Source organism: Triticum aestivum, chromosome 2D (assembly GCF_018294505.1).
Source record: "Triticum aestivum cultivar Chinese Spring chromosome 2D, IWGSC CS RefSeq v2.1, whole genome shotgun sequence".
In the NCBI taxonomy this organism is placed as follows: domain Eukaryota; kingdom Viridiplantae; phylum Streptophyta; class Magnoliopsida; order Poales; family Poaceae; genus Triticum; species Triticum aestivum.
In genome coordinates, this window is record NC_057799.1 from 400,550,573 (window position 1) to 400,694,751 (window position 144,179).

The 144,179-nt window shown below is 46.2% G+C and overlaps 3 protein-coding genes and 1 pseudogene across 4 annotated transcripts; 1 reads left to right on the forward strand and 3 right to left on the reverse strand.

Annotated features, from left to right (window-relative positions):
* Nucleotides 1-15,482: 15,482 nt before the first annotated feature.
* LOC123053403 (uncharacterized) lies at nt 15,483-18,229 on the reverse strand. 2 transcript variants are annotated; one of them, XM_044476879.1, is made up of 3 exons: nt 17,704-18,229; nt 17,564-17,620; nt 15,483-16,065 (listed from the first exon to the last, which is right to left on the reverse strand). In XM_044476879.1, exons 1-3 carry the CDS (start codon nt 17,858-17,860, stop codon nt 15,914-15,916), a joined length of 366 nt encoding a protein of 121 aa, XP_044332814.1. In that variant the 5' UTR covers nt 17,861-18,229; the 3' UTR covers nt 15,483-15,913. The 2 variants fall into 2 exon arrangements, with proteins under 2 accessions (XP_044332814.1, XP_044332813.1); XM_044476878.1 differs by lacking the exon at nt 15,483-16,065 and adding an exon at nt 16,334-16,953.
* Nucleotides 18,230-19,392: 1,163 nt separating this feature from the next.
* On the forward strand, nt 19,393-21,097 carry LOC123053404 (cytochrome P450 89A2-like; annotated as a pseudogene).
* Nucleotides 21,098-21,277: 180 nt separating this feature from the next.
* On the reverse strand, nt 21,278-121,344 carry LOC123055807 (chaperonin 60 subunit beta 4, chloroplastic). Its single transcript, XM_044479656.1, has 16 exons — nt 120,682-121,344; nt 109,321-109,816; nt 25,346-25,815; nt 25,135-25,260; nt 24,861-24,998; nt 24,628-24,723; nt 24,295-24,537; nt 23,956-24,190; nt 23,720-23,889; nt 23,487-23,564; nt 23,316-23,387; nt 23,124-23,228; nt 22,201-22,293; nt 21,988-22,080; nt 21,715-21,865; nt 21,278-21,618 (listed from the first exon to the last, which is right to left on the reverse strand). The coding sequence occupies exons 1-16, from the start codon at nt 121,342-121,344 to the stop codon at nt 21,599-21,601; spliced, it is 3,249 nt and encodes a 1,082-aa protein (XP_044335591.1). The 3' UTR covers nt 21,278-21,598.
* Nucleotides 121,345-124,119: 2,775 nt separating this feature from the next.
* LOC123049421 (E3 ubiquitin-protein ligase EL5-like) lies at nt 124,120-125,121 on the reverse strand. The gene has a single exon (XM_044472341.1). It carries the CDS (start codon nt 125,081-125,083, stop codon nt 124,253-124,255), a length of 831 nt encoding a protein of 276 aa, XP_044328276.1. The 5' UTR covers nt 125,084-125,121; the 3' UTR covers nt 124,120-124,252.
* Nucleotides 125,122-144,179: the final 19,058 nt, after the last annotated feature.

The following is a 144,179-nucleotide window of genomic DNA, read 5'->3' on the forward strand; positions in this document are numbered from 1 at the left end:
ATGAGTTAGTCAAGGGGTACAATAGTGATCCGGGAATGGATCACATGACAGCGGTCGAACTTATCCTTAGTATCTAGTGGACTAAGGAATTTTCTCGATTATGGAGGTGGAAAAGGAGTTCGTCGTAAAGGGTTACGTCGATGCAAACTTTGACACTAATCCGGATGACTCTGAGTAGTAAACCGGATTCGTATAGTAGAGCAGTTATTTGGAATAGCTCCAAGTAGCGCGTGGTAGCTGCATCTACAAGATGACATAGATATTCGTAAAGCACACACGGATCTGAAAGGTTCAGACCCGTTGACTAATAACCTCTCTCACAAGCGAGATATGAACAAACCCCATGGGTGTTGGATTCATTACAATCACATGGTGATGTGAACTAGATTATTGACTCTGGTAAACTCTTGGGTATTAATCACATGGCGATGTGAACTAGATTATTGACTCTAGTGCAAGTGGGAGACTGTTAGAAATATGCCCTAGAGGCAATAATAAATTGGTTATTATTATATTTCCTTGTTCATGATAATCGTTTATTATCCATGCTAAAATTGTATTGATAGGAAACTCAGATACATGTGTGGATACATAGACAACACCATGTCCCTAGTAAGCCTCTAGTTGACTAGCTCGTTGATCAATAGATGGTTACGGTTTCCTGACCATGGACATTGGATGTCGTTGATAACGGGATCACATCATTAGGAGAATGATGTGATGGACAAGACCCAATCCTAAGCCTAGCACAAGATCGTGTAGTTCGTTTGCTAAGAGCTTTTCTAATGTCAAGTATCATTTCCTTAGACCATGAGATTGTGCAACTCCCGGATACCGTAGGAATGCTTTGGGTGTACCAAACGTCACAACGTAACTGGGTGGCTATAAAGGTGCACTACAGGTATCTCCGAAAGTGTCTGTTGGGTTGGCACGAATCGAGACTGGGATTTGTCACTCCGTGTAAACGGAGAGGTATCTCTGGGCCCACTCGGTAGGACATCATCATAATGTGCACAATGTGACCAAGGAGTTGATCACGGGATGATGTGTTACGGAACGAGTAAAGAGACTTGCCGGTAATGAGATTGAACAAGGTATCGGGATACCGACGATCGAATCTCGGGCAAGTACTATACCGGTAGACAAAGGGAATTGTATACGGGATTGATTGAATCCCTGACATCGTGGTTCATCCGATGAGATCATCGTGGAACATGTGGGAGCCAACATGGGTATCCAGATCCCGCTGTTGGTTATTGGCCGGAGAACGTCTCGGTCATGTCTGCATGGTTCCCGAACCCGTAGGGTCTACACACTTAAGGTTCGATGACGCTAGGGTTATAGGGAATAGATATACGTGGTTACCGAATGTTGTTCGGAGTCCCGGATGAGATCCCGGACGTCACGAGGAGTTCCGGAATGGTCCGGAGGTAAAGATTTATATATGGGAAGTCCCGTTTTGGCCACCGGAAGAGTTTCGGGCGTCACCGGTAATGTACCGGGACCACCGGAGGGTTCCGGGGGTCCACCGGGAGGGGCCACCAACCCCGGAGGCTTGCGTGGGCCAAGTGTGGGAAGGGACCAGCCCCTAGGTGGGCTGGTGCGCCTCCCACAAGAGGCCCAAGGCGCAGGGAAGGGGGAAGGGGGAAACCCTAGGCTCAGATGGGCCTAAGGCCCACCTAGGGTGCGCCCCCCCTCTCTCCCCCTCTGGCCGCCCCCCTAGATGCATCTAGGGCTGGCCGCACCCCTTGGGGGGGAACCCTAGATGGGGGCGCAGCCCCTCCCCCTCCCCTATATATAGTGGGGCTTTTGGGGCTGCCACAGACATGAGTCTCCCTCTCTCTTTGGCGCAGCCCTACCCCTCTCCCTCCTCGTCTCTCGCAGTGCTTGGCGAAGCCCTGCTGGAGTGCCACGCTCCTCCATCACCACCATGCCGTTGTGCTGCTGCTGGACGGAGTCTTCCCCAACCTCTCCCTCTCTCCTTGCTGGATCAAGGCGTGGGAGACGTCACCGGGCTGCACGTGTGTTGAACGCGGAGGCGCCGTGGTTCGGCGCTTAGATCGGAATCAACCGCGGTCTGAATCTCTACGAGTACGACTCCTTCATCCGCGTTCTTGCAACGCTTCCGCTTAGCGATCTACAATGGTATGTAGATGCACTCCCCTTCCTCTCGTTGCTAGATTACTCCATAGATTGATCTTGGTGATGCGTAGAAAATTTTGAATTTCTGCTACATTCCCCAACAGTGCAATGATCTAGCGTAGCAAAGATATCAAAAACGGATAAGCCATGAAAATATCATGCTAGCTATCTTACGATCATGCAAAGCAATATGACAATGAATGCTCGAGTCATGTATATGATGATGATGAAAGTTGCATGGCAATATATCTCGGAATGGCTATGGAAATGCCATGATAGGTAGGTATGGTGGCTGTTTTGAGGAAGATATAATGAGGCTTATGTGTGATAGAGCGTATCGTATCACGGGGTTTGGATGCACCGGCGAAGTTTGCACCAACTCTCGAGGTGAGAAAGGGCAATGCACGGTACCGAAGAGGCTAGCAATGATGGAAGGGTGAGAGTGTGTATAATCCATGGACTCAACATTAGTCATAAAGAACTCACATACTTATTGCAAAAAACTATTAGTCATCGAAACAAAGTACTGCACGCATGCTCCTAGGGGGACAGATTGGTAGGAAAAGACCATCGCTCGTCCCCGACCGCCACTCATAAGGAAGACAATCAATAAATAAATCATGCTCCGACTTCATCACATAACGGTTCACCATACGTGCATGCTACGGGAATCACAAACTTCAACACAAGTATTTCTACAATGCACAACTACCCACTAGCATGACTCTAATATCACCATCTTTATATCGCAAAACTATTGCAAGGAATCAAACATATCATATTCAGTTATCTACAAGTTTTATGTAGGATTTTATGACTAACCATGTGAATGACCAGTTCCTGTCATCTCTCTAAATAGATATAAGTGAAGCAAGAGAGTTTAATTCTTTCTACAAAATATATGCCCACGCTCTAACAAATATAAGTGAAGCAAAAGAGCATTCTACAAATGGCGGTTTTCTATGTGAAGAGAAACAGGCAATCTAAACTTCAAATGATATAAGTGAAGCACATGAAGCATTCTATAAAGCCATACTTAAAAGATATAAGTGAAGTGCAAAGAGCATTCTATAAATCAACCAAGGACTATCTCATACCAGCATGGTGCATAAAAGAAAAATGAAAACTAAAGCAAAAGACGCTCCAAGATTTGCACATATCGCATGAACGAAACGAATCCGAAAACATACCGATACTTGTTGAAGAAAGAGGGGATGCCTTCCGGGGCATCCCCAAGCTTAGACGCTTGAGTCTCCTTCAATATTTACTTGGGGTGCTTCGGGCATCCCCAAGATTGAGCTCTTGCCTCTCTTCCTTCTTCTCACATCGAGACCTTCTCGATCATCGAACACTTCATCCACACAAAACTTCAACAGAGAACTCGGTAAGATCCGTTAGTATAATAAAGCAAATCACTACTCTAAGTACTGTTGCAAACCAATTCATATTTTGTTTTGGCATTGTAGCTACTGTAATATAACTTTTTCATGGCTTAATCCACTGATATAAATCGATAGTTTCGTCAAAACAAGCAAACTATGCATCAAAAACGGAATCTGTCTAAAACAGAACAGTCTGTAATAATCTGAACATTCACCATACTTCTAATACTTGAAAATTTCTGCAAAAATTAGGAAAAATAAAAAATTTGTATAGAAAGACAGTGAAAAAAGAATCAGAACCGTTTGACATTCCAGTAAAAAATTAAAAATCGTGCACTACAGCCAAAGTTTCTGTCCTGCAACGTACGAACCAACAAGCATTGTAAACATCCTAAAGGCAAACCTTGGCACATTATTTTTATAATACAATGGAATTGTACAAGGGGATAATTATTTTTGTTGAGAAGTTTCTGTAATCAAGATTCACAAAGTTTCCGTGAGCATGAACAAAGTTCAAGGCTAGCTCCCACTTCAACAATGCTTGTCTCTCTCACTTTCACTTTCCTTTTTGAAAAAGATTTAGGTTCCCCACTTTATTTTTGTTGTTTTTAAACTATATAAAAGCACACAACAGAAATAAATGACTCTCTAAAACTTCCGGGTTGTCTCCCTGGCAGCACTTTCTTTAAAGCCATTAAGCTAGGCATATAGTGCTCAAGTAATGGATCCACCCGGATCCCAAGGTATATCAAAGCCAATTTTAATTAGCAATGATTTGGCATTTAGTAGTGAGCACAAGGCAACATATATCATGAAACAACGAAGTCTAACTCTCTTCCTATGCATCGGCATGTCATAAAAGAACAATTCATGCACACAAATTAAAGGCCAATGCATAGTATAAACAGTTTCTTGCAATTTTATCGTGTGGGAAACATAGAGAGGTGGAGATATAGTTCCTCTCTCATAATAATTGCAAGTAGGAGCAGCAAGCACATGCATATTATATCTATCAAAATCATCATGTGTAGTAGTAAAACGCAACCCATCAATATAATCCTTAATAAGCACAAACTTCTCCGATATAGTGTAGTCGGGAGAATTCAAAAAGATAATTGGACTATCATGCGTGGGTGCAATAGCAACAATTTCATGTTTAACATAAGGAACTATAGCAAGTTCATCTCCATAAGCATAATTCATATTGGCATCTTGGCTACAAGCATAGCAGGCATCATCAAAAAGGGATATTTCAAAAGAATCAAAGGGATCATAACAGTCATCATAGCAATCATCCTTCGGTAAGCACGAAGGGGAATTAAACAATGTATGAGTTGAAGAGTTACTCTCATTATAAGGTGGGCACGGGTGATCAATCCGCTCTTCCTCCTTTTGTTCTTCGCTCTCCTCCTCATCTATTTCATCCAATGAGCTTACAGTTTCATCAACTTCTTCTTCCATAGATTCCTGCAAAATATTAGTCTCTTCTTGGACAGCGGAGACTTTCTCAATAAGTGCATTAATATCGGAATTGTATTCATAATTCTCATAGCAATATTTGAGGATAGCTAAATTTCAGGTCTATAAACAACATCATCAAAATCTTCAAACTCTTTAAACATAGATTCAATTTCATAAGCACCCATAAAAGCAACAAATTCTTCTATTTGTTCGACATCATAGTAATCATATATACCATTAGCATAAGAAGCCAAGGTTTCCTTATCATTAAATTTGCATGAAAAGGGAAGGTGTGGAGCCTTCATCCTAGAGCAACAAGTATAATCATATCTCAAGCATAGTTGCCTAGCATACCAATACAACATATAAATTTGATCCCATAATAGTTTCCCTTTTTGAGTCAAGCGATAATCCTTAAAGTATTCACGTTGATCCAACGTTACTCCCATTACCAAATTGAATGGGGTTTTCTCTGGATTATCAAAGTAGTACATAATATCTGTCACATAACGAGCATCGAGGGTTTTAGGAGGTTCCCCATCTCCATGAGCAGCAAGTACACCTAATTTTTTTGGTATTTCGTGTTCCATATCCATAACTAAAGATAGAGAACAACTAAGAACAGCAAATAAAAATTACTTAGTGATAAAGCAAACAAGCACACACAAGAATATTCACCCCACGCTATTGCTCCCCGGCAACGGCGCCAGAAAAAGGTCTTGATAACCCACAAGTATAGGGGATCAATTGTAGCCTCTTTCGATAAGTAAGAGTGTCAAACCCAACGAGGAGCTAAAGGTAGAACAAATATTCCCTCAAGTTCTATCGACCACTGATACAACTCTACGCACGCTTAACGTTCGCTTTACCTAGAACAAGTATGAAACTAGAAGTACTTTGTAGGTGTTTTTGGATAGGTTTGCAAGAATATAAAGAGAGCGTAAATAAAAAGCTAGGGGCTGTTTAGATGAAGACACAAGTAAATTAGTTTTAGTAGAGAGCTTTTTGTCACGCAAAAGTTATTTATCCCTAGGCAATCGATAACTAGACGGGTAATCATTATTGCAATTTTATTTGAGGGAGAGGCGTAAGCTAACATACTTTCTCTACTTGGATCATATGCACTTATGATTGGAACTCTAGCAAGCATCCGCAACTACTAAAGATCATTAAGGTAAAACCCAGCCATAGCATTAAAGCATCAAGTCCTCTTTATCCCATACGCAAACAACCTACTTACTCGGGTCTGTGCTTCTGTCACTCACGCCACCCACCATAAGCAAATCATGAACATATTGCAAACCCTACAGCGGGGATCCCTCACGCTTGCGCGACACGGAGAGCACCATAGGACAGCACCAATAATAAAACATGCAACTCAAACCAATCTTGATCATCAAATAACCCATAGGACAAAACAGATCTACTCAAACATCATAGGATAGCCATACATCATTGGGAAATAATATATAGCGTTGAGCACCATGTTTAAGTAGAGATTACAGCGGGTAAGAGAGAGGTTACACCGCTGCATAGAGGGGGGAAGAGTTGGTGATGATGGCGGTGAAGTTGTTGGTGAAGATTGCGGTGATGATGATGGCCACGGCGGCGTTCCGGCGCCACCGGAAGAGAAGGGGAGAGGGGGGCCCTTCGTCTTCTTCTTCCTTGACCTCCTCCCTAGATGGGAGAAGGGTTTCCCCTCTGGTCCTTGGCCTCCATGGCGTGGGAGGGGCGAGAGCCCCTCCGAGATTGGATCTATCTCTCTATCTCTCTTTGTTTCTGTGTTCTCTCTCTCTGCTGCCCTTTCACTGTTTCGTATATATATGGAGATCCGTAACTCCAATTGAACTGAAACCTTCGCCGTGATTTTTTACCAAAAATTAGCTTTCTTGCGGCCGAAGAAGGGCATCAACCGCCTTACGGGTGGCCCACGAGGGTCAGGGGCGCGCCCCCTGCCTCGTGGCCACCTCGGGCACCGTCTCGCATTGATTCTTCTTCCGAAATTCACCAAATATTCTCCGTCTGTTTTTATCCCGTTTGGATTCCGTTTGATATGGATATTCTACGAAACATAAAACATGCAACAGACAGGAACTGGCACTGGGCACTAGATCAATATGTTAGTCCCAAAAATAGTATAAAAAGTTGCCAAAAAGTATATGAAAGTTGCATAATATTGGCATGGAACAATCAAAAATTATAGATACGACGGAGACGTATCAGTCATATACATTGAAGTGGAATTCAAACCTATAGCAAATTCCAACTCCAAAACTAATTACCATTTATTCCATAATCATGAATTGTCCTATTCAGTGAGGTTAACTTGTTCAAACATGCATGAAAATGCCATATTCAGATTCTTTGGATTTTTTTGATCATTTTTCATATATAAAACTTTTCAATCTGAGTTATAGATTATTTACTATGAATTTTAGAAGTTTTAACTATTTTCTGGATTTTCCTGGCTATTTTAAATTAGACTAAAACCAGAAAATGCATTACTGCGTCAGCATGACGACTGCACGACGTCAGCAGGTCAACAACGCCAGTCCAGATCAAACCTGACGGCTGGGACCCACACGTTAGTGTCTCGGGGCTGGTTTGGGTCGATGACAGGTGGGCCCGATCAACGCTGACTAGGCCATGGTCAGAGCTGACACGTGGGGTCCACGGCATTAGCACTAATCTAACAGAAAAATTAGACTAACCTAATTAGGCTCAGGGGCCAACATGGCAGTGGCTCAAGGGGGTGTTTAGAGTGGTCATTAGCAGCTAATGAGACTGCCACGTCAGCATCGCCGGAGCTCAACGCCGGCGACCTGGAAACGCGGCGGTGATGATCGGGGCGGCGGCTCCGGTGACCAAATCGATGGCCGAGCCCATCTACGAGGAGCTGGGGCTCGTGCGCATCCAACGGTGGCAGGGGAGGGCGCGAGGTGGCCGGAGTTGGCCACAGCGTCGACCTCGGCGGTGGCCGGAGCTCTCCTGTGCTCGGGCGAGGTGTTGCGGCTTGCGAGCGAGCAAACTGGAGCACTGGGCAATATCTACGGGGCGTCAGGAGCTCGTCCAGGTGCTTGGCTTGGTCAGCAGGGTGACCAGCATCGGCGAGCTTGGCGGCGGCGGCTGCGAGTGCTCGGCCATGGCGGGGCCGCGGTTAGCGGACGGAAACAGAGGGGGCGAGCACGGGAGGAGGTGTAGGAGCTCACGGTGATCCTGGAAGGAAGCTCGAGCGGCTCGGGGGCGGCTTGGTGACGACGGAACGGCGGCGGCGATCTTGGTCGGCCGAGCTTGAAGAAGAGGGCGATGCAGGCGCTGCGGTGCGTCCCCGGTTGCGTGGGGCATCGAGGAGGAAGACGGAGCCGAGGCGGTTCTCTTGGTCACGCTGGGTTGACTAGGGAGGGCCAGTGGCCGCGGCAACAGCGAGCGGCGGCGACGGGCATGCTCGGTGGCTGCGTGCGAGAAACAGAGGAGGGGAGAGAGGACGGGAGTGAGCGGGTTGTGTTCGGGGACGGCGTGGCGACGTCCTGGCGGGTCGAGGCTCAGGCAGGCAGGGTGGAGGTGGTCAGGCGCGTGCCCGCGCGCGGTGGCCACACGCTCTGCCTACTGGCCTGGGGAGGAAGACGACATGGAGGAGGAGGTGGGCTGGGCCGATTCTGCTGGGCCACCAGGTAAGTGGGCCTCGGGTAAGTCTCTGCTTCCTTTTTTATTTCTGTTTTCTGTTATTTGCAGTTTGTTTTGATTTGATTCAAAAACCAGATCATTTCATAAACTTCTAAAAATTATTATGTGGCCTCTTTAAAAAGTATTCAAAGCCACTCACAAACTTTCAGAATTATTGGAGTTATATTTAATATATAAAAAATATAAATCCAATGCAAATAATTATTGAATTAACTCAAATGTCCAAAATAGACATTTCTCAAACTCCAAAAATATTGGTTTGAATTTTACCTCTTGCCAATATTTTTATAGCTTAACAGGAACATTTTCTTAGGTTTATTTGAAGCAATTTTTAATGTTGATCATTTTTAGAAATGATTTCTGAGGCTTTCCACTTTCCCCAATTCAACTTTCATGAATTTAAACATGATGCAAGATGATTGATGCAAGGACAAGCAGTGACTAGCTAGGGATGTGACAAAAATTGATGGAGTTAGTATTTTTGTGGGATGAGGGATGTCAATAGCTTCAAAACGAGCTAAAGAACGTCAAAATCGGAGTTCGGATGAATTAGTTATGGCCGAAACAAAATCAGCCGAAGTTGATATCCACAGGTGTCGGACGTCCGAGAAAAGTCGGAAGTCCGAGGGCTGGAGCTGGATGGACGTCCGGAAGTGACCGGAAATCCAAGGTTTTTGTTCTAGATCGGGGGTGTCGGACGTCCGGTGGTTCCAGGGGCGTCGGACGTCCGAGAAAACGTCGGTCGTCCGGTGGGCCTGGGTTAACTCAGGATTTAGATCCGGGACACGATTTTACGCCGAAATTGGTGATTTGGGGGGTCAAAATTGATGAGATTTCGTCTATGGAAAGTGGGTAAACTTTGGGAGATGCTACATCCACTTGAAACCAAGCAAATCCATGGATCAAATTCAACAAAACAACATCAAACCAAAAAATCACAAAAAAAATTGGGGCTATTTTTGGTGGGGAATTTTCGAATTTGGGGAAGAACACAACAAAACAAGGCTAGAAAACAAGGGTAGGGGCTCCAATTTCGTGATCAATGTGGATCATGATACCAAGATGATGTAGGGTAGAACCCTAGATGCCCGATCTTTCACGATTGGAGCGGATCCCAAGAAGAACGCAAAGAACACGAGGGGGAAACACGAGGGGAAACACGAGAGGATTCACTCAAACCAACAAGATTCGATTACACATGTGCTAGATCCTCGAAACACAAAGAGATACACGATCCAAAGACAACAAAGAAAGATACAAAGGTAGCTAGTTCATCTCCGTGAGGAGGTCTTGAGGGGTCTTCACGTGAGGGGTCTTGAATCCACTTGGGGGATCTTCTCCGAAGAGGTCGTGAACTCCGATGGAGAAGGTATCAAGTGGATGAGCAAAGCTCTATCTCTAAAATGAGCTATCACATTGCTGACCCTCAAATGGTGGAGGTGGAGAAGTATATATAGTCTAGGGCCACGAAGGGGTAAGTGAGGGGCGAAGGGGTACATGGGCCTCGGGCCCATTACACTGTGCGCAGACAGGCGTCGGACGTCCGACGGGTGTCGGTCGTCCGGTCGCTCGCGGGCGTCTGGTCGTCCGGAGGACGACGGACTTCCGATGTTTCGGCTCGGTTGAGGTGGCGCCAGATTTCCGGACGATGTCGGTCGTCCGGTCGTCGGATGCCCGGCCTTGGTCGGTCGTCTGGCCGTTGTAGCTTTCGCCGGCTCGTCCGTCTGGCTGGTGGAGACTCCAGGCGTCGGACGTCTAGTAGTGTCCAGTCGTCCGGTGGCTGTCGGACGTCCGAGAGTTGTAGCTTCCTGGCAGCTCCTTCTCTTGCTCCTCGTGCTTGATGTACTCGTCGTCTTGTCCATGTTCTTCCTCTTGGTTCCTGGTCATGCATAGCACATATGTTTGAGGTAGTAGCTATGTCTCACATGTGGAAAGTGATGGTTCGGAGAGGAGCGAGTTAACCCTGTGTCCAATGGAGTATACTTGAGGTCTCGTCTTATGTACTCTTGGGGCTTGGTGAGTAGACGTAGTGTAGATGGGGATGATCGTAGGATGCTCCGCATCAGTGTTTCCATTGAAGAAGAAAGAAAATAAAATAAACTAAAACAAAATCAAAATAATGAGGTTTTCTATGTAAGAATTAATTAGTGGCTTTTGGTATTACCCTTTACGAAAAAATAAAATGAAGTAAAAACTAAAACATAATCAAATTAATGATGTTTTAGAAGAAAGAATTAATTAATGACATTGGCATGCCCTTTAAGAAGAAATAAACTGACAAATAATAAAATAGATATTGATAAAATTTGCACACAATTCATATAGAAATTGTGCTTTTTTATAATATGCAAGAATAATTATATAATATTGAAATTTTCATAAAAATGAAGTTTCCTAGAAAGAAATGACTTAGTTGCATTGGTATTACCAAATGAAATAAAATAATAAACAAAATCAAAATAATGAAATTTCATAAGATAGAATGAATCGGTGGCTTTGGTATTGCCCTTTAAGAAGAAAGAAAATAAAATAAAAACTAAAGCATAATCAAAATAATAAAATTTTATAAGGAAGAATGAATTAGTGGCTTAGTGTTACCCTTTAAGAAAAATAAATAAAACGGAACAAAACTTAAAATAAACAATGACAAAATTTGCGTCTTAGAGCAGTAATCAACGGTCAAAAAAAGTGCAGCCCAATACGGGACAACACAGAACAGAAATATAAATCAGCACGCATCTTGGAGCAGCAATCAACAGTTAGAAAAATTGACTGACTCAAATTTAAAAATCAGGCAACTTACATATAGCTAAAGTGAAAAAGGTAATCTGTGGTACATATAATTGAGGAGAGTAGTGATGCATCAGCAAACAAATGGAAACTGTTTCGTGTAAACTTGTCTGAATGATGTGTCCCATAATTGCAGCATACTAGCTAGAGGGAACCGCAGTCGAAGTTGCTGTGGCTGTCTGAATTTCCTGTGAAGAGAAGCGCCAGGGCAGCTCTGATCAACGCCTTCATGAGCTTCGACGATGCGACGATGAGTTGCCCGTTGAGGAACGCCTGCACGGACAGCCTCAGGCCTCGTTTGGCACAGAGGGATTGTGGAGGTTTGGGGAGAGGGGGATTTCAGAGAATTGGGTGAATCCCTTCCTTCCACCCAATCCCCTCAAAACCCTTTGAAACCTTCAACCCCCTCCAGCCACAATCCCCTCCATATCGAAAACTTGTTTGATAGGCAGGGATTATCCTATTCAGATAAGATAGTGCAAATATCTAAAAATGCAATCTTTACAAGATAAACAATATCCTATCACAATCCACTGAGCCATCTCTCTCACTGGACAGCCATGAAAACTAAACTATGTATATGTGGCACCAAGCAAGCTGTTCTGAAAATCACAATCCACTAAGCTCAACTCATGACTGAGAGTGGAAGATTGAAAATAACAAGAGAAACATCATCATACAGTACAGAGCAATAGCTGAGTGAGGTGGTTTTCAGATGTTTCTCATGCACGCACCTAAACAACAACCACCTTAGACTAGGAAGTGAGGTACCATTGGTCGAGAGCACACCCTACCAATCATGATGGATGGGTTAATCACACATAATCTGCTAGCTCAACACCAAAAGCCAGCAAGTAGACAAAACAAGGCCGCCGCCGACTAGACGAGTTCAGTTTTTCACCAAACCACGCAGGAGCTGTCAAGGTACTGCTGCTCTTGTGATGGACGCAGCGAACTGCTGCAGAACTGTCACAAGAACTCCTGCTGCGAACTGCTACAGAACGCAGTGAACCTCGGGAGGGAGAAGTTGTCCGGCCGTGGCCCTAGGGTTTGCAGGGGAGGGGTGGAGTAGTGGAGGAGCGGAGAGGAATCTCCTCGGGAAGAACCAGCGGAGGGCAACATCGACGCTCTGGTGGCGGCGGGGCGTTCAAGATTTGGCGGCGAGGCACCTGCTCTCGGTGGCGACGGCGGAGCTCGTCCTCTCGGTGGCGGCGGTAGGGTTCGTCCTCACCATGGCGGCGGCGGGGTGGTGAAGATGCAGCGACCGGGCTCGTCCTCTCGGTGGCGGCGGGTCGACGCTCTGTCTTGTGCGTCTCGCCCGTCCCGTTCCGCGCGGGTGCCCTGGAGGCTCGCCAGCCGCGTGGATAGGAGGGGGAACGAAGGGGATCAAAGGGGATTGGGCTGTGCAAACCCGGTGAAACAAATGGGCCCACGAGGATTAGCGGGGTTTCTGGGCCCCGCGGGGTTAATCCTCAGCAAACCCGGTCGATCCGCTTGTATCAAACGAGGCCTCAGGATCCTCGCCTTCCTCTCCTGCACGTACGACCTGAGTGCCTCTTCGACGCTCTTCGCCGGTCTGTGGTCACCATCGCCAGCGGTGTTGGAACTAATCTTGTTATTGGTATTAAGTTCATAGGATCAGATTATGTTTGTTTCATAAGTAATGCATGTCGTCAAAGCTACGGCCGTATATGCACGCAGAGTTGTGTTCTGGTGCACAAGGCAAAGCTAATTAGGTTGTATTAGTTAGCTGCATGCATTATGTTCCGCAGAGTCCGAGCGGCCAAGTCGCGTAGCAGATAGATATGGAGAAAGAAGTGGGCGTAGTAGTTGTGGCATGCGCAAAGTGAGCTCCTAGTTTGTTATCTGCGTAGACTTGCAAGTGATTCAAACATGTACGTGTAGCTAGCTAAGTGGAGTAGTAATCGGATCTAAGCCGATGTGTGTGGCTGGACCGTTGTGTGTGCATGCATGCATGCAAATAGTGGGTGCATGTGTGCATGGTAGTTAGTAATGGGTTAGTGGCTGCGTTTTAGCCGTGAGTGTCCGGCTATTTAAGCCATGTAATCGCATCTGGTGAAAGCGAGAAGAAATACAAGAAAAGGCACAAGATGTGTGCGTGCCAAGCCTGCGTGTGTGTTCTTCTACCTCTACTGTGCGTGTGTGTCCCTTCTTCCCTGGAGCAAGGCCAACACTTGGTATCAGAGCCATGGCCGGAGAAGGATCGCGCACTCCGTCACGCTCGCCGGGTCGCCGGAGGGGCTCAACCTCACCCATACGGCGTGGGCGGCATTCTACGCGGCGCGGCTGCCGCGAGGCCCTTGTGTGTGGAGGTCCGCTTCTCCGTCAAGGTCAAGCTACGTCACGATCGATGGAGGACATGCTGCCCGGTAAGTTTTGCCACCCGCGGCAAGGAGTTCGCCATCAACGTCGGTGTCGTCGACAAGGTGTGTTGTCGGCGACGAAGATGGTGAAGGCGTATAGGCTTCTAGAGAAGAATAAAGCATAACAAGATTAGAGAGGTGATTGTTGGAACTAATCTTGTTATTGGTATTAAGTTCACAGGATCAGATCATGTTTGTTTCATAAGTAATGCATGTCGTCAAAGCTGCGGCCGTATGTGCACGCAGAGTTGTGTTCTGGTGCACAAGGCAAAGCTAATTAGGTTGTATTAGTTAGCTGCATGCATTATGTTCCGCGGAGTCCGAGCGGCCAAATCGCGTAGCAGATAGATATGGAGAAAGAAGTGGGCGTAGTAGTTGTGGCATGCGCAAAGTGAGCTCCTAGTTTGTTATCTGTGTAGACTTGCAAGTGACTCAAACATGTACGTGAGTAGCTAGCTAAGTGGAGTAGTAATCGGATCTAAGCCGATGTGTGTGGCTGGACCGTTGTGTGTGCATGCATGGATGCAAGTAGTGGGTGCGTGTGTGCATGGTAGTTAGTAATGGGTTAGTGGTTGCGTTTTAGCCGTGAGTGTCCGGCTATTTAAGCCATGTAATCGCATCTGGTGAAAGCGAGAAGAAATACAAGAAAAGGCACAAGATGTGTGCGTGCCAAGTCTGCGTGTGTGTTCTTCTACATCTACTGTGCGTGTGTTCCTTCTTCCCTGGGGCAAGGCCAACAAGCGGCGGACACCGTTCGGGCCAAGCACCGGGCGACCACGACGGCGTCCTCGAGGCTGGACGAGCCGCCCTGCCCGATGAAAGGCCCCATGGCGTGCATGGCGCCGCTGGCGACAGTCACCGTGCCCTCCTCGAACGGCTGGAACACTAGGTGCCACGGCGTCCGGTAGCAGAGCTGCGTCAGGCTCATGGATGACAGGTCGCAGCTTCGCACCACGTCGAGGACATCCTCACGGTACCCCTGCATTGCCTGCAGCCTGGCGACTGTGGTGTTCATCGGGCGGGAAGGTCCGCTTTGATAGCCGAGGCGGGGCGGTGAGCGGCTGGGACGCATGCGGTGCCTGCATGCCGGGCGGTGCGTGGCGGGAGTGAGCGGGGCACGCGTAGCGGTGTCTTAACTGTGTCGCCCGTGAGGCATCAATGGAGGCTGATGGACGCGGCAGTGCGGCAGGCTTGTCATTGATACTCACGGAAACCAAGGCGATGAGGACGACGAAGCGGCGTATCGCTGACTAGGCGTGCCCATTCCGTTCGCGCCAAAAACGCTTTCCTGATGCCCAAGGCGCCCCAGCACGTCGGGTTCGCCCTGGGTCCGCCGACGCCAGTTTCGGTTCAAACCAGCGAAAAGCGGGCTCCTGGAAACGCGACTGGACCGTTTTTCGGACGCCGGCGGCAAAAAATGGCCTCAGGGGAGCCTGTTGGGAACGCAGCTGGAGATGCTCTCAAAGACACAAAACCAATATGTAACAGTAGCTTCTAGTTGGATTTACAGATTTCTAGTAATTTGTAAGGTTGGGGGCAGTAGTCTCTCCTGAACTACATGTAGCTCCGCGGGTGCTGGCTAGTCAAATTAGTGTTGTCATGTCCGTACTCACCTGTATGAAACCTTACCAATCAGTGAAACCAGAGTTGTCAGCATGAAAACAACGGAACAATCAATAGCTTCGAAACATAGTTTCTGCTCGATAACACTCTGCCTGTCAAACATGGCCATTGTCTGCCATAATTTGTGACTAGTTAAAAGTTCACAGCAACAGCAATCAGGCTCAGACATACCCAGTAAGATTTACGGCCAGTTTTCGCAGCTCCTCGCCAACCTTCAGCTGCTCAAGCGCACGCCATCCATTGACATTTATGCTGATTCCTGCCCCCGTTGCCCTCAAGCTCTCGGCCTTCTCGAGAACAAGGCTGTCTATACCTTTTCTGCATTTGACATTTTCGGCTAGGCTACTGAAATACTCCAACACTATTCCTAATCTCATCGAGTAAAAGAAACATACTCCCTCCGTTTCAAAATAGATGACCCAACTTTATACTAACTTTAGTACAAAGTTAATATAAAGTTGGGTCATCTATTTTAAAACGGAGCAAGTACATGTGAAGAGCAAGCGCAGTTGCGAGGCCACAGATTCCGCCGCCGACGATTAGAACGCCGTTAAGCTCCTCTTCTCCAGTTGCCATCTCCTTCGGGACTGCCATACAAGCTGCAAGCGAATCAAGAAAATTAATGGAGTTCCGTAGGTGGGCAGTGGACAGTCCGTAGTGTGGCACAGCTTCAGAGTTCAGACTAGCTGTGAATGATGCAAAAATGGGGGAAATTGTATGCCTCCTTGACCAGATCAATGACGGATCAACCACAGTGAGCATGTGACCATAGGTTGTCGCCATCTCGAAGGATTCCGCTACTGACATAAAGCTACCAATCTCAAGTCAAGATCCAATTTGATTGGATGCAGTGACAAAGCCAGCACGAGGCAAAAGCGGTCTCCACTATTACGGATCCAAGAACAGGCTACATATTCCATAACTTACTTGGATATTTACTTCTACTCATCAAAGCCAAATGGCTCGAACTAAACAGTACAAGTCGATAATACAGTACTTCCTCCGTCCGGGAAAAGTTGTCACGCGCACAGTACACTGGGTTTTTTGCAAGAAAACCCTCGTCATTTTAAAACAGCAACAAACAGGACCCCTTCTTCCTCTGTCTGTCGCCCGCGCGTCGCCGTGGGATTCCGCCGCCGTGCTCCGGCGCTCGCAGCGTCCCGCGACCACCCGCCGCCGCCTACCCGCCACCAGCTGCCCGCCTCCGCCGCCCACCGCTGCGACCACGGAGGCGAGTTGGTCTTCGATCCGCTAGGACCAGCCGGCGCCCAGCTACGCAATTCCACCGCCCAGCCGCCGCCCATCGGCGCGTCCAGCCACCGCGGCGCCGCCCACCTCCGCCGCCCACCTGCGGCTGCTCTGCTCCGCAGCCTCCGCTGCTGCGAACCTGCGCCGCACGGAGGCGAGCTGCCCCGCCGCCCACCTGCGGCTGCTCCTCCAAAGCGACCACTTCGACGGGCTTTCGTCAACTAAATTTTCTTGATGTTCTAAAGATCAAGGACTGCTAATTAAACTTCTTGATGTGACATTATCACCACTAAGATCATCTTCACTAAAAAAATTGTTTCTCAACTGGAGCATTAAAATGATCATGGTCTAAAATGGGAGAAGGAAAACAAAATATGGATGTCTTAACAGTTTGTTGTCAATTTTAGACTGAATTTTACTGAGCATAATCCATCACTAGTGACTGAATTTTTTATTTTATTTGGATTAATATCAACAGGGATACTACAAGGACTAAGAAGAAGCTGCTCCTGTAGAATAAAGATCAGGAGCAAATATGCTCCTACAGAGAGAAAAACAAAAATAAGCATCAATAATTGGCATGTTCTGGTATTAATCTTCGCTTATTTGAATTAGCTAACATTATGAATTATACTCCATATTATGAGTAGGAGTAACTGGATTCTGTTGTAATCTGAATTATATTTGGCCACACTTAATTTAAATGAATCTATACTTATGTTCACCAATACTGAAAGCATACAAAGTGCAAGGCTAACTGAATTTATACTGTATGTTCATCTCAAGTACTCCATGGCTAACTGAATTTTGTCAGTACTGTACTCGTACTCACAATACTCCATGGCTCACCTGCACCAACGGAAGCAGCATCCGTTCCTCTGCAGTACTCCATTGCTCCTCCAATCGCTGCACAAACCAATCGCTGCACAAAATCAGCTCACCTGCTTGCTTCAACAGACAGACATCACCTGTAAATTCAGAAGACAGACCTGCGCTGTGTGCAAGCGGGGAGCAGAAGCAGAAGTGGTAGCGGCGGCGCCGGTGGAGCCAAGAGTGCAGGTCCTCCATCATCAGCCCGCCAGCTCGAGGAGCAAGGCGAGCACGGGGCAGTGGCATGTGGCTGGAGCAAGTCTTCGTCTTCCCCATGCCCTGGTCGTCTTTCCCACGCCGCCGCCGCCGGAGCTCGAGGTCTGGAGGATGTGCTCGAGGACGAGGAGCGGGTCATTGAGCGCCGCCGCCGGAGTCGGCAAGGCACGGCCTTTGCAGAAAAGGGGATCCCTTCCCTCTTGATCTCCTAGTGCGGACGGAGAGAAGCGGCGAGACGAGGGGGAGAAGGCAGCCGACGTGCGGCGAGGCGGCGGAGCATGCGGAGAGGCGACAGAGTAGGCGGCGAGGCGACGGAGCAGGCTGCCGGCGCTTGGCGAGGCGACGGAGCAGAGAAGCAGTCGGAAGGAGGGCTGCGTAGTTTGTCGGAAGAAAGGGGAGGTGCTTTTTGCAAAACGTCGTTGGGGACAACTTTTCCCGGACGGAGGGAGTAATACTTACCGAAGAAAAGCTGCTCTCTCTGGCCGACGTCCCGGATGCGGGCCGACGCCCGGCTTCCACACGCAGGTCCCCTCTGCCCCGTCTTGCCGTACTCTCTATCTTTTTCCCAAGAAAGATATAACCTGGATTTGAAATTTTAAACTCCGGAGAGCATGGGCATCCACCTTAGATTTGAAGTTCTAAAACGAAATTGGCAAGGATTCACAAAGCCTTGCTTTTGTGGTAACGAAGGAGTCTTAGAGCATGTATTTGTTCACTGCCCACTTGCCAAGCTATTATGACAATCTATCCATATAATTTTTAATCTAACTCCATCCAGAGTAGTACGGATATGTTTGGACATCGGTTAGTTGGGGTGCCTCAAGGCCCCTCTGAGAAAACACCCCGGCATTGCCCTCCTTTGGCGACATGGCCACCGAAACACCCCGCATTCCAGCCCAGAGATCAAGTCTTATGAAATACGGCATTGCTCAGCATAGAACAAATCAGCTCTTATTACAAAGCATAAGGGATACAATAGTATGATATTACAAAAGATCACATCAACACGACGACACTACGTCTGCTAAGATAGTTCTATGCTAGCAGCGGAATAACTCGTAGCAGTGGAATAACTTCTAGCAACGGAACAACGACGACCATGGTGAACTCCACTCCGCAAGGACTCTGGCTGGGACACGATCTAGCTCGCACACACGGTAACCTCAACAAGCAATCAATCAATCACGGCATCACCTGCAATCTGGCATTATATGCCAGGTCAGTACATTGAATGTACTTGTAAGCTCACAACAACCAAAAGTATCAAGGCAAGATAATAACATAGCATTAACTTATTAACAACTACTCCCTCCGTTCCTAAATATAAGTCTTTATAGAGATTCCACTATAAACTACATACAAATGTATATAGATGCATTTTAAGTGTGGATTCATTTATTTTGCTCCGTATGTAGTCCATCTAGTGAAATCTCTATAAAGACTTACATTTAGGAACGGAGGAAGTATTATGAAGTGAAGGCGACTATAAAGCATGATAAGAAACTACTAAGATTACTGCTGAACCACTGTCTCAAGAACCATCTTACTCTTGACTATCCGACCAAGCAATAAATCACCTCGATCACCTCATGATCAATACCTTCACATGATCACCGCGTGAACATATCACAAACTGAATGATCATCCTCGAGATCATCCCAATATCCTCACCATCATCCTGCCAAGCTGTACTGCTCAAATATATTAACATATAAATCACCTATAAGTCATTCCGTCATGTGAGTGTTGATCAAACGGTGTGACCTAGTACGAACTTGTGCCTATGACCGAGGACGCGGCTATCGATAGATTAAACACACACTCTGCAGAGGTTAGCACACTGTACCCATATCACAGAACCCATGGCCTCTTGCTCCCATTTGGGTGGACCAACGGCGTTATGAGAAAACCAATCTACTACCATGACACTCCCCGGCCCTGGTGCTCCGTTGGCCCTCGAGCAGATCGGCGATCCTGCCCTCCCCCACCGCGCGCTTGTTGAGAATGCAAACGCCTTCGCGTACCGCCCGCCAGGCCTCTTCCCCGTGGCTCTGAACCTAAGCTCATTGCCCTACGGCCCGCACCCCGATGCAACCTCACCGCCGAGACATTTCACCCTTCACACCTCGGTGACCTCGCGCCATTGCAGCGGGAGGCCATCCAAGGCCTCGTCGCCTGGCTTGTCCGCCCAGGCCCCGAGCCAGGTGGTCGTCCGCGATCACCTCTACGCCGCCGTGTTCGCGCTGGTGGCGCGCGCGTGCTTCGGCGACGGTGTCGACGAACGCCATGTGAGCGCCAGGCAGCGCGTGATACAGGAGTTCGTCGTCACCGCCGGGGAGCTCAGTGGCATCCCCCTCGGCTCCAGGCTAGCCAAGCTCGTCCACCGGAGGCGACTGCGCCATCTCTTCGCCTTCCGTGGCCGCCAAGCCGAGCTGTTCCTCCCTCTCATCGCAGCACGGCGGAGGTCTCGTGCCCGCCATGGCGGCGTCCGGCGTCCATACGTCGACTCACTCATCGATGTCCGCGTCCCCAGTGACAACACGGGCAGCAGGGACATCGATTGCCGGCGCGCTCTTAGAGACGACGAGATGTGGAGCCTTGTGTCAGAGTTCCTCGGCGGCGGCGCGGATACGATCGTGGCGATCATCGAATGGACACTCGCTCACCTCGTCATCCAGCCAGAGGTCCAAAGCGAGCTGCGTCGCGAGGTTGACGCCGTGGACGCGGCCTCCGACAAGAGCCTCCGCAAGATGCCGTACCTGCACGCGGTCGTGCTGGAGAGCCTCCGGATGCACCCGTCGGTGCCGTTCGTCCCACACCGAGTGCGGGCCGAGGACGCTACGTTGCTGGGCGAAACCACCGTACCGGCCGGCGACTTCAACGTGCGGTTTGTCGTGGGGGACATCGGGAGAGACAGCAAGGCGTGGACGGATCCTGACGAGTTCCAACCCGAGCGGTACCTGGCTGGAGGCGAGGCGGAGGGCGTCGGGCCATCGGCAGGTCCCAAGGAGATGAAGATGATGCCGTTTGGTGCGGGGCATAGGTTCTGCCCGGGCATGGGTATGGCCGTGGTGAACATCAAGTGCTTCTTGGCCGCGCTCGTGCGCGAGTTCGAGTGGGCGCCGCCGGTGGAGGGCGGCGGCGGGGTCGACATGACTGACCTCAACGTCTTCTTCAAGGTGATGAAGAAGCCACTTTCCACCCGTGTCACACGACGCACCCGTTCCGTGTAGAGTATCAGCTGCACATGTGTGTTCTCGATGGCTCATCAGCTAACCTACTTTCAGTTCGCCAGCTAGCTTCTCGATCATGAGATGTGCCAGTGTCATGTTCGTTCTAGCTAGCGGCACGTGCAAAGATACCATATCCAACCCCCCCAAGGCTCCACTATCTCCCACACAGGCACACCAAATTAATTATCTGTGTTCCTGCCTCCGGGCATCATGCTTCTCCAAAGAAAAAGATTGATTAGTTTCATCAGCAAAATGATGGGATGCTATTTGCTCGCATAAACTTGTCAGTGTGCACTACATTGAACCGCAGCTGTAGTGCGAATGCCTGTACGAACTTCCCGGAGAGCCCCCATGGGCGCTCTGGTTGGCATCTTTCGAGTTCTTCTCTGCCGAGGAAAACGTTGCACACACGGCCTGAGGAGGACCCTCGCTCCCCTCTTGTTAAGAGCAATGTTTAAACGGAAGTAGTAGTATATCTTTCTTCCAGCTCATATCTTGACGGACTTGCCCACAAAATTATTCATCCCAGGCACATTTGTGGTGGCTCCAAACAAGAGCGTGCATGCTAGACTCGAATACCTGAAACTGAAAGCATCGGACCAAGGTAAGCACGATATTGAAAAGAACGATACTGAAAAGAAGATGCATCTTTTTATATGATGAAGGTGCAAATATAGTTACCTGATGCAGGCATTGGGGGAATCAGGTTCCTAGGGGGCATCGGGGGCCTTACGCGAACCGGTTTGCTTTCTTGCGCCTCCACGATCACTACATCGGAGGTGAGAAAAGACTTGGCAACAACAGCAGAATGCTCTATGCAACACCTCACAACCTGACACATTTGTGCAGGGCAAACGAATTGCAGAGTTAGTGATGCCATTCGACGTTACTAATTGGCTTATTTTGAGAGACATAGGATTATTCTAACCATCGTTCCATGAATGTTTCACTAACCTTTGATGGGTCCAATATTCCAGAAGCCATCAGGTCTTCATAGCAGCCGTTGGCAGCATTGTATCCATAACTTGCATTGTCATTTGACAGCACCTTCAACAGCAGCAGTCAAATGCATGTTAGCCAGAATTTATCCTCAGGTACATCACAGTTTTCCAGACAAACGTGTAACATGTAACTGAATCAAAAGAGCTACTGCTTGCTATTGATAACCTTTTCGATGACGAACTTGCCACTCATCCCGGCATTATTAGCTATTAGTGTGGTAGGGTAGCTCAGAGCATGTTTGAAGATGTCAGCACCAATCTGAGCATGGAATGAAAGGAGTTATGGCTCAAGAACGAAAAATCAGTGCATTTATCAGTGTGGTAAATGGCCATCCAAACTATATATGTATTGCTGCAGTATCCATGGATCAAGAAATCTGTATTTTCGATAAAGCACAAGCACCTTGACCACTAAAAAAGCATAGTTGCACCAGTAGGCCAGGATTGTGGTGAACTCGAGTTGGGCCTGTGGATTGCAGTATATGTTTTATTCTTGAATATATGATGAATTATAGATATAAGGAGACAGAGTAGGAGAAATAAATTAATGGATTTTTTATGTGTGTCATTCACTCTGTTTTTATAAGGGCCAATATACTAATATCAAGATGACACCAAGTACACCCGGTCTCTGCAACAACACAATGTAAAGAGCTAGTCAAGACATCGAGATTGCACACAGCCAAATCATTCACTACTTGGTGGACAAACGAAATCCATGTGTAGTACGGCATTTTGGAATACTGATTGTCGTATTGTGAGTTGTTGCCATTTTCTTGTTTCTTTATTGTGCACTCGGGTACTTCCCTATAAACATTTTATGTTTGTCGGATGGGGTAATTGTGCAATGAAATCGGGATGATGTTGTCCTCTCATATGCCATGGTTTGTTCTCAGATTTAATATAGATCAAGATTTAGATTTTTGCTCTCCAGAAATTAGCAAGATGGATATTATAAACGTTTAATAACGTGTGCTCATTAGATCATCTACTCGGTAGTACTATAGTCCTTCCAGTGGTAATTAGGGCCACATGCTCATTATTTCCCTAGTTGCATTTTGCACCGCAAATGAAACCATAGTATGTTACCTTCTGCTCTAAATTATCCAATGATTCCTTGATTATGTCAATCTTCTGGGATAATCTTAGTAGGCTGCATCCACCACCAACTACAACACCTTCCTCAATAGCTGCCTGAAATATCCAAAATGTGGTTATGAAATAGGAAAATTGTACTTCACAGAACCTCGCATAATAAGATTGTAGATTGGTTAGTGATACCATGGTTGCATTAAGGGCATCTTCAATTCTCAGTTTCTTATCTTTCAGCTCAATGACTGTTTGAGCACCAACCTGCAATTAACTTGACGCCAGATTTTTAGAATCATGCAGTCCAAACGGCACAAAAGGCTAGTTACTAGTTAGTTAAAAATACTTGTGACACCTGATGACCTGAATGATTGCAATTGCACCAGATAACCTTGCAATCCTCTCACCCAGTATCTTTTTCTGGTACGTCTCCTTTGAGTTCTGGAAATTAGAATGAAAAATATGACCGCATTAAGATGACCATATTCATAGGTCCATGGTAGCTTCAAGAAGCTTTAAATGCAGTTTCTCCAGTACGTACATATAAAACGTCACATGGGCTATTCCATGTTTTGCATCAAACTATTGGGCTATACCTCAACTTGGCCTTTTATCTGAGCAACCCTTTTCTCAACTGCATGAAGGGTGCTTCCATCAGTAACAATTAGTGTTGAATCTTTCTTGACTATTACTTTAGAAGCAGAGCCTAAGAACTCTTTCCCTGCCTCTTCTAGTGTGTATCCCATGTCATCTCTCACTACTGTACCTGAAAACCAACAAGAGATGTTGATGACTGGAGTTGCATCAGTTGATTCGTGACCCAGTTATGTACCTCCTGTTATGATTGCAATGTCTTCTAAGCATTGGGTTTTTTGTTCACCGAAAGAAGGAGCCTTAATTGCTGCCACTTTGATCATCCCGGATAGCTTGTTTCTCGTCAAAGTAGCCAATGCTTCTTCTTCGACATCCTCAGCAATTATTAATAATGGAAAAACTTCTTTTACAGCACTAAAACATACCCTTAAAAGTTCCCTTGGATCAGAAATTATCTTGTCAACCAACAGGATCTACAAAAAACAAAACATAACTCTTGAAATTATCCAGCAGAGTGATGTGTGTGCATCTTCCGATGCAGTGGCCTGGGGAGACATGATGGAGATATCTGCACTACCTTACAGTCAGTGTACTCCGCGGACATATTCGCATGATTAGTCACAAAGAAAGGTGAGAGGTAACCACGTTCAAACTGCATTCCTTCAACAACCTCCAAACTGTTTACAGTACTTCTCCCGTTTTCAATCCTAACCAAACCTTCCCTGCCTACTCTTTTAAAAGCCTCAGAAATCATGTTTCCGACAGCGTAATCATTTCCGGCGCTAACTGCAGCCACGTGTGCTATTTCATGATCTTCAATCTAGAAGGCATCAATTTACAAAATGTTACAATATCTTTGGTAAGACCATACAGAGACATTCATAGTCATAGATTAACTGATAAACCGTACCTCCCGTGACATCAACTTGAGTTCAGAAACCAAAGCATCAGCAGTCCTCCCAATGCCACGCGCAATTTGAACCGGATTCATTCCAGCAGCAAGAACCTACTTTTTGAAAATATTCAGATGCAGGTTTAGGTTTCAGAATTGTTTGCGTCTGTCAATGTTCATTATACCAAAAACTTCTCCTGATCACTTTCCAAACCAAGAAATATAGAGAACTAGAATACTGTATCAGCTACCTTCATTCCTTCAGCAATCAGGCCTTGAGCAAGGATTATAGAAGTGGTACACCCATCGCCGGCAATATCGTTCGTCCTGGCGCCGGCCTGTCTGACCAATTTAACTCCTAGATTTTCCAGCGGATCCTCCAACTCGATCTTGTACAATACAGTAGAAAAAACAAATGAGTTTACTGAAAATTACAATCACTCCAAAAAATTGAAAATTACCCCAGCATTGCAGGAACATGTACTGAATCTGAAGAGCAGGCCAGCATGAGGTGAGTGGGAGTACCTCCTTGAGGACCGTCTCCCCGTCGTTGACGATCTTGGGAGGGCCATACTTGTTGGCGAGCACCACATTCCTCCCCTTGGGACCCAGGGTGACCCCCACCAGCCGCGCCACCAGGTCCACGCCAGCCTGCAGAGCGCAGACCCACCCAATTGCCACCCGTCGCAAGAAGCTAAATTCAGAACCCACCATGGTTGAAGCGTTGCTGCGTTACCTGCAACTTCTTGGTGGCGGACAGGTCGTGGTTGAAGTGCAGGTCCTTGTAGACGGGCATCGGCGGCGTCTTCTTGGGAGAGAAGGGCAGGGTGGGGGGCTTGCTGGAGAGGGAGGGGGGAGGGGACGGAGGGAGCGGCATCCTCGATATGGTGCCTCTCTGTGCAGAGGTGAGAGGTTGGAGGGGGTGAAGACAACGATAAGGCTGCTGTTGCTGGGAGGAAGGCCGTGGATACGCGGTTGCGTCGCGCCAAAAAGCGTCCTTGAAAGAAATATCTACTCTGCCAGTCCCGGCCCGTCCCGGCCCGTCCCGGCGTCCCCGCCAATTGGGCGACGGCGAGGACGTCGAGGCAGCAGTTGTTTGCGGCGGAGGAGCTGGACGAAGCGAGGCCCCGGCAGTTGCTGGGTTTTCTTCAGCCCGCGTGGGGAGAGACGGGTGGCTGCCATTGCGGGTAAATCCTATTCGGTCCCCTAAAAAAAAGGGTAAATCCTATTCGTCGCTATAAGGGTAAACGTCTTTTTTTTTGTCTTTTTTTTTTTGCCAAGAAGACATTGGATCTATTAATCAGGAACAGACATTACAAAGCACCCCTTAACAAAGACAGATAATACAACAAAGTCCTTAGGGAGCCAGCCACCGTCTTCCACCCGCACGTACCGATGGCGCGCCGCTGCTGCCCCTCCTCGCCGGAGCCGGGCTAACCTTAGTTGTTCTCGCAGACGGGAAGTCATCGAAGCACCAATCCTTCCGGACCATCGCCCTGGAGAAGAGGTCGCCGATGCCGCATCCGAAATCAAAGGTCCATAAACTCGTATGCCGGTTACGCCGGCGCACCTCCTGAACAAGCAGCCGCCAAGCCCAACAACGGCCGTTGGGACACCGCTGCACCAAACCTCACCAACCCCATACCACCGCTGGAGGAGACGGCAGTGCGACGCCAAAAGGGCCGGAGGATAGCATCCCCGCACACGAGCAGGCGTCGTCGACGCCTCGTCGGCCGCCCAGAGGGCACAAAGTCTCGCCAGAGCTACAGATCCACGAGGATCGAACGCCACCTACTCCCTGACGAAGCGGCAGAGCACGCCAGAACGTCTTGCTACCATGCTTTAGTTCTTCATTCACTTGTCGTTTCCACCACCTAGCTAGAAGTACTTCATTTTAAACAAAGGGATAGAGAGAGTTTAAAAGATGCTTAGTATACAAATTGTAATGCTCAAAATTGGTCTATTTGTAAGCAATCTAGCATAATTTTTTAAAAAAATTATGTTGATGTTACTATTTGGTATAGATTTGTTCTAAATACACTGGAGAGAATTTTTTGGCTAGTTATGCCCTAGATGCCTTTAATGCTATGGAAAATTTAGTAGGATCTCCGCCACTTAAAGTTGATGAAACTGAAATAACTTTCAATCATCTTATGCAGAGATTTGATATAATTGAAAATAAAATGTCAACTAACCAACAATTGAAAGAATTAGATAAAAAGATGCACAATCAAATTACCAAGTTGGGCTCTACAGTAGGAAATGACTTAAAATTATTGAGGGAAAAAGAACCCCATACCAATAGAGTAGAACAAAGTCTTGCTAAAATAGATAAACTGGCAGAAGTTATAGATGTTTTGGGTTCAGCTTTTGCTTCTATAAAAATTAGTGAGGAGACATCTAAGAACAAGAATATAAAATTTAATTATGTTCCTAAGGTTCATAGATCCAATTTGGGTGCCTCATCTAGTAAGGAAAAAAGAGATTTAAAGATGAAAAGTGTGCATCTCACTTTTAGCGGGATAAAAAGGGAACCTACCTTTGACACTAACATTTTGGATTCGTACCTAGGAGTGTTATAATTAATAGAATGTTAGGAACTCCTCCTAAGAAATCACGTTGCTATATTGAGGAATTGAAAGATGATAAAACTTAATGCTTGCATTATGCCTAGCTAACACTACTAGGGAAAACTTTATACACAAAGTCTTAGCAGTAGCGCGGGTTAAAAAGAGACGCTACTAATAATTAGTAGCATCGCTTTCTAGTTTCGAGCGCTACTAGTAGGTGGTTAGTAGTAGCGCGTTCTGGAATACCACGCTGCTGTTATGGCCAGCCCGGGCCCAGGTGCCCATCCAAACTTAGCAGTAGCGCCTGTCTTGGACCAGCGCTACATCTATTGACTTTAATAGTAGCGTTTTACCTAGAAACGCGCTACTACTAAGCCCAAGCTATCATCAGCCTCCGCGCCTGACCTCTCAGTCTCCCCTCCTCACTCTCCATCTCCACTCTCTCTCTCTCCCACCCTCGTCGACGGTGGCCTGCCCCCGCGCTGCTCCGGCCGCCCTCCCCGGCCCGCGCCCGCCCTCCTCTGCCACATTTCCGCCGTCGTCGCCGCCTTCTTCCTCGTCGGTAAGCCGCCTTCCTCCTCCCTCCTCCTGCTCTCTCCTTTCTCCTCCCTCCTCGGTCGTCCGCCCTCCTCCTCTCGCTCCTCCCTCCCTCCCCCTTCAGGCACCATCCTCCCTCCTCCTCTCTCTCTCTCTCTCCTCCCTCGCTCCCTCCTCCCTCCTACCTCCCTCCATGGCTCCATCCCTCCTCCCTCTGTTCTTGTAGAATGTAGGTTTTTTAATGTTTTTTACAAAAGAATGTAGAATGCAAATTTTAAGTAAATGTAGGGGTTATAAGATATTTAGTATTGTAGATTATTTGAATAGAATAGAAAATTTTCAATAATGTAGATTATTTGAATAGAATATAATTTTTTAGTAATGCAGGGGCAAAACAACCAAATACCTTTAAAAGTTTAGTATTAATTTAGGTTATTTGAATAGAATAGAATAGAAAAAAATTAGTAATGGTTATTATGGTTCAAGAAGTAGACAGTAGGTAAAAACACCAGGGCATTTTTCTAGGGTTTAGGGTTTCACTAAACCCTAAAATGAGAATAATATTGTTTTTGTTTATATTTTGTTTTTGCAGAAATCAAGGACCCTGCATCATCCCCGTCGTCGTCCCCATCACCGACCTCCTCCGACCTCGAAGTGAGACCAGCCAAATCCCCATGTCGATGATGATGTATATGTTTTGATAGATGTAGTAGAGTAGTAGATGATGAGTAGTTGTGACAATTTCCATGGAATAGAAAATTTTCAATGTAGGTCTTTCAAATATGATGGAGATTTAGATATGTGATATGTAGTGTTGTGTGCTACAAGTGCTTGCCCAAGTGGCCTATGTTTGCTGGGAACACCTCAGAGTGGCCTATGTTTTGCCGGAGTGTTGATTAATTTCCATTCTGGCAAATTTCAGGCGCTCGATATATGTCCTTTTTAGCAAAGGTCATGCCGGATTTTTCCGTGAATTTTGGCATGACTTGTGCTAGGATATGTAGGAAATATCGAGTGGCCCGGATTTTCTAGACAGATAATTAAACGACATTTCGGGTTGACTTGAAGTCTATCGGGGCTCCATACATGACTGTCAAAAAATCAGTGAGGGAGAGTCTCCACCATATATATGAGAGAAGAAGAATCCCTACAATTGTTGTGAGGGAAGTTTCTTCTTCATTTGAAGGTGCTAGACATTTTGGTGTAATGCACTTTCAAATGAAAGTAGGAGCTTTCATCACCGACGGTCGCAAATATCAGAGAGGGTGTGCCCACCATATACACCACGTGAGATGAGAGTTTTCAACAAAAGTCTCGACTGACTGAAATTCAACCCGTGATGAATATTAATGATCGAATTAAGTTTTTGCAGTACATATATTGAAATTCAGAAGTTTAATCTTTCAATTTTGAACATAGGACATGTCTGATGACGATAGGATCCCGGAGTGCGATTACTGCTACGATGACCGGGGTTTGTGCGATAGGTGTCCTCACCTGCAAAATGATAGGTTTTTCACCGTGAAGCTGGACGAGACCTCTGATGTTTGTACGGTACGCAACGACAAGCATTTCATCGTAATCAATATCATCACTTGTGCTTCTTTTGGTCAATGTGTAATTTTTGGATTTTTCAATTTGATTAGTACATCTCGTGCCATGCAAGACCATATGTATTGCAGAAGCTCGGTTTCAAAGACCAGAATACGGAGACGAGGAGGGCTCACTTAAGAACTAAACATGGTTATGTGTTTCTGGTTAAGCTGTTCAATATGGACAATCACTCCCATTTCGGTTGCTCTAATTGGGAAGCTCTCTGCAAGGCATATGGATTTGACGAGGGTATGCAAATAACATTTTATATTCGTCCCGAAGATGATGATGATGATAATATCGATATCTTGGTGGATGTGGATATGCCTCCAGTTTTGCCTAAATGTGAGTTTGTCAAACTAATTTGTTAAGTTAAGTAATTTATATTGTTAATTTAAAAATATTTGGTGTTCATCGGTACTAAACATCTTTATTTATAATTGTCAGCTTATTTCTTATCTTCCAAAAATACTCGGAAGGTTGTAGACAGGACATACTACAGTTATGACTCCGAGCTTAATTGTGAGGAGAAAGGTTATCTTGTCTCATTCATAGATGATGTTGAGGCCTTTAAAACCAATCATTCTATCCTCCCAAATTTTACTGGATACGTGCCACTAGTCCATAAATTGCATGATGGTAACTTCATTGCCAAAAACTTGGTAAGATTTTGTTAATGATGGTAACTTTATTGCATACATTTTTCTTAAGTATATAAACTATATTGCTAACTATATATCTTACTATTACATTTTTCAATAGAGGCTCCCGAAGGAGGTTGTGCCTTACATGCTGTTTACCGAAGGTTATATGCATATGGTTAGCTTACGACCAACTCCTTCGAAGGCTTACTATACTACATACTCGATTTCAAATGATGGAAGGCTCAAAATCAAAGAATGGAGCAAAGTGATGAATGCGCACACGCAACTAATTGGAGACAACATGAATGTGCGCAAGCCACAAGTTGGAGATAGGTTTATCTCCATTCTTCATTATGGAGATGGACCGATTTATCTCTTTTATGGTATTTTACCTAGGAAAGAGGAGTAGGTCCTAGGTTTTAAGAACAATTAGTTAGTGCTGATTATGACTATGATGATGATGAGAAGTTGTTATTATGTGCGAAAATGATGATGATGAGAAGTTGTTATTATGTCTCATGGACGAAAATGATGATGATGGGGAGTTGTTATATGACAATCATGTATTATGATGATGACGACGATGATGATGATGATGATGATGATGATGATGAGTTATTATATCATTGGGTGAAAGAACCGCGGATTAGTTTCAAGTGGATGGATCCAAAGTGACCAAGTCATGCATGACTTGGTCACTTTGGATCCATCCACTTGAAACTAATCCGCGGTTGTAAGGGCATATTTATCCCTTAGTAGTTTTGGTGATTGATGACAATGCTTTTGCGGACTAATCGTGTGGATTGAGCATTTCAGATATATCATGTCTAGGCACAAGACAATTTGGTGCCCCTCGAAGACTATTGAAGACGGCGTTTCTTTTCGGTGGATTTGAGTCGTAGGTAAGCCGTACTATTAAGAGGGGTCCGCGCTGGAAAGGTTTGGGTGGAATCAACACGTACACGGCTATTCCTTTTTGCACCACCTTTCCTTTAGCTCTTTGGAGCATCCTCCGTCTCTCCGTGTCTCTGCAAAATGAAGGACTCCTAGTGTTGCTGAACTGGGGCATGCGGTAGTACTGCTCTTCGGAGTGGTAGTACCGCAGGCCCTTGCGGTAGTACCGGCCTCGGGCGCGGTAGTACCACAGGTGCTCATGGTAGTACCACTCCTTGGGAACGGTAGTACCGTTGTCTCAGGCCAGGCGTAGCAGCTCAAGCGGTAGTAGGGGCGGATGTAATTTTTTACATCCGCGCCCTATGCGGTAGTACCGCTCCATGGATGGGGTAGTACCATGGGCTCTGGCCAGGCTCAGCAACATGAGCGGAAGTAGGGGCAGATGTAATTTTTTACATCAGCGCCCTACACGGTAGTACCGCTCCAAGCTTGCGGTAGTACCGTGTCGGATTTTTGCATAGATCAAAACTCAGTGGAAGTAGTCACGGATGTATTTTTATATGTCCGTGCCTTCCCAACCTAGACGATTCCTGCCTTGCGATAGTACCGCAAGGGGGTGCGGTAGTACCGCGCCAGCGGTTCTACCGCTCCCTGCCTTAGCGCATCAGGACTGGTTCTAGCCCCTGCCGTGCCAGCGGTAGTACCGCAGTCCATCGCGGTAGTACCGTGGGCTAGTGCGGTAGTACCACTTCTATGGTGCGGTAGTATCGCGTGTCGCAGGGTGAGTTGGTGGATAACGGTTGGATTTGTTCCTTCACTATAAAAGGGGAGTATTCTTATCCGAGTTGACCACCTCTTCCATCCCCAAGCTCCATTGTTGCTCTAAGCTCCATTTTCGCCCAATCTCTCTCCCTAGCCAATCAAACTTGTTGATTCTCTAGGGATTGGTTGAGAAGGCTCCGATCTACACTTCCACCAAGAGAAATTTGATTTCCCCCACTAATCCCTTGCGGATCTTGTTACTCTTGGGTGTTTGAGCACCCTAGACGGTTGAGGTCACCGCGGAGCCATAATCAATTGTGGTGAAGCTTCGTGGTGTCGTTGGGAGCCTCCAATTAAGTTGTGGAGATTGCCCCAACCTTGTTTGTAAAGGTCCGGTCGCCGCCTCCAAGGGAACCAATAGTGTAATCACGGCATCTCACATTGTGTGAGGGCGTGAGGAGAATACGGTGGCCCTAGTGGCTTCTTGGGGAGCATTGTGCCTCCACACCGCTCCAACGGAGACGTACTTCTCCTCAAAAGGAAGGAACTTCGGTAACACATCCTCGTCTTCACCGGCTCCACTCTTGGTTATCTCGTACCTTTACTTGTGCAAGCTTATATTGTGTTGTATCCTTTGCTTGCTTGCGTGCTTGTTGTTGTTGCATCATATAGGTTGCTCACCTAGTTGCATATCTAGACAACCTACTTTGATGCAAAGTTTAAATTGGTAAAGAAAAGCTAAAATTGTTAGTTGCCTATTCACCCCCCTCTAGTCAACTATATCGATCCTTTCAATTGGTATCAGAGCCTCGTCTCTTTATTAAGGACTTTGCTGTCTGAAGAGTATGGTTGACACCGTAGACGGTGGGGAGGAGCACTCCGGTGTGAATTCGTTCTCGTCTACAGCCGATGGGGCAACCGCGGTCGCTCGTGAGGAGTTCAATGCGGCTTTGGACACATTGAAAAACTCCATGACGTCTGAGGTCAAAGGCATGTTTAAGAACTTTCTTGATGGTCTCAAACTATCCACCGCGCCGTTGGAAGTGGTCGATCCCACTAACAAGGTGATGGATGATAACTCCGACAAGGGGGAAGCTACTAGTGAGAAAGTTCCTTTGTCTAGTGGTAAAAATGGTAGTGGCATCTTTGCCCATGTGGAACCACCTCCTACTTATGGAGGACCTATTCCCTCCACTCATTTAAATCATGCCGGCCCTCCTCCTAAGATTGTGAAAAATGAAGATTTTGATGCTTGGGTATATCGCTTTAAACGTCATTTAAACCATGTTAATACTAACCTTTGGAGAATCATTGAGCGAGGTTTTTATCCTCATGACCCAAGCAACTTCACCCCTAGAGAATCCGCGGATCATCAATTCAACGAGAATGCTCTCTTCATCATCCAAGATGCAATTCCATCCGAAGATCTTGCACATCTCCGACCTTTCACCATGGCCGAGGAAGCATGGCACCATGTTGTCTCCCTTTACAAGGGAAGCGTAAGAATTCAACGCTCCAACTATGAAGTGGTGCAAGATGAAGCCGATGAGTTTGCAATGAATGAGGATGAAGAACCTCGTGAGCTTTACCGGAGGTTAACCACTCTTGCGGTCTCACTCCGAGATCATGGGAGCAAGGATACGGATGACAATTGGATCAAGCGCAAGTTCCTCAAGGCCATGATGCCTTATCACAAGGCCATGTCCTCCGTCATCCATCAAAGACCGGACTTCCACACCTTGTCCTCAAGTGAAGTCTTGGATGAGTTTGTGGCAATGAGGATCTTGGACAAGACCGCCGACAATGCGGTGTTGCGTTCTCAAAGAGCTAAGAAGCCCAACCTTGCTTTGAAGGCCAAGGTTAGTGTGGAAGAAGAGGATGAAGAGGAAGAAGAGGAGAGCAACCCCGAAGATACAAAATATGCTTATCATGAGCACATGGCTCTTGCTTCAAGGCAATTTTGGAGCAAGAAGAACTCAAGGCCCAACTTCAACAAGAATAACTCAAGTGGCACGAAGAGCAAGCAACGAGTGAGGACTTGCTATAATTGTGGCAATGTGAGTCACTTTGTCGCGGAGTGTCCTTATGAGAAGAGGGAAGACAATGGTGGCAAGCTCATCCGAAAAGACAAGGCCAAGTCCTTCCCCAACAAGAGCAACTTCACCAAGAAGACTCCTCCCAAGGGGTTGGTGGCACAACAAGAGTACAATGAGGATGATGATGATGATGAAGAAGACAGTGAGTCGGTTGCCGTGGCCTCCGTTGCCATTACGACAACTCCACGGGTGTCTCTCTTTGACTCACCCAATGAGAACATCACCGCCAAGTGCATCATGGCTAAAGCCACCAACAAGGTAACCCCCAACATTAAAACTACCATCATTACTAATCCTTCTTTGAGGGATTGCATTGATGAAAGTGAGGGGTCCAATGTGGAGGAAAATGAATTTGAGTCTTTTATGAGTAAGCTCAAGGGTAAATCCAAGAAGCACTTCGTTGCTCTCTTGGAACAACTTGGTGAAGCCAATGACATGATCGAGGCTCACGAAGATACCATCCCTAAGATGGAGGGGCATAGTTGTGACTATGCCGATGAGATTTCGGATCTCTCCAATGCTCTTGAGGAAGAGCGCGGTCATCGTTTGGCTCTTGAGGAGTCATACAACGGGGACCATGATAAATTGAAGAAAGATCTTGATCATTCTCTTGTTGTATCTCGTGTGCTAAACTCCAAGAAAGCCAAGCTTGGGGTTGATCTTGCTAGACTCAAAGAGGAGTTTGATTTACTTGACAAGGCTCACAAGGTCTTGAAGGGTGCTCATGCTAGCCTCAAAGAGTCTCATGATTAACTCCAAGTAAAGCTAACTAAGGAGAAAGCCACTTTTCCTCATATGGTCTTAATTGATAATGCAAATGCTACTAACCCGTATTGTGAGCATGTGCATCTTGTTGAGGAGAATGCTAAGTTGAAGGAGTGATACGTCTCCAACGTATCTATAATTTTTTATTGTTCCATGCTATTATATTATCTGTTTTGGATGTTTAATGGTCTTTAATATACCTTTTTATATTATTTTTGGGACTAACCTATTAACCGAAGGCCCAGTGCAAATTGTTGTTTTTTGCCTATTTCAGTGTTTCGCAGAAAAGGAATATCAAACGGAATCCAAACGGAACGAAACCTTCGCGAGGATCTTTCTTGGAACAAACGCAACCCAGGAGACTTGGAGTGGAGGTCAAGGAAGCAACGAGGCGGCCACGAGGCCGGAGGGCGCGCCCCCACCCTCGTGGGCCCCTCGTAGCTCCACCAACCTACTTCTTTCGCCTATATATACTCTTATACCCTGAAAACATCCAGGGGAGCCACGAAACTACTTTTCCACCACCGCAACCTTCTGTACCCGTGAGATCCCATCTTGGGGCCTTTTCCGGCGATCTGCCGGAGGGGGATTCGATCACGGAGGGTTTATACATCAACACCATAGCCTCTCCGATGATGTGTGAGTAGTTTACCACAGACCTTCGGGTCCATAGTTATTAGCTAGATGGCTTCTTCTCTCTCTTTGGATCTCAATACAAAGTTCTCCTCAATCTTCTTGGAGATCTATTCAATGTAATTCTTTTTGCGGTGTGTTTGTCGAGATCCGATGAATTGTGGGTTTATGATCAAGATTATCTATGAACAATATTTGATTCTTCTCTGAATTCTTATATGCATGATTTAATGTCTTTGCAAGTCTCTTCGAATTATCGGTTTAGTTTGGCCTACTAGATTGATCTTTCTTGCAATGGGAGAAGTGCTTAGCTTTGGGTTCTATTTTGCGTTGCTCGATCCCAGTGACAGAAAGGGAACCGACACGTATTGTATTGTTGCCATCGAGGATAAAAAGATGGGGTTTATATCATATTGCTTGAGTTTATCCCTCTACATCATGTCATCTTGCCTAATGCGTTACTCCATTCTTATGAACTTAATACTCTAGATGCATGCTGGATAGCGGTCGATGTGTGGAGTAATTGTCACAGACATGATGCCTATGTTCATGATCATGCCTAGATATTCTCATAACTATGCACTTTTCTATCAATTGCTCGGCGGTAATTTTTTCACCCACCGTAATATATGCTATCTTGAGAGAAGACACTAGTGAAACCTATGGCTCCCGGGTCTACTTTACATCATATAAGTTTCCAATCTATAATTCTAGTTTACTATTTATTTTGCAATCTTTACTTTTCCAATCTATACAACAAAAATACCAAAAATATTTATCTTATTATCTTTATCAGATCTCACTTTTGCAAGTGGCCGTGAAGGGATTGACAACCCCTTTATCGCGTTGGTTGCAAGGTTCTTGATTGTTTGTGCAGGTACTAGGTGACTTGCGTGTAGTCTCCTACTGGATTGATACCTTGGTTCTCAAAAACGGGGGAAATACTTACGCTACTTTGCTACATCACCCTTTCCTCTTCAAGGGAAAACCAACGCATGCTCAAGAGGTAGCAAGAAGGATTTCTGGTGCCGTTGCCGGGGAGATCTACGCCAAGTCAAGACATACCAAGTACCCATCACAAACTCTTATCCCTCGCATTACATTATTTGCCATTTGCCTCTCGTTTTCCTCTCCCCCACTTCACCTTTGCCGTTTTACTCGCCCTTTTTCCATACGTATCTTTTCGCTTGCTTCTTGTTTGCTTGTGTGTTGGAGTGATTGTCTGTCATGATGGCTCAAGATAATACTAAATTGTGTGACTTTTCCAATACCAACAATAATGATTTTATTAGCACTCCGATTGCTCCTACTACCGATGCTGAATCTTGTGAAATTAATACCGCTTTGTTGAATCTTGTTATGAAAGATCAGTTTTCTGGCCTTCCTAGTGAAGATGCCGCTACCCATCTGAACAACTTCGTTGATTTGTGTGATATGCAAAAGAAGAAAGATATGGATAATGATATTGTTAAATTGAAGCTATTTCCGTTTTCGCTTAGAGATCGTGCTAAAACTTGGTTCTCTTCTTTGCCTAAAAATAGTATTGATTCGTGGAATAAGTGCAAAGATGCTTTTATCTCTAAGTATTTTCCTCCTGCTAAGATTATCTCTCCTAGAAACGATATTATGAATTAAGCAACTTGATCATGAGCATGTTGCACAGCTTGGGGGAGGATGAAATTAATGATACGTAATTGCCCTACACATGGTTTGAATATATGGATGATTATACAAAAAAATATGCCGGATTGAATTTTACTTCTAGAAACCTTTTAGATTCGGCCGCGGGAGGCACTTTTATGGAAATCACTTTAGGTGAAGCTACTAAACTCCTAGATAATATTATGGTTAATTATTCTCAATGGCACACCGAAAGATCCACTAGTAAAAAAGTTCATGCTATTGAAGAGATTAATGTTTTGAGTGGAAAGATGGATGAACTTATGAAATTGTTTGCTAATAAGAGTGTTTATTCTGATCCTAATGATATGCCTTTGTCCACTTTGATTGAGAATAATAATGAAGCTATGGATGTGAATTTTGTTGGTAGGAACAACTTTGGTAATAACGCGTATAGAGGAAACTTTAATTCTAGGCCGTTTCCAAGTAATTCCTCTAATAATTATGGTAATTCCTACAACAACTCTTATGGAAATTTTAATAAGATGCCCTCTGATTTTGAGACTAGCGTTAAAGAATTTATGATTTCACAAAAGAATTTCAATGCTTTGCTTGAAGAAAAATTGCCTAAGATTGATGAGTTGGCTAGGAACGTGGATAGAATTTCTCTTGATATTGACTCTTTGAAACTTAGATCTATTCCACCCAAGCATGATATCAATGAGTCCCTCAAATCTATGAGAATTTCCATTGATGAGTGCAAAGAAAGAAACGCTAGGATGCGTGCTAAAAAAGATTGCTTTGTAAAAGCGTGTTCTTCTAGTTTCCATGATAACAATGATGAAGATCTAAAAGTGATTGATGTGTCTCCTATTAAATATTTGTTTTCCAATATGAATCTTGATAAAGATGGGACTGGAGATGATTCAACTTTAGTTAAAAGGCGTCCCAATGATTCGGAGTTTTTAGATCTTGATGCAAAAATTGGTAAAAGTGGGATTGAAGAGGTCAAAACTTTACATAGCAATGAACACACTATTTTGGATTTCAAGGAATTTAATTATGATAATTGTTCTTTGATAGATTGTATTTCCTTGTTGCAATCCGTGTTAAATTCTCCTCATGCTTATGCTCAAAATAAAGCTTTTACCAAACACATCGTTGTTGCTTTAATGCAATCTTATGAAGAAAACTTGAATTAGAAGTTTCTATCCCTAGAAAACTTTATGATGAGTGGGAACCTACTATTAAAATAAAGATCATGAATGCTATGCTTTATGTGATTTGGGTGCTAGTGTTTCCACGATTCCAAAAACTTTGTGTGATGTGTTAGGTTTCCATGAATTTGATGATTGTTCTTTAAATTTGCACCTTGCGGATTCCACCACTAAGAAACCTATGGGAAGGATTAATGATGTTCTTATTGTTGCAAATAGGAATTATGTGCCCGTAAATTTCATTGTTTTTGATGGAGATTGCAATCCTACATGTCCTATTATTCTTGGTAGACCTTTCCTTAGAACGATTGGTGCAATTATTGATATGAAAGAAGGAAATATTAGATTCCAATTTCCATTAAGGAAAGGCATGGAACACTTTCCTAGGAAGAAAACTAAATTACCTTATGAATCTATTATGAGAGCCACTTATGGAATGCATACCAAGGATGACAATACCTAGATCTATTCTATCTTTATGCCTAGCTAGGGGCGTTAAACAATAGCGCTTGTTGGGAGGCAACCCAATTTTATTTTTGTTTCTTATTTTTTGTTTCTGTTTAGTAATAAATTTTTCATCTAGCTTCTGTTTAGATGTGGTTTTATGTTTTTAATTAGTGTTTGTGCCAAGTAGAACCTTTGGGAAGACTTGGGTGAAGTCTTTATGATCTTGCTGTAAAAAAACAGAAACTTTAGCGCTCACGAGATTAGCTACCATTTTTTAATGGAGAGTGCTTTTTAGGTTGATTCTTTTTGCAGATGATTAATAGACAAATTACTCACGTCCACCAATTTATTTCAGAGTTTTTGTAGTTACATAAGTATATGTTTGATACAGATTACTACAGACTGTTCTGTTTTTGACAGATTCTGTTTTTTGTGTGTTGTTTGCTTATTTTGATGAATCTATGGCTAGTATCGGGGGGTATGAACCATAGATAAGTTGGAATACAGTAGGTTTAACACCAATATAAATAAAGAATGAGTTCATTACAGTACCTTATGGTGGTGATTTGTTTTCTTATGCTAACGGAGCTCATGAGATTTTCTGTTTGAGTTTTGTGTTGTGAAGTTTTCAAGTTTTTGGGTAAAGATTTGATGGATTATGGAACAAGGAGTGGAAAGATACTAAGCTTGGGTATTCCCAAGGCACCCCAAGGTAAAATTCAAGGACAACCAAAAGCCTAGGCTTGGGGATGCCCCGGAAGTCATCCCCTCTTTCGTCTTCGTCCATTGGTAACTTTACTTGAGGCTATATTTTTATCACATGATATGTGTTTTGCTTGGAGCGTCTTGTATGATTTGAGTCTTTGCTTTTTAGTTTACCACAATCATCCTTGATGTACACACCTTTTGGAGAGACACACATGTATCGGAATTTATTAGAATACTCTATGTGCTTCACTTATATCTTTTGAGCTAGTTAATGTTGCTCTAGTGCTTCACTTACATCTTTTTAGAGCACGGTGGTGGTTTTATTTTATAGAAATAATTGATCTCTCATGCTTCACTTATATTATTTTGAGAGTCTTTTAGAACATCATGCTAATTTTCTTTGGTTATAAAATTAGTCCTAATATGATAGGCATCCAAGATGGGTATAATAAAAACTTCCATATAGAGTGCATTGAATACTATGAGAAGTTTCATACTTGATGATTGTTTTGAGATATGAAGATGGTAGTATTAGAGTCGTGCTAGTTGAGTAATTGTGGAATTGAGAAATACTTATGTCGAGGTTTGCAAGTCCCGTAGCATGCACGTATGGTAAACGTTGTGTGACAAATTTGAAGCATGAGGTGTTCTTTGATTGCTTTCCTTATGAGTGGCGGTCGGGGACGAGCGATGGTCTTTTCCTACCAATCTACCCCCCTAGGAGCATGCGTTTAGTGCTTGGTTTCGATGACTTGTAGATTTTTTGCAATAAGTATGTGAGTTCATTATGACTAATGTTGAGTCCATGGATTATACGCACTCTCACCCTTCCATCATTGCTAGCCTCTTCGGTACCGTGCATTGCCCTTTCTCACCTCGAGAGTTGGCGCAAACTTCGCCGGTGCATCCAAACCCTGTGATACGATACGCTCTATCACACATAAGCCTCCTTATATCTTCCTCAAAACAGCCACCATACCTACCTATTATGGCATTTCCATAGCCATTCCGAGATATATTGCCATGCAACTTTCCACCGTTCCATTTATTATGACACGCTTCATCATTGTCATATTGCCTTGCATGATCATGTAGTTGAAATCGTATTTGTGGCAAGGCCACCATGCATAATTTTTCATACATGTCACTCTTGATTCATTGCCCATCCCGGTACACCGCCGGAGGCAGTCATATAGAGTTATATCTTGTTCTAGTATCGAGTTGTAATCTTTGAGTTGTAAATAAATAGAAGTGTGATGATTATCATTATTAGAGCATTGTCCCGTCAATAAAAAAAGAGAAAGGCCAAATTAAAAAAAAGGAAGGCCCCAAAAAAGAGATAAAAGGGACAATGCTACTATCCTTTTTCCACACTTGTGCTTCAAAGTAGCACCATGATCTTCATGATAGAGAGTCTCTTATTTTGTCACTTTCATATACTAGTGGGAATTTTACATTATAGAACTTGGCTTGCATATTCCAACAATGGGCTTCCTCAAATGCCCTAGGTCTTCGTGGGCAAGCAAGTTGGATGCATACCCACTTAGTTTCTTTTGTTGAGCTTTCATACATTTATAGCTCTAGTGCATCTGTTGCATGGCAATCCCTACTCCTCGCATTGACATCAATTTATGGGCATCTCCATAGCGTGTTGATTAGCCGCGTCAATGTGAGACTTTCTCCTTTTTTGTCTTCTCCACACAACCCCCATCATCATATTCTATTCCACCCATAGTGCTATGTCCATGGCTCACGCTCATGTATTTCGTGAAAGTTGAAAAAGTTTGAGAATACTAAAGTATGAAACAATTGCTTGGCTTGTCATCGGGGTTGTGCATGATGAGAGCATTTTTGTGTGACGAAAATGAAGCATGGCCAAACTATATGATTTTGTAGGGATGAGCTTTCTTTGGCTGTGTTATTTTGATAAGACATAATTGCTTGGTTAGTATGCTTGAAGTATTATTATTTTATGTCAATATTAAAGTTTTATCTTGAATCTTTCGGATCTGAACATTCATGCCACAATAAAGAGAATTACATTAAAATTATGCTAAGTAGCATTCCACATCAAAAATTCTTTTTTTTTTATCATTTACCTACTCGAGGACGAGCAGGAATTAAGCTTGGGGATGCTTGATACGTCTCCAACGTATCTATAACTTTTTATTGTTCCATGCTATCATATTATCTGTTTTGGATGTTTAATGGGCTTTAATATACCTTTTTATATTTTTTGGGACTAACCTATTAACTAAAAGCCCAGTGCAAATTGCTATTTTTTTTTCCTATTTCAGTGTTTCGCAGAAAAGGAATATCAAATGGAATCCAAATGGAATGAAACCTTCGCGAGGATCTTCTTGGAACAAACGCAACCCAGGAGACTTGGAGTGGAGGTCAAGGAAGCAACGAGGCGGCCACGAGGCAGGAGGGCGCGCCCAGGGGGTAGGTGCGCCCCCACCCTCGTGGGCCCCTCGTAGCTCCACCGACCTACTTCTTTCACCTATATATACTCTTATACCCTGAAAACATCCAGGGGAGCCATGAAACCACTTTTCCACCGCCGCAACCTTCTGTACCCGTGAGATCCCATGTTGGGGCCTTTTCCGGTGATCTGCTGGAGGGGGATTCGGTCACGGAGGGCTTCTACATCAACACCATAGCCTCTTCGATGATGTGTGAGTAGTTTACCACAGACCTTCGGTTCCATAGTTATAAGCTAGATGGCTTCTTCTCTCTCTTTGGATCTCAATACAAAGTTCTCCTTGATCTTCTTGGAGATCTATTCGATGTAATTCTTTTTGCGGTGTGTTTGTCGAGATCCGATGAATTGTGGGTTTATGATCAAGATTATCTATGAACAATATTTGATTCTTCTCTGAATTCTTATATGCATGATTTAATAACTTTGCAAGTCTCTTCGAATTATCGGTTTAGTTTGGCCTACTAGATTGATCTTTCTTGCAATGGAAGAAGTGCTTAGCTTTGGGTTCAATTTTGCGGTGCTCGATCCCAGTGACAGAAAGGGAACCGACACGTATTGTATTGTTGCCATCGAGGATAAAAAGATGGGGTTTATATCATATTGCTTGAGTTTATCCCTCTACATCATGTCATCTTGCCTAATGCGTTACTCCGTTCTTATGAACTTAATACTCTAGATGCATGCTGGATAGCGGTCGATGTGTGGAGTAATAGTAGTAGATGCAAAATCATTTCGGTCTACTTGTCATGGACGTGATGCCTTTGTTCATGATCATGCCTAGATATTCTCATAACTATGCACTTTTCTATCAATTGCTCGGCAGTAATTTGTTCACCCACCGTAATATATGCTATCTTGAGAGAAGCCACTAGTGAAACCTATGGCCCCGGGTCTACTTTACATCATATAAGTTTCCAATCTATAATTCTAGTTTATTATTTATTTTGCAATCTTTACTTTTCCAATCTATACAACAAAAATACCAAAAATATTTATCTTATTATCTTTATCAGATCTCACTTTTGCAAGTGGCCGTGAAGGGATTGACAACCCCTTTATCGCGTTGGTTGCAGGGTTCTTGATTGTTTGTGCAGGTACTAGGTGACTTGCGTGTAGTCTCCTACTGGATTGATACCTTAGTTCTCAAAAACTGAGGGAAATACTTACGCTACTTTGCTGCATCACCCTTTCCTCTTGAAGGGAAAACCAACGCATGCTCAAGAGGTAGCAAGGAGCAACTTGAGAAAGGCCTTGTGTCGTGCATACAAGGTGAGAAGAACCTCAACGACCTTTTGAGCAATCAAAAGGAAATTGTGGCCAAGGAAGGGATTGGGTTCACACCCAAAACCAAGAACAAGAAGAAGAATGAAAAGGCCAAACGACCTCCTCCTCTCAAGCAAACCTTTGTGAAACAGGGAGAGGGCGCTCCTAAGGAGAAGAAGAACAATGTGAAGGGTGGTGGTGTCAAGAAGGGCAATGCCGCCCCTTCCAACAAAGCCGGCGACTTTAACCCTTCCTATGTGTTATGCCTTGCTAGTGATGGGCATGTTTATGCTAAATTTGTTGGTTCTCCTTATGAGTAAATTGAATGGTCTATTTGGGTTCCTAAGACCCTTGTCACTAACATCAAAGGACCCATTACAAAATGGGTACCTAAAACCAAGCATTGATCTCTTGTAGGTGTTTGCTTCCGGTGGGGGGTCATGGTTGCTCGATAGTGGAGCCACTAATCATATGACCGGAAGCAAGGACTTGGTGGTGGACGTGCACCATATTCCATCTATGCCCACCAATGTCGAGTGGGGTGACGCCTCATCCTCTAAGGTATTGGGACTTGGCAAGGTTGTCATTTCTCATGATCTCACGATCGAGAAGGTCATGCTTGTTGAGTCCCTCGCATACAATTTACTTTCCGTTCGTCAACTTGCAATCATGGGCTTTGCCACTTTCTTTGATATTGATACCGTGGCCCTCTTGTGGAGCAAGACTCTTAAAGTAGCCTGTGTTGGGCATGTCGAGAATGGTCTCTATGTGATTAACTTTTCGGAGCGACCCACTAAGACCGCGACATGCCTAATGGCTAAAGTTGACGTGCGATGGCTTTGGCATCGCCATTTAGCCCATGTCAATATGAGATCTTTGCAAAGTCTTCTCAATGGGGACCATGTTCGTGGACTAACAAATGTTAGTTTTGCCAAAGATCGTGCTTGCAGTGCTTGTATCGAAGGAAAGCTACATGAGAAGGCTCACCCTCCCACGACTATCATCTACTCAAAGAGGCCTTTGGAGCTCCTTCACTTGGATCTCTTTGGGCATCCATCCTTTGCTAGTCTTGGGGTTAGGAAGTATTGCTTGGTGATTGTGGATGATTATTCAAGATACACTTGGGTATACTTCTTCAAGAGGAAGAGTGAGACCCAACAAACCATCATTGACTTTGCAAATGAAGCCCAACACCAACACAATGCAAATATATTGACAATAAGAAGTGACAACGGCACCGAGTTCAAGAACTACACCTTGGATGAGTTTCTTAGTGATGAGGGGATCAAGCATCAATATTCCGCACCTTACACCCCTCAACAAAATGGTGTAGCGGAGAGGAAGAACCGGACGTTGATGGATGCGGCAAGGACCATGATGGCGGAGTTCAAGTCTCCATACAACTTTTGGGCCGAAGCCATCAACACCGCGTGTCATGCATCCAATCGGCTCTATCTCCGCAAAGGCTTGAACAAGACTCCATATGAGATACTCACCGGTAACAAGCCCAACCTCAAGTACTTTCGGGTGTTCGGGTGTAAGTGTTTCATTCTCAAGAAAGGTGTTCATTTGTCTAAATTTGAGGCTAGAGCTCAAGAGGGCATATTTGTTGGTTATGCTACAAACTCTCATGCTTACCGTGTCCTCAATAAGTCAACGGGACTTATTGAGGAGATGTGTAATGTGGATTTTGATGAGAATAATGGCTCCCAAGTGGAGCAAAGTGGCACTTGTGATGTAGGTGATGAAATTCCTCCCCAAGCCATAAGAAAATGGGTGTTGGTTTTATCCTACCCATTGAGGAACCCCTTATGGCCGAAGGAGAAGGACAATGTTCCACTCAAGTGGAACCATCACCAACCCAAGGACCACACACTTCCAAAGAACAAAGTGAAGGCCCTCAACCTCATGAACAAGACCAAGGGCAAGATCAACCTCAAGATGGTGTTGAACCACCAAGTGATGGCCAAGGTTAAGTTCTCTCCTCCGAGCAAGTTCAAGATCAAGAGCAAGCTCAAGATCAAGAACAAGTTCAAGACGACGCTCAAGATGATCAAGTAACTGCTCCTCAACTCACTCCTGAGGAGGAATTGGAGCGTCGTGCCGCCAAGATTGCATCAAAGCTCTCTACCAAGGGTCATCTCATGAGAAATGTGCTTGGAAGCATTCGAAAAGGGGTAAGCACTCGTAGACAATTGGCAAACTATTATGAACATCACGCTTTTGTCTCTTGTGTTGAACCCCAAAAGGTCTATGAGGCGCTCAAAGATCCGGATTGGCTTAATGCCATTCATGAAGAACTCAACAACTTCGAGCACAACAAGGTGTGGAGATTGGTGCCAAGGCCAACGGGGAACCATAATGTCATTGGAACCAAGTGGATATTCAAGAACAAGCAAGATGCTCATGGAATTATAGTCCGCAACAAGGCTCGTTTGGTAGCACAAGGCTACTCCCAAGTTGAGGGTATCGACTAAGGTGAAACCTTTGCTCCCGTTGCTCGCCTTGAATCTATTTGTTTGTTGATTGCTTATGCTTCTCATCACAATTTCAAGTTGCAACAAATGGATGTGAAAAATGCTTTTCTTAATGGTCATATTAATGAGTTGGTGTATGTTAAACAACCCCCCGGGTTTGAGGATCCCTATTTCCCCAATCATGTGTACCAACTTGATAAGGCACTCTATGGCCTTAAACAAGCCCCACGTGCGTGGTATGACCACCTTACCGAGTTGTTGCAAGATCGTGGGTTTGAAATTGGGAAAAACGACCCCACTCTTTTTAGTAAGAAGGTCAAAGGGGAGTTGTTTGTGTGCCAACTATATGTTGATGATATTATCTTTGGTTCCCCTAACAAAGCTTTCAATGAGGAATTTGACCTCAAAGTTCAAGATGTCCATGATGGGAGAGTTGAAGTTCTTTCTCACGTTCGAAGTCAAGCAAAGAAGAGGGACCTCCATCAACCAAGCCAAATACACTCAAGACATGCTCAAGAGATTCAAGCTAAGTGATGTCAAGCCGGCTTCCACTCCAATGCCCGTCAAATGCCAACCTGACATAGATCCCAATGGTAAAGCGGTGGATCAAAAGGTATATCGCTCCATGCTTGGCTCCTTGCTTTACCTTTGTGCATCTAGACCGGATATCATGTTGAGTGTGGGAATTTGTGCACGGTTTCAAGCCGCACCTAAGGAAAGCCACTTTGTGGCGGTCAAGCGGATCTTTCGATATTTGGCTCATACCCCAAACTTTGGCTTATGGTACCCAAGAGGAGCAAGCTTCAACCTTGTAGGTTATTCGGACTCCGATTGGGCGGGAGACAAGGTGGATAGGAAGTCATCTTCTGGAGGGTGCTAATTCCTTGGTTGCTCTTTGGTGAGTTGGTCTTCTAAGAAGCAAAGTTGTGTGTCTCTCTCGTCCACCAAAGCGGAGTATGTGGCCGCCGGTAGTTGTTATGCACAACTTCTATGGATGAGGCAAAATTTAAAGGACTACGGTGTCATTTGTGACAAAGTGCCTCTTTGGTGTGACAATGAAAGTGCCATCAAGATTTCTCTCAACCCGATGCAACACTTCAAGACGAAGCACATTGAGATTCGGTATCACTTCATCCGGGATCACATTAGGCGAGGGGAGATCAAGCTCAACTATGTCAACACTCATGATAACCTTGTAGATATCTTCACGAAGCCCTTGGATGAAGCAAGATTTCGCGAGTTAAGGCATGAGCTAAATATCATTGATTCAAGCAATGTGGCTTGAACCCTTGCACACCCCACCATACTCAACTTGTTATCTTGTTTAGGTGTAGGCATGGACATAGGGGGAGTGTTGTTCTCTCAATGAACTCTCCCTCCCCCATTATGCATAAATTGATCAACTCTTTCACATTAGCCATTTTTTATGTTACTTGTGCTTCAAAGACAAGTTTTGGTCATGGGCCCAAGGATAATTCTTCGCGGTGCCATACCAATTGACCCAAACATAGGTGGCTCCGGCCACCGCCCTCTCTTTGGAGAGGTTGTGTCACGTGTTTGGTCCTTGTTGTCTCTCGCCTTTCCTTCTTCGTGTCGAGCTTGTGTTTGAGTTCCTCATGTGTTAGCTCTTGGTGTGTCCTTTCGCTTGAAGGTTGTATTGCAAAGGTTGTTTTCCTCTTTCGCGAAACTTGCATTTTCTTGGGTTTGCGGTACTACCGTGGCTTGCCATGGTACTACCGCAACCAGCACGGCAGTAATTTTTTACTGCCGCTGGATGAGCGGTACTACCGCCCCGTGTGCGGTACTTCCGCCCCGGCGGTACTACCGCGGTGACCCGCGGTACTACCGCGCAGACGCGAGCGCGTGGGGGTTAAGAGCGGGCAGGGGGAATTCCAACTCCCCCACACCCATTCAACTCTTTTCCCCCACGACGTCTCTCTCTCTCCTGCCCAAGAACGGCGCCGGAGGACCTCGCCGGATCTCCGTCTCCGGCCGCTCTCCTCGCATTCCGGCCGGTGGGATCGATCCCCACCTCGCCCTCTTGCCATGGAACAAGGTTTCTCTCCAAATCCCTCTCTCTTTGCCTCGTTGTCTTTAGGTTTTTGGGGAGATGCATGTTGTTCTTGAGATTTTAGGCCAAATCTTTGCAAGAGTAGGGTGTAGGAGAGTAGTAATGCGTAGAGATGCCATTTGGTATGTTGCTACTTGGTAGTTTTGATCAATCGTAGTACCGCTTCATTGTCACGGAGGTTCTCAGATCTGTTTTGTTTCTGATCTGACCCCGAGCGGTACTACCGCTCTCACCGTTTTCGCCTCCTACGGTACTACCGCTCCTTAGGAGCGGTACTACCGCGCGAGGCGCGGAAGTAAAATTTTACTTCCGCTCCAGGCGCGGTACTACCGCGACTGGAGCAGCAGTAAAATTTTAGTTCCTCCCAATGATGCGGTACTACCGTTGTTGTCGAACCTTCCCTGTGGCAACTACCCAATGTCATGTCTACTTGTTTCATTTGTTTTGCTGTGGTCTTTGCATTGATCCTTCTCGCTTCTCTTGCATGTTCTTGTGTTGTGTGTCATAGGTGGTGGCTCCGGTTCCAATGTCCGTCGGTCGAATCCTGTCCGCGACACGGGCTCGAAGCGCCTGCGTAACCAAGATGAAGCTCCAGAGGGCTACAATGCCCCCAATGCAGAACCAAGACCACCGCCACCAAGAACAGGGAGCCCTCAATGGGCATGGATGAGATACCACTTGCTGAGTTTGTCACTCGAAGGAGGATCAACCCCTATATGAATCCCCATGCAAACTTCAGAGGAAATGATTTGTTCTGGACCAAGCAGCAGAATCTTATCTATTTGGATGTGATCAAGGCCAAGCAGAACATCTACGTGGACGTGCACTGGATTGACATGAATCATATGAGGCAGGATAAGCACCGTGGTGAGGCTTTGGACCTGGTGGAGCAGTTTGGCATTGAGGACGTGATCTCTTTCCACCTAGACTATGACCCTGAGATTGTGGCTCAGTTCTTTGCCTCGGTCCACTTCCATACTGATGAGGAACGGACAATGACATGGATGACCAATGGACATCAGTTGACCGCTAAGTGGAAGGAGTTCATGGATCTGCTATAGGTTCGCAATGAGGGGCTCAACACGCCCATTGGTGTTCGCCCTCATGCCAACCCCGAGTCCGCCAACAAGAACAAGCTTCAGCACTACTATGTTGAGAAGAAGCTGCCCAATGACAAGAAGGCATGGGTGCTGAACCCCTTCCTAAACATCATGCACTGGATCTTCCGCAACTCCCTCTTTCCGCGCATTGGTGACAAGGACAAGGTGCATGCCTATCTCGTGGATATGATGCTCATTTGTGAGGAGGCGCGTCTTGCTCAGACGGAACCACTTGATGTCTCACATATCATGTGGTGTGAGCTACGGTTTGCCATGTTCAACCATAAGGTACCCATCTATGGACCTTACCTGTTTCTCTTGATCACGAGGACTTGGGAGAAGCTCTATCCCAATGATGAGTTTGTTGCCCCTGACTGGATCCGTCACGACCCCATCAAGATCCGCATCAAGTCTCAATGGGCTAACACCACTACCCGTGCTGAGGCAGAGGCTGCTCAAATGGACGTGGACAAGGATGAGATTGAGGAGGAGGAAGCGGATGAGGACAGCTCTGCTGGATATGCTCCTCCCTCTACTGAGCCTTCTTGGGCTAAGAAGCTGAAGAACAAGATGAAGGCTCTGTTCTGCATGCAAGCCAAGGGCCAGTACAGGACCCATGTTGCTTCCAAGGAGAGTCGCCGCCGCGACAAGAGGATCTTGAGGACGTTTGGCGAGGAGATATCCAGTGGGTTCGAGAAGCACATCACGCGAGAGGCAGAATGGATGACGAAGCAGGGCTACCAGTGGACTGAATCTGAGGAGGAGCCCATACCCACTGCCGAGTCCGACGAGGAGCGTGACGAGTGATCTATTCAGCTTGGGCTACCACCTGTGTCGTAGGTGTCCTCTCTGCCTTTTTGGTGTTTCGATGCCAAAGGGGGAGAGAGTGTAGGATTTGCGAGCGTGTCGTGTGTCGTGTTTGCTTTGTGTTGCTTTCATTCTGTTGGACTTCGTTTGCTTTGGTTTGGCTTGTCGTGAGTTGCTTCCTTATCATATGGTGTAAGACATATGCACTCTAGATTATCTTGTGGTCTTTATTGCTTAGTAGCCCGTGAGCTTATGCTATCTTGTGCCAGCTCTTTATGCTCTTGTTATTATCTTGCATCCAAACTTAGCATTAGTTATTTTATTGCAAGATATGCCTCATCTATAAAACATAGGGGGAGTGTTGATCCTAACATGTGTATCGTCCAGTCCAAAGCACTTATTTAATGTGCACACATCTAGGGGGAGCCCGTCTATTTGTTATAGATGTTGGGTTTGCCTATGTTTCATTTTATATCCCTATGTGCAAATCCCGTATTGTCATCAATCCACCAAAAAGGGGGAGATTGTAAGGGCATATTTATCCCTTAGTAGTTTTGGTGATTGATGACAATGCTTTTGCGGACTAATCGTGTGCATTGAGAATTTCAGATATATCATGTCTAGGCACAAGATGATTTGGTGCCCCTCGAAGACTATTGAAGACGGCGTTTCTCTTCGTTTCTTTTCGGTGGATTTGAGTCGTAGGAAAGCCGTACTATTAAGAGGGAGTCCGCGCTGGAAAGGTTTGGGTGGAATCAACACGTACACGTCTGTTCCTTTTTGCACCACCTTTCCTTTGGCTCTTTGGAGCATCCTCCGTCTCTCCGTGTCTCTGCAAAATGAAGGACTCCTAGTGTTGCTGAACTGGGGCATGCGGTAGTACTGCTCTTCGGAGCGGTAGTACCGCAGGCCCTTATGGTAGTACCGGCCTTGGGCGCGGTAGTACCGCTCCTTGGGAACGGTAGTACCGTTGTCTCAGGCCAGGCGCAGCTACTCGAGCGGTAGTAGGGGCGGATGTAATTTTTTACATCCGCGCCCTACGTGGTAGTACCGCTCCATGGATGCGGTAGTACCCTGGGCTCTGGCCAGACTCAGCAACATGAGCGGAAGTAGGGGCGGATGTAATTTTTTACATCCGCGCCCTACGCGGTAGTACCGCTCCAAGCTTGCGGTAGTACCGTGTCGGATTTTTGCATAGATCAAAACTTAGCGGAAGTAGTCACGAATGTATTTTTATATGTCCGTGCCTTCCCAGCCTAGACGATTCCTGCCTTGCGATAGTACCGCAAGGGGGTGCGGTAGTACCGCGCTAGCGGTTCTACCGCGCCAGCGGTTCTACCACTCCCTGCCTTAGCGCATCAGGACTGGTTCTAGCCCCTGCCGTGCCAGCGGTAGTACCGCAGTCCATCGCGGTAGTACCGCGGGCCAGTGCGGTAGTACCGCGTGTCGCAGGGTGAGTTGGTGGATAACGGTTGGATTTGTTCTTTCACTATAAAAGGGGAGTCTTCTTCTCTGAGTTGACCACCTCTTCCATCCCCAAGCTCCATTGTTGCTCTAAGCTCCATTTTCACCCGATCTCTCTCCCTAGCCAATCAAACTTGTTGATTCTCTAGGGATTGGTTGAGAAGGCTCCGATCTACACTTCCACCAAGAGAAATTTGATTCCCCCCACTAATCCCTTGCGGATCTTGTTACTCTTGGGTGTTTGAGCACCCTAGACGGTTGAGGTCACCGCTGAGCCATATTCCATTGTGGTGAAGCTTCATGGTGTCGTTGGGAGCCTCCAATTAAGTTGTGGAGATTGCCCGAACCTTGTTTGTAAAGGTCCGGTCGCCGCCTCCAAGGGCACCAATAGTGGAATCACGGTATCTCGCATTGTGTGAGGGCGTGAGGAGAATACGGTGGCCCTAGTGGCTTCTTGGGGAGCATTGTGCCTCCACACCGCTCCAACGAAGACGTACTTCTCCTCAAAAGGAAGGAACTTCGGTAACGCATCCTCGTCTTCACCGGCTCCACTCCTGGTTATCTCGCTCCTTTACTTGTGCAAGCTTATATTGTGTTGTATCCTTTGCTTGCTTGTGTGCTTGTTGTTGTTGCATCATATAGGTTGCTCACCTAGTTGCCTATCTAGACAACCTACTTTTATGCAAATTTAAATTGGTAAAGAAAAGCTAAAAATTGTTAGTTGCCTATTCACCCCCCTCTAGTCAACTATATCGATCCTTTTAGCGGTTCTTTCACCTAGTGATGTAATAACTCATTATGATGTAAAAACAATCTCTAAATTGCTACTGTATGAAAACTTGTATAATGGTGTATGAATACGACATAAAACAAAAAAGAAATAGAATACGTAATAATAGTAGTAGCGCGGGTAGAGAGGCGCGCTACTAGTAACTATCAGTAGCGCGTTCCTCCAAAAGCGCTACTGCTAAGCAGGTATATCAGTAGCGCGGGTAAACCTACGCTGCTGCTACCCTTTAGCTGTAGCGCCGTAGCAGTAGCGCGTTCCCCCGCGCTACTGCTAGACCTAAAACCAGTGCTACTGCTAGGCTTTTCCCTAGTAGTGTAAAGGGCATTAAACAATAGTGTTTGTTGGGTGACAACCCAATATTTATTTTTATTTTTGCTTTTTGTTTTGTTGAGTCAACGTGATTATTGCTACTGTAGTATTGCGTTTATATCTTTTCTTTTAATTTTTGTGCCAATTTGAGCCTTTGGGATGTTGCAAAATGCATGTTTGTTAGGTTCTGTGCAGAAACATAAACTTTTGCCTCCAGTGTCGAATGTTTATTCTGTACTACAACGTGTTAAAATCCTGAAATGTTTACACAATACTGCATTACAAATTGTCGGTCACATTCTAATTTTGCATATTTTTTGAGTTACAAAAGTATGATATTTATTTAGATCTTTACAGATTGTTCTGTTTTTTACTTGATATTTTGTTTTCATTATCTGCTTGATTTAGAGTTTTTATGGCTTATATTGGGGAATATGTATTGTGGAGATGGTAGGATGCAGTAGCTAATACCTGAAAAATAAATATGCATCTTGTCTTGACAGCACATGATTGGAAGATTTATTTTATATGTACTAACCTATCTCACGAGTTTTGCTGAGTTTTGTGTGGATGAATTTTTTAAAATTGAGGGGAGACATCGATATGACAGGAACAAGGAGAAGCAAGAGCCTAACCTTAGGGATGCCCAAGGCACCTCCAAGGTAATATCCAAGGAGACTCAAACATCTAAGCTTGGGGATGCCTCCCGGGTCAACCCCTCTTTCGTCTTTAATAATTATCAGTATGTCTCAGTTGGACCCAAGTTTTTATTTGTTCACATGATATGTGCATTGCTTGGAGCATCTTTTGCTTTTGTTTTGGGTTTTTTTTGTCGGTTTTCACAATCATTATGCTCTGATCACACTTCTTAAGAGAGACACACATTGTTCATATAATTTTTAGAATTACTCTTTATGCTTCACTTATACTTGAGTAGAGGCTCTTATAGAATTTGCACTTGTACTTCACTAATACATGTTAGAGTGCGGTGATATATTATGTTTTATAGAAAATATTATGACTCTCTTGCTTCACTTATATCCTTTTAGAGAGTTGAATATTAATTTCTAATTTGCATGAATTGTATGTTGGTCCTAAAAATAATGGTATATGACGGTGGTATAATAAAAACTTGCATAAAACTTACAGATCATTGAACAAGATAGGTTTAATTATTTGTAATAGTTTTGCTATATTGAGGTAGTGATGTATAGTTGTGCGAGTGAATCATCAACGTCTAGTATTAAATATTTGTAGTAAGGATCATGGGGTCGTACCTGCATTAGTTTACATAAAAATGAGAACCTCTAGAATGACAATGAGGTCTAACTAGTTGGCAACTTGAAGTAAACTTTTCATGTGTAGAAGGTCGGAGAGTGCTCGATGGTTAACTCCTCCCAACCTCTTTCCCTATGGGCGTGGTGGTTGCACTTGCTTTGGTTCCGTTGATAAATCTTTACAAAGAGATTTGTTTTTATTTGCACACTTCCACCTATCCATAGTTTTGCTAGCCCTCTCATCTCGAGACATGGCACATACTTCGCCGGTACATATAAATCCCGTGGGATGATTCACTCTCCTATACATAATCCATCATATATCTTCTTTAAAACAACCATCATACCTATCATGGCATTTTTATACCATTCTGAGATATATTGTCATGTAACTTTCATTGTTACTATTCGTCACTAAGTTTCATTTTCATTTTGCTTTGCATGATTATATAGAGCTAGCATGATATTTGTGGCAAAGCCATCATTCATCATTGTTTACATGTTATGCAAGATCATTGCATTTCTTGGTACACTGTCAAAGGTATTCATATGTAGTCATTTACATCTTTCGAGTTATGAGTAAAAAATGTAATGTAATTAGAGTGTGTCCCTGCCCGTGAGTAGTCCTGGCCATCTCCGACCCGGCCCTGTCGGTCCACCCAGGCCCGGCCCTAAAATCCAGGGCCTAGGCCCGATGGGCTTGCCCGTGGGCCAGGCTTGGGCTTGAGTTTTGAGCCCACCAGCAGGGCCTGGACGGGCTTGGGCTTGGCATATTGGCATTTTAAGGAAGAAGCCCAGCCCACGGCCCTAAGCCCTAAGGGCTTTTTTGGGCTTTTTACCAGATGGGCCGAGCTTGGGCTTGAAAAGTAGGCCCGATGGTAGGGCTTGGGAGGGCCTGGGCCACAGTTTTCTGCCGTGGGCTTTTTAAGGCCCGGCCCTGCCCGGCCCATGGCCAGGTATACCCGTGAGGATAAAAAAGGCCAAAGCACACATCGAAAGAGGACAAAAGGAGGCCAAAAAATGAGAGAAAAGGAGAGAGGGGGGCACTACTATCCTTTGAGTATACATTTGTGCTTCAAAGTAGCACCATGCTCTTCATATAGAGAGTTTTCATATTTATCATTGTCATACTAGTGGGATCTTTACATTATAAAACTTGTTTCCTCGGATGCTCGAGGTCTTCATGAGCAAGCAAGTTGGATGCACACCCTACTTTAGTTTATTTGGAGAGCTTTCATGCATTCATGGCTCTACTGCATCGGTTGCATGGCAATCACTACTCCTCGCACCAATATCGATCTAAGGCCTCTCCATTTCCTAAGAGTCAGCTGCATCGGTGTGGGACTTTCTTAAATTTTCACTTCTCATAAAACCTCCATCATTATTCTATTTGCCATTTCCTAAGAGTCAGCTGCATTGGTATGGGACTTTTAATGCAGCAAAACATATTCATGCTTGGGCCAGGCATAGATGCTACACCCGCCTTAAGACATCTACTGATCCCTTCACTTCTCAAATGTATCTATAATTTTTGATTGTTTCATGTTATTATATTATCACTTTTATATACTTTTTATAGCAATTTTTTTTTCAAACTAACCTATTAATTTAGTGCATAGTGTGAGTCCCTGTTTCTGCCTGTTTTTGGTTTCACGGGAATCAATATCTACAGAGGTCAAAATCACTTGCGTATTTAATATGATTTTTTGGGCAACAAGGAACCCTGGAAGCTTCAGGAGAGGTCAAGACGATCACTAGGGGGCCCACACGGTCACCCCGCGCGCCCTGAGGGGTAGGGTGCTACCCGGCCATGTGGGGCCCACTTGCACCACCTTACATCGATTCCACCGCCATAAGTTCCTATAAATACCGAAACCCTTCGCCATATCTTCAAAAGAATTTTATCGCCACCGCAAGCTCCTGTTTTGCGAAGATCCCATCTGGAGGCCTGTTCCGGAGCTCTACCAGAGGGGGAGGCATTGTTAGAGTCTTCTTCATCAACCTTGTTGCCTCCATGATGATGTGTGAGTAGTTCCATCTGGACCTTAGGGTCCACAGTAGTAGCTAGATGACTCTCTCGATTTGGATCTTCGTTACCATGTTCCCTTGAGAGCTTCTCATGTGATCGGGATCAATTCGATGTAATCGGTGGTGTGTTTGTTTGGACATGATAAACTGTCACTTTATGAGCAGATTTTTCATTGAAATCAATTGATTCTTTTGAGGTTTTATTTACTTTATAATTAAATAGCTTTGCATGCTCTTCGATATATCCATCTTCTTTGGCCAAGTTTGATGGGGTTTTCTTCAGAGGGAGTGGTGCTTTGTAGTGGATTAAATCTTGCGGTGCTCTAACCAGTGACAATAAGGGCCAAAACACGTATCGTATTGTTGTCACTAAGGGTAAAACGATGGGTATTTGTCATATTAATTGGCTTTTTTCTATCTACATTATATCATCTTGCTTATTGCAATGCTCTGTTTCTTGCAAACTTATGTCCTTAAGATGCATGCTGGATAGAGGTTTTGGGGTGGAGAATTAGTAGTAGATGCAGTTGGATTAATGTTCTACTTATCACAAACTATAATTTGTTACCATGCCATTTGCTGTTTTCACAAGAGATATCACTAGTGAACCTATGCCCCCAGGTCTATTCTCCAATACTTGATTCTTCTACACAATTGCTATTTACTATTTGTCGTTTTCACTTTGCTACTATCAATCTCTATCACTTGTGTTTTACCTTGTGACTAGCAAGACAAGGGTCTTGACAACCATCTTGTTGTGTTGGCAACAAGCTTATTTGTGTCGTGTTCCGGTGCTATTGAGTTGTCTAGCTTGGAAGCTCCTACTGAATTGATAACCTTGGTTCTCCAACTGAGTGAAATATTTGCTGCTTACTGCTTCACCTTTCTCTGAGGAGAATCCCAAAAACTCCTAACGGAGTTGGCACGCCGCCGCCATGAAATCGCAACTAAGGTGGACGCATGGCGTGCATGGCGCATGGCCCGCATTACGAAGGGAGAGCCTTCGAGCTTTCCGCGGGAGGAGAGCTCGGACAAGGAGGACATGACGATGGAGGAGGCAGAGGAGGAGGAGGAGGATCAGGCACTCACGCTGGCTGCCGGGTTCCCCAGCTGCAGGCGGAGGCGTTGTACAACCCGTCATGGCGGAGGCACGACACGAAGAGTAGGTGCATACAATCTTCATCCTGTGCTGCAGGAGTAGCATCAATACAACCTGCAGCTCCTCAAGCACCACCGGCTGGCAGAGGCCAGATTGTCGGCGAGCAGGCATCCTAACAGGTCGTCGCGGCGATGCTCGCTGTGCATCCGAGCTTTGCGGATGAGGAGTAGCGGTGCTTGAGTCTGTACGTAGTGCCCGCGCCATCCACCGCAAGCGGGAACCGCTCTGCATCAACGAGGCGAAGCGCGGCCATCTCTTTGAAGCGACCATGACGGAGGCGGAGGCCAAATTCGCAAGCTCCGCATCATGGCCGAGCTGCAACAATGACGAGACCGGAGCGCCTGGGTCGATTATCGACATCACCTCCACCGACGATGTCGGCGGCCAGGCGGTGGACTCCGAGGAAAAGTATAATGTGGGACACATGCCGACATTCGACAAAGGGTAAACTAGGGGCAGATCTTTTTTGTCATGTAAAAAATTTCAAATACTAATTAAAATCAGTTTTATTTGGTACATTGTGTTGAATGGTTCGCTCTCCTAAAGGTATCTATGAACATGTCCAAACGTATTCGCGAAAATTTGACGTGTTTGTTCTGGGTGCACTGGAGCTCTCAATCCGATTCTATGAAGATTTCCAGAGGGTTTCACGCATGATTTTTTTCTTTCTGGTTTTCTTGTTTTTTCTTCTGATTGTCTCCTTTATTTTATTTTATTTTTTAAATCATGAACCTTTTTTCAAACTCCCGAGCATCTTTGAATTTTTGAACAATTAATAAATTCATGTACATTTTTAAATTCGTGGATATTTTCAGAATTCACAAACATGTTTTAAATTGCATCAAATTTACAAACATTTTTTCAAATACGCAAATATTTTTTAAATTTGTGGATCTGTTACAGTGCATTTCGCAAACGGGCGCCTAAAGCAGTCACAGCTCGGCCGGCCCATTCTATTTTTTGATCAAAACTTTTAAATTCGATGAACTTTTTGGAGATTTGGCTACTGTTAGTTCGGTCCGGGAGATGTGAACTATGAGTAATATAAAGATCGGCTCTTATAAAAAACAAATTCGGTTCGGGTTTCATCTGGGGTTTTCAATATTTTTCTTTTTCATTTTCTTTTTCTTTTTTCGCCGGTTTCTCTCTTTATGTTTTTCTTCAGTTTTCTGGTTCCTTTGCTTTTTCACTTGTTTTCTTTATATCTTTTCTCGGCTTTTGTTGGTTTCTTTCTTTTCTGTCTTGTTCAATGATTTCTTTAGATTCTTTGCTTCTTTCTGGGTCTTCACCGGTATTTTCTTTTCTTTTCTTTTCTTTTTATCTTTGGTTTCTATTTCTTTTCTGGTTTTCTTCATTTGTTTTCACTATGTTTAGGCTCTTTTTTTCTTTTCTTGCTTTTTTCTTTGTTTTCTTTGTGTCTTTCTAGGTTTTTGCTGGCTTTTGCTTTTCTTTTTTTCTTTTTATTTGTTTCTTTCTTTTTGTTGTTTTGGTTTATTACTTTTCTTTGTTTTTGTTCATACAGTTTTTGTACACATCAGAACATTTTTATACACAAGTTTAACATTTTCCATATACAGTGTTAATGTTTTCGAAAACTTATTATTTATCCCGAACACATTGTACAATTTTGTATATATCAGGAATATTTTTTATGTACATGTAACATTTAGGAAACACGTGATTAACATTTTTTACACATATATTTTTAGGTCAACTTTTATGATAAACATTGTACATTTTTTGTATACATCAGGATAATTTTATATATACATGTCTAAAATTTTCCAAACACATGATTAACATATTTTAAAACATATAATGTTTATTACTATTTTTTTTCATGGACACAGTGCAGTTTTTGATACACCAGCAAAATTTTATGTATACACTTTTAACATTTGCTAAATACATCATTATATTTTTTAAGCATATATTTTTATTTCCAATTTTTCACACATTTTGCATTTTTCATATACATAAGGAAAAACCATTATACACGGTTTTAACATTTTCTAAATACATGATTAAATTTTTTGAAAATTTTAAAAAAATTATGTCTACCTTTTTCCCTACACATTTACATTTTTTGTATGCATCGGAAATATATATTTTATACACATTTAGTATTGTGAAAATGCATGATCATTAATTGTTTTTTAAAAATAGAACATTTGGAAGTACAAAAAAAGTAACAAAAAATAGAAAAATGAAAATGTGAAAAATAAACAGTAAAGAATGAGCGTTTTGAGGCCATAGCCTCCTGTGTGTTGGGCCCGCCCATTTTGGCACTCACTTGAGGCGAGCCAGCCATATGTCTCGCTTGGCGCCCCTAAAAGCCTTCTTTTTTAGGGGTAAAAGCTAAGTTTTATTGATCAAAACCGTTTTCTTTGGTTTTTCATTACTTCCACTATGTTGCTTTAGTTTTCTCTGTTTTTCACTGCCTTGTACTGGTTTTAGTTTATCTTTACATTTTATTCGTCTTGGTTTCTTTCTCGGTTTTCTTCTTTTTGTACTTTATTTTCACCTCGTGTCTACTTATGTTCTACACATTGTACATTTTTTGTATATGATGGAATCTTTTTGTTCACGTTTAACATTTTTCCAAATACGTTATTGATATCTTTTCAAATATATTTTTTGACATCTATTCTTTTATACACGTTCTGCATTTTTTGTATACATCAGAAATACTTTTTTACATGTTTAACATTTTTCAAATACATGAATGGAATTTTTTTCAAATATACGTTTGGATGTCTACTTTTTTTTATACATGTAGTACATTTTTCTGTATACATCAGGAATATTTTGATACACATTGATTATTTTTCTAAAATACATGATTAATATTTTTAAATATACATGTTTGGAATTTACTTTTCATACATGTGTAGATTTTTCGTATTCATCAGGAACATTTTCTATTTATGTTTAGTTTTTTAAATACATTATTAACATTTCTGAAATGTCAGATGCATTTTTTAAATGTGTAAAAAATGTTTTTGTCACAAACAATTGTTTGCATGCTATCAACATTTCTTTAAATTGTACTAATAAAAAAATTAAACTGCATTAATATTTCTCAAATTCACAGTTTTTGAATTTATTCAGTCGAATTTATGTTTTTGGAAGATATGTGTGTAGAATATTTTTTGCAAATATAAAAAAACCAGAGGGAAAAAAGAACTAACCTGGAAACAATTTTCAGCGGCCATTAATAGTGAAACCCTAACGCAAGTGTACGCCCGATTCCGCAGTAAGCGGCGCATAGCCGCATGAGAGCGCCTCATCAATGCCTTATGCGCCGCTAGCGCGAACTGGCGCTCACGCGGCTCCCCTCGTCGATCAGCCCACCAGCAGACGAGCGCTGCTCGTCATGCATGGTTTTTTGGGTTCCCTGGTCACTCGGTTCACAATTGACCGATCATGGTTGACCTGTCCAATGTTGACCGGTGGACTATTTTTTTTTTCAGATTTTCTAAAAGGAGTTTAACAAAAAAAATCACAAAAAGTTCAAAAAAAGTTCACGGATTTGAAAAAAAACTATAGAACCAAAAAAATTCAAAAAAATTCATGAAATTTGGAAAAAACTCATAAATTTATGACGTCGATAACTCCCGACCGTTCAGTCTGGGAGAGCCCCAGACCGAACGAGTCGTTCTGTACTTGGTAGACATCGGTCGAACAAAAACGGTCGGGACCAGAAAGCCCCAGCGCGAACCCCATCTTCCAGGGCCCTACAGGCCTTTTTGCTTTGAATAATTATAAAAGAAAGAATAAAGCCCAATTTGGGCCATATTTTACTGTAACTAAAAAAGCGCACCTTCGGTTGTATCGTTCGATCCAGGCAAACAAAATTTGCAAAACTATGCCATCAATGAAAATGTCCATGGCAAAACTGGATGGGCGCGTGAAACAAACAAAAATTTGCCATGATCACACTACTTTGCCATGGCAACAAAATTTCAGAAAAATGCTATGTCATGAAGATACAGAAGAATAACGTACCATTGTACATGGCCAAATGTGTATGAATTCCTATGTAAATCATGGAAAAAATGCCATGGTGAAAAAAAAACTAAAGTGAAGCACCAATTTGCCATGGGAAAATCATAATCAGTTGATGTTGTGTCGGTACAAAATTTTCCAGAATTGCCATGGCAATAAAATTATGTTCGAGAAATGTCATGGCAAAGAAATACAATGAATAAAATGAACATTACACAAACCAAATTTGCCATCTCTGTGAAAGCAAAATTGACATGGCAATAAAAGGTAAAATTGATATGGCAAAGCTAAAATGGAAAAAATTGCCATGGAAATCAAAGGAAAATTTGGCCATGTTACAAAGTAGATTTCTTAAGGTCTTTATAGGACCCGAATATGCCATGCTACAAAAGTAAAAATTGCCATGCTAAAGTAAATTTAACATGGTACCAAGAAAGCAAAAAGATACCATGAAAAAATATGAATGTAAAAATTGCCATGTATGTAAAGTAAAATTGGCCACAACAATGAAAATAAATTTGCCATGGAAAGTAAAGTTCAAAATTTGCCATGGTGATATAGGGAGATTTTCCATGCGAATGAAGGTAAATTTGCCATGGCAAAATAAAACTCAAATTTGTCATGCCAATAAAAGTTTAAAAATGACATGGTAGAAAGTGAAATTAGCCATGTTATTAAAAGGTAAAAAGTTATGATGATCAAATTTTCAAACATTTATCGTGTGACTATTCCCCCCAAAAAAGTTTCAAAATTTGCTATGATCTATGAGATATAATTTTTTTAACACACTTTTTTGCAATGGTATGCTTGATGAACTAGAACTTGAAAAGGCGTATTAAAAAATGAACAAAAATTGTCATGGCAAAAGCCCATGGCATTTTATCTTTAATGAAATTCTCATGCTTTTCTACAAAGGAAAAATTCCATGTATGTTAAATATAACTTTGCCATGACACAGAAAAAACTTGCCATGGTAATTGAATTAAAGTTGCCATGGTACATAAACTTAGTTTGCCATATTTCATAAAACTAATGTTGCCATGGTAAATAAATTCAAAAATAATCTACAAATGATTCTTCAGTAAAAATTGCCATAAAGCATGAAGAAGTATTGCCAGGATAGGGAAAAAGAGTTTGTCATGGTCCATGAACTAATTTTGCCATGATACTTGAAGTAAATCTGTCATGGTGCGTGAAAACCAAACATGCCATGTTCGGAAAAAAATTGTCATGGTGAATAATTTTGCCATGGCCCGTAAACTAAATTTGCCACGTTCAGAAAGCAAATTTTCCATAACCCATGAAACTAAAAGTACCGTGGTTTAGTGAGAAAATCAATTCATAAAACTTGCCATGGGAGTGTTGCAAACAAAAACTAAAATCGCCATGTTTAGAAGACACAAAAATGTTATGAGTTTGCCATGTGAAAACTGGAAAACTTAGATAAAATTATATATTTGCCGTTGGTACAAAAACATGATTAAAAATGATCTCCAAACAAAATTCTGTTTTTTCTTTCCACATGTTGCCATGGATTAGATTAGCCAAGTATTAGAGACCATATATCTAAGTTTGGGAACATGGCAACTTTGGGAATATGTAATGATTACATGGAAAATTTAGGATTTTTAGGGATATATTTCTCTTAAACAATATGACATACTTAGTTGCCATGGCGAATTTAGATGTGATTGCAAAACCTATTTATCTGAAAAACATGGCAGACTATATAAATTTGTAATGAACACCGAGAAAGACACAAGCATGGCAGATCAAATGATTTATTCACCAAAATTGATTGTTTGAGTACAGCAGAAGCAACACTAAATTGATTCACTACAAACATGGCAATACGTTGGAAAAAACAGACAGCGTAGCATAAAATTAAAACAGCAAAAGCAAACACTAGATTGCCTTGACACTGGAGGGAAGAGAGGCACTCATGTCTGACGAGGAACGACGGCAACAACACTGAATTTTGTGGGTAAATATGACGACGAGCGGATGCGTGCTCTCCCACATGCGGCGATGGAGCAGGCAACCGCTAAAGGCGATATAGACTCTCCCGTGGCCCTCCTCGCGTGGCTGCCATGTTTAAGAAACTTTCAGAAATTGCCATGTATCAGAGAAGGGAAAAGGTACATTGGCCATTCGACGATGGTACCAAAATTTACCATGCCAATACATGTTAAGTTACCATGGAAAAACACATCATAGTTTCGAAACCTATATTATAGTTAAGTTGTCATGGTGCTTGGATTAAAATTGCCATGTGACGATGGTCACAAAATTTACCATGGTTGCCATGGTGCTTGGATTAAACTTGCCATGTGACGATGGTCCCAAAATTTACCATGCTAATACATGTTAAGTTGCCATGGAAAAACATATCATAGTTTCATAAACACGATATCTACATTCATGTACTTTGGTGGCAACTTTTCCCTAGTTGTCATGGCAAAACAAATGTTTAGATCAGGAAAAAAAACCCATCAAAAACATCATGAACAAAATCAGCTACTTCCCCCCAGACACTGTGAGGCATCTACTCCAGCAACAAAGTGTGACCAAGCTAAAATTGGGAATAACCTAACACGACAGAGCGGATTTGATTTGTACCTCCGGGGGGAGAAAGCGTGGGCGCTCGGCTTGATTGGAGAAGAAGACGACGAAGAAGGCGAGAACGCGACCGTGGTGGGAGTTGAGCGTAGGATGGCGGCGAGGGGTCACCATGGGGAGCAGGCCCGCGTCACGCGTCCACCGCGACCACCCATGTCTTCTTTAATCGGCGACGGTCGCCATGGAAGCACGGCCGACAGCGTCCACCACGACCACAACGCGGCACACCGGAGTCCCCGCTAGCCTCAGAGCCGCCGCCGCCTACTTCCTTGTTGTAGAGAATGATTTGGTGCATCGATAATTGATTGATCGTGCACTAGGCACATATATATATATAGGTACAAGGGGTGCGACCGGTATCTTGTCTCCTAAGATACACGTACATATAGAGGGAGACAGACACTACAGGTACTGCATTTGAAACCCAAACCTACGTACATGTACGCATGTTCAACACCCCCTGCAGTCGAAGCGTCGCCGGTGACGTAGAGGCTGGACCGAAAACCCTCGAATGTCGAGGTGGGTAGTCCCTTCGTCATAACATCGGTGAACTGCTGATCGGTGGGCACATGTAGAACTCGAACACGACCAAGTGTGATGTGCTCCCTGACGAAGTGAATGTCAAGCTCAATATGCTTCATCCGTCGGTGATGGACAGGGTTGGCAGCGAGGTACACCGCGGAGACGTCGTCACAGTAGACAAGCGTCGCCTTGGTAACCTCACATAGAAACTCCGGAAGTAGTTGTCGTAGCCAAGAGCACTCTGTGATGACGTTTGCCACAACCCTGTACTCAGCCTCGGCGCTCGATCGTGAGACCGTGGGTTGTCGTTTAGACGACCATGAAATTAGAGAGGGCCCGAGGTAGACGCAGTAGCCAGAAGTGGAGCGTCGAGTGTCGGGACACCCAGCCCAGTCGGCGTCGGAGTAGGCGACAAGGCTGGTGTTAGGTGATGCCGTCAGGGTGAGACCATAGCTATGGTGCCACGTATGTATCGGAGAATACGTTTCACCAGAGCCCAATGAGTGTCACGAGGAGCATGCATGTGAAGGCACACCTGCTGGACAGCGTACTGAATGTCCGGGCGCATCAGCGTGAGGTACTGAAGACCACCGACGATGGAGCGGTAGAAGGGAGCGTCAAACGCCGGAGAACCCTCGACGGCGGACACCTTAGCCTTCGTGCCGACAGGCATAGGAGCAAGCTTGCAGTTAAGCATGCCGGCTCGCTCGAGAAGATCGTAGGCATACTTCAGCTGATGCAGGAAGAAGCCAGTGGCCCGGCGAACAACCTCGATGCCGAGGAAGTAGTGGAGAGCCCCCAAGTCCTTGAGGGCGAACTTGGTGCCGAGGCGAGCTGTGATCTGCTGAAACAACGCTGGCGAGGACGCAGTCAGGATGATGTCGTCGACATAGGGGAGGAGGTACGCGGTGGCAGTGCCCTGGTGATAAACAAACAGGGAGGCATCAGACTGTGTGGACTGGAACCCCTGCTGCTGAAGGAAGGCCGCGATCCGCTGGTACCAGGCCCGAGGCACCTGCTTCAACCCGTAGAGAGAACGGGAGAGCAAGCACACATGGTCCGGATGGTCGGTGTCGACGAAACCAATAGGCTGCTGACAGAACACCTGCTCGTCGAGGTGGCCATGCAGAAAAGCATTGGACATGTCGAGCTGGTGAACGGGCCAGGCGTGAGAAACAGTGAGCTGGAGAACAGCGTGAATCGTGTCCGGTTTGACAACCGGGGCGAAGGTGTCGATGAAGTCCACGCCGGCGCGCTGGCGAAAGCCGCGCACGACCCAATGCGCCTTGTAGCGCTCAAGGGAACCGTCGGGGCGAGTCTTGTGGCGGTAGACCCACTTGCCAGTGATGACGTTGGCACGGGGAGTCCGCAGGACAAGGGGCCTGTCACGCCCAATATGCGAGACTATCCTAAAGAGACTCGAAGGTCCCACCAAGGATAGAACCACATATTGATACGCTTTTGCAAGGTGGATATCATTACATCAACATTACATAATATATGGGGATACATACAAGGCATACAAATGCCGCAAGGATACAACAATACGTCATACATAAGATCAACATCCGACTACGGATGAAACACAAACAGAAGCTCAAACGACATCCACCCTGCTAGCCTAGGTTGCCGACCTGGAACCTATCCCCTGATCGAAGAAGAAGCAGAAGAAGAACTCCAAAACAAGTAAACATCGCTCTCGCGTCATGATCATCGCAAAACCTGTACCTGCAACTGGTGTAGTAGTAAACTCTGAGCCACGAGGACTCAGCAATCCCATTACCATGGGTATCAAGACTAGCAAAGCTAACTGGGAAAGGAATGGATAAGGTGGTGAGGTTGCAGCAGCGACTAAGCAAGTATGGTGGCTAACTTACGCAAATAAGAGTGAGGAGAGAAGCAACGGAACGGTCGTGAAACTAGTAATGATCAAGAAGTGATCCTGAACTCCTACTTACGTCAAACATAACCCAGAAACCGTGTTCACTTCCTGGACTCCGCCGAGAAGAGACCATCACGGCTACACACACGGTTGATGCGTTTTAATTACGGTCAAGTGTCAAGTTCTCTACAACCGGATATTAACAAATTCCCATCTGCCACATAACCGCGGGCACGGCTTTCGAAAGATAATACCCTACAGGGGTATCCCAACTTAGCCCATTATAAGCTCTCACGGTCAACGAAGGATATTCCTTCTCCCGGGAAGACCCGATCAGTCTCGGAATCCCGGTTACAAGACATTTCGACAATGGTAAAACAAGACCAGCAAGACCGCCCGATGTGCCGACAATCCCGATAGGAGCTGCACATATCTCGTTCTCAGGGCAACACCGGATGAGACAGGCTACGAGTAAAACCAGACTTCGAGTTTCCCCGAGGTGGCCCCGCAGACGGCTCGGTTCGGACCAACACTTAGAGAAGCACTGGCCCGGGGGGCTAAATAAAGATGACCCTCGGGAGCGCGACTCCCTAGGGAAAAGGAATAGGTGGTAGGCAAATGGTAAAACCAAGGTTGAGCCTTGCTGGACGAGTTTTATTCAAAGCGAACTGTCAAGGGGGTCCCATAAATCACCCAACCGCGTAAGGGACGCAAAATCAAGGAACATAACACCGGTATGACGGAAACTAGGGCGGCAAGAGTGGAACAAAACGCCAGGCATAAGGCCAAGCCTTCCACCCTTTACCATGTATATAGATGCATTAATTAAATAAGAGATATTGTGATATCCCAACAAAGTTCAAGATATCCATGTTCCAACATGGAACAACCTTCATCTTCACCTGCAACTAGCAACGCTATAAGAGGGGCTGAGCAAAAGCGGTAACATAGCCAAACAATGGTTTGCTAGGAAGGGTGACAAAGGTTAGAGGTTCATGGCAATTAGGGAGGCTTGAAGAGCAAGTGGTAGGTGACGCAGCATAGCGATAGAACGAAGCAACTAGCATAGCAATGATAGTAGTGAGATCCAAGGTGACGGTCATCTTGCCTGGAATCCCGCTAGGAAGAAAAACGAGTCCATGAAGAAGATGAAGCCACGAAGACGAACGAATCCTCACGGTCGCAACGACACGGGAACTATCGAGAAGAAGCACACAACATGGTAAACACACCGCACATGAACAAGGCATGATGCTCAACCAAGTATGATGCATGACAAGGCTACATGAAGCTACTCATGACAAGAGATGATGCATACAAGAACAACACATCAAAGCAAGTTTAAATGAGGCCGGAACTAACATATAACAATTCCGGTAAGTCCTCATATGCAAATTTCGAAATTGGTCCAGAACTGAATAACCTTATGTTCAAGTTGTTAAACAGCAAATTAAAATGCATCAAGATGATCTACACGAAATTCTAGTCAAGTTACATATAAAGTTCATTTGATTCGGAGCTACGGTCTAGAAGATATGAGCAAAACAAGTTAAACATGGCATTGATGCAAAATACATTCAAACATCAAGCAAACACATTCAAGATAAGGATGCAACATGGTAATATGAAACTACATGCAATTCTAAGCAAGTTTCATATAGAGCATGCTCAAAATGGAGCAACGGTGCAACACATACACTCCAAACAAGATATAGCAACAATCTGCCCAACACAGCAACTAGGCATCTTGCAAGCAACAATATGATACAGCACCTCAACATGAAAACAAAAGGCATGGACATGATGTACAGGTAAAGCATGACAAAACATGAACACTGAGCTATCTCCAGAAATCACTAGACCATGCTCAAAAGGACATGGCAAAATTGCAAATAATAACAGATTCACAGACTTAGCAAAAATTACTGGACATGACAGAAATAACATCAGGTTGCAAAGTTTAGAGCTATCAATAAACATGCTACAGGAACAAATCATAGCAAACAAAGGCATGGCATGAATCTACTAATTGCATAGAACAAAAGTACCTTACTGATCACGTGCCAAAAAGGCACAGAAGATATGATGGCACCCATGTAAACATAGCAAGTAATATGACAGATTCAGACTTAGTGAAAATAACAGGACATGGCAGAAACAACGATAAGTAGGCATATTGATGAGCTTGAACCACTCACTACAGAGCATTACATGGCATGGAAAGGTAACCAGCAGTAAGAAGGCATAATTATGAAGCTAATCATGGCAATAGCATAGTCATAGGGTGCATGGATCACTAGTAACAACCATGGAAAAATTGATTAACATGTAAACAATCTGCCAGGAACATTTTATAGCAAAAGTAGAGCAAGATTACAACAATCTACAGCAGGCTATAAATGCAAACAAGAGCATGGATGGATATATCATAACATGTGTAACAAAACATCCTTAGTGAACATCTCCAGATTATGCATAGAACTCATGATGGCAGCAGGTTTACATGGCAACAAAATATAACAGACTCAGACTTGGTAGAAATTACTAAGTCACAGAAATCAGCGACATCACGGAGGCTACTTTGCATGCTTGTGCTAGTCACCGAAGAGATCCTAAAAATACAAGACTAGCACCACTATGAAGATGGCATGATGTAGTTCAAAACACATGTAGACATCAAGCTCATAGGATGCACACGCAAAATGCAATGAAAAAGACAAATCACCAAGTTCTGTAAACAGACAGCAGTTAACAGCATATAGCACTCTTGCAACGAAGATTAGGGCATCAATATTAACTCAAACAAGCATGGCACAATTGAACAAAATGAAGAACATCTCACAATGAACATTTGGATATAACATATGCATGAAACGGAGTAGCACACATGAAGTTATGGCATGATGAACATGGGTACATAAAGCACAAATCTCAGGGACTTGGGCAAATTTTCACCTCGCAGAAAACGGGACGGGGTGGTTCGGGGACGAGCAGATCCGGGTACGGGGGAGGTCTTTGGTTTGGCATGGTGGTGGATCTCATCCACCCCGGTGGATCAGGCCGGAGAAGACTCCGGCGAGCGGCGGGGCGGCTCCGGCGAGCTCCCGCGACGACGGGGAGGCGCGGGAGGCGGCCGACGACGACGGGACCCGGCGGGGGCGCGGCGGAGGAGCCGCGGCGAGGCGCTGGCCGGCGCATCAAGGCGGCGGCAGGTGTCCGACGGAGCGGCGGCGGCGGTTGGCGCGGCGGCGGCGAGGCGCGTGACGGCGGCGAGGAAGCCGAGCGGCGCGGTCGGGAGGCGGACGGTGGCGCTCGGGAGGCGCGGTGTGGCTCGGCGGCGGAGGGAGAGGCGTGGCCGGGCGGCGGTGGTCGCCGGGGCCGGGCAGCGAGGTGGCCGGCGGCGGGGTCAGGCGTGGAGGCGGCGCGCGGGGCGCGACCCGGGAACGACGGCGGTGGAGCGGGCTTCGTCGGGCGGCGGGCCTGATCTGGCCCGGGGCGGGCCCGATCTGGGCTCCCTCGGGCCACGGCGGCAGTGGGTGGTGCTGGGCGACGTGGCATGACGGGATTCGCTGGGGCGGCGGCTGGATGTGTCCGGCCTTCGGCGGGCATGTCCGGCGGCGGGAGGAGGAAGAAGACTAGGGTTAGGGGTCTATTTCATCCGAGATTTGGATGGGGGAAGGCTTATTTATAGGTAGAGGGAGTTAGGAGAGTCCAAATGAGGTGCGGTTTTCGCCCACACGATCGCGATCGAACGACCGAGAGCATGAAGGGGGGTTTGCTGGGTTAGAGGGCTGATTTGGAGGGGTGTTGGGCTGCAAAGAGAGAGGGGTTTTGGGGGCACGCGGTTAACCGGTTGGGCATCAAACGACCTCCAAATGGAACGAAATTTGACGTCTACCGGTGCTATACCAAGGCCACTCGGCAAATCTCGGCCCATTCCGAGAACGTTTTTCTCCCTCTCACGAAACAAGGTCTGAGGGGGGCGACGGGCGCGGTGGGAGTGTCAGATCGCGAAACGGACAACGGGGAAAAGGACCGGATGCAAGTTTTGGAAAACATGCAGATGATGACATGGCAAAATGCAACACGCAAGCAAATGACATGGCAACGACGAAGAATAACTGGAAGACACCTGGCGCATCAAATCCGGGGCGTTACAACACACCTCCACTAACAAGAGATCTCGTCCCGAGATCTTAGGACCGAGACGGAAGGAAAAAGGGATGAGGTGAAATAAGAACAAAATAGTGAGGATGAACAAAGTCAAGACCACTCGAGTGGAAAGAGGAATATTGAATGAGATAAGAAGCAAAAGCTCAAGGAATAAGGCTGAATTTGAAACCACTCCGGTTAGGAAAAGATAGAAAAGGAATAATAACGAAGGAATTTATGCAGCACTCCGGCTGAACAAGGAAAGAATAGAACATAAACTTGAGAAATGGAACGATACTTGACTTGAGGCAACACAAAACCTCCGGAAGACTTGAACGAGTGGAATGAGAAGAACGGGGAGGAAGATTACAACTTCTACCAAGAATGAGATAGAGAGCATCCTTAGAAGGAAAACATTGAACGGAGTTGTTGGAAATTCAACAACAAAAGAATAAGCTTGTTGTGGACTTATGGATAACATCTCAAAATTATGAGGTGGTAACCTACCACAAGCGGAAAAGATTGAACAGCTGAGAAGAACGAGGAAATGCAAAACTCCACTTCAGAAGAATATGGAGAGTTAATTGCACTTTGAGAAGCAAGAAGAAGATACTTGAGCTACGCGTACAAGAATCTTGATGAACACTTGAAGAATGACTTAAATCATGACGAGCCACCGTGATGAACTTCGGTAACAAAAGAATGACGAGATAAAATTGAAGGATGAAAGGGATAATATTAAATCCTTGCGATGATTTAGATGGAGGTTCGCGACGAAATCGGTGAGAGCTTGGAACTCCGGATAAGAAAAAAAATGAAAACACTTTGAACCGAGAATGTGATAAAATGAACCACTTGAAGAAAGAAGAATAAGGATTACGTTATGCTTATCCTCCACCAATTAAATTGATGAGAAACAATGGATATGCATAACCACTTATTCACGTTGGAAAAGATTAAGGGGGGATATAGCGGAAAACTTGAGAAAGTATTCATGAACCACCGGTAGGATTTGGAAAGAACGAATGAATTGATATGATAACAACAGAAAGAATCTTGAACGAGCCACCGTAGGAATTGAAACGAATGACGAGAAGAGAATGAATCACCGAAAAGAATTAGAAAAGCACGAAGATACTTGAGAGAATCTAGAGACAAGAGAACGAAGAGATCGCAAACTGATTAAAGAGCAAAACACCAGAAGAATATGGAGACGAACGAAAAGGCATGAATATAGAATAATCGGAGAACGGATTTGAAAACTTAGGACGAAGAAATCTTCTGAAAAGATGGCCTTCAGATGATCGAGAGAGAAAACAACTCCTGAAATACTCCGGATGGATGAAAAGAATTGCACGACTAGAAACAATTTGAGAGGATAACATCAAGCTAGCGCCACGAATCTTCAGGAGAATGGACAAGATTTAGGAAAAACTCTACTTCGATCTTCACATGTTGAGAATGACGACGAGAAATAACACCAAAATTGTTGAGATACTCCGGGAGAATGAAAGCGAAGAGGTTGAGCCAACAATGAAAATATTTTGAAATCAATCTTGGAAAGGCATCTGACTGATGAAATTCATTCTTACGTCAACTTTGAAAAGAATTTGAGAATAACTCCGGGAAAATTAGAAGAGTCAGGTAAGATCCTGGGAAAGACCTGTGGGTTAGGGCCCACTGAAAAGAAACACCGTAGGAAAGGATTGTCGAATGAGAAATGATGCACCAGAACAACTGAAAGACTTGAATGAGGAGACGACCTCGAAATGATTGAATGCAAACACGAATCTTCTGAGATGTCTTCATCACTCCGGAACGATTAAATGGCGAGAGGCGAACAAGCAAGGGGAAACACTTGAGGAATATGATCAACCCGAGAACTTGAATTTGATCCATCAGAAGGAAAAACGAGACGAACAATGATTAACAAGACGAGAATTCACCGGTTGAGACAATTGAGGAAAGACTGAAGATACTCCGCACTAATGAAATTGATGCTCAAAAGAGACTCAAACGCCGGGAATAAAAGGGGATGGGAGGGTGGGAAAAACAACGGCACTTGGAAGGGGAAATCGACGAATAGCTTTGAAGAGAAAACGCCAGTTGAAATCATTGAGGAAAGAATGCAAAGACTTAGCACGAGTAGGATGGGTACTCGATTACGGACTCCGGTTCCGAGAAGAAAATGGGTGGGCGGATGGGAAAAAGAAAGACAACTTCGGGTGGGGAAAAACAACGTCGGAAGAGAAATAACTGAGGACTGATCTCGCAAAAGATGACGAGGATCGAAAACACTCGAAGAGAAATGCGTCGGATTGAAAAGGGGATGGACAACGAACAAAAACTAACCGCGTGATCCTGAAGAAAATTTTGAAGGGGAAGAGAAGTAAGTCGAAACACCTACGTCCAGATATCTCACCAGAGCGACGAAGGGGCTGGGGAGTAAAAAGAATTCCTACTCTCCGGTATAACTAGACTCAGAAAAAAAATTCTTCTAGACTCAACAACGGCCAAACTACACGATCAATCAAGGGGGGCTCCTAAGGTCGGTCGAGGCTCTGATACCTACTTGTCACGCCCAATATGCGATACTATCCTAAAGAGACTCGAAGGTCCCACCAAGGATAGAACCGCATATTGATACGCTTTTGCAAGGTGGATATCATTACATCAACATTACATAATATATGGGGATACATACAAGGCATACAAATGCCGCAAGGATACAACAATACATCATACATAAGATCAACATCCGACTACGGATGAAACACAAATAGAAGCTCAAACGACATCCACCCTGCTAGCCTAGGCTGCCGACCTGGAACCTATCCCCTGATCGAAGAAGAAGTAGAAGAAGAACTCCCAAACAAGTAAACATCGCTCTCGCGTCATGATCATCGCAAAACCTGTACCTGCAACTGGTGTAGTAGTAAACTGTGAGCCACGAGGACTCAGCAATCCCATTTCCATGGGTATCAAGACTAGCAAAGCTAACTGGGAAAGGAATGGATAAGGTGGTGAGGTTGCAGCAGCGACTAAGCAAGTATGGTGGCTAACTTACGCAAATAAGAGCGAGGAGAGAAGCAACGGAACGGTCGTGAAACTAGTAATGATCAAGAAGTGATCCTGAACTCCTACTTACGTCAAACATAACCCAGAAACCGTGTTCACTTCCCGGACTCCGCCGAGAAGAGACCATCACGGCTACACACGCGGTTGATGCGTTTTAATTACGGTCAAGTGTTAAGTTCTCTACAACCGGATATTAACAAATTCTCATCTGCCACATAACCGCGGGCACGGCTTTCGAAAGATAATACCCTGCAGGGGTGTCCCAACTTAGCCCATTATAAGCTCTCACGGTCAACGAGGATATTCCTTCTCCCGGGAAGACCCGATCAGTCTCGGAATCCCGGTTACAAGACATTTCGACAATGGTAAAACAAGACCAGCAAGACCGCCCGATGTGCCGACAATCCCAATAGGAGCTGCACATATCTCGTTCTCAGGGCAACACCGGATGAGACAGGCTACGAGTAAAACCAGACTTCGAGTTTCCCTGAGGTGGCCCCGCAGACGGCTCGGTTCGGACCAACACTTAGAGAAGCACTGGCCCGGGGGGCTAAATAAAGATGACCCTCGGGAGCGCGACTCCCTAGGGAAAAGGAATAGGTGGTAGGCAAATGGTAAAACCAAGGTTGAGCCTTGCTGGACGAGTTTTATTCAAAGCGAACTGTCAAGGGGGTCCCATAAATCACCCAACCGCGTAAGGGATGCAAAATCAAGGAACATAACACCGGTATGACGGAAACTAGGGCGGCAAGAGTGGAACAAAACGCCAGGCATAAGGCCAAGCCTTCCACCCTTTATCATGTATATAGATGCATTAATTAAATAAGAGATATTGTGATATCCCAACAAAGTTCAAGATATCCATGTTCCAACATGGAACAACCTTCATCTTCACCTGCAACTAGCAACGCTATAAGAGGGGCTGAGCAAAAGCGATAACATAGCCAAACAATGGTTTGCTAGCAAGGGTGACAAAGGTTAGAGGTTCATGGCAATTAGGGAGGCTTGAAGAGCAAGTGGTAGGTGACGCAGCATAGCGATAGAACGAAGCAACTAGCATAGCAATGATTGTTGAGGATATAACCTTTAGAGTCACCCGCCAGGAGGGGCCGGGTTACTCGTAATGGTCATCACGCGAAGCCCAGTACCGAGCTTGAAGACGGCGGGTCAATGATGGGCCTAAGACCCGGAGATGGCTTAAGGCCCGTAGTTATAACCGCTATTATGGTAGAACTTGTAGTGTAAGGCAAAGAATAGTTGAGAGTCCGAGCCGGACACTCTTATGAGCCGGCCGGGACTTTGAGAGCCGTTGGGCGTCAACCTCTCTATATAAAGGGGCGACCCGGCGGCGGTTTAAGGACAAGTAAGATCTCGTCGAGAGCCAGGCATAGCAATTAAGCTCCCTGGTCATCGAAACCCTAATCAATACCACCTCAACTGGACGTAGGCTTTTACCTTCACCGTAAGGGGCCGAACCAGTATAACCCTCGTGTTCCTTGTCCCGTTTAACCCCTTTAAGCTTCCTAGCTGCGATGGCTCCACGACTAAGTCCTTGCACGAGGACATCTGCCATGACAATTCCACGACAGTTGGCGCCCACAGTGGGGCCAGCGCACGGTGGATTTGAGTTCTTGAAGGGCAGCTTAGAAGGGCTCAAGGGATACGCTGTGGGCCGGATGACCAAGAGTCGTCGCGGCAAGGTCTACATCGACGATGCAAACTGGGGCCCCGACGCCGGCTCAATTGAGTACAGGTACCGGGTCCCCTTCGGCGGAATTCATGTCTTCATTGGCAAGATTGGTGAGCCGGGCCCTGTGCCGGATCTCTGCGCTGGTTTCATCGAGACGGCTCAGCATGCACGACCCGCCCGGGCTCTACCTGCCTTGAAGCATGCTTTTGTGGGATGTGTTCATGGAGGACTCTCTGAAGGGTCTGGATCTGGTGATGGGACGGCCGCCGGCTCTGACGGCGAGTCGGCTACGGATGAGTCAAACTCGTTATATCAACTCCAGGATGGCAGGCTCGGGGGCTGTTCCGACGGCGACAGTATTCCGGACCCCTTTGAGCCGCCGAGCCGGGTTGGAATCTTCATGGCCGGTGCACAGCCTGTTCAAAACCCTGTGGCCGGGTCAGGAAACCCGGTGCCCTCGCCGGCTCAGGTGCTGATGGATCTCACGGACAAGATGACGGCCCTGTTGACCGCTACGGTTGACCCGGCGGATCAAGCTCAGCATGATGCGGAGGTGGCGCAGTTAAAGTTAGATCTAGTGAAGGCCAAGGAGGATCTGGCGGCGGAAGGGATCAGGATGGCTGCGGAGAGGGCGGCTCTCGACGCCCAGACTCAGTGATTCAGGCGCAGTCTTTCCGGCTCACGATGGATCAGAACGCGTCCAATGAGGTCATGAGAAGGAGGCATCAAAAGGCCCAATCTCGGCTCCCTCCGGTCTACGATCCTCGAAACCTCTTCAACACGCCAGGTGCAGGGTCTAGTAACCCGCCGGAGATCATAGTACCCGGAGCTGGGACACTAATTCAACCCCAAGTGTTGGGGCCTCCCCGGGTGAACCCTGCCCCACCTCAGTACGTGCCAATACCACCGTGTCATTATGCCAACCCACTGGAAAACATGGTCGCCGCGGCGGCACGGCTGGCGGCTCTCCCAATTGATGGCGATTCTCCAACGGCGGTTGAAACCCGCCGGGTCAGGGAGCTCCTTCAGACAGCTCTGGCGCAGCAAGAGGCATACTCTTACAGCCGGGACAGGATCCATTCAACCCCTCGTCCAGGCCGGAGCCCGAGTTATAGCAGACACATGGTTTCAGCGACCGGCTCAAGTAATGTCCGACGCCATGACTTGCCCCCTGGCCATGGCCCGGCTCATAACGGAGCCTTTCACGCAACAGACCAAGACAGAGCACGGCAAGAGGCGGAGCAAGTGCCTCAGGTGACGGCTTACCAGACACCCCCGGCTTATCCGACGACTTCCGTCGATGTGGGTATCCCTACGAGGACTGGAGGTGTCCCTTGTTTAGTGCCGGCTCTCCGCAATGAACGTCTACCCAAGGACTTCAAAGGGCCTAGGAAGGTGCCTAATTACACAGCTGATTTACAACCCGGAGCCTGGATCGAGAGTTACGAGATGGACATGGAATTGCTGGAGGTCAGTGAAGCGGCGATGGCCAAGTACTTCACCATGATGTTAGATGGGACTGCCCGCACTTGGTTGAAAGGGCTGCCACCGAATTCCATCGGGTCTTGGGCTGAGCTGAAAGCCCGGTTCATCCAAAACTTCAAAGATACCTGTAGGCAGTCTATGTCAATTGTGGATTTGACTAACTATAAACAGCAGGAGGGTGAGTCTATGATGCATTGGGTTCGCCGGGTCAAAGAGATAATACATTCATCTGATAAGATGGATGCCGGCTCTGCAGTCTTAATGTTGGAGCAGAATTGTCGCTTCCTGCCCTTGAAGATGAAACTCGGGCGGCTCAAACGCGACTGCAATGATATGGGTACGCTGATGGCGGCTCTCGTCAAATACGCCGACTCTGATAGTACCAAGGACCCCGCTTCAGATGATGAAAGGACAGGGAAGGGAAGGAAGAACGGCAATGGCAAGGGTCCTCAGCATAACCCGGCAAACCAAGGAGGTAACAAGCGTAAGGCTGATGGCAGCATGGAGTTTGTGGCCAATACCAATTCACAGGGTAACAACCAGTGACGTAAAGGGAGGCCACCTCCCCGAGCTGGGGGGTCAGGCCCGACGCTCGAGCAGTTGTTAAACGAGCCTTGTCCGAGGCATGGCTCTAGGGAGAAGCCAGCTACTCATCTATGGAAGGATTGCGCAATCATCAAGGCCTTTAAGAATTCCAATGCCTTTAATGGCAACAATGGCCCGGGCGGCGGCTCAGGCGCTGGCGGTTTTAATGGCCCGGGCGGCGGCTCAAATCCTAATCCTCAGAACGGTCAAGGGGGCTTTAATCAGCAGTCTGGCCAGGGTCATCAACAGCAGCAGGGGGGTTATCAGACCAATCCAAAGCAGCTTAACAGTGGACAGTATCACGTATTTACCACCAGTCTGTGTAAGCGAGATCAGAAGCTTCATAAGAGGGTTGTGAATGCTGTTGAGCCGGCGGTTCCACGCTATTTAAGATGGTCTGAGCAGCCTATTGTGTGGAGTAGGGAGGATCACCCTCCCCGGGTTGACAACCCGGGTCACTTGGCCCTGGTGTTGGCTCCTCAGGTGGGAGGATATAAGTTCACTAAGGTGCTCATGGACGGAGGCAGCAGCATCAACATCCTCTATTCTGAGACCTTCCGTCGTATGGGGTTAATTGATAAGAACCTCAGCCAGTCCAATACTGTTTTCCATGGTGTGGTGCCTGGTAAGTCGGCTTATCCAGTTGGTAAGATCGAATTGGAAGTGGCCTTTGGAGATGAGTACAACTACAGGGTGGAAAAGTTGACCTTTGAGGTGGTCAAGATAAGAAGTCCACATCATGCCATATTTGGACGGCCGGCTTACGCCAAGTTCATGGCACGGCCGTGTTACGTATACCTACAGCTCAAGATGCCGGGTCACAATGGGACCATTACGGTTCATGGTAGCCGAAAGGTAGCCTTGGAGTGTGAGGAAGGTGACGCGACTTATGCAGAATCTGTTTGTGCAATGGAGGAGCTGAAGTTTTACAAGGATAATGTTGACCCAACAGATATGACATCTCTGAAAAAGCCGACCACGGAGCATGAGCCGGCAATGAAATTTAAGTCAGCTGATGAGACTAAACTTGTTGATTTCGTTCCAGGTGACTCGTCTCAGCAGTTCAGTATCAGTGCCAATTTGGATCCGAAATAGGAAAGCGTGCTCATCGAGTTCATCCGTGAGAACAGGGACATCTTTGCATGGAAACCCTCTGACATGCCAGGTGTACCTAGAGAACTCGCTCAGCACACTCTCAATGTTGATCCAAAATTTAAGCCGGTCAGGCAATTCCTTCGACGGTTTAATGAAGAGAGGCGGAAAGCCATTGGTGAGGAGGTGGCCCGGCTCTTGGCGGCCGGGTTTATTGTTGAAGTCTTTCACCCAGAGTGGTTAGCTAACCCGGTGCTCGTGCTCAAGAAGAATGGCACCTGGCGGATGTGTGTGGATTACACGGACTTAAACAAGGCATGTCCGGCTGATCCTTTTACCCTTCCCCGTATTGATCAAATCATTGATGCTACGGCGGGTTGTGAGCGTTTAAGTTTCTTGGATGCATATTCTGGATACCATCAGATTAAAATGGCAGTTAAGGACCAGGAGAAGACGACGTTCATCACTCCCTTTGGAGCCTTCTGTTATGTGTCTATGCCTTTTGGACTCAAGAGTGAACAGGCGACTTATCAGCGTTGCGTGCAGAACTGTCTTCATAACCAGATTGGGCGCAATGTTCATGCCTATGTGGATGATATTGTGGTTAAGTCCAGGGAGAAGGAAACCTTGATAGATGATCTGAGGGAAACCTTTGATAATCTCCGGGTCTACAAGATGATGCTTAACCCGGCCAAGTGTGTTTTTGGTGTTCCTGCGGGCAAGCTCTTGGGTTTCTTGGTTTCTAACAGAGGCATTGAAGCTAACCCGGAGAAGATCAAGGCAATCACCTCCCTGGCTAAGCCGGCATGTATAAACGACATCCAGCGCCTGGCGGGTCGTATCGCTGCTTTAAGCTGGTTTATAAGCCGTTTGGGTGAGAAGGCCATGCCATTGTACCAGTTGATGAAGAAAACTGAAGACTTTGTCTGGAATGATGCTGCTAATACTGCTTTTGAGGATTTGAAGAGACAGCTGGCGGAGCCCCCAGTCCTTGCTGCTCCGGTTGACAAGGAGCCTTTATTGCAGTATGTAGCTGCTAACACACGGGTCGTCAGTGTGGCTGTGGTGGTGGAGCGCAAGGAAGAGGGCAAGGAGCATCCGGTTCAGTGGCCGGTTTATTACGTCAGCGAAGTGCTCATCGAGTCCAAACAGCGGTATCCACATTGGCAGAAGCTTGTTTATGGTGTGTTCATGGCAAGCCGGAAGCTTAAGCATTATTTCCAGGGTCACCCTATCACTGTGGTTAGTTCTGCTCCCCTTGGAGATATCATCCAAAACAGAGAAGCCACAGGAAGAGTGGCTAAGTGGGCTATAGAGCTCGGGCCTCATGGTCTAAAATACGTACCACGCACTGCTGTTAAATCTCAAGCTTTGGTGGATTTCATCAACGATTGGACAGAGCTACAAGTGCCCGAAGAAAAGCCGGATAATACATATTGGACTATTCACTTCGATGGGTCCAGGCAATTGGAGGGCTCGGGGGCTGGAGTTGTATTGGCTTCTGTTGGGGAACGTAGCAGAAATTCAAAATTTTCTACGCATCACCAAGATCAATCTATGGAGTAATCTAGCAACGAGGGGAAGGGGAGTGCATCTACATACCATTGTAGATCGCGATGCGGAAGCGTTGCAAGAACGCAGATGAAGGAGTCGTACTCGTAGCGATTCAGATCGCGGTTGATTCCGATCTAAGCACCGAAGAACGGTGCCTCCGCGTTCAACACACGTGCAGCCCGGTGACGTCTCCCACGCCTTGATCCAGCAAGGAGAGAGGGAGAGGTTGGGGAAGACTCCATCCAGCAGCAGCACGACGGCGTGGTGGTGATGGAGGAGCGTGGCAATCCTGCAGGGCTTCGCCAAGCACCGCGGGAGAGGAGGAGGAGGGAGAGGGGTAGGGCTGCGCCAAAAGAGAGACGTTCTCATGTGTATGGCAGCCCCAAAACCCCAATATATATAGGGGAGGGGGAGGGCTGCGCCCCCACTAGGGTTACCCCCCCAAGGGGTGCGGCCAGCCCTAGATGGGGCTTGGGGGGCGGCCAAGGGGGGAGAGAAGGGGGGCGCCCCACTAGATGGGCCTTAGGCCCATCTGTGCCTAGGGTTTCCCCCTTCCCCCCTTTCCTGCGCCCTGGGCCTCTTGTGGGGGGGGGGGGGCGCACCAGCCCACCTAGGGCTGGTCCCCTCCCATACTTGGCCCACGCAGCCCTCTGGGGCCCGTGGCCCCACCCGGTGGACCCCCGGGACCCTCCCGGTGGTCCCGGTACATTACCGATAGCACCCGAAACTTTTCCGGTGACCAAAACAAGACTTCCCATATATAAATCTTTACCTCCGGACCATTCCGGAACTCCTCGTGGCGTCCGGGATCTCATCCGGGACTCCGAACAACATTCGGTAACCACGTACATACTTTCCCTATAACCCTAGCGTCATCGAACCTTAAGTGTGTAGACCCTACGGGTTCGGGAACCATGCAGACATGACTGAGACGTTCTCCGGTCAATAACCAACAGCGGGATCTGGATACCCATGTTGGCTCCCACATGTTCCACGATGATCTCATCGGATGAACCACGATGTCGGGGATTCAATCAATCCCGTATTCAATTCCCTTTGTCTATCGGTATGTTACTTGCCCGAGATTCGATCGTCGGTATCCCGATACCTTGTTCAATCTCGTTACCGGCAAGTCTCTTTACTCGTTCCGTAACTCACATCATCCCGTGATCAACTCCTTGGTCACATTGTGCACATTATGATGATGTCCTACCGAGTGGGCCCAGAGATACCTCTCCGTTTACACGGAGTGACAAATCCCAGTCTCGATTCGTGCCAACCCAACAGACACTTTCGGAGATACCTGTAGTGCACCTTTATAGCCACCCAGTTACGTTGTGACGTTTGGTACACCCAAAGCATTCCTACGGTATCCGGGAGTTGCACAATCTCATGGTCTAAGGAAATGATACTTGACATTAGAAAAGCTCTGAGCAAACGAACTACACGATCTTGTGCTAGGCTTAGGATTGGGTCTTGTCCATCACATCATTCTCCTAATGATGTGATCTCGTTATGTACGACATCCAATGTCCATGGTTAGGAAACCGTAACCATCTATTGATCAACGAGCTAGTCAACTAGAGGCTTACTAGGGACATGGTGTTGTCTATGTATCCACACATGTATCTGAGTTTCCTATCAATACAATTCTAGCATGGATAATAAACGATTATCATGAACAAGGAAATATAATAATAACCAATTTATTATTGCCTCTAGGGCATATTTCCAACAGCTTCCCCTAAAGGTGACAAGTTTCATTATGTGCTACGGTTGATGTTTCCTTGCACTAACAATGCGGCTGAGTACGAGGCCTTGCTCCATGGTCTTCGGATGGCTAAGGAGATGAGCTTGAGCCGGGTAAGGTGCTTCGGCGACTCAGACTTAGTGGCTCAACAAGTATCAGGCAAGTGGGATTCCAAGGACCCTCTCATGGCGGCTTATCGCCGTGAAGTTGATGCCATTGCTGGACACTTTCAGGGTTACCAAGTAGAGCACATCGATCGCAGGAAGAACGAGGCGGCTGATGCATTAAGCCGGCTGGGATCTCAGCGAAAACCGGTGCCGCCTAATACTTTCCTGGACATCTTGCATAACCCTTCTGTTAAGGTACCTACAGAGGAAGATTTGGTTGTCCCTGACCCGGAGGCACAGTTGGTGGCGGCTCTCCACATCACCCCGGACTGGACAGTGCCATACTTGGCTTACATGACCCGGGGAGATTTGCCTGAGGATGAAACTTTGGCCAGACAAATAACCCGGCGGTCTAAGTCAATGGTTGTTATCAATGGTGAGCTGCATCACCGCAGTGTTACGGGAGCGTTCCAGCGTTGTGTCTCCCCTGAGGAAGGTCAAGAAATCTTACGTGAGATTCACGAAGGGGATTGTGGCCATCATGCCGGATCAAAATCCCTTGTGGCCAAAGCTTTTTGTCATGGTTTTTATTGGCTGACGGCTCATGCTGATGCGGAGGACTTGGTCAGTAAATGTGATGGTTGCCAGAGGTTCTCGCGACGGGCTCATGTGCCGGCTCAGGAGCTGAGGATGATACCAATCACTTGGCCATTTGCGGTCTGGGGGCTTGATATGGTTGGGCCTTTTAAAAGGTCCAAGGATAAGAAGACCCACCTCTTGGTGGCAGTTGACAAATTCACAAAGTGGGTTGAAGCAGAGCCAGTTAGCAAGTGTGACGCAGCCACAGCGGTTCAGTTAATGAAGAGGGTGATATTTCGCTTTGGCTTTCCACGCAGCATTATAACTGACAATGGTACCAATCTGTCTAAAGGCGCCATGGAGGAGTTTTGTCAACGAGAGCATATTCGACTTGATGTTTCATCAGTGGCTCACCCTCAATCCAATGGTCAAGCGGAGAGAGATAATCAGGAGATTTTGAAGGGTATCAAGCCCCGGCTTTTGGTCCCTTTGCAACGGACGCCGGGTTGTTGGGTGGAGGAGTTACCCTCCGTGTCATGGAGCATCAATACTACTCCTAACAGGTCTACGGGTTACACGCCGTTCTTCATGGTTTATGGAGCGGAAGCAGTCCTCCCTAGCGACATCCGTCATGACTCACCTCGAGTGGCGGCTTATGTGGAGGCGGATAATGAGCGGGCGCGCCAAGATGCTCTTGACTTGTTGGACGAACAGCGTGATGTGGCAGCAGCTCGCTCGGCGATTTACCAACAAGACCTGCGCCGTTATCACAGCCGCCGGGTTAAGTCCCGGGTCTTCCAGGAAGGTGATCTGGTGCTCCGGCTCATCCAAGATCAAACAGATGCACACAAGTTATCCCCGCCTTGGGAAGGGCCCTTTGTGGTCAGCAAGAACTTGCACAACGGGTCATACTACCTTATCGACGTTCGGGAGCACAAAGATTCACGCAAGTCGGAGGAAGAGACCCGTCGGCCGTGGAACATAGCTCAGCTTCGGCCTTATTACACTTGAGCCACCGGCTCTCATAATGTACATATTTCTATAGCCATGTATATATTATGATAAATAATAAAGCAGGACCTCTGTCCTTTTTTCTCCTCCAAAGGTAAATGTGTTGTTTCCATTACAAGGTCACATGGTAACTTGGAGGTGGATCCGGCTTATGATCATATTCGAATCTTGCCGTTAAACAATATAGTCACCTGGGGGCTTCCTGTTCAAACATAGGTCATATTCGAACCAAAGAGAACATAGATGTCGATACCCACTTGATTGGCAAAGTGCCGAGCTCATTGGGGAGTTTTCTTTGATCATATTTGAATCATAGCTCAACCCCCTTTGGGAACCGACGTGGATCGTATTCGAATCAGCGTCGTTAAACAACTCTTAAGGTCATTTGGGGGCTTCCTGTTCAAACATGGGTCGTATTCGAACCAAAGAGAACATAGCTGTCGGTACCCTCTTGATTGGCATCGCCAAAGCCACTGGGGGCTATATGGTCGCATTCGAATCTTAGCTTAACCCCTTTGGGACGGCTCTCTGGTCGTATTCGAACCGGAAGCCCCTAAGTCTTTGATCTTTCGACTTACAACAAGTTCTGTTGGTCACATCAACAGTGTGCAACGGCGACTTTTCCTTTGCCGACTTACTTTTGATTCACAATGTTGATAACATACAGTAAGTATTCTTGGCGCTAGTAAACCGGAAGTTGAGATCTTCACCTCATTATTCGGGTTACATAAGCCGGAACTGTACTCGAAGGCTCGTAAGTATGCCGTTATGGTTACATCAAAGATATAATTAAGGGCCAGTCTTTGGTGATTTTTTCCGGGTTATATATATGGTCTATGATTCTCAGTGCGGTAAGCCGCCTAGAAACTTGCGACTTGTTTTCTATGCAGGATGGTTCAAGACAGCTATTCGAGCTTCAGGAAAATAAATGATCGGTTATGACCCGGAGGGATATAAGGAAGCAACTTCAATGGAGTTAAGCATTCAACATGTGCACGATGGCATGACAAGGTTAACATGTTTGTCCTACTCTATTACAAGACTCCCCGAGTCCAAAAGATGAGGCATTGTTTTAAAGGCATAATCATGGGCCGCCTAAGAATCAAGATGCTTGCCGGGTCGACGCTTCCGGATCATCCCTCTCCGCTCCTCCGGCTGTTCCCATGACCTGGAAGGTTGACGATTTCCAGTCAATGCCGCTCAAAGCTTCAAATTGAGCCTCCTCGTCAATTAACCCGGCCGGGTCAATTTCTGGGGCAAAGGTGTGCTTACGAGTCGGCGGGACCAAGCTGATGGCTTCATAACACGGAGTGGGGATCCTCTGATTCTCTGCGTCATAGCTCGGCTGGTACTTGGTAAGGTCGGTGTCATTTCCAATCTGGGTGGCCACCGGGCACACGATCTTCACACAGGCAGCAAAGTCTTTTTGGTCGAGGGGGGTTCCGTCTTCCTTCAAGCTGGGGTATCCAAGTGCAATGTCAGCCGGGTCTAGCTCTGGAAGAAAAGCCTTGGCCCGGTTCAGAGCAGCTATGGCTCCGGCTCTTGCAGAGGCCCGTCGCAGCTCTTGGAAACGCTGAGGAAGAATGGCAAGCCGGCGAAGCACGTCTGCCAGGTGAGTCGGAACCTCATTGGATAGGGCCACAAAGGCCAAGGCGCGCTGTGACCCGGTGTAGAGTTGCTCCACTAGAGTGTACACGGCCTTCAACTTGGTCAGCACATTTTGATTAAGGTTAGCGCTTCTGGGACCTGTTTAACAAAGTAAGATAAGCCGCTAGCAATGATGGGAGTTATGAGACATAAAGACTATAAACTTGTCGAGAGCCGGCAGAATGACTTACCGAAGATTGCGGCGACCATCTGTGACACATGGCGCTTTAAGCCGGAGAGTTCGGCGGTTCTCTCCGTCAGAGCCTTCTCCGCCTGTTCGGCCCGGCTTACCAGAGCAGCCTTCTCTTCGGCCCAAGTCTTCCTTTCAGCTTCAAACTTCTTCTTCAGCTTCTCTTGAGCAGCAACACTGGATTCAAATTTGGCGTTGGCCTTCCGGGTCTCAGTTTCCTGAGTCTTTAGGCGGTTCTTCAGCTCAGAGATATCAGCCTCAAATTTCTTGCAAGCAGCCTGTGCAGTTTCCGGGTTATAGTATGAATAATTATTATGCAACTTTAAAGTCCCAAGCACTTTCCAAGCAAAGACAGTTGGCACTTGGGGGCTAATGCATGTCGAAAGTTTCTATCTACAAATTACCGGTTCATGGAAGTAAGCCGGAAGTTAAGTCTACAACATATTCTATCATAAGTAGTAGACTTGGGGGCTAGTATGGTAAAGATGACTATGCAGTAAGCAATAGAGTGGTACCTCAGACTTCTGATGTATCTGCTTCACCATGTTGATCTCCAGGTCCCGGCTGCTGTGCACCTGATTGACATAGCCGGAGATGATATCTCCAATGCTCAGGTTGGCGTAGTTGGTGATGTCCAGCTTGGCCCTGCGGCGCTCTAGCAACTCTTCCTTGGCAGAGCACTTAGCCAGCGCAGTGGGTCTCCCCGGCTCGACAAACTCCGTCCGGGTGATTACCACGTCCGGGTCATCGGCCGGCTGAGCTGGGCTGGAAGTCTCCGGGTTAGCAGAAGTCTTCGTGATTGGCTCGTCGGTTGGAGCGGTGGCTTCAGGAGCAGAGGCAGCTGGCGGCTCTTGAGCTGAAACCTCCGGCTCAGCCAAGACCGGTTCTTCGACCAGTTTATTCTTCTTCGCCCTCTTGCTGAGCTTTGCCTGGGCACTGAAAGGACAAAAGGTTAGTACAAAAGCATGAGTAAGATAAGTACAACATAAGATGATCATCATTACCCGGGCGCGGTCTTGAAAGCCGGCAGGGTAGATTGCATAGAATCGCCAGAGGAAGGTGAAGTTTCCTGATAATTGGAATCAGACGAATTGAGCGGTTGACGAGTGACACCCGCTAAAGGATGACAAGGGTATAAGTTGGAGATAACCTCAGTCCGGCGCTTTCTTGATGCTTCGGGTAAGCCGGAGGAGAGGTCTGCATCCTTGCTGGCCCGGGTTTGCCTCCGGCTCTCATGAATCTGTTGCTTCAAAAGAAATTGAGGATCTTGATAAGCTAAAGGATGTGAAAAGCTTACTTTCCGGGTTACTCTTCGGACTTTCAGCCTTGGCAAGGGGTCCGAGTCGGAGGAAAGTATAGTTACCTCTTCAGTTACCGGGTTACTTGCTCCGGTGTCATCCTATGGATAATCAAGTTAATAAGGTGGTCAAAAGACAGCAGAAAAGCGAAAACAAAAACAAGAGCCTACAGATTCAGGGGTTACCTCTGACTCGGAGCTGTCGCTTAGGTGAAGCAGCTCTGAGGCAGTAGGCTTGCTTCCCTTCTTGCGAGGGGCGGCTCTCCTGGCGGCTTTCTTAGCCTTCCTGGCCTTTTTGGCCGCCTCATGGTCATATTTGACCTTCCAGAACTTGTCATTAGCCTGAAATATACAACAAAGATTTCTTAAAGCTCAGATGGAAATTATTCAAAGGAAAACCAAGGTGGTCAGGTCAGTGACTTACCGCCGGAGCCGGGTTAGCTTGGCAGAAGGGGTTCAAGTCGCTCCTCCCACAGTCGGCTAAGCTCTCATTCAGGAGAGACTTGGTCATGTCGTCCACAACATCCTCAGGAAGATCATTAGGACTGTGCCGCAGAGGGTCATCCTTCCGGCCCGTATAAGCACACATTAAGCCGGGGCGGCGGCTCAAAGGGATCACCCGCCAGGAGATCCAAACCCGGACCAGATCAATGTCGTTGAGGCCGTTTCCCAGGAGAGCCTTGATCTTGTTGATGGTGGGGATCAGAGGTTGACGCTCCGCCTGAGATAGTTTGTCTGGCAGAGGGTGGTTTGGTTCCATACGCACGGCACGAAAGCCGGGCAGAGGGCTCTCGTCAGCCGGAGAAGTGTCCTGGCAGTAGAACCACGTCTGGTTCCAGTCCTTTGGGTTGCTTGGCGGCTCAGCGTAAGGAAAAAGGCAATCTCTCCATCGTTGAATGGAGATTCCACCATGTTCCAAGCTCGGCCCATTGGCGCACTCGTTCTGGCGGTTTAGATAGAACAGCTCCCTAAAAAGCAGTAGGCTGGGCTCTTCTCCAAGATAGACTTCGAAGAATACTTGGAAGTTGCATATATTTGACACGGAATTGGGTCCTATGTCTTGTGGCTGCAGATCAAAGAAGTTCAGAACATCCCTAAAGAATTTTGAGCCGGGCGGTGCGAAGCCCCGGCTCATGTGATCAGCAAATATAACCACCTCACCATCTCTGGGTTGAGGTCTCTCCTCCGACGGGTCAGGGGCACGATAAGACATGATCTCTTTCTTGGGCAAGTAACCCGTCTTTACGAAATCAGCTAAGGTGTTGTCGGTGACGTTGGACCTCATCCAGTTGCACGTGATGGGTGCTTTGGGAGCTTTGGGAGGCATTGTAAAAGATGAAGCCTATGACAAAAGGAAAATGTCCAGTTCAATTATAAGCCGGCAGATGTCTACAGTTTAAATACTCAAATGGCAGCTTATGAGAGGGGCCTAATGACATATGATTAAGTGCATCGGGTTATCTAAGCCACTGAAGGTATCGTGAGTAATTCAAATTGTCTACAGCTTTATCATAAATGAGCCGGAAAATTTACGGCGCATGGCTTCTTTGAGCCGGAAATGTAAGCCGCCATAGCTCAGCAGATGCAATTTTTCACTAAGTATGGTGAAAACAAGTTTCACAGATCGCAGTAATTATTTTGGATCAAAACGGTCGGCTAAAGAGAAAATTTTCTAGACCTAGAACTGATGCAGAAGAAGTTCATGGATTCAGAGGGGGGTCTTATTTCAAACAAAGGGGATCTAACAGTGGAAAAATGGATGTACAACAACTACCGCAGGAGATCTGTGCTACTCTTGGATCAAAACATGACCATAGTGGCCGAACTACAGGGAACTTGTGAAGAACAGCGAAGAACAGTGGAACCCTAATGCGGATCTACGGTGGAGAGGAGCAGGGACTTACAGGTGCGGAGTTACGGCGGGGGTTCGTCGCGTTTCTCTGGTCACGTCAGGTTGATGCAGCGGCCTGAGTTGGTGAAGACGAAGAAACCCGCGGCGGCGGCAGCGGAGCTCGGGTGGCAGCACAGTGGCGAGAGGAGGAAGAAGATGGAGGCGACGAGTGACTGGAGGCTCATTGGGCCGAGCTATTTATAAGACGAGGCTCATAAGTGGGCGCGAGAAACGAGGAGGTCATGGCGTGATTATCTCACCACAAAAATGCCTCGATTTTCAGGATGGCTTTTAAAGATAAGATCCGTTGAGGATATGGTGGAATAAAAAATGGGCTTAATGGAAGATGACGTCATGGCGGGTTACCAGGAATCCAGAAGATGACGTCACGGCGGGTTATAGCCTTCATGCGACCATAAGACGGAAAAAATTTCTCTCAAAAGAATTGAAGATTGACATGAACCGGTTCAAATCAATCTGGGGCCTAATGTTGAGGATATAACCTTTAGAGTCACCCGCCAGGAGGGGCCGGGTTACTCGTAATGGTCATCACGCGAAGCCCAGTACCGAGCTTGAAGACGGCGGGTCAATGATGGGCCTAAGACCCGGAGATGGCTTAAGGCCCGTAGTTATAACCGCTATTATGGTAGAACTTGTAGTGTAAGGCAAAGAATAGTTGAGAGTCCGAGCCGGACACTCTTATGAGCCGGCCGGGACTCTGAGAGAAGCTGGGCGTCAACCTCTCTATATAAAGGGGCGACCCGGCGGCGGTTTAAGAACAAGTAAGATCTCGTCGAGAGCCAGGCATAGCAATTAAGCTCCCTGGTCATCAAAACCCTAATCAATACCACCTCAACTGGACGTAGGCTTTTACCTTCACCGTAAGGGGCCGAACCAGTATAACCCTCGTGTTCCTTGTCCCGTTTAACCCCTTTAAGCTTCCTAGCTGCGATGGCTCCACGACTAAGTCCTTGCACGAGGACATCTGCCGTGACAATTCCACGACAATGATAGTAGTGAGATCCAAGGTGACGGTCATCTTGCCTGGAATCCCGCTAGGAAGAAGAACGAGTCCATGAAGAAGATGAAGCCACGAAGACGAACGAATCCTCACGATCGCAACGACACGGGAACTATCGAGAAGAAGCACACAACATGGTAAACACACCGCACATGAAAAAGGCATGATGGTCAACCAAGTATGATGCATGACAAGGCTACATGAAGCTACTCATGACAAGAGATGATGCATACAAGAACAACACATCAAAGCAAGTTTAAATGAGGCCGGAACTAACATATAACAATTCCGGTAAGTCCTCATATGCAAATTTCGAAATTGGTCCAGAACTGAATAACCTTATGTTTAAGTTGTTAAACAGCAAATTAAAATGCATCAAGATGATCTACACGAAATTCTAGTCAAGTTACATATAAAGTTCATTTGATTCGGAGCTACGGTCTAGAAGATATGAGCAAAACAAGTTAAACATGGCATTGATGCAAAATACATTCAAACATCAAGCAAACACACTCAAGATAAGGATGCAACATGGTAATATGAAACTACATGCAATTCTAAGCTATCTCCAGAAATCACTAGAACATGCTCAAAAGGACATGGCAAGATTGCAAATAATAACAGATTCACAGACTTAGCAGAAATTACTGGACATGACAGAAATAACATCAGGTTGCAAAGTTTAGAGCTATCAATAAACATGCTACAGGAACAAATCATAGCAAACAAAGGCATGGCATGAATCTACTAATTGCATAGAACAAAAGTACCTTACTGATCACGTGCCAAAAAGGCACAGAAGATATGATGGCACCCATGTAAACATAGCAAGTAATATGACAGATTCAAACTTCGTGAAAATAACAGGACATGGCAGAAACAACGATAAGTAGGCATGTTAGTGAGCTTGAACCACTCACTACAGAGCATTAAATGGCATGGCAAGGTAACCAGCAGTAAGAAGGCATAATTATGAAGTTAATCATGGCAATAGCATAGTCATAGGGTGCATGGATCACTAGTAACAACCATGGAAAAATTGATTAACATGTAAACAATCTGCCAGGAACATTTTATAGCAAAAGTAGAGCAATATTACAACAATCTACAGCAGGCTATAAATGCAAACAAGGGCATGGATGGATATATCATAACATGTATAACAAAACATCCTTAGTGAACATCTCCAGATTATGCATAGAACTCATGATGGCAGCAGGTTTACATGGCAACAAAATATAACAGACTCAGACTTGGCAGAAATTACTAAGTCACAGAAATCAGCGACATCACGGAGGTTAATTTGCATGCTTGTGCTAGTCACCGCAGAGATCCTAAAAATAGAAGACTAGCACCACTGTGAAGACGGCATGATGTAGTTCAAAACACATGTAGACATCAAGCTCATAGGATGCACACGCAAAATGCAATGAAAAAGACAAATCACCAAGTTCTGTAAATAGACAACAGTTAACAGCATATAGCACTCTTGCAACGAAGATTAGGGCATCAATATTAACTCAAACAAGCATGGCACAATGGAACAAAATGAAGAGTATCTCACAATGAACATTTGGATATAACATATGCATGAAACGGAGTAGCACACATGAAGTTATGGCATGATGAACATGGGTACATAAAGCACAAATCTCAGGGACTTGGGCATATTTTCACCTCGCAGAAAACGGGACGGGGTGGTTCGGGGACGAGCAGATCCGGGTACGGGGGAGGTCTTTGGTTCGGCATGGTGGTGGATCTCATCCACCCCGGTGGATCAGGCCGGAGAAGACTCCGGCGAGCGGCGGGGCGGCTCCGGCGAGCTCCCGCGACGACGGGGAGGCGCGGGAGGCGGCCGACGACGACGGGACCCGGCGGGGGCGCGGCGGAGGAGCCGCGGCGAGGCGCTGGCCGGCGCATCAAGGCGGCGGCAGGTGTCCGACGGAGCGGCGGCGGCGGTTGGCGCGGCGGCGGCGAGGCGCGTGACGGCAGCGAGGAAGCCGAGCGGCGCGGTCGGGAGGCGGACGGTGGCGCTCGGGAGGCGCGGTGTGGCTCGGCGGCGGAGGGAGAGGCGTGGCCGGGCGGCGGTGGTCGCCGGGGCCGGGCAGCGAGGTGGCCGGCGGCGGGGTCAGGCGTGGAGGCGGCGCGCGGGGCGCGACCCGGGAACGACGGCGGTGGAGCGGGCTTCGTCGGGCGGCGGCGGGCCTGATCTGGCTCAGGGCGGGCCCGATCTGGGCTCCCTCGGGCCGCGGCGGCGGTGGGTGGTGCTGGGCGACGTGGCATGACGGGATTCGCTGGGGCGGCGGCTGGACGTGTCCGGCCTTCGGCGGGCATGTCCGGCGGCGGGAGGAGGAAGAAGACTAGGGTTAGGGGTCTATTTCATCCGAGATTTGGACAGGGGAAGGCTTATTTATAGGTAGAGGGAGTTAGGAGAGTCCAAATGAGGTGCGGTTTTCGCCCACATGATCGCGATCGAACGACCGAGAGCATGGAGGGGGGTTTGCTGGGTTAGAGGGCTGATTTGGAGGGGTGTTGGGCTGCAAAGAGAGAGGGGTTTTGGGGGCACGCGGTTAACCGTTGGGGCATCAAACGACCTCCAAATGGAACGAAATTTGACGTCTACCGGTGCTATACCAAGGCCACTCGGCAAATCTCGGCCCATTCCGAGAACGTTTTTCTCCCTCTCACGGAACAAGGTCTGAGGGGGGCGACGGGCGCGGTGGGAGTGTCAGATCGCGAAACGGACAACGGGGAAAAGGACCGGATGCAAGTTTTGGAAAACATGCAGATGAAATGCAGATGATGACATGGCAAAATGCAACACGCAAGCAAATGACATGGCAACGACGAAGAATAACTGGAAGACACCTGGCGCATCGAATCCGGGGTGTTACAACACACCTCCACTAACAAGAGATCTCGTCCCGAGATCTTAGGACCGAGACGGAAGGAAAAAGTGATGAGGTGAAATAAGAACAAAATAGTGATGATGAACAAAGTCAAGACCACTCGAGTGGAAAGAGGAATGTTGAATGAGACAAGAAGCAAAAGCTCAAGGAATAAGGCTGAATTTGAAACCACTCCGGTTAGGACAAGATAGAAAAGGAATAATAACGAAGGAATTTATGCAGCACTCCGGCTGAACAAGGAAAGAATAGAACATAAACTTGAGAAATGGAACGATACTTGACTTGAGGAACAACACAAAACCTCCGGAAGACTTGAACGAGTGGAATGAGAAGAACGGGGAGGAAGATTACAACTTCTACCAAGAATGAGATAGAGAGCATCCTTAGAAGGAAAACATTGAACGGAGTTGTTGGAAATTCAACAACAAAAGAATAAGCTTGTTGTGGACTTATGGATAACATCTCAAAATTATGAGGTGGTAACCTACCACAAGCGGAAAAGATTGAAAAGCTAAGAAGAACGAGGAAATGCAAAACTCCACTTCAGAAGAATATGGAGAGTTAATTGCACTTTGAGAAGCAAGAAGAAGATACTTGAGCTACGCGTACAAGAATCTTGATGAACACTTGAAGAATGACTTAAATCATGACGAGCCACCGTGATGAACTCCGGTAACAAAAGAATGATGAGATAAAATTGAAGGATGAAAGGGATAAGATTAAATCCTTGCGATGATTTAAATGGAGGTTCGCGACGAAATCGGCGAGAGCTTGGAACTCCGGACAAGAAAAAAAAATGAAAACACTTTGAACCGAGAATGTGATAAGATGAACAATCTCCGAAAAGAAGAGATAAAACCACTTGAAGTGTAACACCCATGATGCGGCTATATCTCCCACGTGTCGAGGCACGACTTAGAGGCATAACCGCATTGTGGTTTTGTCGCAAGAAGGGTCATCTTCACACAATCCCATGTAATGAACAAGAATGGGATAAAGAGTTGGCTTACAATCGCCACTTCACACAATACATAAATAATCATACATCATTCAAGATACACACATAGGTCCGACTACGGAACCAAAATAAAAGAAGACAACCCAACTGCTAGATCCCCGATCGTCCCAACTGGGCTCCACTACTGATCAACCAGAAAAGAACAACACAACGAACAAGATCTTCATCGAGCTCCCACTTGAGCTCGGTTGCGTCACCTGCACTGGCATCGTCGGCACCTGCAACTGTTTGGGAAGTATCTGTGAGTCACGAGGACTCAGCAATCTCACACCCGCGAGATCAAGACTATTTAAGCTTATAGGAAAGGATGGGGTAGTGAGGTGGAGCTACAGCAAGCACTAAGCATATATGGTGGCTAACATACGCAAATGAGAGCGAGAAGAGAAGCAACGGAACGGTCGTGAAACTAGCAATGATCAAGAAGTGATCCTGAACTCCTACTTACGTCAAAACATAACCCAGAAACCGTGTTCACTTCCGGGACTCTGCCGAGAAGAGACCATCACGGCTACACACGCGGTTGATGCGTTTTAATTAAGGTCAAGTGTCAAGTTCTCTACAACCGGATATTAACAAATTCCCATCTGCCACATAACCGCGGGCACGGCTCTTGAAAGTTTATACCCTGCAGGGGTGTCCCAACTTAGCCCATCATAGGCTCTCACGGTCAACGAAGGATAAACCTTCTCCCGGAAAGACCCGATCAGTCTCGGAATCCCGGTTTACAAGACATTTCGACAATGGTAAAACAAGACCAGCAAAGCCGCCCGATGTGCCGACAAATCCCGATAGGAGCTGCACATATCTCGTTCTCAGGGCACACCGGATAAGTCAAGCTACGAGTAAAACCAGACCTCGAGTTTCCCCGAGGTGGCCCCGCAGGCTGCTCGGTTCGGACCAACACTCGAAGGAGCACTGGCCCGGGGGGGTCTAAAATAAAGATGACCCTTGAGTCTGCAGAACCCAAGGGAAAAGGGGATAGGTGGTAGCAAATGGTAAAACCAAGGTTGGGCCTTGCTGGAGGAGTTTTATTCAAAGCGAACTGTCAAGGGGTCCCATAAATCACCCAACCGCGTAAGGAACGCAAAATCAAGGAACATAACACTGGTATGACGGAAACTAGGGCGGCAAGAGTGGAACAAAACACCAGGCATAAGGCCGAGCCTTCCACCCTTTACCAAGTATATAGATGCATTAATTAAGATAAGAGATATTGTGATAACCCAACATAAACATAATCCAACATGGAGCAATCTTCAAATTCACCTGCAACTAGCAACGCTATAAGAGGGGCTGAGCAAAAGCGGTAAAATAGCCAAACAACGGTTTGCTAGGAAGGGTGAAAAGGTTAGGGGCTGACATGGCAGTATGGGAGGCATGATATAGCAAGTGATAGGTAGCGCAGCATGGCAATAGAGCGAACAACTAGCAAAGCAAAGATAGAAGTGATTTCGAGGGGTGGTCATCTTGCCTGAGATCCCGCAAGGAAGAAGAACGAGTCCATGAAGAAGACAAACGGACGTAGACGAACGAATCCTCACAACACCGGAAAGAAACCGAAGCTAACGAGAGAAGCAACCCGGAAAGAAACAAACAACATAGTAAACAACCATCACATAAACATGGCATAATGCACAATCAAGTATGATGCATGTCCGGTTTACTGATGCATGGCATGGCAAAGTACACATACGAAACTACAAGTTAAATGGAGCTCAATATGCAACGAGTTGCAAATTGACGAAACACCACATTCCAGTTATTTAGTTCGCTCTTGTTTATGTACCCAACAATATTAAATGTTATTAAACATGGCAAGGGGTGAAGCATAAGTAAACTAACTATTTTAGGCAATTTAAATGAGGCCGGAACAACAAACAACAATTCCGATACTCCTCATGTCAATTAGCAATTTAATACAAACACAATTTTAAACATTTGAATGTTGTTATCATGATGCGGATGACAATGCAAGTTTTAAGCAATCTTATGAAAATGTTGACATGAAGATGATTAGGAGCATTTGTCGCCGTGGTGGAAGAGAGGGGTGCCACGGCAACGAATCCGAAAATGATGCCACGTCAACATATCGGTTCCGGTAGTTCACGGAGATACCGGTGCAAAAGGAAGTGTGGCGTGAGCGTGTCATGCAAGATGGTGGGGTGATCCCGGTTACCGGGTGTCCCACAAGACGGTGGCAAGGAAACGAGGAACGCGCAAGCGACAACTGGGACACGGTGCAAACACGGGCATCTCATACAACACACACACATTCGTTCCACGGACGTCGTCTCGGGGTTGTACCTTCGAAGCGTGCATTCGGGGCGGAACGCGTTCATGTCGAAGGAAGTAGGTGTACACGTTTCGTAGATGAACTTGACGTAACCGTGCGGTAGTCGAACTTGGCGACGGTAGTGGTACACGTTTTCGTAGATATTCGAGTCAACGGTAGCGGTACTTGGTGAATCCCGAAACGGTCTTGGCGTCTTCGCGCGTAGGGGTACTTGGCGTTTCCGTGTAGTCGGTCTTGCCGGTCCCGGTCTCGGCAACCTAGTTGTACAAGAGCATCATCGGACTTGTCGAATCCGAACTCTTCGAGGGCCGTCGTGGTACTTGGCGCTTGCGGTCTTGACAGCTCGAAGGGGGTGCTAGTCGTCCTCTGTCTTGCGGGTCGTGGTACTTGGCGTGGAGGTAACCATCGGGCTGCCGTTTGTTGGAAACGAGTTGTACCAGGGAAGATCAAAGAAGTGGCAGCAGCAACAGAGTTGGCCGAAGGGGACGGCTCAGGCAGGAGCTCCATAGCACAGCGATGAGGCCGACGGAGATGCAACAGGAGATGGGCGCGGAGGAGGCAAGAAGGCGCGGAGGCGACGGTCTTGGGGTGCAGGGGCGCGCGGGGTCTGCTGGCGGGGTCAGACGCGGAGGAAAGGAGCGCCTTGGCGCTAGCGAGCAGTCGGAGGCGCGCAACAGAGAAGGATGGCAGGGACAGGCGAGCTCGCGGCTGCCGGCGAGCTTGGCGAGGCCAAGGCGGCGAGGCGGGGCGCGACGACCATGGAGGTGGGGCACAGCACGGCGGCAGGATGGCGGCGGCTGCAGGGCAGCGGTGCTGGCGACGGGGAGGTCTCGCGGCGCGGGTGAGGGCGCCATGGGAGGCGGCTGGAGCTGCGAACGGAGAAGAGGAAGGGAGGTCGGTCGATGTAGCGGGTCGAGGCGGCGAGTGGGGGATGCGGTGGTGCTGGCAAGGGAGGCACGCCATGGGGATCGAGCGTGGGCGCTCCTCCTGGCGTTGGCTCTGTGTGGCGGCGCACAGGGAGAGATGGGGATCGATCGGGAGAGGAGGCCAGCGAGCAGGGGGATAAGGGGGGAGATCGGGCAGGCCTCTTGGCCGGCTAGGTCAGGCCGCAGGTGGATGGGCCTTGGGCCAAATGGAGCGGCTGGCTGCTGGACTCTCCACTCCTTCTCTTCTTGATTTACAGAAAATAGAAAGAAAGAATAGAGAGAAAAGAGAAGGTTAGAGAAAGAATTGGCACGGGGTTAATTTTCTCAGACTCAGAAAAATGAGTTTAATCCAAGAAAATAGGAGTGGGCATGGATGCAAGGTTTAGATTCAAAAACATTTGAATTTAATTCAAATGGGTGAATAGGAAGAGGAGGTTTGGAAGGCCCAAAAATGTTGAGAATTTTAGAGGAGCCACAATAAATGGAGAAAGAATTGTTGGCAAAGTTAGAGAGATCGACTCAAAGCAGAAAAGGCATAGGATTAATTTTGCACGTGTGTTAAGGTGAACTCCAATTAATGGAATATTTATAATAGCTCCATAAATATTAGGAGGATATATTATAAAGAGAAATCACCATGTGAATTCCCTCGATTTAAATGGATGGGAGATCCATGCAATTTACTTGGTTGAGCTTTGATGCAAAGATTAATGACATGATGGCATGATGACATGATGCAATGCAACAATAAAAGAACAAGCACCAAAAGAAACACGCGGAGATCACGAAAATAAGGAAGTCTTCTGAAGCGTCGGTCTCGGGGCGTTACATGAAGAAAGAAGAATAAGGATTACGTTATGCTTATCCTCCACCAATTAAATTGATGAGAAACAATGGATTTGCATAACCACTTATTCGCGTTGGAAAAGATTAAGGGGGGATATAGCGGAAAACTTGAGAAAGTCTTCATGAACCACCGATAGGATTTGGAAAGAACGAATGAATTGATATGATAACAACAGAAAGAATCTTGAACGAGCCACCGTAGGAATTGAAACGAATGACGAGAAGAGAATGAATCACCGGAAAGAATTAGAAAAGCACGAAGATACTTGAGAGAATCTAGAGACAAGAGAACAAAGAGATCGCAAACTGATTAAAGAGCAAAACACCAGAAGAATATGGAGACGAACGAAAAGGCATGAATATAGAATAATCGGAGAACGGATTTGAAAACTTAGGACGAAGAAATCTTCTGAAAAGATGGCCTTCAGATGATCGAGAGAGAAAACAACTCCTGAAATACTCCGGATGGATGAAAAAAATTGCACGACTAGAAACAATTTGAGAGGATAACATCAAGCTAGCGCCACGAATCTTCGGGAGAATGGACAAGATTTAGGAAAAACTCTACTTCGATCTTCACATGTTGAGAATGACGACGAGAAATAACACCAAAATTGTTGAGATACTCCGGGAGAATGAAAGCGAAGAGGTTGAGCCAACAATGAAAATATTTTGAAATCGATCTTGGAAAGGCATCTGACTGATGAAATTCATTCTTACGTCAACTTTGAAAAGAATTTGAGAATAACTCCGGGAAAATTAGAAGAGTCAGGTAAGATCCTGGGAAAGACCTGTGGGTTAGGGCCCACTAAAAAGAAACACCGTAGGAAAGGATTGTCGAATGAGAAATGATGCACCGGAACAACTGAAAGACTTGAATGAGGTGACAACCTCGAAATGATTGAATGCAAACATGAATCTTCTGAGATGTCTTCATCACTCCGGAACGATTAAATGGCGAGAGGCGAACAAGCAAGGGGAAACACTTGAGGAATATGATCAACCTGAGAACTTGAATTTGATCCATCAGAAAGAAAAACGAGACGAACAATGATTAACAAGACGAGAATTCACCGGTTGAGACAATTGAGGAAAGACTGAAGATACTCCGCACTAATGAAATTGATGCTCAAAAGAGACTCAAACGCCGGGAATAAAAGGGGATGGGAGGGCGGGAAAAACAACGGCACTTGGAAGGGGAAATCGACGAATAGCTTTGAAGAGAAAACGCCGGTTGAAATCATTGAGGAAAGAATGCAAAGACTTCGCACGAGTAGGATGGGTACTCGATTACGGACTCCGGTTCCGACAATAAAAAGGGTGGGCGGGTGGGAAAAAGAAAGACAACTTCGGGTGGGGAAAAACAACGTCGGAAGAGAAATAACTGAGGACTGATCTCGCAAAAGATGACGAGGATCGAAAACACTCGAAGAGAAATGCGCCGGATTGAAAAGGGGATGGACAACGAACGAAAACTAACCGCGTGATCCTGAAGAAAATTTTGAAGGGGAAGAGAAGTAAGTCGAAACACCTACGTCCGGATATCTCACCAGAGCGACGAAGGGGCTGAGGAGTAAAAAGAATTCCTACTCTCCGATATAACTAGACTCAGAAAAAAAATTCTTCTAGACTCAACAACGGCCAAACTACACGATCAATCAAGGGGGGCTCCTAAGGTCGGTCGAGGCTCTGATACCAACTTGTCACGCCCAATATGCGATACTATCCTAAAGAGACTCGAAGGTCCCACCAAGGATAGAACCGCATATTGATACACTTTTGCAAGGTGGATATCATTACATCAACATTACATAATATATGGGGATACATACAAGGCATACAAATGCCGCAAGGATACAACAATACATCATACATAAGATCAACATCCGACTACGGATGAAACACAAACAGAAGCTCAAACGAGATCCACCCTGCTAGCCCAGGCTGCCGACCTGGAACCTATCCCCTGATCGAAGAAGAAGCAGAAGAAGAACTCCAAAACAAGTAAACATTGCTCTCGCGTCATGATCATCGCAAAACCTGTACCTGCAACTGGTGTAGTAGTAAACTCTGAGCCACGAGGACTCAGCAATCCCATTACCATGGGTATCAAGACTAGCAAAGCTAACTGGGAAAGGAATTGATAAGGTGGTGAGGTTGCAGCAGCGACTAAGCAAGTATGGTGGCTAACTTACGCAAATAAGAGTGAGGAGAGAAGCAACGGAACGGTCGTGAAACTAGTAATGATCAAGAAGTGATCCTGAACTCCTACTTACGTCAAACATAACCCAGAAACCGTGTTCACTTCCCGGACTCCGCCGAGAAGAGACCATCACGGCTACACACGCGGTTGATGCGTTTTAATTACGGTCAAGTGCCAAGTTCTGTACAACCGGATATTAACAAATTCCCATCTGCCACATAACCGCGGGCATGGCTTTTGAAAGATAATACCCTGCAGGGGTGTCCCAACTTAGCCCATTATAAGCTCTCACGGTCAACGAGGATATTCCTTCTCCCGGGAAGACCCGATCAGTCTCGGAATCCCGGTTACAAGACATTTCGACAATGGTAAAACAAGACCAGCAAGACCGCCCGATGTGCCGACAATCCCGATAGGAGCTGCACATATCTCGTTCTCAGGGCAACACCGGATGAGACAGGCTACGAGTAAAACCAGACTTCGAGTTTCCCCAAGGTGGCCCCACAGACGGCTCGGTTCGGACCAACACTTAGAGAAGCACTGGCCCGGGGGGCTAAATAAAGATGACCCTCGGGAGCGCAACTCCCTAGGGAAAAGAAATAGGTGGTAGGCAAATGGTAAAACCAAGGTTGGGCCTTGCTGGACGAGTTTTATTCAAAGCGAACTGTCAAGGGGGTCCCATAAATCACCCAACCGCGTAAGGGACGCAAAATCACGGAACATAACACCGGTATGATGGAAACTAGGGCGGCAAGAGTGGAACAAAACGCCAGGCATAAGGCCGAGCCTTCCACCCTTTACCAAGTATATAGATGCATTAATTAAATAAGAGATATTGTGATATCCCAACAAAGTTCAAGATATCCATGTTCCAACATGGAACAACCTTCATCTTCACCTGCAACTAGCAACGCTATAAGAGGGGCTGAGCAAAAGCGGTAACATAGCCAAACAATGGTTTGCTAGGAAGGGTGACAAAGGTTAGAGGTTCATGGCAATTAGGGAGGCTTGAAGAGCAAGTGGTAGGTGACGCAGCATAGCGATAGAACGAAGCAACTTGCATAGCAATGATTGTCGTGGATTTAGCACGTCAGATGTCCTAGGTGTAAGGACTTAGTCGTGAGGCCAACGCATCTTTGTAGTAGCTTGAGAGGGGTTGATTGGGATGAGAGACGCAGGGCGGATCAACGCACAAGACAAGGGGTTAGACAGCTTCAGGCCCCGGGAAACATCATCCGGTAATAGCCCTACGTGCTGTTTGAGGCTAGGTCTCATTATGATCACGGGAGAGTCGTCGGGAACCGGCTCTCGGTGTCTAGCCCTAGAGATTGTTTCTTGTTGCCTCCCTCCTTTGGGGTGCCCTGCCCCTCCTTATATAAGTTAGAGGGGAGGGTTACATGTGGAGTCCTAGTAGGACTAGGACTAATCTATCTTCTCTTACAAGTTAATTACAAGTCCGGGTCTTGCTTTCTTTTAAAGGAAATATTCGTCATCCCTTTCTTCTTAAGCCGGCCCATCATAAACGTGAGCCGGCCTTCTGGGCCTTGGGTCTAGTCTTCTATCTGACCCACCGTCGGGGTCATCTGTGAGTCGTCAGGCTCGTGAATCGTCTGACAGTGAGCCGCCAGACCCGTGAGTCGCCAGTTCTCCGGCGGGTCACGGTGAAGCGCCAAATACGGCCGGGTCATACTTCCGGCCGGGTCATACCGCGGGGTATATCCCCGACATTAGCCCCCAGTTTAATTTGGATTTATCCATGTTAAACTAATAAACACAAGAACAAATTGGATAGGTTGTGTTCCGGGTTAAATATTCTTTGTAAGCCGGCACTTGATCATCCTTAAGTCCTTGTCATCTTCCTTCTTGATATGTATCCATAATCTCATAGCAAATCTCTTTGGCAGATATGTTCAAATTTTGCCAATGCAAAAAATCCAGATACTTCCTTTGAAAAATCCGGGTCAACAGGCCAGTTTCAGAGTCAATTTGCTAACATTGGTCTCTTGTTGAGAAATATTGTAAGAGATAATCCACTTGAGTCGGCTTTCAGTGCTCTGACTTGACAAAAATATTGGTCTTCAAATATTCAACTTATATTCATCCGGCTTAAAGATATAAAACTTGCCGGTTTATGAGTACCAAAATTGCCGGGTTATAAATAGATGATGCTAAGTCATAATTGTCGCCGACGCCGGTTTATGATTTTTGCAGACACCAGGTCAATCTGATTTACTCAAAACTGAGAATTTGAAGATATTTCTCCCTTATATCCATATTACCTGTAGCCCCCAAGGGCCGGTTTAATCAGCATGAATAAGCCGGGACTTATCATCATGGCCTTAAATAAAATCCAGTTGTGTAGCCCCCATGAGTCGGCTATAGTCATAGTAGTGTAGCCGGGTCATCCTAGAATTGTCTTGAACTTTTGACAGGACCAATTGGTAGCCCCCAAGGGCCGGCTCATTTAGAATGTGATGAGTCGGGTCTTCAATAAGTTGAGCAAAAAATGACTTTGCATTAGCCCCCAAGTGCCATGGTACATGCTGGCAGTGACATGGGACTTGCATATTCGATGTAATATCAAATTGAATAATGTAGCCCCCAAGTGCCGGGTCGTAAGCCTGCAGCGACTCGGGACTATTCCTTCCATTGTAGAATAAATCATATCGATTGATGAAATAATAGCCATTGCGCCAAAGCGACTTTGAATACCTCATCTGTTGATAAGTCAATCCGGAGTTCAAATACCCGGCGGCTCTTGGCCGATGGCGATTTAATACGCCTCCATTGTAAGCCGGAATTTGTACAACCCGGCGGCTTATAGCCTTTCAGAAAATCAAGAATTGATAACCCTTTTGAGACACCAATTTCAATCTATGATGATGGGCTTGAATTTAATCATTTATGTAAGTCATAGCTCTGTAAATTCTGCAGAGTTTAAACAACATATGCCCTGGCGACTTAACGTCAAGAGCCAGGGCGGGTAACCACCCAAATGTAGTCTTACCCTGCACACAAGTAGATCACAAGAAACCTCGGCGGTTTACCGCAGGGCGGGTCATAATATCTTACATATGACCACGGATGTGTAAAAAATGAGTCACAGATAAGCCTGTTATGAATCATAACCTTGAAACATAACAATAATATCATACTTGTGATATTGAATTTGCATTTGTCGGTTTATATGACCTGTGATATTGAACTGTACCGCCGGCTTATGATACCTGTGCAGTAAGTGTGATAACCCAATCCTTAGAAGCCAATGCTTCCACATAGATGATGATTGTCATAAGCCGGCGACTTATCATCGAAAATCAAGCCGGGTTTAAATAGAAACCACTCATATACACTTTAGATGTGTTCAAAGGAGCTTCAAATAAAATCCCAAAAATTATTTGCAAAAAGAAACTTCAAAAAATCTTGAGGCTTCTGATTCGAATACGATCAAAAAACCATCCCAAAGGGGTTAAGCTAAGATTCGAGTACGATCATATAGCCCCCAGTGGCTTTGGCGTTGCCGATCAAGAGGGTACCGACAGCTATGTTCTCTTTGGTTCGAATACGACCTATGTTTGAACAGGAAGCCCCCAAATGACCTTGAGAGTTGTTTAACGACGCTGATTCGAATACGATCCACGTCGGTTCCCAAAGGGGGTTGAGCTATGGTTCAAATACGACCAAGAAACTCCCCAATGAGCTCGGCAGTGTGCTGATCAAAAGGGTATCGACAGCTATGTTCTCTTTGGTTCGAATACGACCTATGTTTGAACAGGAAGCCCCCTAGTGATCATGAGAATATTTAACGACTCTGATTCGAATACGATCAGGGTCACACCAAAAGGGTTAAGCTAAATTCAAATACGATTAGCTCCCAATGGTCATTAAAGCAGGGTACCTATATTTGAGTTGTGCTTTGTAACAGACTCTCTTTGGTCCCTTTAATTTTTCCTGAGAACTCGAACTTTGCGGATAACCTCTTTTTGAACCGGAAATTTGTAAACCGGATATTAAGAGCTTCAAAGCTTTATAAGATACAAATTTACCTTGAGCCGGATGTTTGAACCGGATTTGAGAGCTTCAAAACTTTGCGGGAGAAAGATATCTCTTGAACCGGATTTTAAACCGGAATCTTTATTTGAACCGGCAATTTTCTGACGGCTTTTAAAGTTTCATCAATATGGTAGCAGCCTCCGGAACCGGGTTATCATTCCCTCCAACGACCCGGGGTTCCCGAGTCATGTCACTGTAACCCCCGAGTCTCAAGATGACTCGAGGAGTTGGCTTGAGATTCTCCATATTTAACCGTGATATAAACCGGCATAACTTGTATATCATTGGTGTTGATAACATGATGTGTATCCACAGAAGGTTGAGGTGACTGCGGCGGGTTATAAATGATCCCGTATGAGCCGTGTCAGCAACTCGGCCAATGGTTCCTTCCAACTGGCTGTTTGATGTTTAACCAAACTGTAGTGATGGCGACTTGTGCGCATGTCCATTGAGCCATCCAGGTGCAGACGGCGGGTTGATAGTATATGATAATTTGCTTCCATTTTGTTGAAAGAAAACCGGGCTACCCAAGCTGTGACTTGCTCATACTCAATAAACAGCTCATGCAGACGGGTGCGGCCCGGTGTGTTGATGTACACCAGGCCGCGAGAGACGGATGGAAAAGACAACCGTCGCGTCAGAGGCAGCTCAAACAGATGATCCGGCCGTGGCGTTGTAAGCCGGCGCGGATGAGCGAGTTAACCACATCGTTTTGACGTAGTGAACAATTGTCCTGCATCAACACTACTGCAAACCAAGACAAAGATAAACTGCTCTTTGATAAAAAATAATATGTACCAATAAAATATATTTTAGATGGATCACCTGATGTGCCAGGCCGGAAATAATCCGCCATGAAATTAATGATTGCTAGGTGAAGTTGAAGTCGCTTACGGGTGAACCGGCCGCGGCGTGGTAAACCGGTGCAGACGGGTGAGTCGACCGTGGCGTTGTAAGCCGGCGCGGACAGCGAGTCGGCCACGGCCGCTCATCGGGTAATGTGACACGGAGGAAAACACCGTTGTAGAACGTTGCCAGTGCGTGCTCTATACCCGCAGTATAACTATAATTTTACCTGTATATAAAAACACCAATAGGATAGTGTAATGGTGCTCAGAGGAAAAATGTACTGATAAAATATATAAGTGGGGTAACACCTGATTTTGTTTTTGTCGGATGAACACAGATGCTCGTGCTATATAATATGCACGTTGAGCTCCGCTGATATAATGTAGCATAATATCCACGTGACCCTCTGTTGTAACTTGAAATGATTGTGGACGCTGGTGTCAGATAATGCTGGATACTGTTGTTGGATAAGACTTTTCAGTAGTACTACTCCCGTTGCTATCTCCTTGGGTATTGAGCTTTGAGGAGAAGTGATTACTCTGACTCCTTCTGCATCTGAAAGTCGAGATGGCAATGGCCAGCAAAACCATGTGAGCAACAGGGACGTTGTGGGCTACCGCTGATGAATTGTTTTTATGTGCGACGCCTGTGTTTCTGCCCTTTCCAACTGACGCTTGACGGACTGCTACTGATGATTGATTTTTTGAAGTGCCATAGGCCTCCACGTGACTCTTCCTCCTTTGCCTTTCTTTTCTCCAACAAGCAGCGGAACACCCGGATGGCAGCCGGCGGGAGCGCGGCAGGAAGGTGGAGCAGCCGGCTCGGGGCGGCGACTTGGCAGGTGGCCCGGGGGAGCCTACGGCTGTAGATGCGGTGCGGAGGCCGGCGAGACAGGTGACCGGCGCGACGGAGCCAGCGGGTGGAGGCGGCCCGCGACAATAGAGGAGCGGCGCGGTAGCAGGTCATGGCTGCAGAAGTCACAGCGGCGGTTTATAGCGGCAGGGCGGTTTGTGGTTGAGGAGGCCCTGGAGGCGGCGCAAGGCTGCGCCAGCGGGGGTAGCTCGGGCGGGTTGACGCAGCACCATGGAGATGACAGGTCATGCGCGGTGCAGCTGAGGCAAACCGAAGTTTGACGGACGCAGTACAACCGGCCGTAGCGTGTACAGGAGGCGACTCAAGGCGGCACTTGAGGCGGAGGTAGCTTGAGGAGACGATCCGGGCGTGAAGGACGGGGGCCTGCTGGTGGCCGAAGCGGTGGCTCGACGCGCAGCTCCAGTTGTTGCTGTGTGTAGCATCTTTTCTATATCTTGGTTGGATAACAGATGGAACGGCTCATCGGCTTGCCCATGAGCAAACAGTAAATTGTACAAGCTCCAAATAGCTGCGTATCCGAGAGCCTGCCTGCCTAATCCATGTATGAAATAGCAGTACTATTAACTCTCAGTTGCTCATGGCAAAAAAAAAATTCTTTCCTAGGGTCTAGAGCCCTTTCCTTTCCTGATGTAGTACTTGACGTAAGGAATCTTTGGACAAACAAATTAGTTCCTTTTATTTTAGTCCAATCCTCAATACTCACGGAAAACCGCCCTGGCCGTAGCTTTACGTGAGATGTAATAGTAGTACTGCTTGGTTCAAAAAGTAACAGATCGCTTCTTGTTTTCTTCGGGTGATGAGTAACAGTAGCGACCTGTCAAATCCCTTCCTGCAATGCCTGATCATCTCAGAACTTTTGCAGGCAGTCAGCTTCGCCTTGGTTTCTAATTACGGCTGAACATAAATCGACCCGGATTCGACGGATCCGCTGGTTGCGGTGGCGCACACCACGCAACCCTAATCTTACTTGAACTCAAATTTCGTAATCCTGCACGATTGTTCCATGTCAGCTCTTCTTCGTCCAGTCAATCGCGAGCTTCTCGATCCCTGAAAGAGATCCCTCCAAAAACTCAACACCACCGTGCGCAGCCCCACGGTGGGCGCCAACTATCGTGGATTTAACACGTCAGATGTCCTAGGTGTAAGGACTTAGTCGTGAGGCCAACGCATCTTTGTAGTAGCTTGAGAGGGGTTGATTGGGATGAGAGACGCAGGGTGGATCAACGCATAAGACAAGGGGTTAGATAGCTTCGGGCCCCGGGAAACATCATCCGGTAATAGCCCTACGTGTTGTTTGAGGCTAGGTCTCATTATGATCACGGGAGGGTCGTCGGGAACCGGCTCTCGGTGTCTAGCCCTAGAGATTGTTTCTTGTTGCCTCCCTCCTTTGGGGAGCCCTGCCCCTCCTTATATAAGTTAGAGGGGCGGGTTACATGTGGAGTCCTAGTAGGACTAGGACTAATCTATCTTCTCTTACAAGTTAATTACAAGTCCGGGTCTTGCTTTCTTGTAAAGGAAATATTCGTCATCCCTTTCTTCTTAAGCCGGCCCATCATAAACGTGAGCCGGCCTTCTGGGCCTTGGGTCTAGTCTTCTATCTGACCCGCCGTCGGGGTCATCCGTGAGTCGTCAGGCCCGTGAATCGTCTGACAGTGAGCCGCCAGACCCGTGAGTCGCTAGTTCTCCGATGGGTCACGGTGAAGCGCCAAATACGGTCGGGTCATACCGCGGGGTATATCCCCGACAATGATAGTAGTGAGATCCAAGGTGACGGTCATCTTGCCTGGAATCCCGCTAGGAAGAAGAACGAGTCCGTGAAGAAGATGAAGCCACGAAGACGAACGAATCCTCACGATCGCAACGACACGGGAACTATCGAGAAGAAGCACACAACATGGTAAACACACCGCACATGAACAAGGCATGATGCTCAACCAAGTATGATGCATGACAAGGCTACATGAAGCTACTCATGACAAGAGATGATGCATACAAGAACAACACATCAAAGCAAGTTTAAATGAGGCCGGAACTAACATATAACAATTCCGGTAAGTCCTCATATGCAAATTTCGAAATTGGTCCAGAACTGAATAACCTTATGTTCAAGTTGTTAAACAGCAAATTAAAATGCATCAAGATGATCTACACGAAATTCTAGTCAAGTTACATATAAAGTTCATTTGATTCGGAGCTACGGTCTAGAAGATATGAGCAAAACAAGTTAAACATGGCATTGATGCAAAATACATTCAAACATCAAGCAAACACACTCAAGATAAGGATGCAACATGGTAATATGAAACTACATGCAATTCTAAGCAAGTTTCATATAGAGCATGCTCAAAACGGAGCAACGGTGCAACACATACACTCCAAACAAGATATAGCAACAATCTGCCCAACACAGCAACTAGGCATCTTGCAAGCAACAAAACAATATGATACAGCACCTCAACATGAAAACAAAAGGCATGGACATGATGTACAGGTAAAGCATGACAAAACATGAACACTGAGCTATCTCCAGAAATCACTAGAACATGCTCAAAAGGACATGGCAAGATTGCAAATAATAACAAATTCACAGACTTAGCAGAAATTACTGGACATGACAGAAATAACATCAGGTTGCAAAGTTTAGAGCTATCAATAAACATGCTACAGGAACAAATCATAGCAAACAAAGGCATGGCATGAATCTACTAATTGCATAGAACAAAAGTACCTTACTGATCACGAGCCAAAAAGGCACAGAAGATATGATGGCACCCATGTAAACATAGCAAGTAATATGACAGATTCAAACTTCGTGAAAATAACAGGACATGGCAGAAACAACGATAAGTAGGCATGTTAGTGAGCTTGAACCACTCACTACAGAGCATTAAATGGCATGGCAAGGTAACCAGCAGTAAGAAGGCATAATTATGAAGCTAATCCTGGCAATAGCATAGTCATAGGGTGCATGGATCACTAGTAACAACCATGGAAAAATTGATTAACATGTAAACAATCTGCCAGGAACATTTTATAGAAAAAGTAGAGCAAGATTACAACAATCTACAGCAGGCTATAAATGCAAACAAGGGCATGGATGGATATATCATAACATGTGTAACAAAACATCCTTAGTGAACATCTCCAGATTATGCATAGAACTCATGATGGCAGCAGGTTTACATGGCAACAAAATATAACACTCAGACTTAGCAGAAATTACTGTCACAGAAATCAGCGACATCACGGAGGCTACTTTGCATGCTTGTGCTAGTCACCGCAGAGATCCTAAAAATACAAGACTAGCACCACTGTGAATATGGCATGATGTAGTTCAAAACACATGTAGACATGAAGCTCATAGGATGCACACGCAAAATGTAATGAAAAAGACAAATCACCAAGTTCTGTAAACAGACAGCAGTTAACAGCATATAGCACTCTTGCAACGAAGATTAGGGCATCAATATTAACTCAAACAAGCATGGCACAATGGAACAAAATGAAGAGCATCTCACAATGAACATTTGGATATAACATATGCATGAAACGGAGCAGCACACATGAAGTTATGGCATGATGAACATGGGTACATAAAGCACAAATCTCAGGGACACGGGCAAATTTTCACCTCACAGAAAACGGGACGGGGTGGTTCGGGGACGAGCAGATCCAGGTACGGGGGAGGTGTTTGGTTCGGCGTGGTGGTGGATCTCATCCACCCCGGTGGATCAGGCCGGAGAAGACTCCGGCGAGCGGCGGGGCAGCTCCGGCGAGCTCCCGTGACGACGGGGAGGCGCGGGAGGCGGCCGACGACGACGGGACCCGGTGGGGGCGTGGCGGAGGAGCCACGGCGAGGCGCTGGCCGGCGCATCGAGGCGGCGGCAGGTGTCCGATGGAGCGGCGGCGGCGGTTGGCGCGGCGGCGGCGAGGCGCGTGACGGCGGCGAGGAAGCCGAGCGGCGCGGTCGGGAGGCGGACGGTGGCGCTCGGGAGGCGCGGTGTGGCTCGGCGGCGGAGGGAGAGGCGTGGCCGGGCGGCGGTGGTCGCCGGGGCCGGGCAGCGAGGTGGCCGGCGGCGGGGTCAGGCGTGGAGGCGGCGCGCGGGGCGCGACCTGGGAACGACGGCGGCGGAGTGGGCTTCGTCGGGCGGCGGCGGGCCTGATCTGGCCCGGGGCGGGCCTGGTCTGGGCTCCCTCGGGCCGCGGCGGCGGTGGGTGGTGCTGGGCGACGTGGCATGACGGGATTCGCTGGGGCGGCGGCTGGACGAGTCCGGCCTTCGGCGGGCATGTCCGGCGGCGGGAGGAGGAAGAAGACTAGGGTTAGGGGTCTATTTCATCCGAGATTTGGACGGGGGAAGGCTTATTTATAGGTAGAGGGAGTTAGGAGAGTCCAAATGAGGTGTGGTTTCCGCCCACACGATCGCGATCGAATGACTGAGAGCATGGAGGGGGGTTTGCTGGGTTAGAGGGCTGATTTGGAGGGGTGTTGGGCAGCAAAGAGAGAGGGGTTTTCGGGGCACGCGATTAACCGTTGGGGCATCAAACGATCTCCAAATGGAACGAAATTTGACGGACGGTCTACCGGTGCTATACCAAGGCCACTCGGCAAATCTCGGCCCATTCCGAGAACATTTTTCTCCCGCTCACGAAACAAGGTCTGAGGGGGGCAACGGGCGCGGTGGGAGTGTCGGATCGCGAAACGGACAACGGGGAAAAGGACCGGATGCAAGTTTTGGAAAACATGCAGATGAAATGCAGATGATGACATGGCAAAATGCAACACGCAAGCAAATGACATGGCAACGACGACGAATAACTGGAAGACACCTGGCGCATCGAATCTGGGGCGTTACAGGGCCACGTACGGTTGCGCTGCAGGGCGTCGAACTCCTCACGCATCACAGCAAGCCAGTTCGGATCCCGAAGGGCTGCACGGACGGAGGTGGGGAGCGGGGACTGGGCCGAGGTGGACGCGGCACACGCGTACTCGTCGGAGGTGTAGCGCGTGCTGGGACGAAACGTCCCGGTTCGAGCCCGAGTGACCACACCGGTGAGAGGTGCAGCGGCGGCCAGCGGAGCCGAGGGGGGGACCGGCGAGGATGAGCTCGAGCCGGTCTCCGGAGCGGCCGAAGGGGCCGGGGCATCGGGGGCGGCCGGCGGGGCCACAGCGCCGGGGGCAGCCGAATGGGCGACTGAGGGGGCGGCCGAGGAGGCGCTAGGGGGCGCGGCGACGGGGGCGGCCGAGGGGGCCGCCGGCGCCGGGAGCGTGGGCAGGGCCAAGCCCGGTGCGCGGCTGGGCGGTTTGCTAGAGGTGGAGGAAGGGGCGAATCGCACCGCGGGAGACGCCGAGGGTGACGGTACCTGCTGAAACGGGAACACCAGCTCATCAAAGTACACATGCCGCAAGGTGAAAACGCGGTGGGACACTGGATCATAGCACCGGTAACCTTTGGTGTTGGGCGGATAACCAAGGAGGATGCAAGAAAGCGACCGTGGAGTGAGTTTGTGAGGTGCAGTGGACGCAGTGCTAGGATAACAGAGACACCCAAAAATGCGAAGACCATCATAAAATGGAACCGCACCGAAGAGGAGCTGGTGAGGAGTGTAGTTCCAACGTGGATGACACGGGCAGATGTTAATGAGGAGGCTGGCGGTCGCGAGCACTTCCGGCCAGAACCGAGGAGGCACGTAGGAGTGGAAAAGCAACGTGCGGACACAGTCATTAAGAGTGCTAATGACGTGCTCGGCGCAACCATTCTGCTGTGACGTGCAGGGGCAAGTGAGCCGAAAGATAGTGTCGTGGGACGCAAGGAGATTGCGTACGGCGACGTTGTCAAACTCTTTTCTGTTGTCAGTTTGCAGAGCAAGAATAGGACGACCAAACTGTGTGGTGACATATGAATAAAAGGTTGTGAGTGTGGCAAGAGCGTCGGACTTGCGACGGAGAGGGAAGGTCCACACGTAATGGGAAAAATCATTCAATATCACCAAATAGTATAAATAACCCGTGTTGCTCGCAACCGGGGATGTCCAAACATCACTATGCAATAACTGAAACGGAAAAGTGGAAATGTTTGTAGACTCGCTAAAGGGGAGATGAACGTGCTTGCCAAGACGGCAGGCCTCACAAGAGTGGTCGTCAACTTTACTACATGAGAAAGAAAAACTCTGAAGGATCTGACGCATAACTGTGGAGTTGGGATGACCGAGGCGGGCGTGCCAAAGATCGACACTGGCGGCAAGGTCGGCGGGATGGGTGGTGGTGGCGCCGGAGGGATGCATCGGGTAAAGCTCGTCCGGGCTGTCACATCGGTGGAGTACCATCCGTGTGCGTGCGTCCTTCACAGAAAAGTCGATAGCGTAAAATTCAACAGTGATAGGGTTCTCACGAGCAAGGCGACGAATAAAAACAAGATTGGTAACTAAGTCAGGAGACACAAGAACATTATACATGTTAATGGGAGTAGAAGTAGAAGGAAACGACATATGACCATGATAGCCCACAAGTATAGGGGATCACAACAGTTTTCGAGGGTAAAGTATTTAACCCAAATTTATAGATTCGACACAAGGGGAGCCAAAGAATATTTGAAGGTACTAGCAGCTGAGTTGTCAATTCAACCACACCTGGAGATTAATTATCTGCAGCAAAGTGATTAGTAGCAATGTAGTTTGATAGTTTTGATAGTAGTGACAGCAGCAATGGTAACAGTAACAGTGATAGCAGTAATTTGTAGCAAGTGTAACAGTGATGATAGAAATAGTAACGCAGTAAGATCAATAAGGATAAATTCGTAGGCATTGGATCGGTGACTTGTTGGATGATATTCATCATGTGACGGTTATAACCTAGGGCGATACGGCACTAGCTCCAGTTCATCGATATAATGTAGGCATGTATTCTGTAAATAGTCATACGTGCTTTATTAAAAGAAGTTGCATGACATCTTTTGTCCTACCTTCCCGTGGCAGCGGGGTCCATATTGGAAACTCAGGGATATTAAGGCCTCCTTTTAATAGAGAACCGGAACAAAGCATTAACACATAGTGAATACATGAACTCCTCAAACTACGGTCATCACCGAGAGTGGGCCCGGTTGTTGTCACTCCGGGGTTGTTGGATCATAACCGTAGTAGGTGACTTTAACTTGCAAGATCAGATCTAAAACATGGATATAATGATGAATTCATACACGGTTCAGATCCGAGTTCATGGCACCCGGGCCCAAAGTGACAAGCATTAAGCATAACAAACTCATAGCAACATCAATCTAAGAACATAGTGGATACTAGGGATCAGGCCCTAACAAAACTAACTCGATTACATGATGAATCTCATCCAACTCCTCATCGACCAGCGAGCCTACGAAGGAATTACTCACTCCTGGTGGGGAGCATCATGGAATTAGCGATGGAGAAGGGTTGGTGATGACGAAGAACGAAGATCCCCCTCTCTGGAGCCCAAAACGGCCTCCAGATCTGCCCTCCCGAGGAAGAACAGGGCTTGGCGGCGGCTCCGTCTCGTGGATCACGATAATTCTTTCTCCCTAATTTTTTCCTGGAATAATGTGATTTTATAGTATCGGCGCGCGCCAGGAGAGGGGGGCGCACCCTGGTGGGTTGTGCCCAACCAGGGGCCCCTCTCTGGTGGGTCTTGGCTCCAGAAATTCTTATTATTGATATAAAAAATCCTCGGAAAGTTTCGTTCCATTCCGAGAACTTTTATTTCTACACAAAAACAACACCATGGTAGTTCTACTGAAAACATCATCAGTCCGGGGTTAGTTTCATTCAAATCATGCAAATTAGAGTCCAAAACAAGAGGAAAAGCGTGAGAAAAAGTAGATGCGTTGGAGACGTATCAACTCCCCCAAGCTTAAACCTTTGCTTGTCCTCAAGCAATTCAGTTGATAAACTAAAAGTGAGGAAGAAAAACTTTTACGAACTCTTTTGCTCTTGTTTGCATAAATAAGCTTAAACAGCACCCAGGTTTTCAGCCAACATTATAACTAACCATGTCAACAATAACTCTTAAAGATTATAGTGACTCATATCAATGACATAATCAGCTAGCGAGCAATAATAAAATATCTCAAACAGCAACATGTTGTCAAAACAATTATGATATAATATGACAATAGTGGTATCTCGCTAGCCCTTTCTGAGACCGCAAAACATAAATGCAGAGCACCTCCAAAGTTCAAGCAGCGACTAAACATTGTAATTCATTGTAGAAAAGATCCAGTCATGATGCACCCAACATTAGCTACACACAATGCATAAATCATGACAGCTGTGCTCTACTCAGTTTCTGGCGCTTGTGTTTAGAAGGTGGTGACACAACATAAAAGTAAATAGATAGTCCCTTCGCAGAGAGAAGCAGTGATTTGCAAAGGTGCCAGAGCTCAATTTTTAAAACAGAGATAAATGAAATTTTGAGACATGCCCCCTTCTCATTCACTTCACGACCATCAGTTATCAACATCTTCCATGATAAGCACGCTAGCGGCGGTTCCCAAGCGGAAAGTAAAGGTTTTGACTCCATTGGGAGTTTTTGTTTGATTATTCAAGAGATGAACTCTTTTTCATATTTGTAGTTTGGGACTGGGCATCCCCTATTACCGCCCATTTCCTCGTGCGATGGCGAGTGAATAAACACTCGACCTGAGGATAACCCGCTTAGCACGAAAGATATCGACCGTCTCCTGTCGTTCCATGAACGATCGACGCACACAAAATGGATAATTTTTTACAAGTTTTTAGAGGTGGCACATGCAAATTTACTTAAGACGGCAGGGTAATACCGCATATAGGTAGGTATGGTGGACTCATCTGGAATAACTTTGGGTTCAAGGTTTTTGATGTACAAGCAGAATTCCCACTTAGTACAGGCGAAGGCTAGCAATTAAGATTGAGAAGCGGCCAGCTAGAGAGCAACAACGATCATAACCAGGCATTATGCATAAGTAACATTGGACACTAGCATGAGTAGGATATGAACACCATGAACATAAATATTATAGAGGCTATGTTGGTTTTGATTCAACTACATGCATGAACATGTACCAAGTCAAGCCACTCGAACATTCAGACGAGGATACCATATCATCATACTACATCACAATCATTTTAACGCTATGTTGATATCCAAGATAAATCATTATCAACTCCCAGCTACTTATGCATGGCATGAGAAACTATAATATCTAATTGTCATTGGAAACATATTTAATCATAATGGGCTGAAGCCTGGATACTAGGTTAAACATATTTACACAACAAGAACAGGTCGAGTTCATACCAGTTTCTCTTTGCCACGGCCAGCTCATCGAATATTGTCATTATTGCCTTTCACTTGCACGACCGAATGATATGAAAATAATAATAGTGCAAGAGTGCCATGGACTAAGCTGGAATCTGCAATCATTTTATTCAACAGGAGAAGACAAGGTAAAATGGGCTCTTTATTAGTTCAACAATTATTCATATGAGAGCCACTCAACATTTTCATCATGGTCTTCTCCTCGATACAACTCAAATAAAAAGAAAAGAAATTCAGAGAAACACACTGAAATATTTTTGGAGTTTTTGGTTTTCTTCAACAAGCAAAGTAAAAAAGCAAAAACGAGAAAAACTATTTACACGGGAAAGCTCCCAACAAGCAAAAGAAGAACAAGGAAATCTTTTTTGATTTTATTTTTAGTGCTACTATTAAGCATGCATAGAAAGTAAATTACTACAACTATTTTTTTGGTTTTTTCTATGGTTTTTCAAACACACAAGAAGAAAGCAAGAAAATAAATCTAAGCATGGATGATACAATCAAAAAGTGTGAGCACCGACAAATGGAATGATATGAACATGAATGTAAAGTCGGTGGAAACACGTACTCCCCCAAGCTTAGGCTTATTGCCTAAGTTGGTAATCGATCAGTAGCCTGGAGGGTAGTAGGGATCCTGAGGAGCGGGCATCCACTCATCCCACTGCGGAGGTGCCTGATGTGCTGCCTCAGCAGCGGCCTGAGCGTTCCGGTAGGCAATGATGTCTGAAGGCATAATCCTATATCCGCCCCTGGCAACAGAATCAAACAAAGCAGGAGCAGGCAATGGAATAACATCACGAGTCCTCATACTAGAAACCAGGTTATACGGAATAGGGATGTGAGGTGATTCGATATCAGTAAAATGGTGGTGATCGATGGCTGCACGGTCTAGGTAAACTGTGGTAAGAGGGAAATCATGGGGGCGTATCTCAACCTCGAAGTGAGCCGCCAACCGAGTAGCAAAAATCCCACCATGTATTTTACCCTGGGATTTATTAAAGTGCAGGCGATGAACCACGATAGCTCCCAAGCTATACGTGTTGCCGCCCTCAAGTGCACGACGTAAAACAGCAAGGTCCGGTGAACTAAGTGCATCCACCTTCTCCCTAGCAAGCAAGCATTTGGTAATAAAAAGTGCAAAGTAACGAACAACAGGAAAATGTAAGCCAGCGGCAGTGATGGCCGACACTCTTCTCTCATCACCCACTGTCAAAGTGCAACAGAAATCCTCAAACTCGGCCGCCCTAGGCTCAGCCAAGCTCCCATCAAAAGGGATCAAGCATATGTCACAAAATTCAGTAAGTGGTATCTGATGGTTTTCAGCATATAAATCAAAACTCACTTCAGGAGGATTATTTCTAGGCAAGAAAGTAAAGCTTTGAACAAAGATGTTCGTGAGGATTTGGTGCTGGTCACACTCATCTGCGATGAAGTCGGTGAGACTGGCATTGGCAATGAATTGCATGAACTCCTCATTAATTCCAGCTTCTTGCGGGAACGGGATGTGCGGCCATTCGCGCGGCCGTACCTCCGCCAACCTCCAAGGGTGGAGATCATTATCAGAAGACTCCCCAATAACACCCTTGGAGTTCTTCTTTGAGCCAAACTTCCTGAAGATATTCATGTCCGCGTACAATTTTTCCTATGAACCAAAATCTGAATTTTTAGTTCACAAAATTTTTCCAACAAAACTTCACAAAATTGATAGTAACTACTCATAGGGATACATAGAGGCCATAGAAAGCATTCAAACTACTTAGAACACTAAGAATTGAACATCCAAGCACATCTACAGCAGCACCAAGAGTAGCTATTTATTCAAAGTATAAACCACTAAAACAAAAACTAATTGGACAAATGGTGGAGTCACATACCAAGCAACAATCCCCCGAAACAGTTTCGGAAATGGAGCTTCGAGCAAAGAGATCAAAATCCGCGGGTTTGAGCTCAAGAACACGGGAGAGAGAGCAATGGGGATTTTTTTTTCCTGGAGGTAAGTGATGATGTGGACTAAAGAGATAAGTGAGGGGGGCCACGTGGGGACCACAACCCACCAGGGCGCGCCTGGCGTCCTGGCGCGCCCAGGTGGGTTGTGCCCACCTGGTGCACCTCCCTCTGGTATTATTTGCACCAAAATTCTTAAATATTCAGGAAAAATCATATAAAATTTTCACGACATTCTGAGAACTTTTATTTTTGGGTCATTTTTTTATTGCACGGGAAATTCAGAAAACAGACAAAACATGGCATTTTATTTTATTTAACTAATAAAAACAGAGAATAAAAAGTAGGGACAGAAGGTAGTGCTTACTAAATTCATCAACTTCATACCGTTCAAAAATGATTCATTAATAAGGTTGATCAGGTCTCATTAACAACCACTTTCGATTAGCATGAAACCAAAGAACTTTCGTAAATCACTAAGTTACCTCAATGGGGATATGCATTTACCCAACAATAAGCATTTCATATTTCTTTTTTACAGTAGGTAGAGGTATTTGAAAACTTCCAATAGTGATTGTCGGAGATTTTTCAATAACATTAATACCATTCACTTGGAATTGTTTCTTCGGAAAGTGCACCGTATACTCATTACCATTGATATGAAAAATGACCTTGCTTTTATTGCAATCAATAACAGCCCCTGCAGTATTCAAGAAGGGTCTACCAAGGATAATCGACATGTTGTCGTCCTCGGGCATCTCAAGTATAACAAAGTCAGTCAAAATAGTAACATTAGCAACAACAACGGGCACATCCTCACAGATACCGATAGGTATGGCAGTTGATTTGTCAGCCATTTGCAAAGATATTTCAGTAGGTGTGAGTTTATTCAAGTCAAGTCTTTTATATAAAGAGAAAGGCATAACACTAACACCAGCTCCTAAATCACACAAAGCAGTTTTCACATAATTCTTTTTGATAGAGCAAGGTATAGTTGGTATTCCCGGATCTCCAAGTTTTTTAGGTACTCCATCTTTGAAAGTATAATTAGCAAGCATAGTGGAGATTTCAGCTTCCGGTATTTTTCTCTTATTTGTGATGATGTCTTTCATATACTTTGCATAAGGAGGCATTTTCAAGATATCAGTCAAGCGAGTACGCAAAAAGACTGGCCTCAGCATTTCAGCAAAGCGTTCAAATTCTTCATCATCATTCTTTTTAGTTGACTTGGGTGGAAAAGGCATAGGTTTTTGAACCCACGGTTCTCTTTCTTTACCGTGTTTTCTAGCCACAAAGTCTCTTTTATCATACCTTTTATTCTTAGGTTGTGGGTTATCAAGATCAACAGGTGGTTCTATCTCAACATCATTATCTGGTTCTTTATCATTGTTGGTTGAGAGTCTTCATGAACCTCATCATTATCTTTTTCATTATCACTAGGTGAGTGTTCATTACCAGATTGAGTTTCAGCATCAGAGATAGAAGTTTCATTTTCATTATCAGGAGGTTTTTCTATTTCAGGTTCACTAGAAGTATGCAAAGTCCTATCATTTTTCTTTTCTTTTTCTTTTAGAAGGACTAGGTGCACTAGTGTTAGCTCTTTGTGAATCTTGTTCAATTCTTTTTGGGTGTCCCTCAGGATAAAGTGGTTCCTGAGTCATTTTACCTCCTCTAGTTGCAACACTAACAGCAAAGTCATGCATATTATGATTCATTTCATCAAGCAATTCTCTTTGTGATTTAGCAACTTGTTCTAACTGAGTTTGAACCATAGAAGCATGTTTTCCAACACCTCTAACATCATTTGATATTCTAAATAACAAGTCACTCAAGCGAGCAATCATATCAGAATTATATTTCAATTGTTTCATAAAATTTGCATTGAAGTGATCATGTTTTCTAATATAGTTTCCAAACTCATAAAGGCATTGACTAGGATGCATATTGTGAGGATTATCATTATCATTGAACTTCATAAGAGAATTTACCTCTACCACCTTAGGCAGTGGTGGTGTATTAAGCCCATGTATTTCTTCAATAGGAGGTAAAATTTTAACATCCTCAGCTTTAATACCTTTTTCCTTCATATATTTCTTTGCCTCTTGCATATCTTCAGGACTGAGATATAATATACCCCTCTTCTTCAGAGTGGGTTTAGGCGGTGGTTCCGGAATAGTCCAACCATCATAATTTTTCAATATATTATTCAATAATTCTTCAGCTTGAGCAATAGTTTGTTCCCTGAAAACACAACCGACACAACTATCTAGGAAGTCCCTAGAAGCATCGGTTAGTCCATTGTAGAAGATATCAAGTATTTCATTTTTATTAAGAGAATGATCAGGCAAAGCATTAAGTAACTGGTAAAGCCTCCCCCAACTTTGTGGGAGACTCTCTTCTTTAGTTTGCACAAAGTTAAATATTTCCTGTAAGGCAGCTTGTTTCTTATGAGCAGGAAAATATTTTGCAGAGAAGTAATAAATCATACCCTGGGGACTACGCACACAACCAGGAGCAAGAGTATTGTACCAAGCTTTAGCATCACCCTTTAATGAGAAAGGAAATAATTTGAGAATAAAGTAATAGCGAGTTTTCTCATCATGAGTAAAAAGGGTGGCTATATCATTCAACTTAGTAAGATGTGCCACAACAGTTTCAGTTTCATAACCATGGAAAGGATCAGATTCAACCAAAGTAATTAACTCTGGGTCGACAGAGAATTCATAATCCTTATCATCAATAAGGATAGGTGAAGTAGCAAACTTAGGATCACATTTCATTCTAGCATTCAGAGATTTTCTTTATACTTGCATAGTAATTTCTCTAGATCATCTCTATCATTGCAAGCACGAATATCTCTAGTTGCTTCTTCACTCATAACATAACCTTCCGGTACCTTAGGCATTTCATATCTAGGAAGGCTAGTTCTAGCAGGTGTTTCAGGAGTTTCAGTTTCAAGCTCATCATCAGATTCAACAACATCATGTTGTATAACTCTAGCAATTTGTTTATCAAGAAATTCACCAAGTGGCACATCATCATTATCAAGCAAGGTACTAGCATCATCATAAGCATCATTCATAGTAGAAGTAGCATCATCAATAACTTGCGACATATCATAATTGATAGCATGTGTTGGTGTTGCAAGTTTACTCATAACAGAAGGTGAATCTAAAGCAGAACTGGATGGCAGTTCCTTACCTCCCCTCGTCTTGAGGGAAATATCTTAGTCTTTGGATCCTTCAGATTCTTCATAGTGATAATATGATAATAATCCCAAGTGACTCAACAAATATAGCTATGCTCCCCGGCAACGGCGCCAGAAAAAGGTCTTGATAACCCACAAGTATAGGGGATCGCAACAGTTTTCGAGGGTAAGTATTTAACCCAAATTTATAGATTCGACACAAGGGGAGCCAAAGAATATTTGAAGGTATTAGCAGCTGAGTTGTCAATTCAACCACACCTGGAGATTAATTATCTGCAGCAAAGTGATCAGTAGCAAAGTAGTTTGATAGTTTTGATAGTAGTGACAGCAGCAACGGTAACAGTAACAGTGATAGCAGTAATTTGTAGCAAGTGTAACAGTGATGATAGCAATAGTAACGCAGCAAGATCAATAAGGATAAATTCGTAGGCATTGGATCGGTGACTTGTTGGATGATATTCATCATGTGATAGTTATAACCTAGGGCGATACGGCACTAGCTCCAGTTCATCGATATAATGTAGGCATGTATTCCGTAAATAGTCATACGTGCTTTATTAAAAGAACTTGCATGACATCTTTTGTCCTACCCTCCCGTGGCAGTGCGGTCCATATTGGAAACTAAGGGATATTAAGGCCTCCTTTTAATAGAGAACCGGAACAAAGCATTAACACATTGTGGATACATGAACTCCTAAAACTACGGTCATCACCGAGAGTGGGCCCGGTTGTTGTCACTCCGGGGTTGTCGGATCATAACCGTAGTAGGTGACTATAACTTGCAAGATCGGATCTAAAACATGGATATAATGATGAATTCATAAACGATTCAGATCTGAGTTCATGGCACCCGGGCCCAAAGTGACAAGCATTAAGCATAGTAAAGTCATAGCAACATCAATCTAAGAACATAGTGGATACTAGGGATCAGGCCCTAACAAAACTAACTCGATTACATGATGAATCTCATCCAACTCCTCACCGACCAGCGAGTCTACGAAGGAATTACCCACTCCCGGTGGGGAGCATCATGGAATTGGCGATGGAGAAGGGTTGGTAATGACAAAGAACGAAGATCCCCCTCTTCGGAGCCCCAAACGGACTCTAGATCTGCCCTCCCGAGGAAGAACAGGGCTTGGCGGCGGCTCCGTCTCCTGGATCGCGATAATTCTTTCTCCCTAATTTTTTTTCTGGAATAATGTGATTGTATAGTATCAGGGGGGTCGTCAGCGGGGCCACCAGGTGGGTACAATCCACCAGGGCACGCCAGGAGAGGGAGGCGCGCCCTGGTGGGTTGTGCCCAACCAGGGGCCCCTCTCTGGTGGGTCTTGGCTCCAGAAATTCTTATTATTGATATAAAAAATCCTCGCAAGGTTTCGTTCCATTCCAAGAACTTTTATTTCTGCACAAAAACAACACCATGGTAATTCTGCTGAAAACGGCATCAGTCCGGGGTTAGTTTCATTCAAATCATGCAAATTAGAGTCCAAAACAAGAGGAAAAGCGTGAGAAAAAGTAGATACGTTGGAGACGTATCAGACCGACATGTGTAATGGGTAGAGAGGAACCGTTACCAACGGTGATGCGAGTGGGGGTATGAACGGGGGTGGCGGACGTGAGGTTACCGGGATGAGCAGTCATGTGAGCAGTGGCGCCCAAGTCCATGTACCAGTCGCATCTGCCACCGTAGTTACTCGGTGACGGAGCCGAGTGTAGAGCGGCGAGGAGGGTCGGGTCCCACGGCGGCGGCACCTGGGGAGGGAGAAACCCTCCGTAGGCCGACGCGGGAGCGGCGCCGTAGGCGTTGTAGGCGGGCACGGCACCGTAGGCAGGCGCGGGCGCGGCGCTGTAGCCGATGTAGGGGCGGCGTTTTGCGCAGTGAAGAGCGCCTGGTGGCTCGCCGGCCGAGGCCCAAGGATGCCCGAAGTGGGAGCCCGAGGAACCGGCATCGAGTATGCATGTACGACGTCCGTCCACGGGTTGGTGCCGTAAGTCCAGGGCGGGGTGGCCTGCTGCTGCTGCTGACGAGCCCCCCCTGCGCCTGTTTGTGACCGCCCCCGCGGCGGTTGTCGCGGCGCCCGCCACCCTGCTGCGGCTGCTGGGGGCAGCGGGAGGGGCGGGGGGTGCGGGCGGGAGGGGGTAGAACCCCGGAGGCGCGGGGGGCGCCGACTGGTGGCGGGGCGCAGGCGCGGGCGGGGCGGCAAATGGAGGGGCACCACGCGAGGTGCCGGCGGCGAGGGTGTGGTGCTGCACGCGCTTCTTGACCCTCTTCGTCTGGCGCTCCTCCATCTGCAAGTATGCCACGAACTTGGGGAAGGAGGGCTCCGGTATGAGGGAGAGGTTGGAGGCGGCGTTACCGAAGTCCTTGTTGAGGACGGCGGTGAGCGTGCTGAGGAGGATGTCGTCATCAACCATGGCGCCATTGTCACAGAGCTCATGCGCCAACGTCTTCAGGCGGCGGCAGTAGTCATCGATAGACTGATCATCCTGATGACAGTCAAAAATTCCTGCTGCAAAAAACGCGGCGCAGAAGCTTGTTGTCGGTGAAGAGGCCGTTGAGCTTGACCCACACGATGCGGGCGTCATCACCATCGCTCACGACCGTGTGAAACGGGTCCTTCGAGATGGTGGTGAAGAACCACCGGATGAGCGTGGCGTCGATCGCGGTCCACTCGGAGTCGCCTACCATGGCGCGGGAGTCGACGGTGCCATCAACATGATCCACAAGGTTGTTCTTGCGGAAGAGCAGCGAAAAGTACGTCTTCCACGTGAAGTACCTAGATCGGTGGCATCGAGGACGACGGGGACGCGTTCGTGGATGTTGATGTCGCGGATGTTAGCAGGGTCTGGCCCGGCGAAGGGGTTGTACAAGGAAGAGCCGGAGGAAGTCATGGCGGCGCGGGAAGGGAGCGGCACGGCGGTGCGGCGTGAGCGGGAGGCGCGACGGGGGGTGGCGGCTGCGGCGTGGGGGCGCGGCGCGGGGAGGAGGCGCAGCGCGGGGTGGCGGCAGCGGCGTGGGGTGGCGGCACGGCAGGGAGGAGGGCGCGGCGCAGGGGAGCGGCGGCGGCGTGGGGCAGCGGCGGCGGCTGGAGAATGCAGTGGCGGCAGCTAGGGTTAGGCGGAAGCGGTAGGGGATCGACTTGCGATAGACACCATGTAGAGAATGATTTGGTGCATCGATAATTGATTGATCGTGCACTAAGCATATATATAGGTACAAGGGGTGCGACCGGTATCTTGTCTCCTAAGATACACGTACATACAGAAGAAGACAGACATTACAGGTACTGCATACGAAACTCAGACCTACGTATATCTACACATGTTCAACACTTGTCCTTGAGGAGCCACCGCACCTCGCCGCTCCCCTAGCCGCCAAGCACCAGGCGCTCCCGCCTGCTCCGCCACGCCGCTCCCCCATCCACCAAGCACCAGGCGAGCAGCACCCCCGGTCGAGCCGCACTCCTCAGACGAGTAACTTTGGTGGTTGGTTGCCGGGAGTGAATAGATAAGGAAAGGGGGTAGGGACCGAGTGCAGGTGAACGCGAGCAGGCAGTCGTTCGGGCCGAGAATTACCGAATCGAACGATTCTTTTTTCTGACGTGGCGTCCTTTCCTGCTTCAAGATTTGTGCGCCTAATCTCATGGTTATGAATGCGTTCGGCCGGAAATCCTTAAAATCTGACGTTCGGATTTTATTGTTCCTGTAAATTTAAGAAAAAGTTCACGAATTATAAAAAATCATTTATTTAAAAAAGTGCATGAAATTAAAAACAAAATCATGCATTTGAAAACATTAATGTTTTGGAAAAAGTTCCTGAGTTTGAGGAAGAAAGTTCATGAAATTTAAAAAAGTTCACGTATTTAAAATAGAAAAAGGGGAAATAAAATAAAAAGGAAAGCAAAAACATTTTAAAACCGTCCAGAAACCAAAAAAATAAAAAAACTGGTTAGAAGCTTCTAGAAGCTCCCCAAAACTGGCCAGAAGCCGAAAAAAGAGCAGGCAGTGCCACACAGGGTTTTTTTTAGCAAAGAAGGCATGCTTTATTCATCTATGGTAATGTTTACAGGGATTACAAATAAATCATGAGGAATACTCAACCATGCGTGTCTACCCAGGGGTAGGGTAACACCTAGCCTAGCCATCTTATGAGCCTCAAAATTATAAGCTCGAGCTTCATGAGCAAAAACACACGAACTAAACATAGATTCTAACTCTATGATTTCTTTGATAACTCCTCCATCCGCGCCTCCAACTCCATCTCGAATATATGATTAATGACCTCCTCACAATCTAAAGCAATATAAAGGTGTTGCATACCAAGATCATGAGGAAGTGCTAGTGCCTCTCTGCATACCATAGCTTCCAACACTGTTGGAGAAGTAAGACCTTGAATAACTAGTGTTGACGAGCCCAGGCAATCCTCGTTGCTATCACGGCAAATGGCTGCGGTTGCACCTCTGTTGTGATCTATAAAGACCCCAGCATCTACATTAATCTTGACACTTCCCGTCGTTGGTGACAGCCACCTTTGTCTCCTTTCGACAGGAGCAGAATTAGCATTCGATGTTGAAACTTCCTTCACTTGTTCAAGCGCCACACAGGTTGAACAGGAAAGTGCGCACGACGATACATTTGCGAAAGAAAAAGAGTTAATGGGCCAAGCCCAAGGAGGAGGGGGTGTGCGCCGGCACCTTTAACCGGCGTAGCGGGCGCCAAATAAGATTGGGGGTTTCTTAATGGGACTGAGGGAGTAATTCGGCAAACTAACGGGTCTGAATTTCCTTATAATCTTAGTATTCTTTTCTTTTGGGCTTAGAGCATCTCCAACAGGCGCATAAAAGTTTCGTGCCCTAAAATAGTTTTAGCGCGCCACTGTAGCATTTTTAGCACGTCGGACCCAACATTGATTTACCAGATGCTCAAAAACGCTCGCACAAAAAAACACGCAGTGTAAATTGTGAAGCGCGCAATCTGACGCCTCAAATTTATAGCACGCGATAAGGTTTTTCAGCGCGTGCCCAACCCTTTTTTGCGCGCTTACAGCTTCTGCTGGAGCTCTCCGGCGCCAAAAAATCAGAAATTTAGCGCGCGGAGCAGTTTTTGGGTGCCTGTTGGAGATGCTCTTAGTATCCATTCTGATTCTGCCATCAAACCATTCATTGAAAATGTACAATGAGATCATGTTTTACTACGTCATTGGAATAGGAGTATTTGATAAACTGAAAGACAAGCTATCAGGTCCCCCAGGTACTCCATCGGAGTAGGACCCAAAAACTGTTTGTCGGGAGAGTCAAACTCAAGTCTCTGATATCTTCCGACCCTACGGGCCGAAATTGCCAGCGGCAACACCAAGGCTGCCCTCAGTTGCTTGGTGGCAAGAACTAGCGCTGCTACTAGCGCCAACCTCACGAATCCCTCTGCTCCACAGTCTCTTAATCGACCTCATCCTCGCCAAACCCTGTGACTTCCCGGCATCACCATCACGCGGCACCAACTCCGATTCCGTGGCCTCCGGGACCTCGATGGCAATCGCCGCCGTTGCTCCAGTGGACGAGCTCGGGCCGCCGACTGTTCTTCCAGTCGTGACCGCGTCCGGGGATCCCCAGAACAGCACGTTGGTCGGCAGGTTTGTAGCGTAATTCGCCGGTTCAGGGCGCACCGGAGGTAGAGTCGGCGGCAAGGCGTCCGGCTTGTCGACATCGACGCGGCAGAGCGGGCAGGTGGGGTGGGAATGCAGCCACAGGTCGACGCACTCGGCGTGGAAGCCGTGCCCGCACTTGGGCAAGAACCTGGCCGCCTCGCCGTCGGAAAGCTCGGCGAGGCACACGGCGCACTCCAGCGCATCCTCGAAGTCCTTCGCACGGTACAGCGTCACCGGCAGCGCCCGTAGCACCACCAGCTCAACACCTTTTGCGACGCCGGAAGCAGAAGCTGCGCCAACGCCGAGGCGCGGACCGCTCCTCGCCGTCCCGGCCCCACCCCGAACGCCGTGGCGACTGGCAATGAGGTAGTGGTAAAGAACGAAGACGAGGGCGAGGCCGAGGAAGAGGAGGGCGACAGCGGAGAAGACGACGTCGCCGTCGACTACTGTGGTGGGAGTCCGTGCACTGGGCAGAGCGCTGCTCGCGTCGTCCCCGGGCAACGATGACATGTTGAAGCGCGCCTCCGCACTTCGTCGTGAGCACTGAGCTTCGTATGTCTACCTAGTGACCCGCTAGTATGATTTATGAGCTTGGTCTCTCGATACTTTGCTGCTTTGTTGCAGAGGGTTTGGTGGTGGTACATGGACCGACCTGGTGGAGTTGGTGTGTTGGCGTGGGTGAGGATTAGTGCTTGAGTTGGGAAATCCCTATTCGCCGCTCGCTGCGGCAAGATGTCGGGCAATCACACAGGAGCAGCGATGCTAGCGACGAATATGGGCCGGCCCACTTCGTGATTTACACGCAGGTGCGGCCAACCGGTTTTGGGAACCTTCTAGAAGGTTCCCTGAACCGGGTTTTTTCTGTGTTGTTTCCTTTTCGGTTTTTTAGCTTTTTTATTATTTTTCCTTTTTTCCTTTTACTTTTTCTTTGTTTTTTTCTGTTTCTTCTATTTTCTTTTTCTTTCCTTTTCCTTTTTTTTCAAGTTTATTTCCTTCTCAAAACTGTTCGGACATCTAAAAAATGGTTGCATTTAAAAAATGTTTCCTTTTTCTTTTGTTCAAAAATTTGACAACTTTTCAGATTTGTTTAGGATTTCAAAATGATGTTTCCATTTAAAAAATTATTCAAATTTTTTAGAAATTTGTTTGTATTCTCAAATTTTGTTCGGGAGTTTCCAAAAATGTTCCCATTTCGAAATTTGTTCAGGATTTCAAAATAAATTTTCCATTTAAAAAATCGTTCAATTTTTTTAGAAAATTGTTTTAATTTTCAAATTTTGTTCGGGAATTTCAAAAAATGTAGCCATTTCAAAATTTGTTCGTGATTTCAATAAAATTACATATTTTCAATTGTTGTCTGGTAGTTTCAAAAATTGTTCGCAAATATCAAATAATGTCCGTGCTTCAAATTCTGTTCGGGAGTTTAAAAAATGTTTGCAAGTTTGAAAAAATGTTCATATTTCCAAATTTTGTTCAGGAGTACAAAAAAATGTTCGCATATTCAAAAAAGTTCTTGTCTCTGTTTTTTGTTTCTTCAGGAATTCGATAAATGTTGGTACTTTTGAAAATATACATTAAAAAACGTTCAACTCAGTAACTAATTCAGATTTGCTACAATAGTTATTTTCGGTTCGCTACAATATATACCATATCGGTTCCATATACGTATATGCTTAGTTCTTTAAGGGATGCACTGCTCTATTAACAATAGTTCTCGTTAGGTCGAGTGGCTAGTAGTTCGTGATAGTAAAGCAGTTGGTCTCTGGTTCGATTGCTTGTACGCGCGCGTTTCCTTTTTCGTGCAATGTTTTTTGTCCCGCGGTAGAATTAGATGGGCCGGCCCAGTCGGGTCCCTGCCTGTGCGTCAGACCGCCAATTTAACGCAAAGCGCGTCAAACAGGGGCTCCCCTTGAGTTGAGCTGATGACATATAGGCGGACAATATGTTGAATATATGTGTTATTTGCATATTATGTATTAGATCCGCCTTCTAGTTCCTTATATAGTTGAGGTCCGTGACCCACTTTTGTACATCATATATACGTGCATATGCACAAAGAGCAATACATCGTGCAATTCACATATTTTACATGGTAACAGTTTCCGGATTCTAACCCTAGCCTTCCACTACTAGGAAAAGGGTTATAGCTAATATGAACATTAATGGCGCACTATGTATGTGGTGTGCCACTGCTTTGACGCAAAACGCGTCAAATAGGGGCTCCCCTTGAGTTGAGCTGATGACATATAGGCGGACAATATGTTGAATATATGTGTTATGTGCATATTATGTATTGGGTCCGCCTCCTAGTTCCTTATATAGTTGAGGTCCGTGGCCCACCTTTGTACATCATATATACGTGCCTATGTAAAAAGAGCAATACATCGTGCAATTCACATATTTTACATGGTATCAGTTTCCGGGTTTTAACCCTAGCCTTCCACTACTAAGAAAAGGGCTATAGCTAATATGGACATTAATGGCGCACCATGTATGTGGTGCGCCACTGCTATATAGCGGTGACGCACCAGATACAGGTGCGCCATTATTGACATATTACTAATGGCGCATCTGGTGTGTGATGCGCCATTACTAGTTTTGAAAAAAATAAAAAAATTGTTAGCAGTGGCGCACCAGGGCATAGTGCGTCATTACTAGTTGACATAGTAATGGCGCACCTGTACAAAGTGCGCCATTACTATGTGTATGACTGGGTCAAACCTTGGTCAAACTTAGTAATGGCGCACTTTGCATAGGTGCGCCATTACTATGTCAAACTTAATAATGGCGCACCTACACAAAGTGCGCCATTACTAACTTTGACCAAGGTTTGACCAAGTGATACACATAGTAATGGTGCACTTTGTGAAGGTGCGAAAGGTGCGCCATTACTATGTCAATTAGGAATGGCGCACTATCCCCTGGTGCGCCACTGCTAACCAAATGCACCCCCCTCTGTGGACCGTCTTTTCAGTTTTAAAAAAAATAAAAGAAAATAATGGAAATGTCAAAAAATAAAAGAAAATAAGTTTTCCACGTGATATGTGGTCTAGTTGTTGGGAAAATTTACAAATATGAATTTCGACTTTATTTGCAAAATCTCTCTGGAATTTAGTAAAATGGGCATAACTTTTGCATATGAGCTCGGATTAAAAAGTTTTTTATATGAAAAATCATCTACTCGAAAAGTTACATCCGAATTGAACTGGGGAACTTTGTTCAAGATTTTTAGAATCCCCAAAAACCTAACAGAATAAAAGATACGGGACTTTTAAGATCTAGAGGGGGAATGGAAAAAAATTCAAACTTACTAGTGGCGCACCATTTGCTAGGTGCGCCACTAGTAACAGAAAAAAAAATGGTTTCGAATTTTTTTTCAAAATATGATACGTAATATGACCGGGAAGTTTGAAATATTTTTTCAAAATTTCATCACACTCATGAACATGAATAAAGTCCTAGACATCAACAAGGTTTAATAGGATTGATATGATAGATATATCAACAGGTGCTTGTGAAGTGAGCTGGTGCTGGGGTTGGATAGAACTGCGAAGTTAAGCGTGCTTGGGCTGGAGTAGTGTGAGGATGGGTGACTTTCTGGGAAGTTTGACCATGGAGTGCGATTTGACTTGAGATTAAGCAAATTGACCCGAGATTAAGCCATAGTGACCCGAGATTAAGAAAAAAAGAAAAAAAATTGAAAAAAAATTCTGAAAAAAACACCTATAGTGCGTCATTAATGGCCAAAACAGGTGCGTCACTAATTAGCCTTTTCCTAGTAGTGTTCCGCCGCAGCCGCTCGCGCGCCTCCCGCGCCGGCCGCCGCTCCTCCTCTCCCTGCACGCGTGCTGCCCTAGCCGCCCGCCCATCCTTCCCCGCTGCACGCGATCGCCCCGCTAGCACTGCATCGCTGGCTGCTGCACCCGATCACCCGCGCTGCACCCGTTTGCTAGCCCCGCCGCTTTCCCCATGCCGCTTCGCTACTGCCGCTAGCCGCGTTGCTCCACCCGCTAGCTCCCAAATCCATGTACAATCTCTACAATCCATCCATCCATCCATCGCTAGCCGCGTTGCTACTACTACCACGTACATCAGCCGCTGTTCATCTCTACAATCCATCCATCCATCTAGTCTGCTACTAGTCTTCTTCACGTACACATCCACAATCTTTTCCGGTTCCAACAAGATCCATTACGTGAGCCGAGCCGTCCGAGTCACCCGCACCGCCAGCACGCGCACGTCACTTCGGCTGCCTGCCAGCCCCGATGGTGTCCACCGGCCCGTCCGCCGCCGCCTCTGCCGTCCCGCCGCCGGCGCCCTCTGGCGCGGCTTCTGGCGCGACTCCGCCGCCGGCGTCCTACGGTTTGACCACGGACTTTCTGGGAAGTTTGACCACGGAGTGCGATTTGACTTGAGATTAAGCATATTGACCCGAGATTAAGAAAAAAACAAAAAAAAATTAAATTAAAAAAAATTCTAAAAAAACACCTATAGTGCGTTATTAATGGCCAAAACAGGTGCGCCACTAATTAGCCTTTTCCTAGTAGTGTTCCGTCGCCGCCGCCGCTCGCACGCCTCCCGCGCCGGCCGCCACTCCTCCTCTCCCTGCGCCCGTGCTGCCCTAGCCGCCCGCCCGTCCTTCCCCGCTGCACGCGATCGCCCCGCTAGCACTGCATCGCTGGCTGCTGCATCCGATCACCCGCGCTGCACCCGTTTGCTAGCCCCGCCACTTTCCCCACGCCGCTTCGCTGCTGCCGCTAGCCGCGTTGCTCCACCCGCTAGCTCCCAAATCCATGTACAATCTCTACAATCCATCCATCCATCGCTAGCCGCGTTGCTACTACTACCACGTACATCAGCCGCTATTCATCTCTACAATCCATCCATCTAGTCTGCTACTAGTCTTCTTCACGTACACATCCACAATTTTTCCGATTCCAACAAGATCCATTACGTGAGCCGAGCCGTCCGAGTCACCCGCACCGCCAGCACGCGCACGTCACTCCGGCTGCCCGCCAGCCCCGATGGTGTCCACCGGCCCGTCCGCCGCCGCCTGTACCGTCCCGCCGCCGGTGCCCTCTGGCGCGACTCCGCCGCCGGCCTCCTACGGCGCAGCCCCGTCGCCGTACGGAGCGGCCGGTACCTACGGCGCGTTCGGCGTCGCCCCGCCAGCCCGTCCCGACTTGCCGCCCGGCACGGCTCCGCTGCCTCCGCTGGCATACGTCGCCGGCTCACCGCCGGCGCTCTCCGGCCAGTCCGTCATCGCCTCGCCGCCGGCGCCGACTCTGCCCGTCGACCCCTTGCTGTTGCACGGGTCGTTCGACGCGCCCGTGTACGGGGCTCCCGCGTACTGGCGGGGGTCGTCAGCAGGCCAGCAGGTTTTTCCGGCGGGCCATCCGGCCTACCCGGCACCGCAGTCGCAGCCAGGGCTGCTTCCTATACCGTCTGGAGAGTACCCACCACCGTTGCCAAGCGGTGGCTTCGGCCTCCCCATGGCGTCTCCGTCCCCCTCGCCGACGCCTTGGGACCCGGTGCTCCTTCCTGCACAGCATGCCGCTCCTACACCGAACAACTACACCAGAGGTGATGATTGGTACATGGATACTGGGGCTACGGCTCACATGTTTGCTCATCCTAATAATCTTGCCTCCTTCACTCCCGTCACCACCGACCGCCGCATCATTGTCGGCGATGGTTCCATACTTCCTATCACACATGTCGGGCACACTTCTTTTCCTTCTAATTCCATGCCTATTACTTTGTCTAACATACTTGTGTCACCTCATCTTATTAAGAACCTTGTTTCCGTTCGTCGTTTAACTCGTGAAAATCCTGTTACTGTTGAATTTGACGAGCTTGGGTTTTGTGTCAAGGACGCTCGAACCAGGATGGTACTTCACCGATGTGACAGCCTCGACGAGCTCTATCCGGTGCATTCGCCGTCCACCTCCACCACCACACCGGTTGCTCTATCTGCCGGCGTTGATCTCTAGCACGCTCGTTTGGGTCATCCCAACCCCGACACACTTCGTCATATTCTTAGGAGTTTCAGTTTTAGTTGTCATAAGATAGAGGATCACACGTGTCATGCCTGTCGTGTCGGCAAACATGTTCGCCTCCCGTTTAATAACTCCACCACCATAGCTTCTTTTCCTTTCAGTTGATTCATAACGATGTGTGGACCTCTCCAGTTCCTAGTAATTCGGGCTATTTATATTATCTGGTTATCCTTGATGATTATTCTCATTTTGTGTGGACTTTTCCTTTGCGCAGAAAGTCGGATGCACTCTTGTGACGCCCCGAGACCGCTGCTCTAGTTGCCTTCCTTCTATTTTCGTTGTTGTCGTGTGTTTATTTATGTTTGTTGCATAGTCATAATTGTTTTGCATATTTCATTCCTATATGTTTATGTCATGGTCATGATGAGTGCCATTGTCATATTTAGCGTCTTGCATCATGTTCATCATTTGTGTTTTTGCCTATGTCATTTTTGTTGCAATTGCATCATGAGCATAATGCCTTGGTTTGCATCTTGAAGCTTTGTTGTGTGCTTGTTATCTTTGTGAACTCCTTCTTCTCATCTTCTTTTCTGTTTCATCTTGCCCTTTCCATCTAAAACATCATCCAGTGCAGGTGACGCAACCGAGCTCAAGTGGGAGTTCGACGAGGACCGTGGTCGTTACTATGTTTTCTTTTCATGTTGATCAGTAGTGGTGCCCAGTTGGGACAATCGGGGATCTAGCAATTGGGGTTGTCTTCTTTCATTTTGGTTCCGTAGTCGGACCTATGTGTGTACCCTGATTGATGTATGATTTATTTAAGTATTGTGTGAAGTGGCGATTGTAAGCCAACTCTTTATCCCATTCTTGTTCATTACATGGGATTGTGTGAAGATGACCCTTCTTGCGACAAAACCACAATGCGGTTATGCCTCTAAGTCGTGCCTCGACACGTGGGAGATATAGCCGCATCGTGGGTGTGACAAGTTGGTATCAGAGCCATCCCCGACTTAGGAGCCCCCTGCTTGATCGAATCGCTGGCGTTGTTGAGTCTAGAACAAAAATGTTTTGAGTCTTACAATTATATATACCGGAGAGTAGGATTCTTTTTACTCCTCAGTCCCTTCGTCGCTCTGGTGAGGCCTCCTGACGTAGAAGTTTTGACTCTTCTCTCCTCAAATTTCACTAAAAAAAATTTAGGATCACGCGGGTATCTTGGAATCGTTCCGATGGTTTTGTGACGAGAACATTGTTCTTGGTGCCTCCTGACATTTAGGGGTTGTGGCAGTGTCCCGGGGAGTTGAGCTCCGAGGTGTTGTCGTCACAATTTTATCGTTGCAGTTCTGGAATACCTGAGTTTCGCCGACATCGAAAATCTCTTTTATGCAGTTGTTGGTGAGATCACCTCGACGCCACCCAGTACTGGGGCGGGAGTTCGGGAGTATTGCCATAACTCGTATAACGGATGCTTTTCGAAGGTTGAGGTACACGATTTCTGAAGGTTTCTTGGTTATGTGTTGACGGATGGATACAGCTGGATCTAGGGATTGTTAGTTTGGGTGATATATTTTGTGTCCCCTGTATCCCCAACACCAGATTGCATAACCAGAAAGTTTCGGGAGTTCATCAGTGGGAATTCAAGTATCTCGTAGGATATATTTCCAACACACACATGATACGATATGGGATCTATCATATGTTTGTTTCCAGCTTATTCTGCGAGCCAATCCTTTGTTTTGTTTTATTTGTGGTATTCGAGTTGCTTCGAAGTCAAATGTGGATTCCATACCTTTCCTAAGCGGTGTTCTCATACTTCTATGTGGATACTAATCCTTCTTGATCATCGAGGTCGTCATGTTAATTCTTTTCCAACCGGTGTGTTTCTCTTCAAGTGGATCCGATCATTTTCAACATCCGCAAGATCAACTCTAAGTTTTCTGAACGGTGTTTGTTTCATCCGTCCCAAGGTGCCTTTGTTTTTCCCGCCCTCCCACCCTTTTCCTTCAAGGAATCAGATTTCTTAACCAAGTATCCATTTTATTGACTGAAGTTTCTTCATTCTTTTCCTTTAATGTTTTTATCTGGTGATTTCTCATGAATATACTAAGGGAGCTTCAAGTTTAGCGTTCTTCATTCTTTATCTTCTCCGGTGGACTAAATTCAAGCCTTCAATGTTGGTCACATTCCTTTCCTTGTTTCAAATGTTTTTCTCATGCCGGTGCAACTCTTAATCATTCTTCGCGTGCTATTCATTTGTTTCGGAGTGTTGAAGAGATCTCAGAAGATTCAAGTTTCCATTCTCAGTGCACTCAAGTTCTTTTGAGGATGCTATTTCATTCAAGCCATTTAATTCAACCGGTGTAATCTCTCTTTCAAGCAATATTTCTTTTAATCATTCAACGGTGTATCTTTTGAGTGGGCCCTAACCCACAGGTCTTTTCCCAGGATCTTACCTGACTCTTCTAATTTTTCTGGAGTTATTCTCAAATTCATTGCAAAGTTTAACGTAAGAATGAATTATCATCAGTCATATTTCTTCTCCAAGATCGCTTTGAAATTCTTTTCATCGTTGGTTCAACCTTTCTAATTTTTCATTCCGGAGTGCCTCAATAATTCTTGATGGTGTTTCTCATCATCATTCTCAACATTTGAAGACCGAAGAAGAATTTCTCCTAAATCTTGGTCCGTTCTCTTGAAGATTCATAGTTCTAGCTTATGCCATTCTCTCATAATTGTTTTCGATTGTGAGAATTCTTTTCACCCACCCGGAGCATTTCAAAAGTCTTTTCAATTTGATTCTTCGGAGCCCATCATCTCAGAATTATTCATTCAAGCTTTCAGCTCTCGTTCTCCAAATCATACCGGTGCATCACTCAAATATCCTCTAATTAGTTCATGATCTCTTTGTTCTCGTGTATCTAAATTCTGTCAAGTATCTTCATTCATTTTCTAATTATTTCCGTTGAATTGTGCCTTTGCTACTTTCATTTTCAATTCTCGCGGTGGTTCGTTCAAGATTTTCTCTTCCTTCGTTATCATATCAATTTATTCGTTGTTTCAATCCTACCGGTGGTTCGATGAAGACCTTCACAAGTTTGCGCAATATCTATCTTAATCCTTTCTATGAGAATAAGTAGTATGCAAGATCTGTTGCTTGTCATCAATTTAAATTGGTGAAGGATACACATAATGTAATTCTTATTCTTGTTTCATCCAAGTGTTTAATCCCTTCTTTTGGAGTTCATTCGTGATATCAATTGTCGGTGCTAAGTTGTTCACCTTTTGTTTCCGGAGTTCCAATCCCTCTCAGTTAACTCGCACGAAGCCCCATCTAAATCATTGCAAGGATTCTTTTCATTCTTCAATTGTTCTTCAAGATTTCTCTCAGAGTTAAGATCCGTCAAGCCATACTTCAAAATAAACATGGTGCTCAACACATGTTTGTTTTGAGGAGTTCAAGCATTCTTCATCTTGCATTCCGAAGTGCAATTCTTTCTCTCTTATCTTTTGAGGTGGTGTTATGTCATTCTTGATTATTTTCTTCATGTTTCATGATTCACAAGTTGTCAAGAATGAGATATTTAAACCCATCATATTTTCTTCGTCCATGAGTTGTTTCAACTCATAATAATCTCTTCGTTGGATTTATCTTGTGTCATGTTTCACCTAAAGCCTTCCCTAAGGAATGTTGCTATTATGGTGCTTATCAATGATCCAAGTTTTCTCCTATCCTCTTGGTGAAAGATGTTTTTCATCGCCTTGGTGCTCTCACTCAAACCAATGGCTTCCTTTAGTGGCCGTTTGTCACCTCATAATGTTGAGATGTTTCCATAAGCCCACTACAAGCTTTTTCTTTTTGTTGTTGATTCCTCAACAACTCCGTTCAAACCTTCCTTCTAAGGATGCTATCGAATTCATTCATGGTGGAAGTTGTTGTTCGTTTATCTGTTCTTTTCATTCTATTCTGTCAATTCTTCCGGAGGCATTGTGTTGTTCATCTCGTCAAGTGTCATCCCATCTTGTGAAGTTCATGTTCTATTCCTCAATTTGTCAGCCGGAGTGCTGCCGGAATTCTTTTGTTCTTATTCCTTTCCTATATTATTCTAACCGGAGTGTTGCCCAAATTCATTTTCTATCTCTTTTAGCCGGAGTGGTTCCGAATTCATTCTTGTTCATTGAGCTCATGTTTCATGTCTTTCATCCTACAAGATTCTCGTAATGTTCCTTATTCCTCTTTTGTAACGGAGTGTTTTCAACGTCGTTCATCTTCTTTGTATTCTTCCTTGCACTTGTCTAACCTCTCAAGGTTCTTTTGTTTCACTCATTTCTCCAAGAAGCAACTTTGTTCTTCCTTTTCCCCTTCCGTCTCATTCCTAAGATCTCGGGACGAGATCTCTTGTTAGTGGAGGAGTGTTGTGACGCCCCGAGACCGTTGCTCTAGTTGCCTTCCTTCTATTTTCGTTGTTGTCGTGTGTTTATTTATGTTTGTTGCATAGTCATAATTGTTTTGCATATTTCATTCCTATATGTTTATGTCATGGTCATGATGAGTGCCATTGTCATATTTAGCGTCTTGCATCATGTTCATCATTTGTGTTTTTGCCTATGTCATTTTTGTTGCAATTGCATCATGAGCATAATGCCTTGGTTTGCATCTTGAAGCTTTGTTGTGTGCTTGTTATCTTTGTGAACTCCTTCTTCTCATCTTCTTTTCTGTTTCATCTTGCCCTTTCCATCTAAAACATCATCCAGTGCAGGTGACGCAACCGAGCTCAAGTGGGAGTTCGACGAGGACCGTGGTCGTTACTATGTTTTCTTTTCATGTTGATCAGTAGTGGTGCCCAGTTGGGACGATCGGGGATCTAGCAATTGGGGTTGTCTTCTTTCATTTTGGTTCCGTAGTCGGACCTATGTGTGTACCCTGATTGATGTATGATTTATTTAAGTATTGTGTGAAGTGGCGATTGTAAGCCAACTCTTTATCCCATTCTTGTTCATTACATGGGATTGTGTGAAGATGACCCTTCTTGCGACAAAACCACAATGCGGTTATGCCTCTAAGTCGTGCCTCGACACGTGGGAGATATAGCCGCATCGTGGGTGTGACAACTCTCCACTTTGACGGCTTTTTACTCCTATGTCAGCACGCAGTTTGGGCGTCCCATCCTTGCTCTTCAGACTGACAATGGGAAAGAGTTCGACAACCTTGATTTCCGCACTTTTATGTCGCACCACGGCATAGTTTTTCGTCTCACATGCCCGTATACTTCCCAGCAGAACGGTCGAGCCGAACGCGTCCTTCGCACTCTGAACGACTGCGTTCGCACGCTCCTGTTCCATGCTAATGTGTCGCGTCGTTTCTAGCCGGACGCCCTCGCCACTGCTTCTCTTCTCCTTAACCTTCGCCCTTGCCGCCCACGGTGGAACTATGCACCTCACCATCTTCTCTTCGGTACGCCCCCATCTTATGATGGCTTGCGTATTTTTGGGTGCCTTTGCTATCCTAGCGTTGCCGAATCCACTCCTCACAAACTCGCACCTCGTTCTGTCGCTTGCATCTTCATCGGCTATCCCTCCAACTCCAAGGGATATCGGTGCTACGATCCTGTCTCCCACCGTGTGTTCATTTCCCGGCACGTTTACTTTGATGAGCATGTGTTTCCGTTTCACCAGGTACCCCCAGCTGTTTCTCCCGCCACCAGTGACGCGGGCTCCTCGACGCCTCTCCCAGGGCGCTCGCGCGCCTCTCTTGGCCCGCCCCTGGCTTTGAGGCGCGCCCCCGCATGCGGCGCCTCCTACAGCCGCGGCGCTAGCGCCCCCGACATTGGCGCCCGCGGCGCCTGTGGCCGGTCCTGTCACCCGTGCCCGTACGGGTGTTTTTCGCCCGAGCTCGCGCTACGCCTCGGATGACTACATCCATGCGGCGTCCACCTCTGAGCCATCGCCGTTACCGTCCTCCGTTTGAGCCGCTCTTCGTGACCATTATTTATTACAAAGGTGTCACCACGGACCGTGCGCCAATATTATTTTTGCGCTAGCACGTTCGTGCCATGTTCTGGATGGATACGTGCGCAAGTCGCCGCCCGTGCAGCTTAATCTACATCAACCCGCCGGAGCCGCGTTGAGCTGCCCTTGCCGCTTTGAGCCGCCGGGGTCATATTAAGTCGCCGGTCTGCCTGAGTCGCCGGAACTATATTGAGTCGCTGGTCTACTTGAGCCACCTCTGTCGCGATAAATGGATCATCCATCGTCCAAACAAATCAGGTGATATCCATCCAAGTTTGTTTTATTAGCACATGTTGTTTTTGTTAAAGAACAAGTTTATCTTTGCCTTGGTCTGCAATATTGTTTATGCAGGGCAATTATTTATGACAAAAAGTGATATTATACCGCGGAGATGGAGGCACGCCAACATATTTTGGCACAGGTGGTCGTCGTTACTCAACGGACTCCCGCACTGGCTTACAACGCCGTGGCCGTCTCTCGCGACCACGCCGGCAAGGAGGACAACTTGCCCGTCCGCACCGGCTTACAACGCCACGGCCGGTTCATCTTTCTGTGCCGCCTCAGATGTTGTGGTCGTTTTTACCATCCGTCTCTCGTGGCCTGGTCTACATCAACACGCCGGGCCACACCTATCTGCATGAGCTGTTTATTGAATATAAAGCAAGTCACAGCTTGGGTAGCCCAGTTTTTCTTTCAACAAATTGGAGGCAAATTATCATATACTATCAACCGCCGTCTGCACTGGATAGCTCAATGGGCAGGCACGCAAGTCGCCGCCACTACAGTTTGGATAACTTCAAATAGCCAGTTGGAAGGAACCATTGGCCGAGTTGTTGACACGGCTCATACAGATCATTTATAAACCGCCGCAGTCACCTCAACCTTCCATGGATTCACATCGTGCTATCAACACCAATGATATACAAGTTATGCCGGTTTATATCACGGTCAAAATATGGAGAATCTCAACAACTCCTTGAGTCACCTTTGAGACTCGGGGGCTACGATGACATGATTCAGCAAATCTTGCCAGTTTCAGCAAATTTAAGAACCCCGGGACGATGGAGGGGAGATAACCCGGTCCCGATGGCTATTGTTATATTGATGAAAATTTAAAGGCCGTCAGAAAATTTCCGGCTTAGAAAGTATATGACAGTTACAAGATCCCAGCTCAATGAAGAAGTTCCGGGTTATCAGAAAGGATCCCGGTTTAAAATCCGGCTCAAGGGAAGTCAGTCTCACTGAAGCTCTCAAATATCCGGTTTACAATCCGGTTCAAGGAAAATATGTTCTCCCACAAAGCTCTGAAGCTCTCAAATCCGGTTTGAAAATGTCCGGTTCAAAAAGGAATTAACTTCTCGCAAGTTTGAGTTTAAAGGCCGTCAGAAAATTTCCGGCTGAAAATGAAGATTCCGGTTTAAAATCCGGTTCAAGGGAAAGATGTCTCCCACAAAGCTTTGAAGCTCTCAATATCCGGTTCAAAATCCCGGTTCAAGAAGGATTTATCTCTTGCAAAAAGTTAAAGGATGCCAAAGAGGACCTGCTGCCATGATGCGCGGTTCAAACATGGGTATCATGCCTTATTGGCTTATCATATTATTGATCACTTGGGGGCTTGGTCGTATCCGAACCATAGCTACACCTCTTGATCGGCGCAATGCCACAGCATCACTTGGGGGCTTGGTCGTACCCGAACCATAGCTACACCTCTTGATCGGCGCAATGCCACGGCATCACTTGGGGGCTTGGTCGTACCCGAACCATAGCTACACCTCTTGATCGGCGCAATGCCACAGCATCACTTGGGGGCTTGGTCATATCCGAACCATAGCTACACCTCTTGATCAGCGCAATGCCACAGCATCACTTGGGGGCTTGGTCGTACCCGAACCATAGCTACACCTCTTGATCGGTGCAATGCCACAGCATCACTTGGGGGCTTGGTCGTATCCGAACCATAGCTACACCTCTTGATCGGCGCAATGCCACAACATCACTTGGGGGCTTTGTCGTACCCGAACCATAGCTACACCTCTTGATCGGCGCAATGCCACAGCATCACTTGGGGGCTTGGTCGTATCCGAACCACAGTCACACCTCTTGATCAGCTCAAAGCCACATCAATCCGGGGCCAAAGAGAGTGTTGTAAAACAACAGCTCAAACATAGGCACCCACTGAGCACAGCTCGCAATGTTGCTTGGGGATTCTTTGCTGTCAAATTTAGGGCCTGGCAGCCCGTGAAAAGCCTCGACTACAACGGTTTTATTTGCCTTTTGCTAAGTTTCTCTTTCTTTTGATAAGATTTGTGATGTTTTTAAACCGGTGTTCATTAACCCGGCTTGACTTTCAACTACAAGTTGTCAGTATATGATTATTCATAATCCGGAGATTATCAACCCGGTCTGGTTTTGACTACAAGTCGCCAGTATTATATATGGTTAATCCGGTGTTTATCACAACCCGGCACGGTTTTATCATAAACCGGCACAATATGGAAGGAGTTATCAATACTCAAGATTGGGGTTATCACCCTTACTACAAAAAGTTGGTAAACCAACGATGTGATTCAATGTCACAGGTATGATATATTTCATATTTGGTTATTCTTAAGTGCAGCCTTGGTTATAAACCCGGGTTATATGTTGGGCATTATGACCCATCCGGCGGTAAACCGCCAGGACACTTTAAACTTGTTGTATGCAGAAACAGGTTGAATAAAGCATGATTATAAATCACCGGCATTTATTAACCCGGCCTGGCTTTCGACTATATGTCGCCAGTATGATGATAAATTATCCGGTGTTTATTAAACCGGCCTGGCTTTAAGACGATAAGTCGCCAGTATATGATGAGAAATTATCCGGTGTTTATTAAACCGGCCTGGCTTTGGACTATAAGTCGCCAGTATATATTTGGATTGCGCCATTGGAATCATGCTCTTATAAATCACTGGGTTATATTATTCAAATAGCCAAACTTGGCTGAATTTTCATTATGATATTGAATGAATAAGGTTTTCATATCGGATTATATTATCTTGAATAGCCAACATGACTGGATTTTATTATGGTTATTAATAACCGGTATTATTGAGGTTTTCAAAGTCGCTTTAGCGCAATGGCTATTATTTTATCAAAGGATATGATTTATTCTACAATGGAAGGAATAGTCCCGAGTCGCTGCAGGCTTACGACCCGGCACTTGGGGGCTACATTATTCAAATTGAGATTACATGCAAGTCTCATGTCGCTGCAAGCATGCACCATGACACTTGGGGGCTAATGCAAAGTCATTTTTTATTGGCCTTATTGAAGACCCGACTCATCACATCATAATGAGCCGGCCCTTGGGGGCTACCAATTGCTCCTGTCAACAATTCAAGCCCCATGGTGGGGGTTACATTATATGATGTTCTTTTCAAAGAAGTATATATAAAGTACCAGCTCAATATTATCTTACTGAGTCGGCCCTTGGGGGCTACACGTTATTGTTCAAATCTACATGATCATATTTATAAAGTCCCTGCTCATTATTGCATAAGGACCCGGCACTTGGGGGCTACATATATGGAGTATTCAGTTTTTAATAGTGGCTGAGATGAACAACATGGATTTCTTCAAAGTGGCAGTAATTATATGGAAACAAGTCTTAAGCCATCACTTTGTTCTGCTCAAGACTTGGGGGCTACAGGTAATATGGATATAAGGGAGAAAAATCTTCAAATTCTCAGTTCTGAGCAAACCAGATTGACCCGGTGTCTGCAACAATTATGACCCGGCGTCGGTAACAATTATGACTCGGTGCCATCCATATTTACAAACCGGTAATTTTGGTAATATTAAACCGGCAAGTTTTATATCTTCAAACCGGCTGAATATCAGATGAGTATTTCAAGACCCATATTTCTTAAACCGGCGCTTTGGAAGCCGACTCAAGTGGATTATTCTTCACAATATTTCTCTGTGAGAAACCAATGTCAGCAAATTGAGTATGAAGCTAGCTTGTTAACCCGGATTTTCTAGAAGGAGGAAATGACAAGGACTTAAGGATGATCAGATGCCGGTTTACAAGAATTCTTAACCCGGAGCATAATCTGTCAAATTTGTTCTTGTGTTTGTTTTACAGGATTAGTTTAACATGGATAAATCCAAATTAAACTGGGGGCTAATGTCGGGGATATACCCCGCGGCGTAAACCGGCCGGAGGTATAACCCGGCCGGACTTGGCGGTTTACTTCAGACCCGGCTGAGACTTGACGATTCACTGGCGACCCGTTTGGACCTGGCAGTTTACGATTCATTGGTAATCCGGCAGGCGGGTCAGAGGAGCGACAAGACCCGGTGGCCCAATGGGCGGTTCATGAAGGCCGGTTCATATTATGGTGGGCCGGTTTAAGAGGACAGGCATGAGGAATATTTACCTTACAAGGAGTTAAGACCAGGACTTGTATCCGGTTTGTATTAGAGATAGACTAGTCCTAATCCTAGTAGGACTCCACATGTAACCCGCCCCTTCAACTTATATAAGGAGGGGCAGGGCTCCCCAAAGAGGGAGAAGAGACAAGCAAAAAGAAACAATCTCTAGGGCTAGACACAAAGAGTCGGTTTACCGGCGACTCCCTCGTGATCATAATGAGACCTAGCCTCAAACAGCATGTAGGGTTGTTACCAGATGATGTTTCCCGGGGCCCGAAGCTGTCTAAATCCTCGTCTTGTGTTGCGTCTCTCGATTCCGCTCAACCCCTCTCAAGCTACTACATAGATGCGTTGGCCTCATGACTAAGTACTGACATTAGGACATCTGCCGTGACAATTCCACGACAAGTTTGACGCCCTGTTACGTAACCGGACGTGGCAGCTTGTTCCCCGTCCCCGGCACGCCAACGTGATTACCGGGAAGTGGGCCTTTAAACACAAGCTCCGTCCTGATGGTACCCTTGATCGCTACAAAGCGCGCTGGGTCGTTCGTGGTTTCCGACAGCGTGCTGGCATCGACTTCACCGACACCTTCACTCCGGTCGTCAAACCCGGCACGATACGCACGGTTCTCCACCTTGCGGTCTCCCGTGCTAGGCCGGCGCACCAGATGGACGTCTCCAACGCCTTCCTCCAGGGTCACCTCGAGGAGCAGGTCTTTTGCCAGCAGCCCACCGGGTTTGTGGACCCGGCGCTTCCCGACCACGTGTGCCTGCTTTTGCGGTCCTTGTATGGACTCAAGCAGGCTCCACGCGCTTGGTACCAGCGCATCGCGGCGTTTCTCCACCAGCTTGGGTTCCGCTCTACCCGCTCGGATGTCTCGCTCTTCGTCTATCATCAGGGCTCTGACACGGCCTACTTGCTGCTCTATGTCGATGACATCATCCTGACGGCATGTACGGCTGGTCTCCTCAGTCAGCTCCTGGCTCATCTTCGCGCTGAGTTCGCCATCAAGGACTTGGGTCCTTTGCACTACTTCCTCGGTGTCGAGGTGGTGCGCCATCCGGATGGCTTCTTCCTTCATCAGCAGAAGTATGCTCACGAGCTCCTGGAGCGCGCCGGCATGCTTAACTGCAAGCCCGCCGCTACGCCTGTTGATACGAAGGCCAAGCTTTCTGCAACGGATGGTTCTCCTGCTTCGGATGCTGCTTTCTATCGGTCTATCGTTGGTGCTCTCCAGTACCTCACTCTGACTCGACCGGAGATCCAGTATGTCATGCAGCAGGTGTGCCTTCATATGCATGCTCCTCGAGATGTTCACTGGGCTGCCGTCAAGCGGATTCTCCGCTATACCTGTGGCACTATGGATCTTGGCGTCACGTGATACGTCTCCAACGTATCTATAATTTTTTATTGTTCCATGCTATTATATATTCTATTTTGGATGTTTAATGGGCTTATTTATATACTTTTATATTATTTTTGGGACTAACCAATTAACCGGAGGCCCAGCCCAAATTGCTGTTTTTTGCCTATTTCAGTGTTTCGCAGAAAAAGAATATCAAACGGAGTCCAAACGGAATGAAACCTTCGGGAACGTAATTTTTGGAACAAACGTGATCCAGAGGACTTGGAGTGGACGTCAAGCAACAAACGAGGAGGCCACGAGGTAGGGGGGCGCGCCTACCCCCCCAGGCGCGCCCTCCACCCTCATGGGCCCCTTGTGGCTCCACCGACCTACTTCTTCCTCCTATATATACCTACGTACCCCCAAACCATTAGAAGCACCAACGAAAACCTAATTCCACCGCCGGAACCTTCTGTACCCATGAGATCCCATCTTGGGGCCTTTTCCGGCGTCCTGCCGGAGGGGGCATTGATTACGGAGGGCTTCTACATCAACACCATAGCCTCTCCGATGATGTGTGAGTAGTTTACCTCCTTCGGGTCCATAGCTTTTAGCTAGATGGCTTCTTCTCTCTCTTTGGATCTCAATACAAAGTTCTCCTCGATTCTCTTGGAGATATATTTGATGTAATCTTCTTTTGCGGTGTGTTTGTCGAGATCCGATGAATTGTGGGTTTATGATCAAGATTATCTATGAACAATATTTGAATCTTCTCTGAATTCTTTTATGTATGATTGGTTATCTTTGCAAGTCTCTTCGAATTATCAGTTTGGTTTGGCCTACTAGATTGATCTTTCTTGCCATGGGAGAAGTGCTTAGCTTTGGGATCAATCTTGCGGTGCTCGATCCCAATGACAGTAGGGGAAACGACATGTATTGTATTGTTGCCATCGAGGATAAAAATATGGGGTTTATATCATATTGCATGAGTTTATCCCTCTATATCATGTCATCTTGCTTAAAGCGTTACTCTGTTCTTATGAACTTAATACTCTAGATGCATGCTAGATAGCGGTCGATGTGTGGAGTAATAGTAGTAGATGCAGAATCGTTTCGATCTACTTGTCATGGACGTGATGCCTATATACATGATCATACCTAGATATTCTCATAACTATGCTCAATTCTATCAATTGCTCGATAGTAATTTGTTCACCCACCGTAATACTTATGCTGTCTTGAGAGAAGCCACTAGTGAAACCTATGGCCCCCGGGTCTATTTTTCATCATCTTAATCTCCCGTTATTTCCCTTATTGTTTACTTGCTTTCTTTACTTTTACTCTTTATCATAAAAATACCAAAAATATTATCTTATCATCTCTATCAGATCTCACTCTCGTAAGTGACCGTGAAGGGATTGACAACCCCTTTATCGCGTTGGTTGCGAGGTTCTTATTTGTTTGTGTAGGTGCATGGGACTCGAGCATAGCCTCCTACTGGATTGATACCTTGGTTCTCAAAAACTGAGGGAAATACTTACGCTACTTTACTGCATCACCCTTTCCTCTTCAAGGGAAAACCAACGCAGTGCTCAAGAGGTAGCAAGAAGGATTTCTGGCGCCGTTGCCGGGGAGGCTTACGCCAAGTCAAGTCAAGATTTGCTCTCCCGACAACGAGCCATTTCTAGCACTGTTGTCGGGGAGGCTTACGCCAAGTCAAGTCAAGATTTGCTCTCCCGACAACGAGCCATTTCTGGCGCCGTTGCCGGGGAGTCTACGCACAAGTCAAGACATACCAAGTACCCATCACAAACTCTTATCCCTCGCATTACATTAT

Excerpts from the sequence above, each read along its gene's own strand:
- LOC123055807 (XM_044479656.1), bottom strand. The coding sequence starts at position 121,344 with ATGGTTGATGACGACATCCTCCTCAGCACGCTCACCGCCGTCCTCAAC. Across the intron at positions 109,817-120,681 it reads GAGGGTTTCTCCCTCCCCAG|GTACCGTCACCCTCGGCGTC; the intron begins GTGCCGCCGCCG and ends CCGTTTCAGCAG. Across the intron at positions 23,229-23,315 it reads ATGCCCTTAATGCAACCATG|GCAGCTATTGAGGAAGGTGT; the intron begins GTATCACTAACC and ends TGGATATTTCAG.
- LOC123053403 (XM_044476878.1), bottom strand. The coding sequence starts at position 17,860 with ATGGGGAAGACGAAGACTTGCTCCAGCCACATGCCACTGCCCCGTGCT. Across the intron at positions 17,621-17,703 it reads CCCGCTTGCACACAGCGCAG|CGATTGGAGGAGCAATGGAG; the intron begins GTCTGTCTTCTG and ends TGGTTTGTGCAG. Across the intron at positions 16,954-17,563 it reads TGCTGCTTCCGTTGGTGCAG|AACATCAAGAAAATTTAGTT; the intron begins GTGAGCCATGGA and ends CTTGATCTTTAG.
- LOC123049421 (XM_044472341.1), bottom strand. The coding sequence starts at position 125,083 with ATGTCATCGTTGCCCGGGGACGACGCGAGCAGCGCTCTGCCCAGTGCA.